General features: G+C 40.7%; 7 protein-coding genes across 13 annotated transcripts; 3 read left to right on the forward strand and 4 right to left on the reverse strand.

Annotated features, from left to right (window-relative positions):
- Positions 1–4,259: 4,259 nt before the first annotated feature.
- Positions 4,260–8,074, forward strand: agpat4 (1-acylglycerol-3-phosphate O-acyltransferase 4 (lysophosphatidic acid acyltransferase, delta)). 3 transcript variants are annotated; one of them, XM_027273793.1, is made up of 10 exons: positions 4,260–4,393; positions 4,530–4,594; positions 5,227–5,408; positions 5,536–5,705; positions 5,805–5,966; positions 6,061–6,214; positions 6,375–6,477; positions 6,581–6,656; positions 7,109–7,307; positions 7,925–8,074. In XM_027273793.1, the coding sequence occupies exons 3-10, from the start codon at positions 5,231–5,233 to the stop codon at positions 8,011–8,013; spliced, it is 1,131 nt and encodes a 376-aa protein (XP_027129594.1). In that variant the 5' UTR covers positions 4,260–4,393; positions 4,530–4,594; positions 5,227–5,230; the 3' UTR covers positions 8,014–8,074. The 3 variants fall into 3 exon arrangements, with proteins under 3 accessions (XP_027129594.1, XP_027129591.1, XP_019131189.2); XM_027273790.1 differs by having other exon boundaries at positions 4,530–4,563; XM_019275644.2 differs by having other exon boundaries at positions 4,260–4,594.
- A 2,328-nt stretch (positions 8,075–10,402) lies between these two features.
- map3k4 (mitogen-activated protein kinase kinase kinase 4) lies at positions 10,403–31,610 on the reverse strand. Of its 4 annotated transcripts, none has more exons than XM_019275673.2 (27): positions 31,334–31,604; positions 25,671–25,858; positions 24,144–25,573; positions 22,257–22,517; positions 21,645–21,797; positions 21,326–21,483; positions 20,985–21,101; positions 20,784–20,883; positions 20,546–20,629; positions 20,181–20,450; positions 19,935–20,084; positions 19,364–19,525; positions 18,975–19,108; positions 16,736–16,814; positions 16,550–16,628; positions 15,760–15,853; positions 15,288–15,410; positions 13,939–14,039; positions 13,764–13,844; positions 13,478–13,669; positions 13,310–13,380; positions 13,088–13,204; positions 12,845–13,004; positions 12,600–12,722; positions 12,183–12,289; positions 11,459–11,638; positions 10,403–11,339 (listed from the first exon to the last, which is right to left on the reverse strand). In XM_019275673.2, exons 1-27 carry the CDS (start codon positions 31,363–31,365, stop codon positions 11,319–11,321), a joined length of 4,767 nt encoding a protein of 1,588 aa, XP_019131218.2. In that variant the 5' UTR covers positions 31,366–31,604; the 3' UTR covers positions 10,403–11,318. The 4 variants fall into 4 exon arrangements, with proteins under 4 accessions (XP_019131218.2, XP_019131217.2, XP_019131219.2 ...); XM_019275672.2 differs by having other exon boundaries at positions 24,144–25,576; positions 31,334–31,602; XM_019275674.2 differs by lacking the exon at positions 31,334–31,604 and adding an exon at positions 31,011–31,231 and having other exon boundaries at positions 24,144–25,576.
- Positions 31,611–34,206: 2,596 nt separating this feature from the next.
- Positions 34,207–42,520, forward strand: kcnk1b (potassium channel, subfamily K, member 1b). Its single transcript, XM_010756584.3, has 3 exons — positions 34,207–34,831; positions 36,583–36,978; positions 39,524–42,520. Exons 1-3 carry the CDS (start codon positions 34,477–34,479, stop codon positions 39,778–39,780), a joined length of 1,008 nt encoding a protein of 335 aa, XP_010754886.1. The 5' UTR covers positions 34,207–34,476; the 3' UTR covers positions 39,781–42,520.
- Positions 42,521–50,415: 7,895 nt separating this feature from the next.
- On the forward strand, positions 50,416–94,881 carry slc35f3b (solute carrier family 35 member F3b). 2 transcript variants are annotated; one of them, XM_010756742.3, is made up of 8 exons: positions 50,416–50,639; positions 51,530–51,744; positions 83,329–83,671; positions 87,472–87,691; positions 90,933–91,058; positions 91,530–91,722; positions 91,841–91,930; positions 92,127–94,881. In XM_010756742.3, the coding sequence occupies exons 1-8, from the start codon at positions 50,542–50,544 to the stop codon at positions 92,366–92,368; spliced, it is 1,527 nt and encodes a 508-aa protein (XP_010755044.2). In that variant the 5' UTR covers positions 50,416–50,541; the 3' UTR covers positions 92,369–94,881. The 2 variants fall into 2 exon arrangements, with proteins under 2 accessions (XP_010755044.2, XP_019131184.1); XM_019275639.2 differs by lacking the exons at positions 50,416–50,639; positions 51,530–51,744 and adding an exon at positions 73,722–74,290 and having other exon boundaries at positions 92,127–94,879.
- Positions 94,882–95,137: 256 nt separating this feature from the next.
- On the reverse strand, positions 95,138–98,240 carry LOC113745708 (5-hydroxytryptamine receptor 1D). Its single transcript, XM_027278503.1, has 3 exons — positions 97,985–98,240; positions 96,605–96,765; positions 95,138–96,454 (listed from the first exon to the last, which is right to left on the reverse strand). The coding sequence occupies exons 1-3, from the start codon at positions 98,136–98,138 to the stop codon at positions 95,138–95,140; spliced, it is 1,632 nt and encodes a 543-aa protein (XP_027134304.1). The 5' UTR covers positions 98,139–98,240.
- A 167-nt stretch (positions 98,241–98,407) lies between these two features.
- Positions 98,408–110,425, reverse strand: tarbp1 (TAR (HIV-1) RNA binding protein 1). The gene is made up of 29 exons (XM_019275638.2): positions 109,345–110,425; positions 109,169–109,266; positions 109,012–109,081; positions 108,504–108,658; positions 108,089–108,141; positions 107,892–107,989; positions 107,659–107,794; positions 107,462–107,558; positions 106,795–106,884; positions 106,562–106,709; positions 106,215–106,481; positions 105,970–106,067; positions 105,697–105,855; positions 105,366–105,595; positions 104,977–105,220; positions 104,663–104,851; positions 104,350–104,549; positions 104,194–104,265; positions 103,950–104,070; positions 103,168–103,278; positions 102,939–103,088; positions 102,765–102,851; positions 102,469–102,674; positions 102,294–102,375; positions 102,035–102,206; positions 101,750–101,935; positions 100,992–101,116; positions 100,383–100,519; positions 98,408–98,871 (listed from the first exon to the last, which is right to left on the reverse strand). The coding sequence occupies exons 1-29, from the start codon at positions 110,261–110,263 to the stop codon at positions 98,697–98,699; spliced, it is 4,875 nt and encodes a 1,624-aa protein (XP_019131183.2). The 5' UTR covers positions 110,264–110,425; the 3' UTR covers positions 98,408–98,696.
- Positions 110,426–111,248: 823 nt separating this feature from the next.
- On the reverse strand, positions 111,249–120,865 carry zgc:172136 (FERM domain-containing protein 6). The gene is made up of 14 exons (XM_019275640.2): positions 120,684–120,865; positions 117,050–117,240; positions 116,814–116,904; positions 115,749–115,828; positions 115,469–115,545; positions 115,173–115,368; positions 114,914–115,069; positions 114,401–114,466; positions 113,881–113,949; positions 113,597–113,771; positions 113,010–113,294; positions 112,777–112,905; positions 112,616–112,686; positions 111,249–112,530 (listed from the first exon to the last, which is right to left on the reverse strand). The coding sequence occupies exons 2-14, from the start codon at positions 117,125–117,127 to the stop codon at positions 112,240–112,242; spliced, it is 1,764 nt and encodes a 587-aa protein (XP_019131185.1). The 5' UTR covers positions 117,128–117,240; positions 120,684–120,865; the 3' UTR covers positions 111,249–112,239.
- Between the last annotated feature and the right edge of the window lie 457 nt (positions 120,866–121,322).

A 121,322-nucleotide genomic window follows, 5' to 3' on the forward strand; every position in this document is an offset into this window, starting at 1 on the left:
TTTTCACATCCTTCTGTTGAAGGAGGAACGTTTCTCTTTACGCACCTTAAATCTGACTCCAACACGTGTTCACACGAACAGGGCTGTGCAACATCACAAATTGTTTGGAAATCAGTCATGATCAGTATTACAACTTGTGTGATGCAATGTGGGAACTTTAAATCTCCAGCCCAATGCTGAACTGTTTAATGAAGAAAGAAACATTACATTACATTTTGAAAGTATGTTTATTTGTATATTAATAGATGTGGGTTTTTAAATTAGGAAAGAGGACTAGGACTAGGTGATTCCAATAATTTAGTAGTACTTTAAAGTAAGTAGTTTTGTCTCGAGTAAATCTTAAGTACCTTACCTTCATTTCATACGAAATTAGCATGTGAGCTGCTTAAAATTATCCTCTATCTCTAAGCTTTTACTCCACATAACAAACAAACTTTTAGTTACTTTTAAATGGATGCATTCACCATCTATGCATTTATTCTGTGATCCTACTTGAGTACTAATGGCATTCTCTTTTTGAAAGGAGTTTGCAACATTAAGATGAATTAAAGAATGTATCCTGCTTAAAGAAACAAATGTAACTGATTTCTTTTATGTGTTGCACCGTATTTCTCACAGTAGACTGCATTGTACCTAATCTTATTGTGTTACTTCTTTAAACTGTCACTTTGTTCCATGAAATCTGTTATCAAACAACACTGTAAATGTGCTATTAGTATTGAGCCTGACTAAATACAATGATTGCTGATGATTCATATAAATCAGTCTGATGAGATATCCATCAAATGGTTGCCTGAAAGTGGGTTTTGTGTATATAAATGCTGTCTTTGGCTTCTTTGTAAAGCTGCTATGGGATTTAAAATAGCTAACACATGTATTTAAACTCTGAATGATTCTTCCTCACTTCAGCTGACAGTGTGAAACCTGCTGCGCTTCATCATTCCTGTAGCTACAAAGTGACTTACACATACTTACTGAAAATGATTCCCTTGAGCCCCTGCTCACTGTCTTTGGTATTTGAACATAAAGGGCTTCCTGAGCTACTTTATTGTATGTTTGGTCCTCTTCAGACAGGCATGCCCTCTCTTCAAGGTTATTCGTTCGTAAAGGACAGGAGGGCTGGAGCATTATGGGACCTGTAAAAATTGAGCTTTGGAAACACTTCTCGGCAACCCCCAAGGTGGAACGGTCCAAAACATTAACTTCAAATTAAGTAATGGATGTTTCTAGACGTCAGGCGATTTGAGGTTATACCAAAACTATAAATCAGTGTCTGATAAGTGGTTTCTTAGGTCAGTAACTGCCGTCACTTTTATAGTTGAAATGCTTTAATGGGAACTTTCAGGGCTGAACTGCCAACCAGGCAAAGCAGGCTCCACAGGACTCCTGACCCTGAAAGCACCACGTTCACCATAGCAAATACTCATGTTTAGAATTCAGATGTACACTGTTTAACGAATATACAGTGAAGTTATGAGACCTTTACAGTAGTGGGCCCTGCATTATCCTGAAAATTCAATTTCAGTGTGATATTGAGATATGTTGTTGAACACAGTGAACACAGGCCTACATACTGAGAATACTGAGAGATTTTATTCTTATGAAATATTGCATTAATATTATAATATTAATGTATTATTTAAACATATTTAAAGTTATAACTTTATGTGTTTTTTGCCATTATTTCTTATTATAAAAAATATGTTTATCCTTTAGTGCTTTATCTGTGTGCAGAACATAATTATGGTGTTTGAGTGAGGTTTGTTTATTGACCAGCAGGTGGCACTTAAGTCCTTTACTTTTTGTTAGTGGACAATGTGTAAGGAGCCTGCTTAGTTTAAAATCTAGCTGCAGTATTCAGAACCATTTGAAGGTTTTTAGTACCAGCACACAGCAGGCATGAAAACAAAACGTTACAGGTGTAAAGTTTGGATCAAATACAAGTCTGGATTAGGGTTTCTACACCAAAAAAAGACAATATTTTAGTTTTGCTGCACACTCTTGCAGCTGACCTCCTTGTAGGGGTCTCAAAAAAGGAATCAAATACTGTTTGACTTGGCATGGAGCTTCCAGAAAGATAACATAGCGTAACTTTTTGGCCCACAAAACAGAAAATATATACGCACACAATGAAAAGTAAAGAGATTTTTTTGTTATCTGTGGTATGTGCAGTGCAACAGCATTCTGTTGAGGTTTTTTTTTTTTTTTCATCTAACGGAGCTGTGTTCAGTGCATCTCTACTTCCCTCTGGGGTTGGCAAGAGGAAATTGTCTGAGATAATCTTTTTGGTCAGATTGCAATGAGTGTTAAAAATGAATGTCCTGAGTTTAACATCAGTCAGAAAAGTAATGAGTGTAGCTGTTTCCACTTCAGCTCTATCTCACTCTCAGCTGAGGAATGGAGAAAGTCTATCTAACTCAATGTTTCCATGAGCCAACTCACAGAGATGTAATTATGAACTGTGAAAAACCTGATCGATGCCTGAGTGCTTGACTCACTTAACTGTGACTTTTGTTATGCCTCTTGGGGAGCCTTTCATTTTGGGAAGTGGATTACATAGCCTGTTAAAGTTGTTTATGTTGCAGTGTAATTTGATTGATCCTGTTTTTGTCAAACTTGACTTTGTATCCAGCAAAAGGAGTTTTATATCTGGAAAACGAGTTTTATATTATAATTTAACAAGAGGGAAAACTTTCTGAGCTAATTCAAAAGTTTTTTACGAGTCACTGACAGACTAAAGTCGAAGCAACAAATAATGCAGAAGACATCTGAAATATTTTTATTTGATGCAGTCATTAGAAACATGGCATTTTGAAGAAAAATGTATGAGCAAGTAAATAGGTTTATGAGGGGACATTTAAAGGAAGAATTAGCAGATTATTGAGACTAGTAGTGACGTGACTGTTGTTGTGTGATGTGTTTTTCTGTATTCAATAACTGCTCCTTTAAGGCGACACACTAAAGCCAAATACATGGTTTGTTTGTTTGTTTCTGATGTACTGGGTGATCAATTTGAATATTTTGGGTTATTTTGCTTTTGTCTTATTTCAGACTAGTGGTAAGAAAAACTCCCCAAATACACATTCTGTATATTTACCCAAATGCTACTAACCCTGGGATTATTATAGTATTTCTGATTCTGATTCTGATAATACCTCGTTTGCATATTTAAACATAATACTTCAGGAAAGCTGAAGTACAAAAAATAAATGTCTTAATGTAAGTAACCCATATAATAATAATAAGTAATATATATTAGTTGATTTTGTTTTCCTCACTCACCCGTAGTGTCTTGCAAAATATATATAAATTTTTTTATTATATATATATATTCTTTTAAATAAAGAGTTGTTTTGTTTTTTTTTATCTCATACTGCTTATATCCTTATAAGCTGTATTATTATGTACTTACTAGATCTTTAAAGAGGGCTGATTTTTATAACATTATATTCCCTTTGTAAAAACTTTTGAAACTAGCTCCATCTGCATGTTCAGATTCTGGAGATGTAGCAGTTTAATGAGAAAACACCTGCTTAAAATTTCAGAAACGTTTCATGGTGGTATCTCTTCCACATTTTCCACCTGTGGTGTCTCCCCTAAAATCGTGCACATGTGCCGCATTACCAGAAGGGGGCGCTGTCCACTAAAGAAGCAGCGCTGTTTACCAGGCTCCTGTAAAGTCCCTGACTGAACACGTGTTGGCTGCGGAAGCTGCTCTGTAACCGTGGCAACTAGGCAGCCAAAATAAAACACGAAAGAGACTTTGTTGCGAAATCAAACATATAAACGCTGTCACCTTTATCGGCTTCCTCTCGGGTAATTAGTCACCTCTGTAGAAAAGTCCACTGCGCATGCGTCCCACTCCCAGTTTGACATCCTCGTTCCTTTCCTGTAACCAAATAAAGGCAACGCAGAGAGTAGGAAGTGCGGAGAGAGGTCTCACTCGGCCGCAGTTTGCAGTGTTGTTTACAGCAGCGTCAGGAAATGTTAAAACTATAAATATAGTTTTGAAACGCTGTTCGCTCTAAATCACGTACAAACTACACATTAATGAAATTCACTTAAATCAACTTTTTTTTGTGTGTGGCTGTATCGTTGAAATATTATATTAATTATTATATATCATGTCAGTCACCATGGTAACAAGAGCCGTCATGGCGGGTTGTGTAGAATATGTATTTCGTGCACGGTCCCCGCTAAATATGTTGAGTTCTCTTTAAATATACGATCTTTGCCGGCGGTGTCGCTCGCTCCAGAGCTTCTAGAAGGACGCGGGGCGCACGCACGTCTCCATCAGCGGCTCCAGGCGTGGCTTTCAGATGGGTGTGGGTCTTTACCACTGAAGGGAAGTTTGCTCTCTACAGCGAGTTGACTGCACGTCGTGCATCATGTTGTATGAATCATGGCTAAAATCTAAAAAAAAAAGGACAACTATAGCACCAAGTGGCATGGACATATAGTGGAGACTGTTTTTTTTATTGTTTATTATTTGCCATCTTTTGATTTCTTTTCTTTTTTATTTTTTTAAGGTTGTCTGGGACAGGACAACAGTCTTGGATCAAGGTAAATGTCACGTGTTTCAGATTAATCCAAGGTGTGTATCTTTGTTTTAAGTCATGTAACATTTTGATTATTTGATCGGCTTTTTAAAAATTATTTTTACATCTCATTTAATCACCTACACGTAAATACTGCTCTAGGACGTGAAATGTTATTAGATGTTTGTTTGTTGCCGCTTTGCACACTTGCAGATCTGTGTTTTACCATCAAAACCCATAGTAAATAATAAGGAAAGTGCTGGAAATGGGGAATGTAACCCTTTCATAACTGCTTAACTACAGTATGATTGCCCCGACCTTTCAAAACACATTGATAAAATAGCACAGGTCATGCAAATACATTGGGATATGAATAGTGGATGTTTACAGCACCTTATCCCTGACAAAGTCATGTGTACTGTCAGGAGAAAACTTGATTGGCTGTTAGTGCACATTTCTGCTCAAAGGCTCCATTCAGCAGATGAGATGAGTCTAGTCAAAGAAAACCTTTATGTCCGAGTGGGTTGAGTAACAGTCAACATTTGCTATTACAACCCAGAGCGATGCTATCTGATATCTCTGTTTGACATAGTTGAATTATGAAATATGTTGGCTCAAGTTGGGTATGAGTGTTAGAAGAAGGAAATGGTTGTTATTTATAATGCTCTAAGTTGTGCAACTTTTACAGAACAATGGGCCTCCTGCAGCTCCTGAAATCCCAGTTTCTGTGCCACCTGATCATCTGCTATGTGTTCCTGGTCAGTGGCCTCATCATCAACCTGTTGCAGGTCTGTACTTTACCTCTGTGGCTAGTGAATAAGCAGCTGGCCCGCAGGATCAACATCAGACTGGGATACTGCGTTAGCAGCCGTGAGTACTACTCTTATTCTCTTGGTGACACTGAAATCTATTAGTATTGTGTTGTTGTTGGAAGGAAGAAATCTGTCGACTTTCTTGTAAACTTTTCTACATGATTGTGTCCAAAAATGATCCTCAGAGATGGTAGCTGCCTTGGAGTGGTGGTCTGGGACAGAATGCTCGCTCTACACAGACCCAAAGAGTTACCCACTGTATGGAAATGAGAATGCCATTGTGGTTCTCAACCACAGTTTTGAGATAGACTTCCTGTGTGGTTGGACCTTCTGTGAAAGATTTGGAGTTCTTGGGGTAAGAGAAAGTACCCCAGAATTTCCCCTTTTTCTGACCTTACAGTGCTCCCACTCATCTGATTGACATGCTTTCAATTTGAATCATCTTTTTTTCCAGAGCTCAAAAGTATTGGCCAAAAAAGAGTTAAGTTATGTACCTGTTATTGGCTGGATGTGGTACTTCCTGGAGATAGTCTTCTGCAAGAGAAAGTGGGAGGAGGACCGTAGGACGGTGGCTCAGAGTCTTCAGAACCTGCAGGATTACCCAGAAAACTTTTGGGTATGTTTCAGCTCATTAGAAAATCAAATATGACTGAAAGGATTTGCATTTTGAAGAACCCTTTCAACAAATTATGTGCTTTCCCTTGGCCTAGTTCTTGCTTTACTGCGAAGGTACACGTTTGACACCAAAGAAGCACCAGATCAGCATGCAGGTGGCTGAGAGCAAAGGTTTACCCAAACTGAAGTATCATCTTCTTCCCAGGACCAAAGGATTCTGGGTAACTGTTCAAAACCTCAGAGGAAATGGTGAGTATACGTCAATGATGAAATGTTTGTATATAGCCCCCAGTAGATGCCAGATACTGTAATCTGGATGTCTGTTTGAGGGAGAGGCTAGAGACATTTGCAAATCAAATGTGTTATACAGTAAACAATTAAATGCTGCTGTGTGCTTTGTCTTCTGCAGCTGCAGCTGTTTATGATTCCACACTGAACTTCAGAAACAACGAAACGCCTACCCTGCTTGGAATTCTTAATGGGAAGAAATATCACGCCGACTTGTATGTGAGGTACAAAGAAATGTTATGCAGGGAGGATTGCTACAGTTCATTCCCCGTTTACTGGTGTAACCTCTGTTTATCTGAGAGATCTGACTTCCCCTCTTGTTTGCAGGAGAATCCCTCTGGATTTGATCCCAGAAGACGAAGCAGAGTGTGCTGCCTGGCTCCACAAACTCTACCAGGAAAAGGTTCGAGTGTGTTGAAGGTTTCTGTTGCATACAGGGGACACAGGGGACCGTTTAAGGCAGATACCTCCCCAGATACTGATGGCTTAAACAGTAGCCATACTCTAGCTACTAAATATGTAGCCTTTACTGTGTGCTTCAGCTATTTTCCCCTTAAGGTTCATGATTGATTTCATAAATGTTGGTTGGATTTTAGCAAAGGTGAGGTTTCTTTCAAGCTTTCCACTATAAAAGACTACAGGAGACCCTGGATCTTAAGGTCTTTTTGGTGGATGTGGCTTAAATCTGTGACTGTTCACACTTCATGGCCTGTAAACAACACATTTGAATTAGTTAAATATTCTACAAGGAAGTTACATTTTGGTTCCTCCCACCAGTAGCATGTCTGAGAGTAAACGTAGATATTGTATTCCCTCAGTGATTTTGATACTGATTTGTGTTTAATGTGTCAACAGGATAGCTTTCAGGAGCACTACACACAGACAGGGCGTTTCCCTGGCCCCATAGTGAGTCCTTCACGCCGTCCCTGGGCCTTGATCAACTGGTTGTTCTGGGCCTGCCTGCTCCTCTACCCACTAGGCCTGCTTTTTGCTCAGCTGATCAGCTCTGGGTCAGTGCTGACCATCTTAGCTTCTGTGGCTCTCTGCACTGCAGGTTGGTTTCATGCATTCACACCTAAGGCGAAGTCACCCAGTACTGGGTGTAACAGTCCTTCCTTCAGTTTAACCATTGTTTTTGTCCAAACGTTCCGTAAAGCAGCAGATTTGACAACTCAAATGTAAGTCCCGCTTTTTTGGAAAATATGATTCATCGGTCTCGGGAGCATGTCCCTAACAGCATTCAGGCATGTGCTTACCCATTTGAAAAGTTTTACTGAGATTTTAAATGGAGAAATGATTTCTCTAACAGCATGTCATAGTTTCCACAATAAACAAGTGCCCATGTTTGTGGTTGAGGTTAAAGACAAATTCTGTTCCGTTGAAGGAGACCAGCTCAGTGTTAAGCATTTATTAAAAAGGTGTCAGTTAAATGTGAACTAAATATTTGGATTTTCTTCAGACATTGGTTGGTGACAGACATAACTTTTAGCTTCCAATTACAAAGTGACAAATTAAACCACATCACTGCTTTGTGGGGGAAATAAAAAAGACAATTTAATGTGGAAATGACTGTGTCTTGTACAGGATCTCAGCACTTTTGGCGCCACTTTTTTCATGTGACTTGCTCAAATAATATACTAAACATATCCTTTCTGAATGTTTACTTTGCAGCTTCACTGGGAGTTCGCTGGATGATTGGCCAGACTGAGATTGACAGAGGCTCAAGCTACGGGAATAAGGAGGTTCCTTTAAACAACTAACAACCTCTCACCCAATAAAAGCTGCTTGCACAGCTAACTATTTGCAAGATTGCCAGTTGCAGAAAATGTGGACACCAGTCTGACAGGATCCACTGTTCTAACAAGCGCAAACCTGCCTTAAAGATTCATTCTGGCGTGAAGCGTTGGCTTAGCGGTACGCTGCAGGATGCTTAAGATAACGAAACTGGACTGTGGTCGGCAGCTTCCTTTGGTAACCTTACGATAAGGACTGGAGGCAAGATTAAATATGGCTTTAGTACTTTCTCCCTTAATCAAAGTGTAAATATTTGAATACAGTGGAGACAACATTTTCACTGGTTAACTCAAGTTCAACTAAGTGAAAAATGGACTACCTCTTTAAAGAAAATAAACATTTCACTTTTTTGAAAAAAAAACAAAACAGATTGGTGTATTTATATTATTTATACGTAGCAAACACTGTAAGAGCAGCAGAGGACTGGAAGTTGTAGAGTGTGTGTGTGTGTGTGTGTGTGTGTTTGGCTGTGTGGATGTTTTGTGTTCAGCAGCAGGGAGGGAGAGCAAGCAGCATTTCTCACGAACAGCTGATCGACAATGCGTCTGTTCATGACACAAGACAAAAGAATGATTTGGACAGTAAGCAAGATTTCAATCAGTCTCCTCCCTCGGTCATCGGTTAGAGGCTCAAATCATGCTTTCAGCTTCAAAAAAGATAAAAATCCTTATTCTGGTAATATATGACCAACACATGTAGATTATGTATTGAACACTGTGAAACACAAGATATACAACACTCCCGCTAGTAGGATTCATTATGTTGTAATAGCTGAAAACCTTAAATAGTTAAATAAAAATGTAACATACTACATACATTTTAAATATAGGAAAAAGCTACAGTGACCCCTAGTGGTGATACTAGAATGTTGTTGGCTACAACAACAAAAGAAAACATCCTAAAAACTGAATTATTTCAGAATTATGTATGAGAGACGATCACAGTCATAAGGAACATTGTGACACTGACAGGAACACTGACGTGACCATTCATTCAAATGTACATACTGTATGTGAACCTTTGGGCAAATGGATCCAGACCCTTCAAGTTAACTGTTAATAATCAAATATCACATATTTCAATGCAGAAAAGAGGTTATCATAGTATTTAGACAATGAATAAACCATCTGATATTTCAAAGCACAAAAGATTTCACTTAATTTACAGTGTGCCCAGTGAAACCCATTAACAGTTCAGCATGACTCAGGATCATTTTACAGTTCAAACACATTTGAGGGTTACTGCCCGAGAGTGCACATACTAATTTTAAAAGCACACACAGACGCACCAAAAATCTAATCACAGTTTGAATCGCCAGCAAAAAAACAGAAGCACACTAAATAGCAGAATATTGTAGTTTCTTTTCTTTTTTTTTAAAATGAGGTATTGTGGTTTTCCATTTTCTTGCTTAACACGTGTATGTAAACTTTGAGTCGAGTTGCCTCAACTTATAGGGAGCGCTCTCACAAAATCACAGCATAGTTATGAGTTAGGCTATGAATAGTTGGTGATGCAGGCGCCAACTTCCTCATCCTTGAAAGGTCATGTTGGTTTATTTACATTCAAACCTACAGGCCCCATTCAGGAAATGAAATGAGAAAATCCAGTAAAACTTGCATGCAACTCTATGAGGAACAATGCAAATGACAGATTTATGTGCTGTGGTTTATCAGGGTAATCATAAAACACACTACAAAGGTATGTTTAAATAAAGTTTTTTTTTCTCCAACCAATCACATGAGCCAAGGGGGCAGCCAATAATGGACATATTTCAAGGCTCAAGCTTGTATATAGAATATTTACCCAAAAAGTTGCACTTAATGTACTATAAAAACTGACAGAGTTCTCCTGTATAGTGTCGTTGCAGTTTTGACTCTCTACTTTGATGTAAGAGCAGGCTGCAAGGTCACACCCTAAGACAACACTGCACATATTTCTGTTTGACAGAGCTGAGTGATACAGTATCTTGTGTGCAAGGTGTGTGGCATGACTAGGTGGCTGTGTTTTAATGCATTAAAATTGTGCAACTTGTACAGTGGGCCTCTGCAGCTGCTGAAATCACAGTTCTTGTGTCACCCGATCATCTACAGCTCTGTACTTCTGCCACCTCTGTGGCTGGACAGAGCTGGTAAAAAGCTGGGTCAGCATCAGATGAGGCTTTTACGTCAGTAGCTGTAGAGTACTGTTCTTACTCTGTCACATAGATGATACTTAGGGGCGTGATGTTTTGCCGATGGACTCAAAAAAAGACAAGCACTTCACAAAGGCAGTCAACCATTCTCGATGCCTATATTTGTGTCTTACCGGCACGCTTCGGGAGCTCAAGGTGTCAAGAAAAGTGGAAGAAAATACACGTTTAATTAAAAAAACGATTGGTTTATTAATATTGTTTGTACATAGCAAACACTGTAAGAGCAGCAGAGGACCAGAAGTTGTGGTGTGTGTCAGTGTCTGTGTTTGGTTGTGTGGATGTTTTTTTTTTGTTGTTGTTGTTGTGATCAGCAGCAGGGAGGGAGAGCAGGCCCCGTTTCTCCTCTCAGTTGGCTACGCTCCAGTCACATGAACAGCTCTTCAACGGCGACCAGTAGACTTGAACATTGCTCCAAATTGACATTTACTCCTCAGCAAAGGCAGAGAAAAATACATTAAAAAAATCCTTCCTAGTGCTCACGCTTGCCGAATGACAAGTGATAAATTATTTGAATATTTGGATGGTGTTCATTTCATAAAGGTAAACCAGCGTCTCCGTTCATTCTGTGAGGCTTACCACACCCTTTTTTTTTAGCCTCAGCCTTTCAGGACGACTGAAATAAGATTCATCCCTCTACTCAACTGCCCCTTGGGTTAACAGTTTAAAAGTGCCATAGATTTTGTCCCCCACCCAACCCCTCCCATTTGTTAAAAAAAAAAAAAAAAAGTATTCCTCAATGCCTTTTCAGAGGTCTTTTCACCAGTGAGAACACATGTGGCAATAGTTATTTAACTTTACAATATTGTTTATACAAGAATTAAAGCCAATCCTATTCTTACAGTATGTACAGTCCCACCCTGGCCCAGTCCATGGGTACATAAAGACACAACAACCTCATACTCAATAGGTCCAGTTGTCCTCCGAAATGATTTTATATTAGTTCCTCAGTTTAACTCCATGTGCCTTCAGCCGTAACTTCTCCTTTTCTCAGCGTCCACAGTTCTTTTTTTTCCTTTTTGCCATCAGCATGTACAGTAGTGCTTTAATTTGTAAACTTAAAAGCCGCAGAGGAGGTTCCATTCACTCTTCATCCGTACAAACCTGAAACAAGACGAGACAGCAGCTGTTAATGGGAAACATGTCGGATGGCCAGTTTAACCATCTGTTAGAAAAAAAGCGTCCATGTGATTCCAGTGGGGTTCGCCAAGGCACTTTCTCACCTTGACAAACGGGTGGTCTAGCAGCATGCTAGCTGTCCAGCGGCGTTTGGGTTCACTCTCCAGACAGTGACCAAGGAAGTCCTTCCCCTCTGTGCTGAGTTTCTCTGGGATGGGGGGTTTATGGCCCATTCCCACTTTGTACATGATCTGGAAGTTGTGCTCATACTCGTGCCAGGGCCTCTGCAGATGAGATAAAAGTAAGAACACAACATCAGTTTCTATGTGGTTTTTACTTCTGTTTTTTTGTGCAGTGTCTTTTTTGAAGTGGTAAGAAAGGGGGAAATAAAATAACAACCACAAGGATGTGTGAAGAATTTGCCTTCGACAGGTTTAAGCATCAGTAGGCTTTGTAACTGTGAGGTAGCATTTTTAAATAACCAAAATAACATTTCACAACTGTAGAAGTAAAAGTGAAGAGCTATTAGGTAAATACATTTAATTTATTTATTAATAATAAACAAACAATGTTTCAGCCAGACTTTTATAAGTTAAACCTGCTTGTTTTAACTGAATGAATAATATTTGTATCTGGAAAGGACAGGTGATCTACAAAGGTTTGCAAAACTAATAATTATAACGGAGCAGGTATTTCAACCTGTCGCCTCTGTAACTAGAAACCAACAGAATTCTTGCAGCATAGAAAAATTCTTGTAAGAATCTGAGCTTTTTTTGCACTTTCAAGAAAGCGCTGAGTGTGACAAAAATATCTTGCATCCCTCTTTACCTTTCCAGTCACCATCTCAATGAGAACACAGCCCAAACTCCAGATGTCCGCCGCTCGTCCGTGACCTTCCCCTTTTGCTCTGGTGATGACTTCAGGTGCCATGTATGCTGATGAAGACAGAAAATAGTTACAGCAATAGAATTTATTAAGCAGTAATACAATAATAATCTGACACGATGCAGCATAATCCCTGTGATGTTTGATATGAAAAATGAAGATTGTTGTATCCATACAGCAGTCACAGAAACATAGATTCCGAATAACCGCGTACATTGAGTATCTAACGTCTGCATCTCATATTCATCACCATGACTACACAAGAACACACATTTCCGATGATTCAAGGCATCAAAAATATCAAACCACAGTGACCTCTGGTGGTGGCATACAACAAAGACACCCGATATAAATTCTTACCTGCTGTTCCCAGCGTGCTGTTCACTTCCCCTGGCATGGTGTGTGTGTTGTTCCTCAATTTCACTGAACAGCCAAAGTCACCCAGCTTAATCAGGCCAGACGATGTCAAAAAGATGTTGGCTCCTGATGTTTAAAAAAAAAAAAAAGAAAAGGTTAAATGGATGCCGCGTTCATTTAGAGCTTTCTGCATATCTGATAACAACAAAATATGTAATATAAGAGTGAGAGAGCCGTGTGACACTGACCCTTGATATCGCGGTGGACAATGCCATGCTCATGGAGGACATTGATGGCTGTAGTGATCTGTTTACTGTAGAGCCTGATGACATGTTCCTGCAGCCCCAGTCTGGACACCTCCTCCAGGGTGCCCTCGTCACAGTACTCCATGAAGATGTACATCTCCTCCTACAGGGGAGCGCATGGAAGTTTATACCAAACTGTTCCGGTATGCAAAACGTGATGCCTGAATAAACTGTATGTCGTCTTACCCGATGGAGCTCCACTCCAAAGTATCGCACCAGGTTTGGGTGTTTAATGCCTTCAAATATTTTCAGCTCATCTGCAGTCTCCTTGATTGTTTTGTGATCATTCGGCTGGAATCGGATCTGGATGAAAAACATAAAGAATAAGAAGAAAGAAAAAAAAAAGTGTGTTATTACTACATGCATTTTTTTTGAAAACTACTGAACTGATCTTGCTGGGGTACATACCTCCTTCATGGCCATTAGTTCTCCAGTGTCAACATTGATGCAGGTGTACACTTTCCCATACTGGCCCTCACCTGTTATCATAAAAAAAAAAAATCAAATAAAAAGTCACTGCCTGTGTGTGAGTTAATAGGCCACCTCATAAGAAAAGGAGTCCGTAGCTAGTCGTACCTATCTTGTTGCCTCTCTGCCACTTAAAGGTCACCTTCCTGAGCCCGACATGCATGACATTGTCATAGGATTTGGGTGTGTGACACACTTGGCCGATGATGTTGCGCTGCTTCATCACAGCATAGCGTTTGTCCTCGAACTTGCGAATGGAGCGACGGACAGCCTCCATGGGGCTTTGCCTTGCTGCTGTGTCTAAGATAGGAGGCAGGAAACTTATTCTAATAAAAAAAAAAACAGTCCTGATAGTATGTTTTATTCAACAAGCATCAGAACTTGACAATCTTACCCTTGGACTGGCTGATAAAGTTGCGAAGCTCCCAGCTTCGGCGTGCAGTGCTGTTAGGATCCCCCTTAGGATAAGAGGGTTCTGGAGAAAGAAAGGGCAAAAGAAAATTCAGCCAATCAGGACAATTTATCAACACAACGTAAATCAAACCTTGCAGATCAGTCCTTGCACCCACCTTCTCTGTCCTCTGTGGGGCTGGAGTGGCGGCTCAGAGATTTAAAATGCAACTCTGCTGCAACCGACGACAGGCGGTCATTCTCATGGAAACTGGATCCCCTGCAAGGACATGCAACACTGTGGTTCATTTAAAAACTACTGATTTCAGACTGTGTGTTTCAATCTGGGGCTTTCTGTGTTAATGGACAAATCCTTTCTGCCAGGATTTGTATGCTCTCGATAAAATGATGCGCACAAAAAGACTGAACAGTACAGGACACTCTTTCATAGAAGCATCTTAATCATGTAAGAGCCACTGACTCACAAAGGGACAGATATCATCTTCAACTTCAGACGCTATTGGGAAAAAATGTTCTTGTGCTTAAAATAAAATTAATACTGCAAAGTATATAAATAATCCAATTGATAAAATACACACAATTATGTGCTGGAAGACAATATAAAAAACACCTGACCTTTTACGAGAGACAAACATTCTCAATATGGTTTCTGAAACCCATTACCAGTTCAGCATGCATCAGCTCAAACATCTTGAAGGTTAGATCTCTCGAGTACATGTTCTGACTTCAAAAGCACATAGAAATAAGCCAGAAATCTAAAAAGGTGGTGAATCACCAGCGTCAAAGCAGTACTGATGTTAATAGCACTAAAGCGGAATATCATAGCCCACTCGGTCAATGAGGTAGAGCGTGTTATTTTGCACTTTCACACCACGCACAACAATCACAGTCTCTTCCCTTGACCAGACTTGCATAAGACCATTTATTCTTATTTGAAAATGTTATTTGTAAAATCTGAAAATGAAATTTTGCAGGCTGTTTTAAGGCCGAACAGACTAAAACTCTGAGATAGGACACTTTTTTTTTTTTTTTTTTTTTAGAAATCAATCAATGCCATGCATATTTTATGCTGCATCCACTAGAACTTCATTGAAGCTGCAGCAAGTCAGTATTTTTTTCAAATCTGAACAACCATGTGGTAAACACAGCAACAATGCATTAAAAAAAAGGGTTCCTATTGTCCAAAGATTTATACTAAATGTACAAACATAAGTTAAATGTACAAAAGGTTTATGCTTTGTTTGAATCTGTCAAGCAGAGCCTGGAAATGCTTAATTTACAAAGAATGGCAGTCGATCTAATATCTGTCCAAATTCATAGTGTTTGTTTAGATGCAAACAGAGGGCTAGATTCAACTTGATGCTGGGATCTACTAAAACATGAACAAAAACAAGTAGAATATAAAAATATATCCCTCTATAAGAGTGCTATCATATGGTGATGGCTTTTGTTTTTGCGTCTGAGGCTGACTTTTGACAGCAATCAGGTGACTTAGGGGCATGGCTACCTGACGTCATTGGGGCTGCTGCTGGGTGCTTTGGTGTTGCTTTGTTCCCCCGGGCCCTGAGGGACGGGGCGAGGGCCGTTGGGGAACAGCTGGTTCCGGAGGTCGCAGGGGAGACTTCGAGAGCTGTGTGGTGAAAAAACAATCTGAGGAGCTCTGCCTTGGGAGGTAAGGTGGCTTGCATAGGGTGTGAATAGATGTTCAGGGGTGTGATTGGGTGGCTGGTTGAGGGACGGACACGCACGCTTACTCTGACACTTTCACTCAACAGACACTATACAAATAATAAAATAACCACTCATAGCACACACACAAACAGAAGCTCACATCACACATAAGCTGAACAACTGCAGAGCAAAGACATAACAAGGCAAAAAAAAAAGAAAAAAGTAATGAGCCATGCAGGACAGAGTATTAACATCAAATTAGGCATTAGGCACAGATTATTGTCAAAACTTGAACAGTGATCACCTACCTGAAACCTTCAGCATTAGGGATGAACAGGTTGGGGTTTGGTGGGTCACTATGGCAGCGAGGCACCTTTACAGGTCGAGGACTGTTTCTGGGAGCTGAAAAGAAAAAAAGCTTGATTTAGTCAAGCCACCTACAAAACACCTTTTTTTTGTGGTTATGAAAGAAATCTGTGAAGTAACGTCACAGAAGTGACATCAATTCTGCTCCTCCAGGGGGGGCAAAGTGCTCAAACAAACACATCCAATGGTTATTATGTGACCACATGAAAAAACGTGTATTGTGTTACTTTACTCCATACAAGTCAAATACAGATTATTTGGATATATATAAGTAAACTACTTTGTGCTACTTTAAAAAGGCAGAAACGAGGCTGTAACATTCGACAGTTGGCCCGTTTTTTTTTCTTTTGTTTTTGTTTTCTGTCTTCATTTAAATCAGGAAACGTTTGCAGAGCAAATATGCTCTTTTTCAGCAACACCCTGCTTCACTGTCACAGTAGCACACTTTCATACTTGCCCGGGGGAAGCACAGCTTTCTGTTATTGCCCACTGAGTAGCAGCATGGAGTTGCTGACAAGAGGCTGAGTAACCAGGGGGGGGTTACACAAACTAACAAACGTCAGGTCATCTACATCCTCTCTGCTATTCTACAGAAAACTGATTTCGCTGCCAGTGTGCCTGCTTTGCGTCTGCATGACACGCAGCTTATAAACTTGCCATAGAGTGTAAACACGGAATTAAATCCTGAACTCCAGATGTGGAAGTCACCAAGAGTTCATAGGAGCATCTTACCTATGTACAGGCCGGTGACTGGGCTATGAGGTTTTCCAATCACATGTCCAATACATTCATTCATCAAAGCTTGCAAATTCTGGAGAAAGACAAGTCAAATGATTATACATACTTCATATTCCAAGCATACTTTGCTGTGCAATTTGTAGACAAGGACAAAGAGAAGAAGAAAACAGGCAACTTTACCAAGAAGTCATCCTCTGGCAATGCTGATATAAAGCCAGGTTCGATAGCCTGAAGAAAGTCAAACCCCTGAGTCGCCCACCTGTAGGTGAAACGTGGCAGTCGATTAGTGTGTTCCAAAACTTTCTGCTACTGCTCATTTCATTCCCTCCTACGTGTGTTAACAGAATGAAATGTGCGGGTTTATTTAAGAAAATGATTTCCAGAAAGCTCTCAGCAGCTTGAGGGGATTTAGGAAAATTCTCAGAGCAACTCTGAGCAAGGAAGAGGCTAAAATGTTTACTTGAGTGAAGAGGTATACTTGACCCTGTAAGCTCTGTACAATGCATTGTTTTCAAAAGATGTGATTAGATGGAAATCAATGCAGCTGCCTAATCACAGAATAGTCTCTATCAAAACACAGTGTAATTATTAAAAACTACTTTATGAAATCAACGTCTCTGCTGAGGAAATTGTAAGCCATTGAAAATAGCCTATATCACTGTTGCATTTTCGACTTGCCAAATATCCAAGTGTTGTAATCACTTTTATTTCTGCCGTTATAGCATTAGGTGGGGAAATATGATTGTATCTCTAATGAGATCAACCACAAACATGATCTCCACACAATCTAATCTGGAGAGTTGGTGCCTTTCTCCTCGGCTTAAGAAAGTCTTAAAAGTCCTTCTCCTTACTCCTAACAGTTTTAGTGCCCTCTTGGCGACTAAGATGCTTTGTGAATAACTATTATCCTTCACAAAGATCTTATCTTTTTCTAATCTAATTCACATAAAAATGTCCTAATCAAGATTTCCGTCACTAGGAGCAACATTTTGTACTAGGAGGGTTTATGAATGTATCTCTTGATTTTGCGATTCATTTATGTTTTTCTGACAAGAGTATCACTTAATTGCATTATACTGAGCATACATCTAATAGTTGCTAATAATTATGGAGTAGATTTTAGTTGTACTCAATTTCTAAAAACAGCTTCTGTTACGCCTTGAAAATGTCATGCTGCTTTTGCAGCTGCATTCCATGAAATTACCTAAAGGCTTCACTCTATTATCAGACTACAATGTTGCCATGGTAGCTTTTTATGGCTCAAAATGGAAGCTCTTGACAAAGGGGACTAACAGAAATGTATTTCAAAGCTCTAAAATAACCAGAAGAGAAATATGGTTCTACAGTTAATAATAGTTCTAAAAATAACTAAGAGAAGGGCAAATGAGGAATTTATCATACAAACAAAATCCAGTGAACTACTATGAACTGGACCGATAACAACTTTTTTGGTACAAGTCTGCCGTTTGCTTACGTTGATGTGCAACACTGTCAATTTATTTATCTGAGATTAATAAATTATTGATTTAATGCCACACCAGTCAGCCTGGCTTTAACTTTCTTTACAGCAATACTCCACTAAGCATCCCTAAGCAACACACTCAAACACTTAAATGTTGCCTCAGCAGACCCTGCACCCAACCAGAGGGCAAACAAAAAGACATAAATAAATGACTTAATTAAATGTATATGAGTAGGGATGGGAATCGAGAACCAATTCCATGGAATTGTTTGGCAGTTTATCTAACGATTCTCTTATCAATTCCAGAAAGCACAAATTATGTCACGTAACTTCCGCAAGAAGTTACGCACACTCAATTCCAGCAAGCACGACTAATTACGCCACGTAATTTACGCAAGTTTCGCACATCCAGTGCAATCAGTAGTAAACAATGTCACCCACTCGGTTCAAACGCTCCAAAGTTTGGCTGCATTTTACCAAAACAGATGGCAACAGGGCGACTTGCAATCATTGCAAAGTGGAGATAACAGCGTCGGGAGGAAACACGACGAACATGTAGAAACATTTGAGTAAACAACATGCAATATTCTTAAATGAATGTTGTGTTTTTGAAACGCTTCGGACTGGAGATGAATCTCAACCTAGCAGCAGTGGCAGCAGCCTACCATGTTAGTGCCATGTGCTTCTTGCCACAGTTACACATCCGTTACTAGGCTGTGGGCCTCTTTTGACCGCGCTGTTGGTTTTGTAAGGTCGTGATACTTCTAACTAAACAAAGTTGATGCTGATCAAACAGTTTGTTCTCCTTTTTTTCCCCAAAATGAGAATTGATAAGAGAATCAATAAAGAATCGAATCGTTAAGCAGAATCGATAATGGAATCGGAATCGTAAAAATCTTTTTCAATTCCCATCCCTATATACGAGTGCTAAACTCTAACAGTAAGTTTTAGGCTTACCTGGGCTTGGTGCCCCTGCCACTCTCACATTTGGTCAGGACATAGGTCATCCATTTGCGGGCAAAAGCAATGTAGCGCTCCCCGATCCTTTGTCTGAACTCCCCTGACATTAGCCGCACCACCTCCTTGTGGTACTGTGAATGACAACAAAATAACAAAAAGGATATTTAGGATTAAACTTCCCCTCATCTGATGACTGATGACAATCAATTCATCCCTCATGTGCCTTTATTATCCCTTTGAAAAACAGAACCCATAACTACACACACATTAGAGGCAGAGAAGTGATTATGTAACTGTTATGTCACAAGCTCTGACCGACAAAAATCTGAGTAGACAGAGGATTATATCAGATGTGCCTTTAAGAAAATAGACTGTGTTTCAGTTACCTCGAAGGCAAAATTGTAGCCCTGTATCATTGCCTCCCTGTAGTACTGATGCAGAGTGGCTGACTCAGACTCCTCCACCTCTGCCTCAAACTCTGTGGTGAACATGAACTCCACTCGGTCAATGGCAGTGCTGATCTTTATGCATAGCTGTAGTGCCTCATCCTGTGGTAGGAGAAAGAAAGACGTAAGAGAAAGAGGTGTTTGTTTTATTATTAATAATAATGTAATGATATGGTTCTGCAGAAAACCTCAGACTCAGAGTGATCGGTAAAACTGGAAAACTGATAACATCTATGTGTGAAATTACCATGTGCTATTGTGGCTCTGAAAGTAACAGATATGAAAGTTAAGTGACTTCCCTTTTAAGAATAACTTACATCTGGCATGATAGTAGCACTGTGTCTTTTATTAGGTAACGTACTGTAGCAGAAATTCAGGGTAACTGATAGCAGTTGTGGTGAAAAACAGATCTGAAAGTAGGACGCCATCACGCACCTCTCTCTTTAACAACACAAATAGACACATATTTTTCCACAAGATACAAATCATCAGTGTGTGATTATGCAAGTACCTTGAGTTCCTCCAGCGCACTCGCAATGAGTGGCTGACTAGATGTCTGCTCCCGGCTAAGAGTGAGCACATCCTCCATGGACTGCTGAAAGGCCTTTCGCTGGGCCACCAGGTGAGCAGACTGCATCACAATCAAGAGCACATTCTCTACCTGAAAGCACATTGGACCAGTGAGAGACTTGAAAACACTGACACCACACAGACAGACTGAAGTAAAAAAAAAAGAAAAAAAAGAAAAGTCACATACCTTCATGGCCCTTAAAGTGTCAACAGTTTCCATCTGGGGAACCAGTTTGAGCAGCTCTCCATCCCACTGAGCCCAGTCAGAGTCAGTAGTGGAATCCCCAGCTCCGTGTTTACTCATAAGCAGGTAGGCCTCGTCCTCTGCAATTTCATCAGGCTCCTTGGAGCAGTCTTTGCCAGCAGCAGCATTGAGAAGCTGCAGGATGAGAGGCCGCTGACCCATCAAGCCACAAGGGACAAAAACCTGCAGCTCCTCCAAGCCTGGAATCTGAACCTGGATTTATATATATTTTTTAAAAAGGGATACATAAATGTGTTAAGGACAAAAAAGAAATATCAGAAACAAAATTAACAGAAAAGCAAACACACCTTGACATAGTTTCTCTTCTTCAGTGCCTCCAGGAGACAAGTCACCCCATTAGTGATGCTGAAATCTGCAGCAACTTCCAAGTCCTGCAGAGAGGGAAGCAAACAAATTGTGTGTCAGGACACACAGTCCCAGTTCTTTGGCGTGCAGAGAAAACAGGGTCACAGATAAACTGCAAAGTCAGTACTGTTATGGCTTTCTGTTTCAAGGTAGTGGTAGCTCTTCATTGCCGTCTCTCACCTTGCGAAGCATCTTGGCAAAGCCGAGAGCCTTGGACGCTCGTTCCCTGGCCTCGTGGAACAGCTCTTTGAGCGACCGACTAGTCTCGATAACTGACCGCCTTCAAGAATCAAAAATAATCAAAGTTTAAAGCACCTCTTCTGGAACAAACACAATATGACTGACTGAAGCAGAAATCTAATATTCATATGATCCCCTTACCTGATCTCATCTGAGGCGGTGCTGTCATCTGCAGTTTCCCAGAATTCATTACCGCTCTTTTGCAGGCCGGCATCAAGGAACTCTCCAGTGGATTTAAGCAGCATCCCAGCGATGTCACTGCAGAGAGCAGAAGAATCCACAAAGAATAAAGAAGAATAGGTTCAGTTTTTGGAAGTATTGTTTGTTCTGCTTGCTGTAATAATTTCTCATGCTCACACAAGGCCTTTAAGAGATCTGTTCGCAAATCAATCTCAAATCAAATCCACACTCCTCACTCACAAACACTTGACACAACATGACTTTGCTTATGGTGTCTTATGCTTTGCAAGCAAGTGACTGACCAAAAAAGCTTCCCGGACTGGGCCTCCCCTCCTCGAATGTAAGGAGTGATGACCTTGGTGAAGTTCCACTCCTCCTCCAACAGGTTCTTTAAGCTGTGAGAGGCCTGAGGCAGCTGCTGCAACATCTGGATCCAACTGTGCATGTAATCAAAGTAGACCTACGAAAAGAGTGACAGATGTTAAGATAACCACAGGATCTTTGGTGCACAACTTCAATAATGTATAAAGCCTTTCTTTGCAATAAATATAAATCCAAAATAAATCTAATTTGAAACTCTGTGACTTAAAGCAGGGGACGGAGAAAGGTTGGGAGTCTTACCACCAGCATCTTGTGAAGATCCTCTTCAAACTCATCAATGTTGGCATTCGTCTGCAAGCCCTGAGCATCAGTCACCACGCCTCGCAGCATGAACTGATAATACTGCTTCATCAGAAGACCACCTTTAAGAACCTCCTTACACTCACGCACCAACTGCAGAGCAAAACAATAACACAGAGATTAGCACTATTATGACACACTTGCCCTGTATAACTGTCTTCAAGAATAGTGCTGACCAGTAATATGAATTACACAGCTTTATACAAGATCTGGGCAAATGTGTATCTAAATAGAGAGAACATGTGTAGGTAGTATTTTCAATTATTTACCCAGACAGTGAACCCAGCATAGTCTAATCTGTTTACCACAGTTTCATAAAGATGTGAAAATACTTTTACACTTCTAGCTGAACATAAGTTTCACTTTCACTTTCCACACCAAACTCTCTTGTCTCATTTGTCTGAAAAATAACCATGAACACAAGAGAACAGAGAAACAATTAGAGAAGTTACACTGGCTAGGTGGGAAAATCATTCAATCGTTCAGTGTGCAGCATGTACAGAGTAGTCATTCAATTCTGATGCTAAAGTGAGTTTCATGTGCTATGCTTGCCTGTTTGATGCTGAGCAGTGAAGGCTCCCCAGCAGGCCTCTGTTCAAGTCGCAGTTTAAGGCATTCGTGAATGACGTTTAGAAGGACTCTGCACAGCACAAGGAACGCTGGCCGAAAGGACGGGAGATCCATGTCCAGCAAATCCACCCAGGAAACCTGGTCTGCCCCAAGCTCCGGATGTGCCGGACCACTGCAGGACTCATGGCGCGATAGCTCTGGCAGGTAATCACTGTACAGCATGGGGTCAGGGAAATCTGCAAACTGCAGGTGAAAGATAGGTCCAGTGAAGTTAATTCAACAATCACCATGGCTTACCAGTGCTCAACACGAAACCTCCCTAAAAAACTGAATGTTTTGGTCACAGTTCACCATTTCCAACATGTAGATGCGCTGATTATGCATTGCAGTAGACTCAGTAACAACCTTCTCTTCTCTTCTTCTTGTTTATAGTGTTCAGACTTCTTGTAAGAAGAAATGCTGCTTCCTTAATTAAATTACTGCCATTTGCACTGTGAACACGACAGTTAGCTGTTTGACTGCTTTTGCTCTCCTTTTTACAGCACTTTCAGACGGCTGACATAATTACTTTGAAGCAGTGCACCATAGTACCAGTGTAACTGAAATCTGACTGTTATGTTTTTACATAATTAACCACAAAGATAGGAGCATGACATTGTGTTTCACTGCACGTAATACAACTGTATGTCAGCCTTAAATTCATATTTGACATTTTATTATTTACAAGATGAATATTGCCCGACATACAATTTTACCTTTGGCATCTTTGAGTAAGCCTTATTATTATCAACCTAAATGATCCAACGGTTATTTTGTACAAAACCAATTGTAGTCACCTACAGTATAAACAGTACATGATCGATCAATAGTGGATTTTAAAAGGCTGACACGATAATGACAGTTTGACGCAGGAAAAAGCCGATTAACGGTAAATCAAAGTGACATCACTCCAGTCTAATAGTCAAGCTTAGTGATTTTCCAACAACTCGAGTTACCTAACAGCGTGGTGATGTCGGCTCCAGGGATTGGCCGGCCTGGGAGCCAGGCGGTTTCATAGTTGGCCCGAGGGGTAATTAAGTTAGAGGATGGAGTTGGAGAATAATTCTGTAGAATGGGCGACCTATGAATTACAGACGTTTTAAGCTTGTTCTAAGGGTCTGACAAGATAAGGACCATCACTCACTGGTAGATATTGCCTCAGTTAACGTGTGTGTGTGTGTGTGTGTGTGTGTGTGTGCTTATAGGCACCAGTCACTACAGTACGTCTATACGCGAGTGGTGGAGGCTGCTCAGCCATAATCAGAGCCAATTTCTTCCAATTAACCAACTACTAAAACAGGCATACATCTCTCATCGTATGCAAAAAAAAAAAAAGTGAGACAAAGCTGTAAGTATGGCTTTAACCAGCAAATTTCTGGTTGATCTGTTGAATTTGTTTTTCAATATTTAGTCATAAAACATGGAAATTGCTATTCTCAAGTCACATAGATCCCGTGCATAGCCTGCTTGCCTCGTCAGTCCAAAATCCAAAGATCAAAATAGTTGTCTTTTTTTTCTGTCAGTAAGGTTGATTAACCAATTGGTTATTATTTCTGTATGTTTATGATGATTTGTGATGATTTCTTAGTAGTTTAATATATTGTGTATTTCTGTTATATATTCATATTAATTTAATTTGCAAATATATGTTCATTGCTGTCAGTTACTTGTTTGTAAGTAAGCTTATGTAACACACAAATAGTGGCACAATTTAGAGGGATCCATCCTGAATCTTATTAAGTTCATTACAGTTCTGTTTAAGTTCGAGATTACTTCAAATAAATTATGTGGAGATCATTATGCGTGCAGCTAAAGAAATAAAAGCCTTACCTCCAGTGCAGGAGTGTGACGGAGCAGTGCTGCTCTGGACCTCTGAAGAGAGCGGTCCATCAGTTTGTGCAGTCTGAGGATCAGTTTACGCAGCCCCATCTGCTTCAGAGCTTTATCCACAAACGGTCTGTAGATGGCTGTGGGGCAGAATACTCCCCCTCCCGCAATCACTTCTGCACTTACTGCGTTAGCAGTTGGGAGAAACTCGTCCTCTGACAACAATCGGGCAAATTTAGGAGTCAGGGAGGGAGACAACTCTCCCTCTGCTATGTGACCCAATACTACCACCTCCTCCTCCTCCTCCTCCTCCTCAGCATCCCTGTCCTCTCCATCACTTTCAGCTGTAAAAGTGGCTGTTGAGTCATTCTCCTCGTCTTCCTCATTGTCCTCTTCTTCATTGCCACGGGAACAGCGAGGTGAGGGGATTTCAAAGACAGGCCACCCGATACGAGATAGATCATGGAGGCCCAGCACAGTTGCCATAACACGCAGCTTCTGGTTGAGGTCCTGGGTGATATTGAGCCACAGACAGAGCGCCTGCACCCTGCCCTGGAAATCTCGTGCTGCATACTTTTCATAGTCCTTCTGCAGGGCCTGCAAAGAGGGGTACAAAGCCTCCACTGACTCCAGCAACTCTATAACATGTTTGACCTGCTCAAATGCCAGCCGCTGGCGCTGAAGATGCTCCCTGCAAACAGCGCCAGAGCCCAGAGGCTCTGCTGCATTCATTGCTGATGAGGGGAAGGCACTAAAGCCCCAGGGATCTACTCCACAGTGGTTGGTCTCTGCTACGGCAGGCTCTCTCTCCTCTCCACAGACTAGATCTGGGACACTCTGATATTCCCCCTCGACTGAACACTGGGCCCCTCTCAGGCTGGCATAGTTGACCTTAAAGTGCAGCACCTCATTGATGATGTCAGGGATGGCTTGACGGGCAGTAAAAAGAAAAAGGTCTTGGTCGCCGGTGGAGCGCCGTGCATGCCAAGCCTGCAGCTCCAACCAAATGACCTCGTTGTTGTGACCCATGAAGGCCATGTTCTCCAGGCCTCTCTGCTCCTTCTCCTTCCTCTTGGAGGACATAGACGTGAGCTTGAGGAGCAGCCGCAGAGTTTCAAAGAACTTGAGGCGGTCAGCAGGACAGTCTGTCCTGGAGGTCTGGCGGTGGGTCCGAGCCATATGGGGCATAGACACAGGAAGTTTGCCACTGCTGCAACCCAAGCTCAAGTAATGCTTCCTGGGATCCATATTGAGGGAACCGAAATGAGTCGACTTTGAGAGTGGGTCCAGCATGAAGGCGCCTTCAAAGGTCTTCTTGTGGTCTCTCTCCGTGGAGCGCAGTGTGGCCCTCTGCTTCTTGCCCTGCTTGTAGCTGTGCTCTTCAGGGGTCTCCACTGGCCTGGGACTTTCTCTCAGGCCAGATGGGCTAAGGTCTGCTAAAAAAAAAAAAACAGAAAAATACACAATGTATGTAAACCTTTTTAAAAAATATATATTTCAATTTTTCTTCAAGTTGATTTATTAACTTACCCTTGTTAGGAGACCGACCAGCACTCCTGGCTTGGCTCCTTTGATGTTTGCCAGACATGCGTTTCATCTGACGTGGGTTATAAGGAGGTGAAGTGCCATACAGAGCTTCCTCTTCCTCGCTGGGAGAGTCCCAGGATTCACCCACCGCAGAGTTCTGTTGGGATGCATCTTGCACTGGCTTGGCCTGCCTGTGGACAGTTAATAATATTGTGGCAGACAAGATCAACTATTATAAACTAAACAACAAGCACAGTTACCAGGAAGTGATGTTAACACTGTCAGCAAGCCAATGCTTTGGCATTCTGAAACTAATTTCAGTCATATCGCAAGCACACCAGAGAAATGCATGTGTAAGGTCAAACAGTGCAGGGTTGTTTGTACCCACAACAGGGTGTGCAGCAAATCTCCCCCTAATGCCATGGCAAACAGGTTGCTAAACTGCAACTAGACTGAATGTCTGCTACTACCTACAGCAGACTGACGAGTTGTCTGTCCTTTGGAGCCCAGCTGGCTGCCTCCCAAATGTGCAGCAGCAATGCTCTGTGCATGACCACAGCCCTCCAGACGCAGGATAATAAGCTGTGGGTTCTCTACTGGCACCCTCTCTTGGTCTAGGTAAACATAATGGCTCAACCAGAGAGGGAGAAATAGTAACCCTCATTAAATCTCTCTGCTAAGTCATCAACCATACTGCACAAGTTGAGATTTCACGGAACACAGAGGCTTACTCACTCGGAGCGTTTATAAGTAATTAGACCATATGCGAGCACATTGCTAATGCAAAACAGAATGTCACATTCATGTGATTGTGGGTACTATTGAGCAACAATAAATGAGGGAACATCGCGGTTAAAGTTTCCTGTAATGGACGTCCATGGGACAGTATGTTGCATCTAGTTCTGAAGAAAGGAAACACTATAATCACTTGAAACACTTCCCTCTAGGGAAAAGAAAAAAACAAAAGAGAAAGAAAACAGAGAGTGCAGACACACGCCTTTCCAGATTACAATGTCAGAGCTTTATTCCCTAATGCCTTCCTGAGGGTTTTTTAATAGGATTAGAGTGAAAGGTTGGAAGGTCTGACCCCGGCAACAAAAACAAAAAGAGAAAGAAGAGGAGGGGCATGAAACGGGCGTTCTATATGCTCGTCACCATGTGTCCCTCCATCCATCATATGACTGAAAGGCATTCCCCAACACGTGCCTGTTAGGGTCCGTGCAGATGGAGTTGAAAGGGGCACACACTCACTGGGGGAGTGCGTGTGGTAAGGGGAGTAATCGGGGAAATAACTTGCTTAAGGTTTTAAAAAAGGAGCCACACAGAGAGACATTGCCCATCTGCCCCACTGCAGAATCTGTCTCTATGCTCACACAAACAAGAGTCCCCTGGGAGCAGCTGTGCAAGTATGCGCAGGGCAGACAGACACCTGCTGCAAATCCTGCAGCTTTATAAGATCACAGATGCATCAGGACTTCATGAATGAAACATGCTGCGAGAATAACGTCAGCAGCAAAACCATCTTAACCACTACAGTCTCGCAATTACAGAATAACTCTCGCATGAAAGAACACTGGTGCCTTTATGAGTGCGTTGTAGGGGAAATTGTGAAGGGGCTTGTTCTGCAGGAGCAGGACACAACAGTGATCTTTTCAGTATGCAGGCACAAGAAGGCACAATAACGCATTTAGCACGCTATGTTCTTGCGATATAAAAAAAGAAAAAGAAAAAAAAAGTATCCGGAAACTGCATAAAGAACGCAGATAGACGTCCAGTAAATGCTCCTACTGCGTCAATCCCAAGGAAGATCAGATTGTGCATACATTTGTAAACAGTCCAAAGCGTGCACGGGGCGGGTGGCGTCTGAGGACAGAAATAGTACATGCATGTAAGAGGGAACGAGACAAAGTTTAAAAAAGACACTCGTCTACGGAGAACAGCATGACTGAATCACTCAGGAATGACAGCGGAACCAATGACGCCATCACTGCCGGTTATTTGTTTGGTTGCCATGAGACACTTCAAGCACAGATTGTGCTTCTGCAGTAAAGACTGCGCAAATTCCTCATGTGAATTCTTTGCTTTTTTTCCTAAACCTACGCGCAGGGCACTCAGACAAAGTTTCTGGCCTGCATGCCCTGCAGTTAACCATGGACACACTATGGTCTTCAAGCTGTCCCTGCCTGACTGCAAAGAGTGAATTATCACTGCAGATGGTGTCTGGCTGGTCTCAATGGCTCATCTGATGGCTCATTGGGGCTCCAATAAAGGCCAGTGGAATGCTAGAGCCCCTAGGCAGAAACACTGAGTGCATAATAAACAGCACAAAACCGAGAGCCTTTTCTGTAGAGCGACTGAAGCAGCGATACCAAGGGCTGCCAGAGTCAGGGGGGCCTGACCTTTGACACCAACCATCCACACTATTGTACCAGGAAGGGGCACTCTATTGTATGGTTGTGACACGTGGCCCGTGAGGCCCACAGCTGAATAGCACACAGCTGGTTAGTGAGCACACTTGCTCACAATGCCCAAACTAAAGGGAGTTTTTTTTTTTGCTTTTTTTTTTTTTTAAATCAAGAGGAAAAGGAGAAGGTGGTCCGGGTTTTGTAAGAGCACACTCTCCGCCAATTAGGTCCTGCTGGCATAACTGACGCTCGGTAGGCTAAATCCAGATTTTGATTACCCTCCTGGCCCCCCCACTGTAAAAAAAAGGATGTGTCTGCTGGCTACTAATTTCAGCCCAGGGTTAATTGTTGAGGTGTTAAGAATTGAAAAGCTATTTGTGCATGTGCCCAGTTCCCCACAGACGTGTAGCTCATGTATATGACAGCATAAATCTCTGGCCTGCTGGCAATCCCTGATAAACAGGCAGAGCTGATGCAGCGATCAGAATTTGTGCTGTAGCCTTAACAGAAATCATAATGTACACGACGTACTTGACCCCACCCGTCTCTGGAACAGTGACAATGTGACATTGCCAAGATTGGAGCTCCCAACCTCTCCTAACTGTGTGCAAAGCATAATACACATGCACAGAGTTTGTTCTTGCAAGACGTGACACTATATGCAAACAACCACTTGAATTCATAAGGACAAGAGTGTATCTCTGAAACGCTGCTGCTGCTGCTGCTGCTGATTATCTGGCCTCACCAAGAAACATCCACAGTCTAGGAAAAAACAGACCGTACTGTAGCAGTGGAAGCTCGTGCAATCAATCACAACAAGTCATGTGATCTAAATGTATCTAAATGCAGACACTGACTTCAGACTGTGGGCTGCAGCATGAGGTAAATGGTGTAATGACATGTTTTTCACCTTATGCATCATAAATGCAGTGCAGGCAGCAGTCTGCTCCACCCCGACATCATATCTGAAACCGTAGAGTTATAAGCAACGCCTCTGTCAGTTTTAACTTGCATTTCAATTTCATGCAGTTGTGCACATCTTAAGTGTCACAGCACACAGATGAGCGCATTATTCCACAGAGCTTAACTATCTTTCTTTTCCTGTCTCTGTCGTGTATCACCTTACACGATCTTACTCTTGCACCAGTGTCAGTATGCTCGATGGTTTTAGTAGTTTACAAAGATCCTATTGTTTAAAAGGAAGTGACAGATACGAGTGACAGAATGCGACGGCAGAACCAATTTCTCTGAAGCAGGTGTGGGCAGCGACAGGATGCGGACAGGAAATGTTACAGGACGGTCCATCTGTACTCTACAGCCTGTGCTCCTGGCAAATGCAGGCATTAATGAGTTCTGCCCATCGTGCCTCCGGGGCTCCAGGCAGCCATCCACTGCGCACAGTACACCACATCCTGAAATCTCTGGAATGCTTGTGAGCCACAATGTCTTCTCGCTGACTTTGAGAACGAGACATTATCGACAAAAGGACCTCTGTACTTGCAATGATAGCAAGGGCCCTTGATTACCAATCAAGCACATAACTCGTCTTTCTCAGAACAGTCGGCAGCATGATACAACCTCACATTTGGTGTTAAAGCATATTCACTCATCCGAGGTGGACAGAAGGCTCCGTCTGCAACAAAGACAACTCGGTTTTTTTTTGCATGTTACGAGGCCTGTTTCAGTCAGGATCGTTTGGATTAAATCACAGGACAGAGGGTGTAGTGAAAACTATGCAGCTTTTGCCATTGACCTTTATTGTTTACAGGTTTTCTATGTTGTAATTTCAGTACTTATTATAGTAGAAATTCTGCAGCAGAGCCGGATTTAGACTTAGGAAGGCTCTCTAGATCATGTTTACATTTCAGACCAAACTTTCCATGCACATTAAACACTGATATAAAACTGACTCTCTTGTCATCAAGTCAACTTTGTGTGACACTGACATACTTCCAGAAATAGCACTGTTAATGGCTCCCTTTTTCTTTTTTTCGTGCAACAATGCCTGACAGCAATTACAGTAAGAGGGACAGTCAGTATTGCACAATCATGCCAGGCTGTTTTTGTGTCCACTTCGGACTAAGTGGCCACAGGAGAATAACAACTGGATGGTACTCAGTCATTACTAACAACAAAAAAACAACAAGCCACTTGCTATAAAGCAGGATTATTGCAGATGACAGAGCTGATCCAAACGTGATAAATGCTCTGCAGACACAGCTGCATGCGAGCAGGAGAAGGGAGGAGAGGGGAAGACATAACAGCGGATTCCTGAGGGGCTGTCTGCCGGCGGTCAGGGGCAAACACTGCGGAATTTCGATTAGGAGATGCGCACGTATGACAAAAACATGCATCCCCCACCACCTCCAGGCGAGATTGCAGAAATATATCATTTAGTAACCTTGCAGTCTGAGCACCGCGATCTCACGCAGGATGATGAAACATTGCTTGCACATGCACATACGTTTGCAACAGATTGTCAATTAAAGTTGAACGAGGTGAAATAATGATCCAAGCGAGGGCGGAGGGAAGGGAGAAAAAAAAATGCATTAAGTGCAAAACATTCACAATCAACGAGCCCAGATCATGATTCAGCAGCGGGGAGCGAGACAACAACACGAGCTCCGAGTCTAGGTGGAGGATTAACAATAACAGTGGAGCAACATGCTAGCTGAAGCCAAGCGAAGTTTGGGCTTCGGTGTTTGTGCTGAAATGCACGGTGGTCCCGGCGATATCAAGTAACAAACAAACACGCTTACAAAGTCCACATCATGAGACCGCATTGCAAAACTTATCTGGCTTCAAGCTCGGGTAGTTTCTGCTTGCGGGGGGGTTGAACAATAAAAAAAAGTGACAAGCGACAGCTAACAGGAGATGTTCGCTAGCTTGTTCCCTGACATGTTGCACTGTGGTTGGAGAAGTGTGCGTAAAATGTTACCTGATCATTTGGAGAGCATTGTTTGGTTTCTTTCCGCGCTCTCTCTCTCTTTCTTTTTTTTTAGCAACCGAGACTCAAGCTAATATATCTGCAGCGAGGTACTGCCTGGAGGAAAAGAAAAAAAAAATGTTGCTCCAAAAAGTTTGCAACTCCAGTTGTTGCAAATGCATTTACTGCACGCGTACCACTATTTGACAGGAAGTCGATTTCTAAGGGATGCGCAAGCGCTCCACATACAACCGACTGCAGTGTCACGTTCAGCTCCCTATTTGGCAAGTGCGAGGTCCTGATGGTGTAAGTGTCTGTTCAACAAATTCGCATACCTGCTGGGCTTGTTACGATCCGGTGGCTCCATTAGCAAAGCAGTGGCTTCTTGATCCTAGCCGTGCATGGACTGAACCATGACTAAGCGATATCAGACAGACTTTGCACCGGTAAATATCTGCAAGAGAGACGGATTTGTGTCTCTTTAGAGCACTTTCTATCCGCCGGCACAGTTGACTCTCGCTGGTGCGTATGCCGTCGCCATCTTTCCAACGTTCATTGAGGAGGAGTGCCACACTCTTGCATTACTACGGCAACCCGGATGGGTCATATGCGTGTGGTCATAACTGTGTCTCTAACTATGCATGACTCCCAAGTCCTTGTTTTTAACCTCACAGCACAGTCACAGTGAATCAGTTATCATAAGGTCGAATCTTGACTTGACATGACGAATTGTCATACTTAAAAAAGTGCAGTGGAATTTTTTTTTTCTTTTATCTGCTCCAAATGACTGCGTGGGATCATTTCAGTTAATTATTTATTCACAACCTGGTTGGAGAATAGAGAGACTAATTTCAAATGGCCCTTCACCATCAGAGAGTACTAAGTGCAAACAGCTCTACAGTACGGGGGGCCCAATGTGACATGATGTCAGGGGCCCTGCAACGCCTTGTCTGTTGTATGATGAGGAGTGAATGCAACCAGTATGCTGCTACCAGATGAACCTGATAGGGGTGGCCTGGGGCAAAAAAAATGCATTAACATAGGATCTACTGACTCTTTTACACACACGTTTTAACAACATCTTTTGGACTACTATGTTTTCATATGTATTTTGCACATTTAAAATATTCTTTTGCACACTACCAGGTGAATACTTTGCACACCCCTGCACAGTCAGTACAAAACTTTGTACAAAACATATAAGGAAGATAAAAATCAATTATTAAAAGATATATTTTAGTAATTAGGAAGATAAAAATCAAGATATTGATTTTTATTTTCTTATATATTTTACTTCATGTTTGTTCTGCACCGAATACAAGACAAGACAAACTCCTTGCATGTGAAAACCTACTTGGCAATAAACCTGATTCTGAATACTAACCTAAGTTTCTAATCTTCTCTGCAGTATCCCTATGCTGTGACACTGTGAGTGCATGTTTGCAATACACTAATCAAATTAATTTAGAAATGTACACGGTCTGTGCATAGTGTGAGCTGAAATAATGCTCTTTAAACTGTGTTTGACACAGGGCAACTGTTCCAAAAGCGGCCTTGAGAGGTCAGTTCATACTGTGGGGCACTGGGGGCCCCTGGTGGTCTTAGGTCTTGGGACAGCTTTTACATTTCCATAGACACATTTAGTGACACTGGGATAATGCACATTTAATTGCATGTGATCTCACAAAAAAAAAATGACTTACTCATAACTTGAGTATGAGCTTGATTTATGGTGTCTGTGAATGCAACTGGACTTTGTTTTAGATCCACAACCAAGTCCAGCTGGCCCAGAATGAACCCGCCTCAACGATTGATTTATGATGTTGCATTGCATCACCCACAAACTGTGGCCATTTGAATCTATGGTTTGAATTAAATGGATCCAGGTCTAGACACTATACATATCAGGTGTTTTCCCACACAAAAATATGTCTAGCAGTAACAGATTAATTATCACATACATTCTGGAGTAATGGGAGCTGATGTTATGCGGATAATGTGTGTAGTGTGCCTTGTTTGGTTTGTTCTAGTCTTCATTGTGTATAGTACCATGACAGATTCAGGTAATGTCACACGAAAACAGCTGGAAAATTTCATAGGTCAAGCTTTTAGCATTAATTATAGATAAGCAGAGAACTGTGTCCTCTCTTTGGGATCATGACGTACAGTGAGATCAGAACAATGACCCCTGAGGCCATTGTCCTGATTCAGTTTTAGACGCAGCACCAAAAATAACAAAATGCAATGCATGGATGATACAAAGACAACCAATACAGTAAGCCAACTTGTGATTATGAGAGATGTTCTTTTTGCAAGATGCAGTGATGTTATGAATATCATCAGAGACACTCGGCTGATAAAACTGTATATTCTTGTGAGAGCAAAATGAGAAATAGCATAATTAATCCCTCTCGTAGAGAGTGCTGGAGTTCAGCCTTTAAGTTATAATTGTATAATAATTAAAGACAACAATTACATCAACACACATATTCTTTTTCAAGCAGCTTCGCCACGAGGAAACAGTGATAAAATTCTCCAAAGCTGCAGTCAGATACTACAAATTTGATCCTGCATAACAATCCCCGAAGGAGTAGGCCTGTTTCATTAGACTAATTGTTTTAAACGTTTATTATAAGGCCTCTTTCATTTGTAGTCTGATAGGCCAGTTCCTCCTGAGGCCACCTGTCCTTCCACGCCCCAAATTTCTCTGAACCCAACATGCTTCAGACACTCCGTATCAGGGCGTTTCATCGTTCCTCTTTTCTTAAATACCAGTGACAAAGACAGTGACGATAGTCTGTCTGATGTTTTCGATAGCCTTGAACTGAAACCGAAAGACGTCAGAAACAAAAAACGGACTACCTGGGAGGAGAGACACTCTGACGTCACGCGGCCTTTGTCGCCGCCACATCACCTGCTGCCTTCACGGATTACTTAAAGCTCGGAAATACGAAAACTATAGATTCATCTTGGATAGACATATCTTGGTGTTTCTTGCAGTAATATCAAAAAGAAGAAGAAGAAGAAGAAGAAGAAGGCAGAATATAAGAAGCGGAGTAATTGTATTATTTCTTTTAGAAACCAGTCTACGGTGAGCTTTTTGTAGCATCGATGAGTGGAAAATATAAAAAGAGCATATAACAGCATCACGCGATCTTCTGTGGATTTTCAGTCGTTTTGTCTGACCTATTTAACTTTTTATTTATGTATTGCAACCTCGCAGACAGCCTATAACACGTAAGGTTTCAACTTCTCTATTGTCCTTCTCATCGTACAACATTAACATTTCCGACTGCACTTGAAAGCCTCAACAGCCACAGCAGGTTTCACGAAGGGGGAAGGAGAGTTTCCCACACGAGCCTTGTCTTTAACAACATCCTCTTCTCTGTAGCACATATCTCGACAGTACAACACGTCCGTTTGTTATTTTATTTATTTAAACCCGTAACCTAACACCGAGGTGATACCTCTTAAAAAAATGCTTCAGTCTCTAGCCAGTAATTCGTGTGTGCGCTTGATACAGAGTCACAAATCGACGTGGTATTTTGCCTCTCTGGTGTTGGGGTACATCCTTTATCTTATATTCGGCGCTGTTGTGTTTTCGTCGGTCGAGCTGCCTTATGAAGACCGCCTGCGTCAGGACCTGAGGACCATTAAGAAACAGTTCCTGCAGGAAAATGAGTGTCTGTCCGAGGAGCGTCTGGAGCTGTTTCTAAAGAAAGCCCTGGAGGCCAGCAATTATGGGGTTTCCATCCTCAATAACGCCTCGGCTAACTGGAACTGGGACTTCACATCTGCGCTGTTTTTTGCCAGCACCGTGCTGTCCACCACAGGTAAGGGAAGGGGATGCTGCGGCCACCAGGTGCGCAGCTACATATAAATTATAAAACCTATATAGCTTATATTTTTTTCAACCAGCATTAGTCTTAAGTCGGCCTGTTTGGCCTTTTTTTTTTTACTTGAAAAAAAAAAAAAAAATAGTTTGACTTCCAGGATGCCCGAGCCACTACTACTAGGTTACACCAACCTATGTATGGCCTACTGAATGTAACTAGGCCGGTGGTGGAAACTAAAAACATAAGGGTGCCGTCCTTCCTTCAACGCTTGACATATTATGCCCATTAGGCTACTCCAATATTTCAAGTAGCTCTAAAAATGTTAGTTTAGATGCATTTACCCATCACCTTATGTCTGGTTATTTAGATTATGAAGCTAGTGTTGTTATTCTCTCATGCATTTATGTTGACACAGTGAACACTCCCTACCCTGTGGCAAAGTTTACAGTAAATTTTTAGAGTTCCAGACAAAAGCTGGTGTTTCAGGAAAAGGAGTACACAAACTTCAGTCTTAGTCATAGGGCGCTGTCAACATCATTGTCCTCTTTCCCCTAACCCTGTTCACATATTTTCTAAATGACTCACATATTTTTTAAAATAACCATTTAAGTGCAAAGCACTTAAATAAATAATCCAATAGTTCTTTTCATGCATTTGGACACTTTTGTATGACAGTGCATGCATAGTTTCTGTTATCTAGCATTGCACAAACGGCATATCTTGCAGATGCTTGTCAGTAAAGATACATGGAGAACTTTAGTCCTGGCCACATGGCACAAGTTATCTGTGAGGTTTCAACATACGTATGCGATTGTGCAGATACCTTTCTACGTCAGTGGCTGCCTGTCTGTGAAAAAAAACTCTTCTTGTTTAAGTCTCAACACAATTCTGTTGCTGGCTAAACAAAGAATTGACAGACGTCTAGCTCAGATAGAGAGTCGACACTTTTTTCGATCTGAAACTGACATTGAGCCATACTTATTCTTAACAGTAATAGTTGGTTATATATAGTTGAGTGAATTGCTTGAGAATTTTAACATATCCGGTCCAAACCTACTCTTATGTGCTCAATTGCACACTCATAGTATTTTTAGCACTCTTGTTAGGTCCACTTGACAAGAAAGTGCTAGGTTTAACAGCAGTACCTCCTTCACATCAACACAACTCAAAGATTTTTCACAGCACTCATCCTCTACCTGCTTCACCTGTGTCTGCTTTAACTAAGCGTGCACCTTTTATTTATTGTCTGTTCATCTGTTTACTGAGTGTTCTTTTTAATTGATGATTCTGTCCGTCCCTGTTGTTTTACTTCTTGGTGAAAGTTTACACAGAGTTTTGTTTTAACAGAGCATATATACTTAGCCAATCCCTCTCTGTAGAAGTTTAAATAAGTCATAAATGTGTCGCAAAAGAGCTGCAATAACAGTATTATGGATATCTCCAACAGTGTAAAACCCCTAAAACTTTATGAAACTTTATATGAAACCGTTTTGAGACACATTTACACAGTGTACCACACTGAGGAAGGTTTCCAATATTAAAAAATCAAATTATTTATTTTTTTTTGCTATATCAAAGTAATTGGTGCAGAAATAATAAGTCACAATTTAATATTGCTAGAAAAAATATTCTCTTCTCCTTACAAAGTACTTTTTGTTTCCATTAGTTATTGCTGTGTCATTGGGTGTGTTTGTAGGGTTATATAATTTGCTGTAACTGAAACATTTCCTGTCCTGTTTGTCCTGCAGGATATGGTCACACAGCACCGCTCTCTGATGGCGGTAAGGCCTTTTGCATCATCTACTCTGTGATCGGCATCCCCTTCACTCTCCTCTTCCTCACGGCTGTGGTGCAAAGGATCATGGTGTTCAGCACACGGAGGCCAATCATGTACATCCACACACACTGGGGCCTGTCCAAGCCATTGGTGGCCATCGTTCATGCAACTCTGCTCGCCTTGTTGGCCGTCTCTTGCTTCTTCCTCATCCCTGCTGCCATCTTCTCAGCACTGGAGGAGAACTGGAACTTCCTGGAGTCCTTCTACTTCTGCTTCATTTCCCTCAGCACCATCGGCTTGGGAGATTACGTACCTGGAGAGGCCGTGAATCAGAGGTTCAGGGAGCTCTACAAAGTGGGCATCACTGGTGAGTGCTTATTATTCGTGCTTAAAGCTATTTCCTTGGCAAGGTGGTGGTAGCTGTAAGGTCTCAAATTAATTTGGCTGTCCTTTTTCATCCTTATTATTTGTTTTTGTACTATGTGAAGCACTGTAGCAAGCATATATCATAACACAGTAGGGCTGCAGCTAATTATTATTTTCACTCTTACTTTATATTCTGATCAGCTTCTTGATGATTGATTAGTTATTTGGTCCCTAAATTATCAGAAAATTGTGAAAAATGTTGATAACTGTTTCCCAAAGCCCAAGACGACATCCTCAAAAGTCCACAACCCAAACATATTAACTTTCTACTGTCATAGAGGTTCAAAGAAAGCAGAATGCATCCTCATTTTAGAAGATAAAATAAAAAAAACATTTGGACATTTTTTTTTTCTTTTTTTTTTCTTTTTTAAAGGGCTCAAAACGATTAATCGATTTTCAAAATAGTTGTCGATCAATGTAATAGTCGATAGCTAGTTGATTGATTGACTAATCAGTGCAGCTTTGGCACACAGCAGTGTAATTTCCCATAAACTCTAATTATACAATTCCAACTTCCTGTTACAAAGAGGATACAACTGTTTTCTTTGTTTTTACTGGAAGGACACCACCCTCTTTATTATTTGAGCTATAAAGTAGTAATAATCTTCTATAATATATCATATGTATATTACACTGCACCACACAACGTAATATGTAGTGTGGTTAAACAAACACTTTCTTTAATAGTCCCTATGTCTCAGAATTAATGATTTATTGGTGTGGGAATGTCACACATGGCAGCTTTTGTGTAACTTTGTCCTTATGAGGTGTGGCGCAAATCAGCTGTTTCTATTTTCTGACCGGTCAAGTGTAAACTTGTGTACATTATTCAAAGCTCCAAATGCACATGTAGGTTTCAGATATACAATGTTATATTGTCATAGATTGATGGATAAGACTTAACTTAACTCAGGTTTACAGTTGTATAGGTGTAGACATAAATCTAGCATGTAATATATACAACAGCAGTGTCTTTGTTTCAGCTTGACTCGCATTAAAATCACAAATCAGTTATTGCACTTTAATTTGTGAAGCACACAGAGGCCAAAGGAGAAGTGATTTAAAGTTGTATTGCTGTGGCAGACACAGTTGGAATCAACGCTACTGATTTTTTTAAAAAGGCCACTATTACAAGAGTTGCACCAAAACATGATCAATGATGCTATTAACAACATCCTGACTGAAACATTTTTCACTGCAAACTTGTAAACATTAAAAAGGAAGCAATTGCAATAGCTATTTTGATTAGCTGTTACACACTGGATATTTTTAAGCTGCTGACAAAGCCACATTTTTTGACATCCTTTGTGCTTTTTCCCTAAATGTTTTGAAGTCCTATTAATGTAAGACAACAGTCTGATGCAAGATAAAAAATGACTCACAGCCAAATGGAGAGCAGCAAAGCACTTTCTAGGTGATTGTGCAGCTTGTTGTCAGCAGCATTGCCCGGGCTAATATCGACCAGAATTGTTAAAAAGAAGTCAAATTGATGCTCTGGCCATGCATGAATACCAAACGTTATTCCACTGAGCTGTCACCTGTGTGTGGGCGTGAGTGTGTGGTACACCAGCTAAAGAGACGTCATTCAGTGGACACGATGTGTTAGTCTGTAGGAGGAAGCAGGGCTGTCACTGAGTGTTTGTTTGCACGAATAACAGACGCATTTGTACAAAAAATTACACGTATGTATCGGAAGTGACATCAGTACTATATATGTAACATTTGGAGCAGTACACCAGAGTTCACCACACATAAGTAATCCTAAGTAATTATTGCATTTAGAGTATCGCACTGTCTGTGCATGTACTGCTTTATCAACTGAGTGCATCAAAAAGAATGTTGCTTAAATACAAATGTACAGGAAAACATGTCACTTCCTGGAAATGCTAGACAATACTTCAGTATTTTTCTTGGAAAATGTGATTTCAAATATATTTTCCTAATTCAGTAGTGCTGTAATACCCCTACTGTTTTTAGTATATAGAGTAAAAGTACAAATCCAGTCGTTGGTTTGTGATTTATATAGTCCAAACACCTGTCTAGATGCACCGTTGGCTTCTAGGGGTTTTTACGGGGTTTTTTTATGTTGGATGTAGCCAAAGATGGAGGAAAAAAAGTGGAAGAGAAAGCCAGCCGTGAACGTTTTTACTGCTGGCACTGATCAATGAACATTTATGGAGGGGGTTTCCATCATTATCTGAAATTGTTTCTGTGGTTTTCTTCCTAGTTCACTGTTTGACAAAGCATGTACTCTACTGCCCTCTTGTGTCAGTTCATATAAACAACAAGTGGCGGGACAATAGTGAAGAAAAAAAGTTGCTTGTTATTTTTTTAGTCCTGCTGTGTGTAGATTTAAAAATGTAATCAGCAGCTGCCATAGTGAAAAATCATAATGTAAAATTCTACAGTAATTCAAAAGATGAAATAGTATAAATTGTATTAAGTCCTTCTAAAAATACTCCTGCCTGTTGTGTTTGTGTCATCAGTCTACCTGATCCTGGGTCTGATAGTCATGCTGGTGGTGCTGGAGACCTTCTGCGAGCTGCAGCAACTGAAGCAGCTGAGAAAGATGTTCTACCTGAAGAAGGAGAAGCCGCAGGACCGCCTCGCCATTTTGGAGCACGACCACCTGTCCTTCACTACTATGTCCAAAAGAGCCACAGCCCACAATGAGGACAAAACCCATCCGTTTGTTAGTGTCTCAACTCTGGTCTCTCCCAACGACGATCCCATGATCCAGTAAAACTAAACATCTACTGAAGGATGAAAATATGAAAGTAGGGGGATAACGCAGGCAAGACAATAAGTAGATAGAATGAGTACATCATACATCTCGGCTATAGGCAAAGCTCAACCCTGCAAAATTATTAGTAAAACTAGTTGAGACTATTCAGATCAATCTCCGTTACAAAACCACAATACTGATGACATAGTGCTATGCAGCAGAGATTAAATTTATGCGCATTAATAAAGGGAGAACATTAATATTTTAACAGCGATCCTGAAGACAAACTCAGTGGTAAAACAAAAGCCTTCTGCTGTATTTATGACTCACAAGCGCTAAACTCCTTTATGAGCTGGATTATTTATTGCATACTTAGGAACATTTTAGAAAGTAATTGGTCTCTTAAATCTAGCAGAAATGTAAGACAATTCTCTGTAGTCTGTCACAAAGTAGTACATTAATATGTATGTAACTTATAAATAGAGATGCTTGACAGGTACGTGGAATGTACATAATCAGGTAAATGTTTTAAGATGTACAGTATAATGCCATCTAGAATTAACACACGTATTAAAGATGAGCCAAAGTGCAGCTAAAACAACTAAGTAATAAGCAACCAAGAGGAACCGTTCCATGACATGTTCTCTGGCTTTGCTTGTTGAAAACTGATCAAAGTTTGTTGCTTGGTAAGGTCTGAAATGCTTTATTGGATTCTTTTCAATTGGACTGGCTGCTATTGATGTTTTTGAAAAGGTACTGAAAGTTTCAGGGGGCCTGTTTTTCCGTTGCATAACGTCACATGGTCGACTGAAAGGCAGGTTTCAGTCGATCCTGAACAAAGCATGTGAAAGAATAGACATCTCATGAACAATGAGTAGGCTGACCTCAGAGGAAGATAACCTGAAAGTGCGACATATCTGACTATGAAAGTTTCCAAAAGGACCTGCGTGTAAAAACATAGTTATTTTTGGCTCATCTTTATAAAAGGTGTTAACCGTGGCTGCACTCCACATTGTCACATTTCATTGTGAGGGAAAATATTTGTTTGCAGATGTGTGTATTTTCTCAACCTGTTGCAGTGGTATTTCAAACGTGTCCATGTGTAATGATATGCACTATAACCTATTGATTTATCTGAATGGATTCATGTGTGCTGGACTGAGTAAAAAGGGAAGTGCAGTTAGTCTAGCTTAAAAAGGGAACCATAGCCGGCCCGTAGCATTTTACTGTCAATTAAGTTTGCACATGTCCTGGAGCCAGGCAGCAGTACAGAAAGATAAGGGTCATGGTTCCAACGATTTCCTCCATAAAAATGGGAGATATTTTTAATGGAAAAATAATGCTTTACTTTAATTGTGGATGATCTGCAAAGGCTTGGTACTTGAGGAGTAACTACTTTACTGTATTTACATAATTACATTTTCAAAATGTATATTTTTGAATATGACATGAGGAAGGTTTACACAATTTTTTGAGTAATTATTTAAATGAATTCTGTACTTGAAACGGTACAATAAGGAAAACTTTAAAAGCAGCAGGAGTGCAATTAAAACATCCCAGTTCCGATTATCATCAATTTTTAATCTGTTCATCAACTAAGGATAACTTTCCATATTTGGAATTTAAACCAGTGCATATACACTTATATACACAATACACAAGTTTGTATGACGTTGCACTCCGCTGCATATTTTTAAAAGTAATTGTATTTGGCGGAAAATGTTATGGCAGATTTAATAATTCCATGCCATTATCTGTCCTGTGTTTGGCACAAAATCATACTGATTTAATGCAGATTATAAGTCATATAAACTTCTTAGCACATTTAATAGGAAGACCTCCATTTGTTTTAAATTCTAACAGCGTCTCAGTCTGTGTATTGAGCCGAAGTTCTGACCTCAGCTTTCTCTGTCGCATCACCCACATCAAGACACAGTTGCAGCCTTTTATGAAGTCTTGAATGTAAAGTTTTTTTATGCTGTTTGCTACAGGGAGATTCAAGGCCTGACTAGAGTGCAGCATTATTGCTTGCTGCTCTGCTGGCTCTGTTAGTTTAGGAGTGACTGAAGAGAAGTCTGTTTGAAAAAAAAAGTGTGTACAGGTAAGCTGTGGTGTGTGTCATGACTGCTTGTAACATTAGCTTTGACAGTGTCATCATCTGAGTTTGCTCGCTGATCTTTAATATTTTATTTTATAGATCAGTGGGATTGTATTTCATGTGTTTTTGTTCACCAGTCTAGGCCTTCATGTAAACTGTGAAGCATTGATACTGTTCATATTGTCTGCTGAGAAAAAGGGATTTCTCTTTTACTGTAAGCTGTTTCACTGTTTCATAAATACAGTAAATGGATTGACGTCATGGCTTCAGCGTTACTGTTTTCGGCAGTGTTTGTCATGCACATACAGTTTGTCTTGAAGATGTGAGCTGTCAAGCAAAGTAGTTCTAGTTCTGTTCAGGGAGTAAACATTGTATCAAGGATTACGAACTGAAGCACACTGACAATATTTATTTATGCTGAACATGTCTGGAATATTTGAAATCATTGGTTTCTGTACATATCAATTCAGTTGTTGTGGTACATACTGTAGATTCATATACACTGTGGAGTATTTTAGTCTTACGATATTGATATTGTAATACAGGATTGCCATGGAGCACCAAGGTTTTATGTAAAAGTCATTTCAACATCAAAAGTTCTCCCATGAACTGTAAAATATCAGTGTGTCTTAAATAAAGTGTTGGTTTATTATTACTTAATCTGACTCTTTTGTTAATTATTTTATCAAAGAGTATTGTAACTGGCTGATCCAGTAGTAGGTTGTGGGTTTTGTGTACTGACAGCAGTTTCAGCTCTCTCCCTGCAGCAGTACATGTGTTATGTAAAGTGTATTTACCATAAAAGTCTACTTCAAAAAAGGTTGAGAGTTTTGGACAATTGTCAGGCTTTTGAACACACAAAACCGCTTGAGCAATTGGAAAAAAACAAATGGAAATGAATGTGATTATCTGCCGGGTCTCGGGTAGCATTTTTAAAGAAAGACTCAAATTGTTGCTACTTGAATACACTATTTTAGTCATTGGTTTCATCTTTGAATATGAAACGGGGGATGTGGACTGTGTTTAGCACGTCTTTGTCTCCAGCACAGAAGAGCAGTAATTGAAGTTGGAGGTCAACAAGAGTGCCACGGATATCTTAGCCAGTGATTAACAGGAAATGCTTTCTTATTTGAGCATAAGAAGCAATGATTTGCACATCAGACTCATTATATGTGGTACTTCATAAAAGAGAGGACATTGTTGGCTCTTGAAAGACGCTGATTCATGATGAGAACCTGCATAGACCTAGATCTAAAATGTGCAGTATATATCACTGACTTTGCTTTCACTACAATATACAGCACAAATAAATCTCTATAAAATCTCTATAAAATGTGTTTCCTTTTAACCTCAGAATTCATTCCAGTGCTACAGATTAGAATATGTTGCATTTTATGGCTGCATGCTGCATGTGTCTCTCTCTGTAGAGAGTGGATTTAATTCATTATGTTTATCTTGCTGAAAAAAATGCAACACGTTTGTTTTATTCAACAGCTGTATTTCTTATTGGACAGAAGAGTAATTACCTCTGACATGGACTCACCTCTCACTACAGAGCCTCTGAGCCGACATCCATGTTGTCAAGTTTAATTGCCTGAATAAAGATGAGGGGAAGGCAGCTCCAGGCAACATATTTACTGGATGCACGTTGTGTGAACACAATTACCTGTGGGCGCACAGTAATTGAAAATAACTGCTGAGGGTGTCAGCCAGTTTCATACAGTACAAATCCTCCATATTCACAATGAGCACTGAATAGCAATTGTGTCTGTTCATTTACATAATGACAAATCACTGTAACCAGATCAGAATTTCTGCTTTAAAATATGTAATCTATTGGATTTATGTCATATGCTGTACATTTATGGAACTTACACTTACACAAAAAGATTACAGAGCAGACTCAGAGCAGACAACAACACAACAATTGAGAGCCACAAGCAATTTACTCCCTGGCCTCATTTGACTTCAGTTAAATCAGTTCAGCCCTGCTTCAAGTATATTTAAGCAGTAACATTAGAAACGCTGACATGCTACAGTAGTCAGTGGTCACCATAAAACAGCTTATTTTCACAAATAAAGAAAAAATAAATAAATCACTTATCACAGCCTGGCCTCTGTACAAAACAAAGCAAAGTTCATCATTAGCCTTAGGCAGCCATTAGACAATCACAATCATATTTACAGTCAATGCATAACAAGTTGTTGTTTGGAAAGAACCAAGAACTAATGAGAAAAATAACAAAATAAAGTACATTAACTGTAGTCATCACACTTACACACTTATCAGCCATTCACAGTCTTATGATTTATTCATAGCAGTGATTCCCAGCCTCTGTCCAAATTGTAACATTTATTTAAAAGAAATCCCATTGTGCAGTAGCTCTAAAAATATGCTGCTATACCATCCATTGCCTGCAGGTGGCAGTATAAAATTATAACAGTTATCACTTTATTTCCCTGTAGGAGGTCACTTTGACATTTTTACATTTGCATGTGTAAATTGGCATGTGTAGAACCAGAGTCTGAAAGTGCTCCCTTATGGCAAATCTGCAGCCTGCTAGGTGTAAATTAATGAGTTTGTGACTTTTGGGATTTGTGAGAGCGTTAAATGCCTGTTCACATGTACAGATAAAAATAAGAGAAATGAAATGTTCTGCATGCACAAGCAAGACGTGTGCTTACAGCTGAATTCAGTTGTATTTGCTGACTCTTAAAACTTGGCGCATGGTCAGCTAAAGCACACCTACTCTTTGGGACATCCTGCAACGTCCCATGCTTTCTCTACTTTATTTCATTTTAATTTCTGCCCACACGCATACATGGACATGCAGTACAGTTGTCAGTAGATACAGCCTGGCTGTCAGTCAGCAGTGTATCAGGGCAGAACAGGACTATACCCTGAAGGCCCATTTTTACACACCGGACTGAAATGTACTCACTGCTTCCTGTCATTAATATTGCTATTTGATCTTTTTGCTTCATGCATATGCACACAGGAGAATACATGAGCCAGAGCTGTGAAGATAAAAAAAAAAAAGCCTTATTTTTAATCCTGTTTTTAATCCTGCAACAGTGCTGCAAGTGAGAAATGTGTGATTATACCAAATCTAAAGATTTTCTTTAAGGAATCTAGATGCTGCATTAGTGTACAAATAATGCAAGACACTCATTCCAGCAAATCCCAAGAGTAACACACACTGCAGAATCGAGAATTTGTGCAATGCTTGACATTTCATCAGTCAGATTTTATAACAAGTCAATTGTTGCAACTTTGGCTTCTCATCCACCAGTGGTCCAGGGACTCAGGGGTCATCCAGGACAGGGGGTGGGTTGGGCTGTACTGAGACGACAACTAGCATCTACCCTATAGCACCGCTTTCTGGTGGTGTAGCTCTATTTATATCCCAACACACACACACACTGGGACTATGGGAATGCAGGAGGCCTCAAGCACAAACATTCCCCCCACTGCTAACTCTCTAACAGTGCTCATTTGCTACTGCAAACACAATGCTTTCTTTTTGTGAAGACAGTAAAGTGTGCATTTAAGGTTTTGGTTGTGCAAAGCGGTCTTATATTCTTGCCTTAAAAAAAACACATACACTGTATATACTGTATGCATGCACATAGTAAGCACTTAGCAGGACATACACACTGCCCTAGTTACCCCTGTCTTGTATGTATAAGGGGTGAGACAAACTGACAGGACCAGAAGAAGGGAGGAGAGAAAAGAAGGAGGGGTGGATGGATGTTGCAGCCATGGGCATTCTCTCACTCGCAACTGTTCTGCAGTGAAACCTCTGTCTCTGCAGTGTGTATAATGTTATGAGAACATCAAGACACACAGTTCGCATGTCTCACACAGAAAGGCACATGCACATTTATTCACTATGAAAACTGCATCTTGTAACATAACCAGGAGAGCAAGCAAGTGAAGATAGTGAGAAAACTACCACTGATTTATTGGCAAATGGGAAATAGATGTGCCTTTGACCCACAGTTTGTATCAAATCAGAAGCACATGAAATAACAACACTGCAGGTTTCAATTTTTAATGTCAGTTATCTAATTCTATCATTGTCTTTATAATAACAAATGGCTGAAACAATTGTGATTTTCAAGATCTTGTCCTCACACCGGCAACAAAACAAAAATAATTGGTTATAAATATTAAAAAGAAGCAATTACCTGGCTCAAGTGAAATGTCAGGCAACCTCCAGGACTCGGACATTTTTCCCTTGCCAGCATAGGGTGACTAATCCAAATCCCTTTGGGCAAAATGGGCATCTAAAATGCAAAACAGATATTTCTGGCAATGTTTGTGCACATTGTCTGAAAAGCAGGAGGATTTACATGTAAAGAATAAGAGTGCATTTTCAGTCTAATAAAGGATTAATGCTTTAATATGGCGTGTAAATATGTATGTGGGGAAGAAATAAAGAGCTGGATAATAATAATGGATAAAAACATATTCTATTTCAAATAACAATATGACTATGGATGCCTAATGGTCAAATGTGGTGGGAGGGACTGATAAGATTTTTTGGTGGCTGTGAGCGGAGCAAAATTTCTTATCTATGTGCTTGTGGGAAAACATTTTATAGAACTGAAGAGACCTGAAAACTTCAGCTTAAAAGCACCTCTGAAGTGCCATTTTGCTGGTATATCAGAGGCGTCTTTTTTTATTAATGGCAGCACAACAGAGAAGGAGCTATTCATGGACACTTCCAGTACTTTAATCATATATTTTATGTCCTGTTTTCATTTGTCAGCAACACTAAAAGGGGATCATCTAAGAATGGAAATGAGGGCAGGCCAGAGAAGAAGACAGAAGATGCCAATCTCTGCAGCTAACTGGTTCACGATGTTGACACATAATAGCAACAGCAGGCCCTCTCATCCACAGAGATTCTGGCCACTCTCCAGCTGTGTGTCAACCTTACCAATAATGGCAGCAGAATAACAAATATACCCTAAAGAAATCACAGAGGCCTTTGGGACTACAGGGTGCCGATTCCATAAAGGTTATGTTTCCTCCTGGCTGAAATAACATTTAAACAGATAATGTCTTGTTCATGAACAGAGGAATAGCTCTGTGTCTTTCTGGATTATAACAATGAATTGTTTTATGCAAAATGCAAAATAGTAATTAAACGCTGGGTAATGAGAAATTAAATGTTTACAAAACCTCTAAGTACTTAAATACCCAGTAATGAATATGACCTTTTTTACTGGCTCAGAGTTTCACTTGCATTGGCCAATCAGCAGTGGTCTGTCACACTGTTTCCAGGCTGAGAGGTGCATTAAATATTGATGGTGAGAAGCGAGAGGATTTACATCATGCTTTTTTTTAAATTGCATGAAACTGAACACAGGAGGATGGAATGGAAATGACTGAGAATTTAGATCATGGGTTGTAACATGCTGGCGTTTGTTTCTGACTAAGCAGTGAAGTGCACAAGCTTTTAGGCTACAGAGAAGAGCTAGAGGGCAGGTTATAACGAGGGATAGTGAAATCTCTCTCTCTCTTTCACTACACACAATGTCACTTTGACCACAAGTAACCTGGCACCCTCTCACTTTAAATTTTCTCTGTTTCTAGAGGTATATTGGCCATCTTATACATTCAGGAAAAAAACTGTAGAAATTTTGCAAATAATGCTCCCTTGAGAAATGTGTAACAAGCTTTTTAACAAAAGAAATTTTAACGCACCGGTATACATTTTAAAACAAACAATGGCTGGTTTCAGGGTGCTAGTAGGTGCTTTATGCTGGCTAATTGTCACACAGTCAAGGCTTATTGGGACACTTGATTAGGACAGGACCTTTGTTAATGCGTAAGACTTTTCCTACTGTGACAAGTGAAAATGTCTGCTGTGAAAAAGGCCTATTAAATTCAATAACCTCTGTGCAGTTTCAAAGAGCATTTCCATGCCCTTTAGCATCTACATAATTCTTCTCAAAGAAAATGAAAGAAAAAAATGCAATTCCTCCATATAATAAAACAAAAAATATATTTTATTTTAAATATCTTCTAACTTATGAGAATAAAAAAGATCACAATTAATATCCAAACATACACATACAGTGAAATTCTTGTAAAACTGGTATACAGAAGATTAGCACGTTCTTTTAACTAAATTGTAGAGTTAGTACAGTAATGGTAATATATAAGTAATATTAGGAGACACTTTGACTTTGACTAGCATAGGTGTAACATTAACAAAGGTTCTACAGTACAATATTTAGGTGTTACCTATGCCAGTAAGGTCAACACAATATTAAAAATAGTTTTAATAAAACCCAGGTGTAACTAATTACGTTAATAATGATTGCATTTTATTTAGGCGAGTCACTTCCAGGACCTGTGTACTGTATGGTGCATGCTGGCTAATTGGAATGACTTAGACATTCAGTGAGGATGAGTCATTGTTAATTACATTAGTTAAACCTGCGCTTTTCATGTTACTTCAAGTCAAAATGCCTGTTTTGTAAAAAGGCTCCATCAGAACTGGTTTTATGGAAATGAATTGACTTTAATAACTGGCCAATGAGTCATTATCTTCATTAGTTTCTTGTGTCTGGTGTGTGAAACAAAATTTGGATCTCTACCACTGTGTTCATTTTATGTTTCTTGGCCTTGGGCTTTGGCCCATATCTCCCCATCCCTGATCCATATTTAGAAAGGAGTGCAGCGCCCTGTAGATTGGGGCACCAATTAATTCGCTACTAGAGGACTGCTGAAGTGGAAGATGGCAATGAATGAATATATCAGCACACCTTTAATCTGTTTTGATGTTTATGGTCTGGCTGTGTCTCACAGGGAAGGTGTTCACATTATGTTAGTTTTGGCAAAGCAAGAAGGTCGAACAGTGCAAATTGATTTGTCTTTGGCTGAGCTGTGAAGTTGAGAGATGCATTATGCAAGATGAACTTGATCCTCTCCTCCCCAAGACTGTCGATGGGGAGTGTTGACCCTCTTATTGATGACTAGACTCCACTTTTTTGCCCGAGTAAGCACAGGTCCCCCCCTCTACTGTGTGAGCTGTGGCTGGTCATTGATCGAGGCAAAACCTGACTTCAAAAAACAGTAGGTGTACTTGTGCTGCTCTCTGCAGGAGCTCAGAGAATGCCGACGCAATGCAGCGGGTGGACCACAGACCTGGGACCTATGGGCGACATTACCCCGTTCATACAAGGTAGAACTTCACTCATCCTCATTGTTGGTACTGCATGTACTGCTTAAGTTTATCTATAGGGGCAGAAGACAACATTTTATGTAAACTTTGCCAAAATGTATACAAACTCAGCATGAAACGTAAGTTACCTCTAACTTCACAATCATTTTAATACTTTGTTAAAGTCAGGATACACTTTAAAAAACAAACAAACATCAGGGAGCATGTAAAACCTACTACTCGTACTGTTATAGCGGCACATTTCACACATCAAGAGACAAAGATAGTTACTTGATTTTAATTTCCATGTAGATATAAGTCAGTGAACATAATTACTCCATTACAGGAAGCGGGGCTGTGATTGGATCTAATCAATCCCTGTAATTGTCTGATTCTGTGGTGTTGAATAGAAACAACAATTTCTACTGTTTTATTTCTACCTCTGTTCAGCCGGACATTTGAAATACAGGCCCTTCCATCATCTTATGAATAATGAACCCCAGTGGCCTGCGAATTGTTGAAAAAATCTATAGTGATAGCTGCTGGAAAAGGTTATTTTTATTTCTCACACCTATGCTGAAAAACATCTACAACAGCCTGGAGTTATGCAGCGAGATGCATGATACAGTGGGGGAAATACATTATTTCACACCCACACAGCACAAATACCATAAGCAAAAAGTTACAACAACAATAGAATTACCAAGAAGACAACTTTTCAGTCTTAGTATTAGGTATTATGACAGATGCATAAACAGTTTTATCAAGACAACCTGCCTCACATTGTCATCCTGTGATTTTGCTTGATACGATCAATACTTAAATCACACTTTAGATTACGGTTATGTTTTTTTTTTTTACTTGAGCCAGGGAGACTTTCTGCTCCTGTTCGAATGTGACAGTTTGAGAGAAAAGGATTAGAAAGTGCTCATTTGTAAGGTATGACTGCTGATTTGTACTGTGTGCTGAGTGGTATGTGCTTTACAGGTTACTTTTTTGAGTTTCACACCAGTTCAGCTACAGCTTAAGGAAGAGACCTAAGTCAGTGTGTGCAGTGTGAGATTCAGTGGACCCCTAGGAGGGCAACAAATCCACTTGTATCATGTATTTTACCAAAGAAGAGAGAATGTCTATTGCAAAGTGCTTTATTTTTATACGAGCTTAACCAGCATATCATTGCTGGAGCCCTTGGATACATGACTGTTCTCGTGGGTTCAAGCACCCCAGGTTAAGGAGAGCAGCTGGTATAATTCATCCTCTGTATTTCAGATTTACAAATCATAATAATTCCAGTGTAATCCGGTAGGTAGCGCTGTTGCAGTGCCTCCAGGACCCAGCAACATCCAGAGCAGAGCGCACCCTTTCAACGTTGAAACAGTGTGTGCTGGAGTAGCATATGTTTGTGGGTGTGAGAAGGAGCAGGACGATGGCACTTATCTTCCCGTCAGCTTTGATGAGGATTTAGATTTGCAGTAGCTGCCCTGCTCAGTGGCCTTGAGGATGTACGGTGATGGAGAGGGCACTGTGTGGGACCGGGTCGGACGGCCCCACCGGGACTGTATGTGCTACCTTGGACCTCCAACTACTTTGATGCCGATGTAAGACATTTAAACTTTTACAAATCTACGGCAAATCGAACGGCAGAAGTCAGGCCCACACCTGTTGCGCACTTGATTTAACAGGTGCTTTGATAAAGTGAATTGACTTTGTGAGCAGAAATGTTATTTTCTTTGTTCTATGTTATTCCAAGCGTTATTCTCAGTGTTTTCAATTTAACTGAGGGGTTATTGGCTGATAATAATTGCTGTGAGTCAGATTGCAATTCCACAGACATTATACGGGCTATGATTAGGATGGCAGCGCCTGGAGAGATTTTACGCACCGAGTGGGTCAGTAAATCACATTTTATTTTCACATGTTGATGGTTTCATAACAGCTTTGTCAGGTGTAATATACTACAAAGCTTTATTGCTGCAGAATTAAAGTGTGTATTTTTTCATCTTGTCTCACCAGCTGGGAAAGTATTTGTCTCCTCTGCATGATAAAATCATATTTGATAGGCTACTCTGTGGTAAGCTGTGCGCAGTTTTGTGCTCCACTGCCTGTACATGAAGCTGTCACAAGTGTTCCTCCTCCGTCTCTGCAAATCACACATGATCGATTCATTAGTTTCAAATTCCTATAAGCCTATAATAGAAGTTGCACGGTGCATAGTATACAAGATTTGCAGGACCAGTCACTTTCGTTTAGTGTCTTTTACACTGTTGTTGTGCGGATCTAGGGCCAGTGAAGGATGATGATTTATGTACTGTACAAGAGAGGCGCTGCAGGGGCCCTGAGGAACATAGAGCCCTGACTTTCCTGCTTTGCCATAAAAAAAGACTCTTGTCTTATCGATTCATATAAGGTTTACAAGCTCCCCCTTATTCTTTGCAAAGCGGTCTCACTTTGTCTTCTAACACCGCCAACCTTTGTTCTTTCTTCCCAGCGGGATGCGCAAGTCGCCCGACGTGAGCCCCAGAAGGCTTTCGGACATCAGCCCTCAGCTCAGACAGCTCAAGTACCTGGTGGTGGACGAGGCCATCAAAGAGGACCTCAAGTCCTCCCGCTCAGTTGAGGACATCAACAGCGCATCCATAGAGGAGCGAATATTGAGAATCACCGGCTACTATGGATATCAGCCCTGGAGTGCGAGCTATAATAGTGAGTTGGAGCTGCAGCTTGATGGACATAGTTAGATGCTTTATGTGGGTGGATGGAGTTGGAGCTGGAGGACAGGAAAGTTAAATAACTGCATGTATAGTGTGTATTAATCTTAAACCTGTGGGCAGTGGTGGAGGAAGTAGCCAGCGCAGACTGTAGAAAAACTCCTACAAGTAAAGTTAGTCCTGCATAAGTATAAAAGTATCAGCATCAAAATATACTTAAAAAAATAAAATAATGCAGATGCATGGGGCTTAAAGCTAAAGTGCAAGGGTTGGTGTTCCCCAAACATGAAGAGAGCTTGTCTAATGGTGTTCACTCATCTGCATCATTATTTTCACTGAATCTAAATGTGCATTCACCATCACACTGAGAATTAGTAGTTGAAGCATCAGTGTTGCTGTTGGTTGCAGCAGGCAGTGGAGCTAATTTTTGCTTGTTGAGCCTTGAGTCAGACAATGCTCGGAGCAGTTGGTTCTTTGAAGAAAAAGAGTTGTCAGCGCAGCTTTCATTTCCCGCTTTTATTTTCTTTCTCTCTATAACTCCAGTACATTTGCACAGTTTTAAAAGCCCGAGCTGTAACTGCTGTTGATCCTGGCTGGATGATGGATTACAGTGCTGTTTTGTTTATGAGGTCTCTCTTGTTGTGTTGGTGTCATGACAAACCGGTCTTAATAACTGTCAGTCTTTTGTTCACTTGTTTGTTTATAGCTGCTCTGGTGCGGATACATTCAGCAGGAATATGCTGGCCGATGGTCTTTATAGCTGGTAGCTGGTGGCAACTTTTGTAAATTTCATATGAGACTGCAATATTAAACAGCTGCAAGGCTACTTCAAAATTCATAGGCCTATACGTAATATGAAACTACTGCAGACTTCACAAGACAGCCGCTGTTCAGAACTGAATTTGTCTTTGCTTCTTTTCGTGTTACTACTGGTGCTGTGACAAGAGAAGGGATGGTGAAGTAAGGAGGAATATTCTATTATAGCTATTTGAATAGTGGGTTGACCACAATGCCTGACTGAAATATAGTGTAGATATTTTTGTCACAAGAAGAGAGCTGCTGAAAAATACACAGTACTTTATGTTGTTATCTGTGGGGGCCTTCTGACTGTAGAAGCTACTATAGTTATCTATATTTACACTATTATAGTTCATTTTTTATACACTGAACATCTACAAGGGGCATCTGGTTACTTGTTGGTCATAACTATTGCAAAAATACCAAATGGAACAACAAATATTGCTAATATTTATAGATGTATAAATGCATACATGGAGTTAGTATGTTTAATTTGCTTACACCCCAGTCTGAAATCATCTTTTTATGTGCAGGTAAATAATGCACTTCATTTAAGAGCTGCACGTCAAACTGATTCAAGCAACTCATTATCTATAACAGTTCATTTTCCATGTAACTGCCTAATTATAATAGCTGTTATGTGAGTGTTTTTTAATTAGAGCGGTTGTGTTTTTCAATAAACTGATTGGGAGTTATGACACAGTTTTCCCAAAAGCCCATAAATATTTCACGTTGAATGAGATAAATGTTGAGTTTAATTCTAAAACACAATGTCCATGTTGAGAAAATAAACAAAAAAACACCAGTTGAATCATATATCGTAGTCTGTCTCCTAAAATAGGGCTATGTGGACTGCAGTCATATTGCAAATAAAACATTTCATGATGACTTGCAATGTTGCATCAGTCATTATTCTGTGTGCATCACGGGAAATGTCACTTAAATTACCGGTAATTAATATTACAGTTTGCCTTTCAGTAAATTATATTTTGCTTACTTCTGTTTCTACAGTAACAAATTAAACCTATAGTTTAATTAAAATATGACGCGTTCCACAAGGCTCTCACTTCTTTCTGGACCACCTACATTAGATGCAGCTGTGCTTCATGGGGACAGAGGTCGTTCTTGTCACACATTGCACACAATTGCATGCCATGCGTTGAGCAGATTCAGCGCACAGCTTCCCCCAGCAGTCACGACCTGACTACTCAGGACCTATTGGCAACTAGAAACCAATGGCTAATGGCTGGAGAGTGGAGGGCTGATTCTGAAGGCAGCCAATTTTCAGGAGAGGTGGGAGGTTGGGTACTTCTCAGTAGAGTGCAAAGAGATGCCTGTTTGTTTAATTTACCAACAACCTTTCCAAACTGGAACAAACTGGAGGAGTAAACAGAGTGAGAGGGCGAGTAAAGCTGGAGTAGATAGTAAGCCATGACTCAGGCTGAGGATGAAAGGTGGCTGTGTGACTCAGCTTTTCTGTGGTCATCAAAATATCCTGAATATGAGACTGCAGACATCACAAACATGCAGGATGCTGTAATATCCCCCTGAGCATAGCTGTCTGCATGTGTAACCAGAGCCAGGCACAATATAAAATTTGTGAGAAAACTTGAGTGGTGTGAATGCAATTTCAAAGCAGAGAAAGCAAGTTTTGCTTTTGATGTAGCAGATAGAAGAGTACACTGCATGTTTGTCCTTTTTATCCCAGGATGCCACAGCTCTGCAGTCAGGCTGTGTTTAGTTTGCAATGGTATTTAGTATATAGTTTGGACCCAGCTATGTACAATATGTGCTCAGCTATACCTCTCCTCTCTCTTTATCCGCTGCAATAGATTGATAAACACAAAAAATACAGCCAAAATGTCAACAAAAAAAAGAACACTCTTATGGTACTCCACTTTGAAAATGGCTGTAGATGAAGGGATTGATGTCTGTATCAAACAAAAGGTCACTGGCTACTGGAGAAAGGTTTACTGGAGAGACTATATTGAGGTCTGTATATCATTAAAAAAACATTTAGCATTCTGCTATTTCTCTTCTTTCTGCATGGATGCATGGTACTTTCTATATTCAATCAAAGATAAAGTTGATTGGCAGGTTAGACCAAAGACCCTAAGCTATTCAGTGATCAGCTTTGACATAAAGCAGCAGAGCCACATAAGTGAACATGAATAGATGTCTTTTTCACAGACCTATTAGAAATTTGCCCAAAGTTGATATCACTGCTGTAAGTTAAGTCTTAATGGTACAAGGGAACTATTCCCACTTGCAGGAATAATGGAAAGTAAAAACCACTTTTTTAAATTGACTGTCACCACTTTGCCTGAGGAGTCCTCAGGACACAGAGGACATAAAAACCCTTTTAGCTAAAATGCTTCCACTTAAAATCTTCTGAAATGTAACGTTTTGGGGCATTTACTTGATCTTGTCATTTTAGTTTATTTTCCCTCAGTTACCTTACTGGTTAATGTTTGTGTTTCTTTTTATGTTTTATATGAAGATAATAGCAGGTCCTTTTGAAGATAATACAACACTAAAAGGAGAGCTGAAGGCTGAAAAGTTTGCTTTGCCTCCTGGTAGGAAGTAGCACTCTTAGGCCTGTCCTTTACCTGTGAAATTGTCCCTTTAGGTTTCACTAAGAAGTTTAACACTTGTCATATAAACAGACTTTGTTCTTTTTCTAATTTACTCTCACTGTCTATCATAAATGTACTAACCCCTCTAGTGCAAATTTAGAGCTTCACAAGGCATGAAATGAGGTTGGATTCTATTTTGAGCCCAGGGTTTGGATATGGTGATATGTAACAGTGGAGTGGGTTGTAAAGACCCTATATACACATTCACTGCTGGCGGTAACAGGACAGCTGGAAGGGGCGGGCAAGGCGACTGTGACTGACAAGAATGACTACTTTCAACTCAGCTGGAGCTGAGGAGAAAGACAGAAATAGTTATGTGGATATACACTCTTGTCTGCACTGGTCTTTATATGGATAAACCTAGCCTGCACACAGACTACAAACTCCTTAAAGTCAAAGAAGAGTGTTTTCCTTGAACCTCCAGGAGATTCAAGGAAAACACTCTTCCGTGTGACAAGCATGGGCATATTATCTGAGTGTTGGCAAAGGCATCCTGGGAAATATAGTCAATCACAAGCTCAAATAGAAGTAGATCAGGGAGATTTAGTGTCCTCAAAACAATTCCCAGGCCGATGATCTATAATAGTGTCAGTGAACTATTACCCTGTATGGTTATGGTATGTTAATTTATTCAGTGGGTAGAAAAAATGTGGTTTATCCTTTTATTGTCTGTGTGATGTGGTACTATTGCGTGTATTAGACTGGAAATAAAATCTCTCCAACCTTGATCCACTTCCTCCACATCTGTAGTCCTTATTCAAGCCATGCGACTGCACGCACAGACCAAGCACAAGCTGGCTGATCAGTTCAAGTGGCGAGATCATCTACGTATGTAAACACTCACAGTTACACTCAGATTTGCACATGCGCCCGCAAGCAATCATCCGCAAATAGGTGGGGCAAATAGAGATGAAAGAAATGGAGATGACAACAGCCTTTAGGAAAACAATTCAGTACCCCTGAGTTTCATCTTGATGTTCCTCTTTCTTTATGCATACATTTTTAAAACAGTGCTACATGTTTTAGTGATATGCACAACATCCAACATTCTAAAAAAATATACCCAGCGGATCTGATCATCATGATCTATTTAATATTTGATGTAAATGGGTTATAAGACAGCAGGAGACATATTTATGTGTTTTTCTTTATATACAAAATCCATATGGTGCTCCATGTTGTCTGAAGGGGACTATTCATACATACAGTCTTTTTCCCCTTGTGGGTATTTATGTATCAGTGACTGTGGAGTCTTTCCCATCACCAGAGGAACTGAGGCACTGTCTCTGCAGTATGGAGTACTGAACAGCAAATCATCCTTCTTCAGCTCTTAGTCTCTGTCGACCAAAGGGACTGGGAAATCAGCAATATAAGAAAGAAGCACACAATTCAGTGCAAGAGACATTTCTAATTGTATCTTTTGGGTCTAAAAAAGTAAATAAAGATCCAGGGAGGGTTAGGGTTAGGATTAGGGTTACAGGGTGTGTGAATTCAACAGGAACATATTTATTTTGCTTCAGTATGTTTAAAGATGAAATAGAATCATTTATATTTTGCGGAGCATTGTTAAAGCTTTATAAGGTGTAAGTGTTGCTCTGTCAGAAACACTCTGTTACAAAATTTATAAAATGATGTATCTATTGGCACCCAAACCACTGGACTTTCTCGCTTTTACAAGTCTTTATATAAGTTCCCCTCTGTGTTTAAAAAAGAGCTGAACAATTCAAGTTTCATGTTTTGTCAAGTTGTGCAAGCAAGGCTTCTCTGAACAAATTTATTTTAGTCTTTTTTTTTTCTATCATCTCCAGCACAGTAGATGCAGCTTCTGTTGCGTAACATCACATTTATAATTGAGAAGGATGCATAGATCATCACACACCTGCTCTTGAAGTCTCGCTTGTGCCCAGTGGACTGGAGGAGCAGCGAATCAGCTATAAGACTTTGAAGAAGAAAACCTCCAATCTTGTCTCTGTCAGCTGCTCATCTTTGCTCTCAGTGTCATCCAAAGTGGTGGAGAGAGAATCGCAGAAATGAGATGGGCTTGAAAGAGTATTGGAAAAGATTCAGTCTTAGTTCAGAGCTGGATATTTCTTAAAAGATCGCTTTAGTATTTCTTGCACAAGGACACTTTGCTTGATGGAAATAATAATTTGTGTGTTTCTCAGAATTAATCCTGAAGACAATGGTGTTAACTGAATTAGAGCTGTAGTGTGTCGCTCCCAGTGCTCACTCTTCCTTGTAATGGAAATCCTGCCAGTTTAAAGCCAAATCTTGTCCTGCTTTCGTCCCTTTATGCTCCTTGTATCTGCTGTTAATTAGAAATTATGAAGCGATGACTCCTACCTTTGCGTAATTAATCCAGGGTCTGCTGTGGCTATACCCAGCACATCATTGTCTTTGTTGGTCACAGAGGAGCAGTGCTCAGAAACACGGAGAGCAAAGTGTAAATGGGGTATGTAAATTAGGAGTCTTATATGGGCATCTTGATAGGAGAGGATGAGTATTTATGGCAGGTTGTGGCACTGATGTGCACAAACACAAGCGTTCAAGTGTGAGGCTTTGAACATAATTTTAAGTCCACTTGTTCATCTTATGGCAGTTAGTACAGTGAGTGCAGATATCATTATTATAACACAAGAAAATGTTCCAAAAAGAGATAATACTGCATTCTTGACACTTGCATCTGTGCCAAGTGTCAAGAGTAAAAGTGGGGAAGAGTAAAAAAAGAAACAAAAGTCATCCCTATCTATATCTCAGTCCTGTAGGTTTAGCATTGGCTTGGAAAAACAGTGTTGTATCAGCTCTCCGAGTTATAACAAGTTGGGAAATGCCGTCATTTGTCCCCGCCCTTTGTCTCTTTGCCTATTTATTAGAGCAAATCTTAGCCCTCTCCATTTGAATTTTTCAATCATATTAAACATAACCTTTCTTACGTTCCCCATCTTTTGCATATCCTTTCAACACCACATTAAGCTCCTGTATTGACTTTGCCTTTCATATCACAGAGTAATACGCAGCCCTGGGGCCGAGCACACAGCTGACCTTCTCGGTTTATCAAGGCCTGGGCTTCCGCAGCAAGGGCTGAGCCTTCGCACATGTGGCGGCTGCTCTACCAACTGAGCTAACTGAACCGCCCCACAAGCCTGAGATTTCTAACACTAACTCACAGCTGTTAGTCACACTGCTTCCTTGTCAGCTGATTAAGAGTTGTTCTAATTAGGGAAGTGCAGCAGCAGCAGCAGCAAAAAGAAAAACGTTGGACTGTGAAAAACACACAAGTTGAGTGTTGTTTTAACTGCGTAATTTGTAGTCAGAGTACGGTTGTAACTGATTTATAACCACTCTATAACATTAGTGACCTGGTAAAGCTGTGCCAATCAATATTTTTACATAAATTATCAGTCACATTACTACTCGTGTGTCAAAGAAACACAAAACACTGACAAACCCAAAGACAAATGTCACCCCCAGCTCTGCGGAGCGTTTTGGCTTCTTTCAGTTTTATGGTTTGATTCTGGCTTCTTTGGCAGCCATTAATTCCTAATAACGTACACCTCAAAGGACGCTATCCCACTTACACCATGATCACTTGCCAAAGAAAAAAATAGGACCATTAATATATATTTTCATGCATTTTCAAATAAAAATCCAAAGTTTTTTCATAAGCCATAACTCTATTTTTGGTTCTTTTACAATAGAAACATTCACTAAGACAACCTTTAGATACAACTTTGCAACAGGAGGTACTTCTAGTTCATTCAGCTCAGAGAATCCTTTGGCTCAACTAGATATGAGACAGAAAGTTAACATTATGCAAGATTGAAAGTCGATAACACTGTATACAGTTGACAAACAGTAAATAGAATCTGACAGTATGTTTAACAACAATCAATATTAGGATTTCCACAGACAAATTACAGGGTGTGTGACTCACTGCTGTCAGCAGCCGTAGCAGCAGCAGGGAGTTATTTAGTGAACTGGAACTACTTAGTAGGTGTCCTTTACCAGGAATTAATGGACAGCCTGCAGCCAATTCGATTTACAGTAGTATTCACACAGGCGCTAGCAAAAAGGTAAAATATTATTTACTAATAACTAAAATGAATCAGATTTCCACCAACAAATCATCATATTGTAAACTGTGTTGTTCATTTCTCCAGAGTCACTGACTTCTCATCAGCAGCAGTGACTCATGTTGTCCAGAGGTTAACAGTGAAGAGATGGTAACTAATCCTTCAAGTGTTAAATGATGTCTGTTTGAAACCTGATACTCTGTCCTGGATCATTTATGCTGAGAAACAAATTATGATCAATTATGTATACCTTTTTACACTCTATATTTTAGATTCTTCAAAGTAGCCACCTTTTGCTTTGAAGACACACTCACTCTCAGTCAGCTTCATGAGGTAGTAAACTGGAAAAAGGAGGTCCCATATATGTGGATGCACCTGATGCAGCACTCCATCACTCTCCTTGCTTGGCCTTTACATAGTCTGGAGAGGTTTTTTAGGTCATTGTTGTAGTGAAAACCAGATGGGATGGCATGGTCACTGCAGAATACTATGGTAGTCATACTGCTTAAGTGTGCCTTAAATTTTGAATAAATTGCCAACAGTGTCACTAGCAAAGCACCCACACACCATCCTACCTCCTCTTCCATGCTTCACAGTGGGAACAACACATGCAGATACCATCTGTTCACCTTCTCTGCAACCCACAAAGATATGACAGGCAGAAGCAAAAATCTCAAATCTGGACTCATCAGACCAAAGTAAAGATTTCCATGTGGACTCTTTTATGTGGACTCTTATCTGACCTGCTGTGAACAGTCGGATTTTGAGGCTAGTAACTCTATTGAACTTTTCCTCTACAGCAGATGCAACTCTTGTTCTCTCTTTCCTTGGGTGGTCCTTATGAGAGTCAATTTCATCATAGTGTTTGATAATTTCTGTTTTGCTTAGTTGAGCAGTTCTTTCCATAATATGGATTACTACAGTAGTCAGATAAGGCAATTGCATCAGTGTGAAAAAGGCAAATCCTTATTCAGTCTTTATGATAAAGCTAAGCAATATGCAGCAAATTGCAAGAATGCAAAGATGATTTCTCTTCCATGCATATATAGAATACACAATTTTATTGGATATAAGCTGTACATGTGATGGTTCAGACATATTTAATGGCCTCATTATTAATTATTATTTTAAATAGTGCTTTAAAATAACACAAAATCTAACTATTGACCCACTGACATTGACTGCACACATAGCATCACTTTACTGTACCAGAGGGCATTACAGTACATGCCAGGATTGCATACAGTCCAGATGCAAAATCATGGGAGCAAAGATGCACAAAGCCACAGTCACACATATTATACCCTTCAGCAGCTCTCCTTCATCTACAACTGTTGACTTTTTTCAGGTGTCCTGTGTGCATGATTTTACACAGATCTGTCATGTAAAGAAAAATATATAGAAAATGAAAAATGAAAAATAAGTTTAGTTTGATTCTCTCCTTGGATCTTTTTTGATGATGCTGATGTTATTATCCTCTTTTCTGCACAGTCAGCAGCAACATCTATTTGTCTGCGGTTCTGCCACTTCTTATATAATGTTTGTGTGACTGAATGTTTGCAACAGAATGAGAGCTGCAGTCCTATCCACAGACCCATCTGCTCCCGAACCTTCACACTCCCCCAATTCTTCAACCTCATCTCCTTTGTCCTTGTTTGCCCTTACTTATCTCACTTTGGCTGAATCTAAATGTCGGGACTTCACCACTCTTGCTGACTTGTGGACTTTTCAGGTGTGTGTCTGGGTCTCGCCTTAGTCTGTTTTCTTTTCAAGGTAAAAGCATTTAAGGACACAGAGGAGTGAGATAGGTTATGGCCATTTCTGCAACTACTGCAGGAAAAATCAAGTGAGCTCAGCATATGATGCATAAGATTAATTTAGAGAGGGATTTTGTCGTCTAATGCAAGTGAGAAACAGCAGGCTCAGCCATGAATGGTGTGTGAAGAATAGTTGTGCATAGACTAATTTGGTCCAGTGTTTATCAGTATCAATAATTAATTATGTCAATTTGAAAGGTAGCTTATTTTCAGCCCATTGTTTTATATAGTGCTTGGGAGAAACATTTTGTCACTCTTAGATGGTCCTGGCAATTATATAGAAGCAGTCACGCTTTCTTATCTTGCTTTAGAAATGGAGATCCACTATGAATCTATTTATAGATGATAGAGACCCCATACCGCCTCTGTAGTGTGTATAGGCTGCCATAAGCCAGCTTGAATGTTGAACAGCTGATCCCTTTTATCTGAAATTATTCAAAGGATAATAATCTTCATTGAAGACCGCTGTATGCGGTGGTACACCAGCATGCAGAAAGTCATGATGTGCTGTGACAAATGACAAATGAGAGGGCATTATCATGTTTTATCCCTCCCTGGGGCAGCTATTAGGGCACAGTTACTGCAGTTACTAACACAGGGCCATTGGAGAGGTGAGTTATCTTTTGTTTCTTTTAGTTGGTTGAAGTAATCAGATCCTTAAGTAAAACTAGCAATACCACACTGAAAATACTACAAGTAAAAACCTTGCAATCAAAACCTTACTTAACCAAAGTACTTACTGCTGTAGATGTTTATGGTTGAGCTAATTTTAGCTACTTAATATACTGTTATTGTTGTTTAATCTACAGCAATGCATCATATTCTGTAAAATCAGCATATGTTTGTAGTGCTGTTGACCTGGGGACCCAAACCATATATCATAATTGCATTTATAATTACATAAAATGGAAATAGTCAAGTAAAGTGCCTCAAATGTGTGCTTAAGTAAATTGGGCCTGCTGAGTAAATCTACTTAATGGATTACATTTATATAACACTATTTTTGATTCTGACAGTGAAAGGGGGAAGCTCATCTCACCACTACGAATGTGTAGCACCCACCTGAAAGATGCACTGCAGCCATTTTCACCACATCGGCTTGAGTTGAAGAGGGAGGAAAACATAGAGCCAATTACTGGGGGATGATTAGGTGACCAGATGGAGAGAGCCAGGTTGAGAATTTTGCCAGGTCACTGGGGAACCCCCAGCTCTTTGCGATAAATGCCATGGGATCTTTAATGACCACATTGAGTGGACCTTGCTGTCTCATCCGAAAGATGGAGGACATAGTTACACTCCACCACTGAATAAGTGTCTACCTACTAGTAGAAATCGTAATCTTCAAGTTTCTCAATGTCTCATTCCATGTCATAGATTATTGGTGTGCTTGTAGGAGTACCAGTAATGACTGTGTGAGTGTAAGCAGTTGATTTCCTTTGAAATGCAAAAGCCATGAGCAAATGCATCCGGCCATCTCTCTAGTCCCTCACTGCATGGAGATTTCATAAATAGTGAACAATAGCACATCACGGAGGACTCCCCAGATAACAAGTTTTCATGTGTCCTGACCGTGATGGATTTAAGTGCTTTAAAGTCTTAATGCAGTATATTACAAACTATTCAACATGATGAGCAGGACATAACTTAAAAGACATTTCATGTTCCCTCCTTTCATGTATTCTTTGTCAGGAATGAATTTTTGAGAAAGATGTTCCTTACTTTGCCTTTAGGAACCTTAACACAAAAGTAAAAGTGCATTCAAGTTCTAACATTTTATAGATTATACTTTGAAGAAGAGCTGAGAAGAGTTTTATAATCTGGTATAATCCAGTATTAAATCATAATCTAATGATTTTACAATTCGGTTTTCAAAACTGGTAATTGGCTATTGATATACAGAGCCGCATTATTTTCTTTATTAACTGATAAATTCTGTAGTCTGTGTAGAGAATTTAAAAAACTAGACTAAAAGTCTTTATCATTACCAAAGCATTGGACAAAAATACCTGAAAAGTCAGGAGATCAATGTTTTTCCAATTCACCTGCTGGGGACGATGAAAGTGTGCATCACATTTTCACAGAAAGTTGTTCAATAGTTGAGATATTTGAATAAAGAACTAAAAACTCAACTTATTGTGTTGCTAGAAGAAAAGTCAGTGGCCACCAAAGTCATTAGAATTCATCATGTGGAGACCACTGATGTGTGTACAAAATTTCAAAGCCATCCATCTATTGATTGTCAAGATGTTTCAGTCTGTACCACAGTGCAGGACTGACCATCTGACTGAAATTACCACCCCTAGAATGTTGCTAGTTGTTGATTGAATTACTTGACTGAGTGTTTTGGCTTTAAATTACTTAATTAAACTAAATAGACTATTATTTCAGCACTTAAACTATAAATCATAGTAATCATGGGTAATGGTTTTATCCATACCTCTCTGTTCCTGTGCAACATATCTGATAGGGTTATTTTTAGGCAAGGTCCCTCTTCATTTTGCATTGGTCTCATCTGAAAGTTTTGGTGTCATGATTTCTTTGAGAAAAACGCTCTTAATCGGTATTAAATCAGGAGGTCTGTGATGGGGCTACAGTCAGTCGGTGACTGCAGTGATAGCCAAGGGAACGACTCCGCATGCATGTCACTATAAGTCATTATTATAACCCCCAGCCCCCAGCGTACAAAGAATCCAACATGGGGTCAGGAAATCAGGCAATTAAGGGAGCTGTGGACATGGATGAGAGCAGACAGCCAATGGGGGAGTGCAGAAGGAGCCAGGAAGGCTTGAACCTCCTCTACCCCTCAGGGAGCTGACTGGTCCACATCCCTCAGCCCACTACATGTACAGAGCAACCACTTAATCACAATGCTTATTCAAATTGAGCATGGGCCTCTATTTGCTCAAGTACTTACTATGCACAATCACTCCATGCTTTCAGGACAGTACTCTAACTGTTTATGACTGTTTAAGCTTTTGAAACCTTTGATTACTGTTTTAGCTCCCCTGTGGATGCCAAAAATATGCAGTTTTAAAAGTGCTTGTACTTTCTTTAGACTGAGAGTAAATCTAAACTCTCACCAGTTCTCGGCCCCTGCCCCTCTTGAAGACCAGTCCCCCCCTCCGAATAACACCTAAAATATTACATTAAATATTGGTATAATTAATTAAAGAAGAGTGTTGCGTTTATAACAGGTCATTCAGATGATTATATTGTTTCTTCACAGCTTTAAAGGGCTTATTTTATATAAAGCACAAATGGTCTAAAAGACAGACAATACAACCTTCAGATGTAGAGCACCGCTCTCTTTTTCCTCCGTGTAAATTCAGGGTAATTACTGTGTGGAGAATGGAGCATGATTTCAGGTGACATTTGTCTCCTATGTTGCTTACACCACACATAATGAGGAGACCTCCTCTCTCTAATGAGAACCAGTCTTACTGGAATGATGAATTGCCTCATTTTTGGTTATTCCATCACTAGCCGATAAAGAAGAACGGCTCTTCCATAAATCCGATAACAAGCACACAAAGATGTGCATTTACAGCTTTGGGAACGCAAAGGCATCAAGTTCTATTTCTGTCCAACACTGACTGCTCGCTATCTGCCTGTATGCTCGCACTGAGGTTGGACAGAGAAGTGGAGATGCAGGTGACTAAGAGTGTGAATTTTACACTACTGACAGCACACACACCTGCTCCTGGCCTTTTGAAGGGCCTCCAAACACCTGCTGCTGTTGTGGATGTGAAGATGGGTTCACAAGTGATCTGAAACCAGTTTGATCAGTGTTGAAAGCAACCTGGCTGGACTCAGCATCCAATCGCAATACTTCAAAGACAAAGCCAACAGATCTGAAGCTTGAAGATAATGTGATTATACAGGCAGAATTAACCTCTTCTTTCCACTAGGCAATCAATACATACCATTCCTCCCTTGTGAGAAATATATTCAAATTGTTAGTGCTCAAACTGCCAGCTGCATTTCTTTCTTTCCTGGTCTTTGAACTTATCCCCTAGCTTTGAATTATTCACCACAAAAGGCAGAATCCTGTGCCCAATTTTTGTCAGTCTGCCAGTCTCAATTATATTCAAGCAAACTGATTCACACCATCAAATCTCTGTATAATTGAGTTGAAACATCTCATGTGTAATATATTCTCATTTGTGCACAGGATGTTCACAGTTCTGTCAGCAGTCTCCATGGCACCACCTGTAACAAAGATGGTGATTAGCTCAATCCCTCATTTAAGGTCCTATGTCACTGGCAGGGAGAGAGTTAGGCTGTTTCTGAACAATGAAGGGTGGCAACAGGTCCTCCATTTCCAACGTTTACAGCAGGATACTAGGCCCAGGCTCAGATAATGTTTTTTGTTTGTTTGCTGTTTGTTGTTTAGATCATTTAGTGCAGAGCTAGGATGTCTCCAAACAGGGTGTTAGAGGTTTGATCCCCTGTGTCACTGTATGTGCTGAAGCATCTTTCAGCAGCATAAATAACATAGCATTTCAGTGTTTTAGGGTCAAGTCGTCAATTATCTAAAACATTTAGGGATGAAGAATTTCTGGCGCCTTGTTAGAATACGTGTTGCAGATTGTTATTAGTGCTAATTAGCCTCCAATTGTCTGGATGTAAAATAACATGCAATGCACCTAAACATTAAAGCTGCATCATACATACATACAGAAATATCCCTCTGTATATCCATGACACAAAGAGGGTTAATATGCTGATTATATATATATATATATGTTATAATGAATATTTGAGTTCAGATGAGCTTTGGATTTGACATTATCGTTTTTGAGATTATTCACACTTACAAAGTTAACAATAAGGCTTAAAATATTGTACATATTTTTTTAACAACAACCTACTCCATAAAATCACCCAAACCAACAATGAATTCCATTTTAAGAAGTAATGTCTGTGTAGCCAAAGCCTGATATAGACCTCCGCTGTTGTCCAAAAAGACGTGTTCATGATGATGAACATGGGCATTTGAGTTATTTTCAGCTTCGCTGTTCTGCTGCTGTAAATACTCACCAGAGTAATGTGCATTAAACCGTGACTGAAATAGTCCCGAACAAATGCACTATTTACTCCTGTTTGTGTAACATTTGATTAAAAACTACAGAGCTTGGCTCTTTGTTTGTTTGGTCTTTGTTTGTTTTGTTTTTTTGCCTTCTCAAAAAATAAAATACATTCATTTTTAGCAAACCATAAAGGTCATTACGAGACAGACTAACACATTGTTGGTTTTAGTGTTTTTTCATGGGATTTTCAGACAGTAAGAAAAACCTAAAATAACAACAGCCTTGTCCTTTAAATAGATTTCTGTGCCACCTGCTGTTTTATACATGGTATCTTTGGAGCTCTACTAATTACTACTGTCAAATATTGCTTTTAAAATCTGTGTGTCAAAGTGCTTATGCTGGAATCCCCTACTAATTGACCCAACTTTGTTGGAGTGTTACTTTAATTGAACTTTGTTTCCATAATAAGTTTCCATTTTGGGGAACCAAATATACATGGCTGCTGGTAGAGTTGTCAGTTGTTTTTCAGGTCACTTTAGACCCGCTGTCATCTTTTTTCATCTCACTAGGATGTCTCTTGGAAAAAAAAAAAGAGAAAGAAATCCAATCAGAAATGGGACTGAGGGCCTCGCTGTGTGACCGAGCTCTAACAATGTCCTTAAGGACAGGAAAGCGAGAGGAAAGTGAGAAGTGATCACACTGTGCTGTGCGTTACCTTTAGTGTAGGTGTGTATGTGTGTACTTTAGTGCTGTGTTCATCTAAAATCTCTCACTATGGTTGTGTGCTTCTAAATGTCTTGGCCTGCATTTTGTGCAGGTGTGTATGTGGGTCACATCAACACCTATCATTACTGCTGTTCCACTTTTTGTTTCACTGCTGAGCTGCAGTTTGATTTCTTGGTCATTTTTCATCCAAACGCTGAGCCAGTGTCTTAGTATGTGATTTTGAATTTTTTTTTATCATGGGTACATGTGGTCACAGTGCCCCCTACAGGCACAATGTAGGGTCTGCAGTGTCAGGATATTGTCACTACAGGTGTTTCAGTAATTGGTGTCAAGTCAAGACAGGTTGTATGACATGTATGACTCCCTCACATTTCAGTTTGCACTTGGATCATACACTACTGTCAAAACACAGCAACACAATATATACGTTATATTTATTGTGTGTTTTGGGGCTGTATGTATAAATGACTTGTTGTTCTGACATAAGTGCTTGTCATAACAGAAACAAAATGCATATGGTAGGCTGAAAAAAATTATGTGAAATGATAATTTGTTTGAACTTCACGCCAACCCTTCTCAGGCTCAGGTAATCGTCTGATATAAATGCAAATTTATAGAGAGCAGCTTTTGAAAATGGTGCCTTATAATTACAGCAATTGCGAACACTTTGAATAATGTTAAACACAGTGAGATAAAGTGCAATTTAAAGTTGGGAGTTTCTCTTTCATTTAAAATGCATTAAATGTTAAATTAAACACTGGACAGGTGCAAAATGAAAAATCAGGCAGTATGTTACTTATATATATTGACTGCCCAGCAAAAAAGACGAACTAGTCATACTGTAGCTTGACAACAGAGGGAGCCAGCACCATTTATTAGAGAGAACATGTCTTTAGATTTCTTTGTGAGTAGGATCTAAGCAGCCTCCTGAACGATCAGTACAGTAATAATAAAGATGGAACCACCACTTTATTAGTGTTTCTGAACAAATGAAATCTAAAATATATAGATATACTTGTATCTAAAGATGAAGAATAAGTAATCACAGAAGATGTGCGTCACTACAATTAGATGACTGCACCTGAGGCAACAGCAGTTGCCATGTGTTTGTTCTCCAACCTTTCCTTGATCTCAGCTCAGACAAAATCTGTGTGGCTTAGCTGCCATAGAAGGAGACTCACAAAAGAGTTTCACTGAGAAAGTCACATAAATACAAAAGGGGTACATTCATTTTGGCCGTATTATTGTCTGTTACATTCATTGCGATCTGTGTGTATATAGGAGGTGATCTGTTTGCTTTTAAGGAGGATATTTCCTACAGATAAGGCTCACCAGCTGTCCCCAATTTGCCTCCCTAGATGTCAAGTCCAATTTTACAGCCCTCTTGTTTGGCATCATTGCATCAGGTACTGGTCAGAATCATCAGTCCAAACGTCTCTGCCCACATGTTGTGTGCAGTGTAAGGAGCCCTATACTGGCCCACAGACCTGCCTGCACACATCACATGTTGTGGCTCTGAAACAACCTTAATTGGAAAGGAGAAATGACTGTCTGGAGCTGATTCCTCTAGTGGGATGTAAATTTACTGGAGACTCAGTCTTCCTGATTAAGTGTGGGCCACTGGGGTAGAGTGTGATTATAAGGGCTATCGCTAGGTATTACAACTTGATGGCATTTAATAGATACTGCTGGACTTTATTAGCTGTGGTTTTAATTAAGAGGAAGAGGAAGTACTTCATTTTAAGTAGCAGCCAGCTCTTTTTGTTTCCTCCCAGACCGCTCTGTGTTTTGAGTGGGAGGTTATAAGCTCTCTGACCCATGTACCCTTCTCTCAAGTAAGTTTCATGACAGACTGTGTATTTGTGTTTGTTTTTGCCTCTATATGTGGAAAAGTATATATGTAATCTAGCTTAAAACAATTAATCAATTCATCAACCAACTAAATTAATGGCAATGACAAAAAAAATAAAATGTACCATTACCAGCTCCTCAAATGTGAGTATTGCGCTGTTGTTAAACTGAATATATACTGCATGTGGGATTTGGGCAGCTGGTTTCTGATATTACATCACAAATCCTTTGAATCTGTACTCTGTACTATTTATACCACCTATCCATCTGAAGAGCGAACAATTTAGGGCTGGGGCTGTTGGAGGCTTATCTTGTTTTTATCTTCAGACTGCAGACAACATTTAAATCCACTGTTTCTTTAATGTTGATGTCAGTCTCATTTTTGGAGGGCTGACTATATACTGCCAATACAATTACAATAATGCACCAAGTTATTTATTTACCCCTAGACAACGTGAAGTATATTTTAGTGGAGTTTCTCTTACAGAAACATCCACAGCATTTTTAAATGATAGACGCAGTCTATATATAGGCTATATAGTATAAAAGGTCAATGCATTTGTTGGCCACCATGCAGCTGTACTGTAACTAAAATTGGGAAAGTGTTTTGGCAACTGTTTACTCCGTCCTACACCCCAGGGGAACCCGTGGAGACTATTAATCCAATAAACTGCTGCTGGTTGCAGTACCTTGACAGCCGCTTGGCTCCACAGATGAACTGTGTCTGCTCTGAAGATGTATTGTACCCAAGAAGAGGGAAAGTTAATTTGACTTGACCTTTCTGGTACTAAAAACAAGCTGTTATTTAGGACACTATTCCAAAAGCCCCTTCTTTTCTCACACCCTGGGAGTTGTTATTAAGTGTGAGGGCAGTGAGACAGACCCCTCTTCAGTCTTGTAATGAACCCTCAGCTCTCATGTTTACAGATCAGCTACCTGTTTTCCATGCTAAGCAGGAGCCAGAAGTGACCTCGACTGGGATAGTGAGGACAGAGATGGTTCAAGGAAGATAAAAAGTTCACTCAATTCTTCCACAGAGGGCAAAACACTGAAATCCTTTCTTTCTTTACTTAAAAGAAAACACATGCACCGATATTTGCTATTAATATTAATCACCTCGCCATTAATATTCATAGTAAAATTAAAATGAATTTACCTATTTTATTTTTGTGTATATAATCATGCCCGTTCTGCAAAACTTGGTGATATCTGATCATTTTAGAGCTGGGAAGGCTGCAAAAGGTAATCTAGAAAATCAAAGTAGTTCATTATTGAAAGTGTAGTTGTACAGAGTCTGATTCTAGCAGCTCTGTAATGAATGTTGGTTGCAAAACATTTGTGCCCATCTATGGTGGGTAGATTTTGAGATATTTCACCAGATAAACAGCATTTTTCATCCAGCTGATGTCACTAAAAGGAAAAGTCAGAAGATCTCCAAAGGTATTGTCCTCTGGAGACAAAGTATATCTGGACTAAATTTCATGGCATCCTGTCCAATGTCCAATGTTAACCTGCGCTTTTGAGATCAGTCTTGTTCTTACTGATTTTCAACACAAACTACAGAGAAATGACACCATGAATTACATTACCTGGATTATGGACAGACATACTCTGCTCTCATGTGTGCGGGAGTGTCTTGATGCTTTCCTAATTTCAGCTGGCTCCCATTAAGCAGTTGTTACTGCTGTTAGACGAGGAATTGATTTAATCTTAAATCAGGATCAGCTGTGTAACTGGATAAGAAATGCCAATAACAAGTCTGTTAATGTTGGGCAAAGAAGCAACTACAACAGCTCAGAGAGTCTGTACCAAACAGCTTCTGTACACAAATTAAGATAGGCACATTTACACACATTTGCACAATTGGTAGGACAGCAAGAAATCATTTACTCTTACACACTCCAACTCAAACAATCTTCCACTATCAAGCGCTCTGTGCTGTCTGATTTGCAGCTGAAGCACTTTTATGCAAAATCAATATAATAGATTTCAGACCACAACGTTTTTCTCTTTCCCATCCTGCAGTGTACAATTACAATAAACAGCTGATTTGTAAATGTGAAAGTGGTGAATATATATATATATAAATACAGCCTGTGTTATATATAATTAGTTTAACTTTTTTTGAATTACAGTATAGTTCAAATTCTTACTCTAAAGTCTCAGTCTGTATCTCCAACATAATTATCTGAAAACATATTCAGTTTGTGGTTAGCCACTGTCAAATGTTTTCTGTTCACCAACTTATGTTGTTGTGTTGTGAGTGGTTATGTTGCTTTTCTGTCAGTCTGTCAGTTGGTAAATCAATATTGGATCGATTGCCATGAAGTTTTGTACAGGCCTTCATGGTCCCCAAAAGAAGAATCAAAATCACTTTGGTGATCCTCTGACTTTTCTTCAAGTGCCACTATTAGATTGAGACTTGTGGTTTTGAAATATCTCATGAACTATTGGATAAAGTGTGAGTAAATGTAGGAATTCTCATTTACTATTATTCAATATTTGTTTTAATACTCATACATTCATTTTGCTAAATGATCCATTTCCCCCAAATATTCTATATGATAGAAGAATATTTAATATTCTTCTATCAAAAATATTTCCTAGAACTCTCAAAAGAAAGGTCAACTTTTCCATTAAATACATTTCCTGAGCTATACCTAGCCATTACTCTTTCCCTGGAGGATCGGCTTCACAGTAATTTCCTTTTTTGCTGGCAACAGGGAAACTTTTAGTCAGGTAACTGTGTCTGTCTTTTACAGCCAACTTATAGGGAATAATGTATTTAATAGTTGCATTTATTTTGTTTATAGGAAACATTTCCATGTTTGGTTGATTTGACCATCAGTAGGAAGACAGCAGCACTGATCGGTACAGTTAAAGATGGCCTGGAAAATGGCTACTGCAGCTTCCCTCATTATTCAGGATGAATAAACATTTAAGAAAAGTACAAGCATCTCTTTGGAGTGCACTGTACATGGAAGAATAATCACCTCTCGTCCTGGATCTGCTTTTATCAGTCTCTGGGTTTGGGGATTCAAAATGGCTGTGCAGATGTGGAAACCCTTTTACACTATTTTGTTGCTCATACACACTTATTCCTGTTCGTATTCAGTCTGTGAATGTGTGCTAGATAGAGAGAGACAGAGTTGTCATGTGGTGTCTCACAGCATGGATCAGTTTGATCCTCCCCCGTGTTCGCAGATTAAAGTGAATGAGTCACTGACTGGGATTCTTTAATGATCTCACCCACACCACCTATTTTTTATTTTCTTTTTATCAATAACAGCATGTGCTGCTATGAATCCTCAAGCTCTTACCAGCTACTGACAACGTTAGTTCCCAAAGACAGCTGGCAGCTGCAGAGCCCAAATGCGACTCAAAGAGAAGTGATGTGGAATCTTTCACTGTCACACGCAACAATATAATTCATAGCTGACATGTTTGTAATGTTTATCCATCAGACATCCTGTGCTACTCTTTTAGTTCGTTCACCGTGAGCTCTTGCACTTCATCCATTAGCTCTCATCCACTGTTGCTGACATTTCCCATTCTCAAAACCCAAACACAGGAGTGGGAAGCAATGGAAAATACTCAAAGATCCAGTGAATTTGGTTGCTGTAGGACGGCAGAATGGGTCTGGGCAGAGTGTTTTTAGAGCTCTGTCCTAGTTAGGCAGGGCAGGGGATTCTTAGTTGAGTGTGAGGTGGAGTATAAGCAGTGAATTATTCAGTGTGGCTTCCTTTAGGCATGCTCACAGTCAGTGGCTTTTACACACACACACACATATGCAGAGCCATTTCTTACACACATATATGTATATCTGTAAAGACATTTAGGCAGGGTCACTGGGACAGTAAAGGCATTCTCAGATCAATACTGAGCGGCAATCTGCTTCCCTCTGATGTATTATCTCTTTATGTATAATTGCTTCTTAGGGAACACATATGTGTCAGGCACAATTTAAGCTGACCAGCTGCTACCACAGAGTGAGTTTAATCGCTCTCTGAAGTGCGATATGAAGCACACAGTTGTTACTTCAGGTTTCAAAACCAGTTTCTGCTGTTAGTAGAAAGACCGAACAGACAAGAGTCACCAAACACTCTGCAATGTTTTCAGCACCTCTCTCTCACCTCATGGATAAGTCTGAGAATGTTACCCACTTGAGTGCTTCTACAAACGCAATCTGAACTGAGATGACTTTGGCAAAGTCAGTGACTGTAGCCATCAGTCGGTCAACTGATACTCTGAACAGTTAAGGTACTAATGTAGAGTGTGTTCATGGCAATAGATTGTAACCATTTATCCTGTAGAGAATCAAACAACAATAGTTGAAGATAGACTTGTAGACATCATAAGACTGTGCAGCATTTTTATTAGGGATGCATTGATCTGATATATGAGATCATTATCACTGCTGAAATTAACCTTATTAAACAGATCAGCGATTAGCCATGACATAACCAATCCACATTAGATACAGTGTCACAGTTCTGATTTGCATCAATTCAGTCATGGTGGGCTTTGGTCAGCAATCCCTGACCTCATGTTACCCTCCACAGATATGTTTCTAATGAGTCCCACACAGTGCTGATTTACCCTGAGTCAAAGTAGTGTAATGGTTATCAAGACAGAAAAAGCTGGGTATGTGCATCCTTAATCTTTCTGTGTCAGTTCAGCACAATGTGCACTAAAAAACCTTAGACTAAACACACAGAGAAAGTATGTAGCAGAACAAAGGAGTCTTTAACATGTTGATCTTAAATCTTGGTCTTCAATTTCATAACCGACATTTTGATTGCTTTTCACAATTTCTGTGCTAATTTCTAATTTCATAACAAAAAAATAAATAAAATAAAGATTAGTTCGTTTCATTATATTATTATTAATAAATGTAATCACTAGAAACAACTCTAATTAGATTGCTTCAAGTGATTACGCGCGCATACACACACACACACACACACACACACACACACACACACACACACAGACTGCGCTGGTCCCATCGTGTCTGTGCAGTTATAGCGCAGAGTTTGCCTGCATGCTGACAGGTCAGTGCATCCGTCCAGTCAGTTCCACGCAGAGCGTCCTTTGCCCCGGAGGGACCACGGCCACGGGGGGGTTCGGGGAGGACAGCCGGACACGCCTGCTTAGGGACAGTGGGTGGTGGAAGGTGGCTGTGATGCTGTAGTAGGGGGTAAGGGAGTTGGGGAGGGGGGGACTGGACGTGTGACGTTGGCGAATTGCAGCAATTTCCAAACTGTACGTGAAGAAAGACCAGCCAGGGCGCACTGGATACAGCAGATTTGAGGAGGCAAGGCAAGTGGAGGAAGGGGGTGGGGGGATACGACAGACTAGAGGTAGAAAAGGGAGGCATCAACAGGGAGTTGGATGGATGCGCGGGGACAGAGAGCAGCAGAGCGGCTCTAGAAATATCAAGGGTCCCATCAAGAGGTCTGGTGTCTGCACCAAATCAGCTTCAGGGATGTAGTCGAAGCGGTTTAGAGCTCAGCCCATCCGAGCTCATCATCATGAAGAAACACTCCGCAAGGGTTGCCCCGCTGTCCGCCTGCAACAGTCCGGTACTCACCCTCACCAAAGTGGAAGGTAGGGGGAGTTCATATCCATTTAGTCCGCCTGCAGCCCTGTGAACTGAGGCTGAATCTTATCCATTTCACACAGAATGCTCCTAAATTTACAGGCATCCCTCTATTGATCTGAAATGGCATTTCTCTAGACTAGAGGACACTCACGTATCTCATTCAAGACGTGGATCAACTTTTAAAAAAATCTTGTAACCCTGTAAGCAAGATAAAACAGCACAGGAATCAGCCAAGCGCGCAACTTACCGTTAAATCTACGATGCAATATTTCTGCAAACAGTTTGACATCAGACAGAAGCATCCTGATCAGTTTTCTGCATCTTATTGCCTCCAAATGCACTCGTAATTTAATCGTATCATCTATATTTTGTTTCATCGTGCAATAAAATGAAGCCTGGGATAGACCTGTATTATCCTAATTATTTTGATATTGACGCTTTTATTTCTCTATCTCTCTCTCTTTTTTTTTTTTTGGAGTAAGTGTGACTCATGCTGGTCCAATGAACACCATGCAAAATTTACTGGTCCATAGGGAGGATCTTAAGTTGTTATTGCAGCAGGGATTCCCCTCTCACTCTCCACCCCCTACCCATCACTGACTGCAAGAGTCACAGATAAAATACCAGAGCATCACATCAGGACAGCTGGGACATGAACCTCAGCAGTACTAAACATGTTAGTGGTCCCTGTAAATGCTCTGTCAGACTAGTGGCTTCATGATAGATCAGTCCTAATGTTGGATCCCCTTTGCTTTGTCTGATCTGCAGGAACACAATTAAGAAACTGACATTTCTGACAACTCCTCCCTGACTCCTTGTGAGTGTGTGAGTGTTGTGCTGTACAGTTCACCTCCCCTTCTCCTCATCGTTCTCCTCATCTTTGTGCTTGTGCAATGCATTTGCATTTTGAATCCACCCTTCAGTGCAGAGACTACTGAATATCTGATTTCACCATGCATCTGAAGTAATCTCTCTCACAGTTGCATCTTTCAGGCAACCTAAAGAAGAAATAATAGTAATAAAAATAGTCCAAAGAAGTTATAATGACTCGCAGGTAAAATTACTGTTCGATCAGCTTATGTCTGAAGGTTGCTGGTGGCTGTGCTTTGTGCAGTGCGGTAAAGTAGCTTAAATGAACACCTGGGGCGACAATAGACCTGTGAGCTAATTTGCAAAAATGTCAGTGGAGCTGGAGATATGTTTAATACAAAGGTTAATTACAAAAACAATGAATACTTGTGAAACTGTTTACTTCTCATTCTCACAGTACAGTAGTTTTGGGAGTCAGAACTTGAGCTGCAGAGTTTGCTGACTAAGACTTGTCAGTGAAGCTTAACTCTATCTATGCTGCTGTCGTAAAGCAGAACACAACAGCCTGGGGTAATAATCTGAAAATATATGAAAATACTTCATTATTCATAATTAATGATTAGACCAGCTGCTTGAATATGAATGAGGAAATTTCATGCAGTTTTACATGGACACTGCAGATGCAATGATGAAATTAAGCCGTTTAAACTGTGTTGCATATATTTAGACACTGTAAGACGTTCTGAATAACCTCAGAATAAGCACTGATGCTGAATTACCAAAGATTGTAAGCTTATTATTGTGAATGTGAGCTAAAAATATTTTATTTTCAGAATAACTGAGATGACGGGCTGTTATTTGACAAGCTTCTATATGCAGAATTAACAAAAGCTACGCTGTGACAGGAGGCCCTGAGCAGAGAAAGAATTGTATGTGTGTGTGTGTGGTGTGTTTGGGTGTGATCCAGCATTGTGCTGAAGGGAGTCACAGCTGTAGAATTTATGATGTTCAGCTCCCCATTTCAGCAGCTGCTTTGAAGGGGGAGGGAATCACAGGGGTCCACAGCAGATCAACACACAGCTTTTCAGAGACTCTGTTGCTTATGTAACACCAGCTCTAAAATCTCTGTTCTCCTCACTAACAACCTGTGCACGACTGTCAAAGACATCTTTTTTTTCTGTTTGGGATCTTCAGTGGTGTTTTTTCTTTGTCTTGTGTGTCCTGCTTTGTGAAATCAAACTCAGAAGTCTAATTTACGGTACTGTTTTCAGATTTGAATGTAAAATTGTAGTTTTCCTAGGTTGGTATTGTCACTAAATCTCCAATATTTCTTTAGGAACTATCAAATCAGATGCAGACTTTGTTGTGCTTTGAGGTAAAACTGCCACCAATCAATTCTGACACCAGACTTAGCTATTCAAGCAACACCTTGAGGCTAGTGACACAACAATCTCTCATTAGGCAGCATATCCAAGAATCATCCTATGTTCCTTTGATGTTGCTTGATTTAGTTTTGTAACAAAAGACAATTTCTGGGTATTTAATGCCTACAGCCACAAGTTTGATTCACTGTCTTCATCTAGAGCATTTACTTTTTACTCTGTGTTCTTTTGACAAATTCACCCAACCAGCGGCCCATGGATGATAATTATTGATTTCTCTTCGAATGTCTTTCCAGTGATGATGTCTTTGGGGAATGTCTGTGTTGTCAGGGGTGGAAGAACTTCATGAAAGTCCCTTTAATCTCCGTAATTTCATTGCATACTTTGAAACAGAACAGGCGTCTTTGAAAGAAAAAAATATTCAGTGCACATATGTCCCCCAGGAAGCCAGTCATACTTCACCAGTTGCTATTATGAGCACACTGTACCTATACCTAAGGGCTCCATGCACTTTGACCACAGATAAGTGCATATCAATCCTCTAATGGCAAATTATAACTGTTCACGCACAGAGGTTGAGGTGTAGGTCAAAATATACAGATGACTAAACATAGTATTGATCTTGAGTGAAAGTGTTTCTTATTGGGGGTGGATAATCAGAAAGATTCATAATTTTATTGTGGACTGCTTTCACTCGATTTCAGAGATTTGTTTAAAACTGCAGCAAATGCAAGTATTAGACTTCTGTGTGCATAATGTTTAATGTGGTGACATGATGAAAGTCGTCATCATCATAATAATAAAATAGACATTTACCACTGAGTAAGGAAGCCATAGTAATGAGATAATAACTTAAAACATTAATAGTCTGTCAATTATAGATGAATGACACAAAAATCGGAATTGTCAATGTTAAACCCAAAACAACATGACAAAGAGCAGTATGAAAATCACACAAGTAGAGTCTAGCATCTTTTGCAGATTTGCATGTGTCTTACTTGTATGTATGTATGTTCCAGGGTGATGAGGTAAGGAGGTGGTGTGCGGATGGCCAGGCAGCTGCAGAGTAGATGAGGCGAGTGTACAGGTGTGTTAAATGGGTGGAGCAGTCAGGTGATGTCGAAAAGAGGGAAAGTTTGAGGGCATCTGGTGGACGGATGGAAAATGGCAATCAAAGGGCCCCAGGGGAACTGGGAAAGTGGCTAAGGAGGAGGGACTGAGAAACAGACTGTGACATTTACAAGCTCCTTTTAAAATGTTACGTCTTGCTTTCATCCTTTGACTGTTATTGACTTTGAAGGCAAAGCGAGACTCCTCCTTCAGTCTAAATTCGATTTAGAAGCAAGTGAAACAGTACTTTCTCACTTGATGTGTGCAATGAATACACAATGACAGGACTTTTATTTTAGTAAGAGGCTGTATCAGTTTCATTATGATAAATGAGATTTTAATAGGCGGATGTTACGCACTAATTTGATTAATCCATTAGATGTTTGCTGCCATGACTTCCTCTTCCTGCATATCTCGCTTGTATTTCATATAAGAAAATGCCTTCTATAACAGTCTAATAATGTTTCATCTTTGAGCAAAATCCTGCAAAAAAAACTTGTGAAAAGAAGGCTTTAGGCTCTAATCCCAAATTGAGTGCGGCTGATCCAAAAGCTTCCTTCAGGGTGCAGGAAGGCTGCCTATCCTCGCCAAAGCAGCCAGTAGAACAGATGTACAGTTGTGATGTGCCTAGAAGGATAATTATTACAAAGCTGAAATGACAAAATATTTCCCACATTCCTACAGCAGTTGTAGTACTGTAGCTGTGACCAGCCTGGGAGTATTGTCAGCAAAAATCCATGCTGTTTGCTTCGTTGCATTTCATGTGTGAAAATTACTTAGTTGGCAGTTTGCTCCATCCAAACCTTGCTTGAACTTACATTTTCTTTCTGACGTAACAGAAAGGTTAAGATGTTTCGAAAAAATAGTGAAGTCATAATTTAGGATTATGCAAATCTGATAGAGTCTCTGCATTATCAGTGGCCTGAGGGAGTTAAACCGCTGTTTGGGCGGACACTAAGAGTGTACACCTGCGGTGGTTGCCTATCTATTACTTCAACAGAGACGCTGTGGCCAAGCTTTTAAATATTGATTTGTCGCGGAAAGTGCTGGGAATGTTGCCAGTCTGTTAAACTGCAAGTCCACTCTTGTGAGTGACTGCAATAGAGAGGGATGTTGCATCAAGAGTGGGGGGATATACTATCGGGAAGTGTGCCAAGTGTCAAATGTAAAGTAATTGCTATTGCTCTACTGTAACAGACAGTACACGGACACACACAAATACACTCTGGCTGGTTTGCACCAGTGTTTTGTTGTGACACTTACCAATGAGGTATCAGAGGGCCGCAGCATTGACCTGTGTCGTGAGCACCTGCTGAACCAGCTGGGCAGGTCAGGGTTGTGATAAACAGCAAGTTTGCTACTCGCAGAGGAAGATGCTCCGTTGTCCTTTTAGGTTGAAGGAGAAACTGGTCGGGAAATAAGGAGAGCGGGATCAGTAACAGTCGCCCTGCCCTTGTCTGCCCTCCTGGGCCTTTGTCCCTCACCCCATGCGGTCACACCTATCAGCTGGTTGACGCAGCAGGGTGTGTTTTCCGCCTGTCTCTTGTGTTGTGTTATTGAGCAAGACAGGCTTGTCAGATGAGCCGGCTCTGGTGTGTTGAAAGGCTTCTGACTGACAGTTTGGCCTTACCATGCTGTCACAGCCAAGTATCACAGTCTCCTACTGTCTGTCAAAGGAGGAGATTACAAAGACAGTGACTGCTTCCTGTCTGTGTGCTGCTTGTCTGTCTCACTGACCGTCTGTCTGCAATGATAAAACTACTGTACCTCCGTAATGTGACATTTGTAGTTTGTAGTTCATAGCAATAGAAAAAAAAAGTCTCTTTCTTTTAAAACTGTAAGGTTCAGACTTACACGTCAGAAATGACAAATCACATAAATCAACATGGGATTGAAGGATCTATTTTTATAAAGAGTACTGATGCAATGATTGATGTTGTGTGACGGCCAAAGATTTTAAAGACAAACAAGTGTTTTACCTTTATTTGGCACCTTTTAGTCAAACAAGGACTTTGACACTTGTTAACACTCTATAATGTTTGATTATGAGCTTGACTGAATGAGTAAATGGCATCAGTGAATTCATATTCATCAGCAAGAAGAAACCCAGCAGACAGTATGACAAGGAGAAGAGTTTCTCTGAAGTGTATATCGGTGATTGATCTGTTTACCCTGTTGAGTCACTGAGGCAGAGCGCTGCAGTACACTCTCACCCCCAAGAAGGTGTCGCTAAACAGCCAAACCACTCTTACCTCAGTGTCTCAGACTGAGTCAAGGTCCCAGTGAAACACTCCAGACAGTTGTATGGCCAGACTGGGAAATCAACCCTAGTCTGATTTTACCATCGCTGCCTGCTAGTATCTTTGTTCTTGCTCTGGGAAGTGGCAGGGCGGCAGATAGATCCGTGGGCTGTTCTGGGAACTACAGAGAAACATAGCACAGGTTTCTCGGCCTGCCATGGCCAGGTTTTGTGAATTGTGAGAGCAGGCAATCAGGCAGGGCTCTGCTGGCACGTTTGGGATTTGCAGCTATCAGCAGGAGAGATCTGCACTGCAGAGTCTGCAGGGGGAGGGAGGAGAGTGGGAGTGGGAATGAGGCCGGTTGGAAAGCAGGGAAGCATGGCCCGAGAAGGAGAAAAAGCTGGAAAACTGCCTTGGTAATGGCCAGATAAATCTCAACACCAATCGTGGTGGTTCGACCCTACATGTCAAGCCTATAAGGTGCATTAAAACACTAGAGACAGACAAATGAGCATATAAGGTAATGATTGATTTACTGTGCCTTTAGTGGTAAAAAGATTGATTCATTTATAGATTTTCACACAGGAGGAGAGGTGCTGCCTAAAACAAGTAGATTTTCGTCCTAAATGAGGAAAGCATTCAATGATTCACTGCGACTCAGTAGAGCTAAAATAGTCCTTTCAGTCAATAAATGCCTTAAGCATTATAGAAAAATCATCTTTAACACTTTTTTTCTCTACTCTAGAGACCACCTTTACCTGTGCACATTGAACATAGTGTTAGTGGGCCTTTATTCAGCTTAGTGGTTGGGATGAATACATTTCAAATCATATACGGTTGTCAGCTGTTGATCCAAAGCTCGTTCTACAGGGATGCCAAACTATTTTTTTCTGTTGCCAGTGACATTTAGACATAAAATGTGTTGGACGAATGGGGATAATTTCACGCAGAGTTCAAATTAAGCATCTGATTTGCTGCAAACAATCTGCAGGGCACGGCCTGACCTTGACAGTTGACATTTGATTATGAACTGATAAGGTTAAGAGCTTCCAGTTAATCATTTAGCAGTTACAGAAGTAGGCTCTTTCTTTGGTGTTTGAGTCATGATTATAATGGCTTCAAATGCCAAAAGCAGAGGGGCCTTTCTACTCCACTCAGCCACTCAACTAACCCAGCTCTCTCACACTGATGAGTTCAGCGGTGCTCCATATTGTTCATCACCGGCCGGCAGTCAAGGTTGATACAGTATCATTACTCACCGTCAGGCTGAATAAAAAAAAAAGTGTGTTACTTTGTCAGTGAGGTGCTTCATTGGGTGAATACACATTAATGTTTCAGCATTTAATCATAGGAGCATTAATAGATATATATAATATATTATATTCTGTGTCTACTAACCGACTGGCTGGCAGGAATATCACTTTGCTTAATGTTGTCATGACACTTCACTAAGTGTGCTCACATGTGCCAGAGCTGGAAATGCTTAGCTGGGTCCCAGTGCCTCTCTGGGGGCTGATTGGCTTGGCCCATTACTGCATTTGGAAGATTAAACGGTGCTGCAGTATGAAGCAGTGGCCAGGGCCACAGGATGCGGGACGGTGGCAGAGGAAGGACAAAAACAAGAGATGACCTTCAGAACAAGGCAAACAGGCTTGGTGCTCAGAATAGAGAAACTTAATTCTCACCCCCGTGCACAAGACTTTGACAGACACCGACTTGTCTCTTTTTCTCGTCAGCTGATTCATCATTTCATTGCGATAACAGACAATGATCTTGAATCATCTTTCATTGCTGCCATACTTGCCTCTGGGCTCTTGCGGCTGTTGAGTGCCTGTGCATTGTTCAGGATGTCCAAATAATGCTGCATAATTTCATCCTAATTGCATCACGCATTCAGTAGATAAACAGAAATAAGAATCTCTTGTGCATTCACAGAGAAGGGACCAGGGAAGCCGGGTGCATTAGCATGGGAGGCGATAGTCATCAGGGAAGTTAATCTGTGATATGATGAGACCACCTGGCAAGGTCAGAAGCAGCTCTCCCTGGAAGAATGAGTCGCTTCATCGGACATGATGGATGCCCTTTCACACTGCTCTTTTGTAAAATACGTAGCAAGCTGCTTCCATCAGGTGATAGGTGATCCTTTCCTAACATAAATCACATTAACATGAAGACAGATGGTGTCATTAGTATCGGGTATATGGCGATAAACAGTCACAGGACAACTAAAATAATATACTCTGAGTTCAGTGTCTTGTTGATGGTGTATAAGGATCGTTTTCACTGGTAATTTAAGATTTAGTCTTGTCTCGCTGAGGCCTTTTTGAAGTGTTTTCTGTATCCCAGCCAGCAGTGTACAGTGTGGATGAATCGGCAAAAGGCTCCCTGTGGCATATCATTACCTCTGGAGACACCGTTAGGGTGATCCCTCATTTTTAACTTGTTGGAAAGCAGAAAAATACAGAGGATGCATGCATCTTACACAACTATTATGAGACAGAGTTGGGTTTTTGTTCTCCGAGGTGAAAGTGTAGTTACAGGCCCTGTTTGGCTCAAAGTCTGATTTATTAGGGTTTTACCAATGATAGTGTTCATGTAAATGTATTGTCAATACACAATGTCACTGAGCGATAAAGGGAGGCAGGGAATCTGTTTAATGAATAATGTATCTATTGTTATCTGCAGAATAACTGTCCACGTAGAGGACCTGAACAATTGGAAGAATCTTTTGAATGTTGCTTTTAAGCTTATTAACTTTTATACTGTCACACGTGATTATTCAGCTATAACTGACTTGTTTCAGGTAGACAATAGACTGTAACCACAAGTAAGTTTAATGACCCGAGGGAACAAAATAACCTTGGTAAGTGAATCAGTTTCGAAGGCGTAGAGTGGGGCAGAAAGCAGAACGTCAACACTTTGTTTCAATTCACACTTTATTGAAGAAGTATGGTGGCTATCAGGTTTTGACAGGAGCAATATAAAGTGAAGTGTTGCTGTGTTTGCCTTTGTGTGTTCAGGCAAATGGACACAGACACACACACACACACACACACACGTGTCATTGTAACTTGCAAGAAGAGGTCGTCTTGGATTGGATATCAGATCTGCCCTCTTTTGTCCTCTGTTAGGCTGCAGCCTGTCACACTTGATCACCACATTTTTAACTCAGATGTCTGATTGATTACCTTCAAGTTCAATTAAACTGTGAAAGCAGCTATTTTTATCCGGAAAAGGATGTCAAGACGTGGCTGACCTGAAGTCACTCGCACAGATAAAAGAATTCCCTCTATACGCGCTCAGGTCAGATAGAGAATCAAATCATTTATATACTGTGTGTGTACATGTAAGATGTTACACTATATTTTCTAAACAACTGCAGTACTTGTAGAAATACATTAAGCACATAGATACATTATATATTTTTGTTTTTAGTATTTAGTATTTTAAAAGTGAGTGTGTTTAGCTGTCAGTCTAATGTGTCCGTGTGTTCATCTACAGGAGAAGACCGCATCAGGGAGAATGTGGTGGGCACCACAGACACACAGTCAGCTGGTGCTACGACAGGAGCAGAGTCCGGCTCCAACAGACGGAGACTTCACTGCTGCATCAGAGTAACAACCGTACAGGTGCGCAAGGCCCTGTGGGGAGTCGCCATGGTTATATGCGTGTGCTCGTCCTGGGCAGGGTCCACCCAGCTGGCCAAACTAACTTTTAAGCAGTTTGACGCCCCCTTCACCCTCACCTGGTTTGCCACCACCTGGAACTGCCTCTTCTTCCCCCTCTATTACATTGGCCACCTGTGCAAGAGTCCAGAGAGGCAGACGCCCAGACAGAGATTCAGGTGAGAAGACTGTCACTGTGTACACAGTAATGCAAGTCAAGCAAGTAAACTATACTTACATAGCACTTTTTTAAAAAGAGAAGTTGGAGAGTGAGACAAGTAGAAGAAAAGGGAAGAGGGAGAATAAACAGAGAACACACAAAAGATAAGTGTATAATCTACAAAGTGCACCAAGGAAATGACCTTGGAACAGCCAGCAGCCTCTGCCCTGAAAACATCAGCAAACTATCCTGCCAGTGCTTAGATGGTACAACGGTTCCTTTAAATACAAAGGTGCTATGTTATCCCCTGTATTACAAAAGTTTCAAAATCGGTCCTCTAACTCACAGAGAAGCTAAAACCGGCATGATGAGAGTAACATGAATTTCAGTGTATTGAATTGACCAGTGCACTCTGTCCATCTAAAACATCTGAACACTATTGAAAAGAGTCTTATCAGTGATGTCGCTTTAGTTCCTTGGTTTATTTCAATGCTAAAATCTGTTGTTTTTTTTATGGTTAACAAGCCAAATACACACACTGTGATGTGAAGTCAAAATATTTCTTCTGCAGCTCCAACAGAAATAACAGAAGAGAAAAATATCAACAGTAAATGTCAAGTTGAGTGTTTTTTTCCTGAACTCACAGATGGTGCACAGACATAAACAATCGTGCAATTTCACATCAGTGAGCAGCAGCCTCAGAAGACCAGAATGCACCGCAGTCATTAGAAATCATTTTGTGGAGAGTTATTTTCTCAACAAATAACAAATAGTCTCACCTTTCTTCTTCATACAGATATAACCTACAGCAGAAATACTCTCCAGAAATCAGATAAAGATGAATTCACTGTCAGATTAAAGTGGTCACAAACACTGTAACCAGAGCACACAAGAAATGAGCTTGGATCAATGTTAAACATCGAAGATGTATAATAGCTTACCAGTGTACCATTGAACCACACAAGGAAACACACACCTCATGTTTAATTTGTTGACATTTACAATTAGAATAGCAGCACTAATTTAGGCCTGTTGATAATCTCACTGAAGGGGTTACTGTATGTACCCTCTAGGTTTGCTGCTGAGTTATGCACTCTCTGTTTATACTTGCTTAATTTGGAATATCAGGTTCCCATATGTAATTATATGGCAGCAGCAAACAGAAAGTCTTAGAAGAGCTTTCACAGTTGAAACAGTGCATAAATCATGGTCTTTACACAAGTCTTATCTCTGTTACCTGCTGTGCTACTTTAGTACAGAGAGACAAAGAGGGTGGTGGGGTGGAAGGTGGGGTAGATGGCTGAAGGGGGAGATCGACTCTGTATTTCTGCTGCATCTTTGTGATGTAATTCTTCCTTTTTAAGGACTTACACGTGTATCTGGGGCTCCCACTCCTCGGGCCCGCAGCTGATGCTGTGCTCCGAATATCAAGCACCGTTTCCTTTGTGTTTATTCAAATTGCACCTGCTGGTGAATCTCAGACAATGCAGAGAAATAGAGACCAAGCGTTGGTATTTGTAAAAACCCTTCCTGTCTCTTTATATAAAGCGATGGTCAAAGGAGGTAAAGGATCTGACATTTGTAATAGCTGGTGTCTCTTCTCATAGATATGAGTGAAGATGATTTTCCACTGTAAAAGGCAGATGCCCTTCATTACACTGTATCTTTCCAGCTGAACTGAGATTAAGTCGATACCTGTTTAACTTCAATAGAAGTCAAAACACTTCTCATTACTGTAGTTTCAGAAGGTTTGACTGTTATTTTGTCACAGTCACCAGGGTAAAAACAAGTATGTTTTTTCCTTTTAGTATTTAATTTCATTCTTGGTCTTGGAAATAGTTGTTTATCATAAGAAACATCAACTCAGCAGCCTCGGAAATGTTTCATTTGATTTGCTTAACTGAGCAAAACCACCAGATGTGGTCAGAGGCTGAAGCAGATGATTCTTCAGTCAAACCTTAATGATTGTTATAGATTAACATATAGGATACAATACATCACAAAACGGTCATCAAGATACACCTACAAGTCTTTAAATCTTCTATGTAAATACAAATCTTCTAATGTTGGTTTAGATTATTATACCAATTAAATCATGTCAAAATCCCGTTCTGGCTAATCCAAAATCATTTGAATTGAAATGCAGTCCCTTCAAAGAGTTGAATTGATGAGCTGCCAGATGCTTTAAAAACCGCAGAGTTGGAAGTCTTTCTAAAACTGCAGTGCAGACTACAGATCTCACAGGTGCAACAGCAAAGCAGAAACAAATCACAAACTGTTATTGAGCTGGATTTGAAGGTGATCCAGGGTCTGGAATGAAAATGATGATAGACTTTAATGTAATTGTCAGTAAATTGGTATTGTGTGAATAAAGAGGGTGTGAGCAGTGCGTGTTTTTAGTGCACACTCAGCTCTTTGGAGCTGATTCAGAACAATGCTGCTCTTCACTATCCGGCAGGACAAATGTGCTACCTGTCACTCCTCATTTATTGCTGCTTCATCGCTTTCACAGTCCAGATGCTTTTGGGATAAACTCTGTAATTCAAGAACAATGTAAACAGTAGCAGTCAAAAGGGGGGGAGTCATGTAGGTGGAGGTAGAATACATATTGCTCTTGGCACAGCAGAGTTGTGCATCACATCTTATTGAGGAGAACATTTCAGCAGTGTGGACAGGATCACAATCAAATGTTTTGATACTGATACACAATGTCACGGTTTGGTTTATCTCTCACATTTCATAGACTGTCACACATTGACTGTCAGGCCAATAGCTTTAGATCATCTGCTTATGTTTAAGGGCATTTTCATCCATTTCAAATATTTGAAAACCTACTAGACAGGGATCAAGACCAGGCTTAAGCTTGAATTTAGTGAAGGGGAATAACATCCATAATATATGACAAAGCTTCAAACGCGGCCAGAAACACAGCCCCTGGAGTTGAATCACTTAACAAAATGTCTCCAAAGTTTGCCCAGTAAGACTGAGCTGCCATAATTCCTTTTATACTGAGTCATCACAACCTTGCCAGTGATATTCAACCTATGCACAATTACAAGAATAACTTATTTGACATGTTGGAGACTGAGAGTTTCATCAAGTAACATTGAGAAGGTAGGTATTGTCAGTCCATTTAAACTCATCCCCCTTGTTACAATAAATAATCCTTGAAGTATTTTATTTTGAATTTAATTGACCTTGTATCTGCATTGATATTGCCCTGTTTTATACTTATACTCTAGAGCATGGTGTACCACCTGCTATGTAGAAAGATTCATACACGTAATGCACATATACATCCATCATTAGTCACATGCAAAAATGTGACGTTGAGGTAACAATTGTGGCTCCAAACAGGAGGAAACATTAGGAAGCAGTACGCCAACAAGAATCAACAATACATAACCTTCCTAATAGTACCTAAAGGTCATAATAGTGGCATAATAGAGAGGATATGCAGTGTAGAACGTTTGAGGAACTGATACATGTAGTTATATAGTTGATTTTCATTAATGGAGACAGTTTAACTTAAGCTTAAATATTTAATGCCTTGCAATAGATCTAATTGTATTTGTAAATACTTAGTTATCCATTAGAGTACAGTTGGTCCCACATGCCCTGCAATACAATGTTTATTCAGATGTTAACAGTTAATATGGGAATTACTAGAAACACTCTGCTGTGTCTGGTCTCCCTGGTATTATTTGTTAAAAGCTGTTTATATTCAACTCGCAGACATAATATTTATCAACTCTTAAATTAATAATACCACATTTTTCAGTAGGCTATCACTGTTCTCTGCGTTGTGTCTCTGCACAGGGAGTGCTGTAGGTTTTTCGGGGACGACGGGCTGACACCTAAGGTGTTTTTCACCAAGGTAGCTCCCTTTGGCCTGCTGTGGATCCTCACCAACTACCTGTACCTGCAGGCCCTCAGGAAGATCAACACAACAGACGTGTCAGCACTCTTCTGTTGTAACAAGGCCTTCGTCTTCCTGCTGTCTTGGATTGTACTCAGAGACCGCTTCATGGGGGTCAGGGTGAGTCCATCTGCCTGTGTGTGAGTGCATGTGTCTGTTTGAGTTTTCTTGTCCTACAGTTTACACAGAGAAAATGTTGCTGCTGCATCTTTAGATAAGTGCACAGACCACAAGAAGCAATGTAGATACTGTAATAAAATAATGATTTACTATCTGGGCTACACACCTGTGGCAACTTTCAGCTGTAATGAACAATAACAAACAAAACAAGCAGTACTAAAGTACTTCAGTAAAAGTGCTGATACCAAACTATGTAAATACTCCATTACAAGCAAATGTCCTTATTAAAGTAAAAGTACTATCAGCTAAACTTACTAAAAGTATCAAAAGTACAAGTAAAAATGGTTGCTCATAGCAATATAAGTATCTTCCTCAAAAATCCTGTATGTATTAGGCAATAGAAAATATAATGACAATATTAATAGTGATTATAACATTTAAATGCTGTAGAATGAATGTACTGCAGTAAAAAGTTGACTGATTGACTAAAGCTGTTGACTAACGCTGGTCAAGGTAGACCTAAATTTACCTACTTTATATACAATTAGTTAGTCAGACCACTCCAATGTAAAAGAAATGTGACAAGGGGCACCAATTATATTTAAAATAAGTTATACTTAATGTAAAATCTTCATCTGAAACCTAACTAGTAACTAAAACTAAATGTAGAGGAGTAAATAGTACGACATTTTACTGCAGGATGTAGCGGGGTAGCGGTTTAAGGTAACAAATGAAACACACACACTATTACATCTACTTGTATTAAATATTATCAGTGGAGCTTTTGGTTTTTGGAAATTACACTATGAGGTGATTTTATCTTTTAATTGAATATTTGATTACTTCCTTTATCTTAAAGTACAGTCTCAGATTATGTACATTGAGTTAAGATTAGGGCTCGGCCAGTACTCGACTTTTGAGGCCAGTTCAACAAGAAAATTCTTGTCACATTTGGATTTATCTGATTCATCAGTACTTCCATCAAAGAGCGATTTTTCCTTCTCACATTATTTCAATTCGATCATTTTCAGAGTCCTAAAAAGGTGAAAGCATCCAATTTTTCTCAATATTAGAGAAAACTTTGTCTGTGTTTTTTCCGCAAATCATCTCATGACAACGTATTATTTTGTATTGTATTATTACTATGCTGTATTGATATGCTGAATATGTTTGTCAGTGTTATGTCTCTTCTATGTGTCCTCCTATTTCTATTTGTATTAAATCTGTGATAAATCAATACCATCTAATAATAATGACTCGCCAATATGTCATTCTATACATAACACATGGTGCTGCTGCAAAGGCTTGCTAACAGGGAGATATGACCTTCATACACCCTTAGGCTTTTCATTGTGTCTCTCTTTGCTTTGGCGGAAAGAAAGTGATCTGAACTGTGTGTATCTATCACCTCTATTGTTCAGGGATTCACTCATGATGACAAACTCAGCATATATGCCCCCTAAGGTCTGCAAATAGTATGTGTGGGGTAGCCGTGACTGCATTTACAGTTGAACGTGTGACCTACAGACATAGCGCCGTTGAATAGCGAGCATGTCAACCCGTGTGACAGCATGATTTCCCACCAGCGTTCACCATGTCATTTCAATGCGGCTCCCGGTGTGTGTCTGCATGTGTGCTTGTATGATTTGATCCGGATGAAGAGAGACAAACAGAGGAGTAAGGGGTTTAGCTTTGTGGATTGAGGTATCTCCTTGCTCTCCTCCCACTGCACCTCCTCAGATGTTTTGCCGTCTCGGGCTCTGCAGAATGGATTTCCCCCTTTTTTTTCTTTTCTTTCACACACATTCACAACCAGCCAGTCTTTCCCTTGTGCATGCCCCTGCTCCCCACCCCCATTATCTGTGATGAAAGGCCTTGGTAAGAGACAAATACTGTAATAATCCTGCCTGTCTCCCCCCCACCTCTCTCGCTCTCTCTCTCTCTCTCTTGCTTGGTGGTGGGGATTGCAGTGTTTGGATGTCTGCAGCAATGCAGGGGATCTCAGACGAGTTTGTCATGAAAGTAAAAGAGGGGGGAGAGAGAGAGAGAGAGAGAGAGAGAGCCAGAGAGAGAGAGAGATGGAGGATGGTAAATCATCCTTGTTAAACGTGGGTTGTTTATGTGATATTATGTACGCAGAAAGCTGGCTCTGCTTTATTGGCACAGTTTGGGCACAATGGGCCACACAGGGTTAGAATCTTATAAATTGAATTTGAAGAGCCTTTGGGTTGATTTTGTGTGCTTGGATTTATTAGTTGTCAAGGGAGTTAGATGCAGCTTAATCCACATCCACGTACTGTGGTGATAACACTATAATCACATAAGCTACTCCACGCGTAGGTGTCGTGATCCTTTCCCTGCTCTGACCCTCAAATTGTGCTGAAACATCCCAAGAAACTAAAAAACCAACACATGCAGGGTCGCTGACCTTGTAAGAAATGAAAGGTGTATCTGTGACTGACAGGCAGCCTGCAGTGCAGAAAGAGCCATTTTGCAAAAGGTGCCTAAGGGCTATGGCCAAGCAAAAACACACGGCTCATTTATCTTCCTGACACCTCCTTAATGCAGAGCTTATCCACTCAGCTGGACTGCACCCTGTCCCTATTGCTACTCTTCAGCCCAAAGCACTTGCATGTACAGTTATGACTACATGCTCTCAGACATATAGCAAATACAAGTCATGTAAGTCTAACAAAGCGTAGGTGACAGCCTTAGGTTCTGATTTTTGAGGACTTTGCGAGCGGGGTGAAGCAGATGGCTTGGTGCCGCGTTTGAAGCTGGGATAATCGCAGAGGCATTGGGTGGGAGTGGGTGGGAGAGGTCGGGCGGGTAGTGGATCGAGGGGGTGGGGTGGGGTGTTTGGTTTGTAAACATGAAGGCAGTGTAATGAAAATCAATGTCAGACAATCAAGCCAACACCGAAGAAGCTGCCTGTCCTGTGCTGGAAGCACTTACAATGTAAATCTGAGAACAGATTTGTGAGCGTGCATACATGCATGTGAGGATACGTAGATACCAAATGAGCAGTCTGCTGATAATAAAACAAAAGCCACATATTAATTATACCATTACAAGCCTTGTCCTGTGAGGCTTGTCATCTCTGAATACCCAAGTAGAGGCCATGTGTGCCTGCTGTGTCCCTGCACAGCAGTCACGGCTCCGGCGGCTTTTGTCACCACACTGCGAGCGGCATGTCGTCCATCCGTCACTCACCGATGTTCCTCCTTGTATCTCTCTACAGATAGTGGCTGCAATCTTGGCCATAGCAGGCATCGTAATGATGACCTACGCTGATGGATTCCACAGCCACTCAGTCATCGGCATTACTTTTGTGGTTGCCTCAGCTTCGATGTCAGCGCTCTACAAGGTATTTTGTTTGCATTTGATCAATGGTGCATTATTGCTTCAATAAACCTCCCCTGTAGTGACACTTGCATTTGCAGCAGACCAAGAAATTTAAAAATAGCAAAACATGACATAGTCTTGTCTTATATAAGAAATCCTGGACTGGCTCCCTTCTAATTATGTAACCAGGTAGCAGAAGACAGGAGGAGATTATGAAATATGAAACTCAGCTGACAGAGGCGAGTGATATGTGAGCATTTATTTGCTGGCCCTGGACTGTGATGTTCCGATCAAGGAGTTTACAGGACAGATAGCCATATTTTGACAGGGCTCTGGTCTCCACTGCACTGCTGTCTGTGCTGCCTAATGTGATAAACACACAGCAGCGGCCTCTTGCCAAAGACATGACAGGTGCTTGGCAGGTACGGCCTCTCCAATATCTCTCTTCTGCAGATTTTGTGCATTCACGACCCCGCTGTCTCCTTCTCCTCAGGTGCTCTTCAAGATGGTCCTGGGAAGTGCCAAATTTGGAGAGGCTGCGCTCTTTCTGAGCATCGTTGGAAGCGCCAACTTTGTTTTCATTAGCTTCGTGCCGGTCATCCTGTATTTTACACATGTGGAGTACATTGGCTCACTTGCAGACATCCCCTGGGCCTACCTCTGTGGGGTGGCAGGCCTGCTTTTTGGTACGGAAAGATGACGTTTGAGACAATAACTGCATGAATAACTTTGTAGGTTTTTGTGCTTTGACACCCTCATTGTGTAGTCTGCTCCTGCTGCTCTCATTTTGTTTCTTTCCTACAGCTTTCAATATCCTGGTGAACTTTGGCATTGCGATAACATACCCAACATTAATCTCTCTTGGCATCGTCCTAAGTGTTCCTGTAAATGCCAGTAAGTTTCTTGGCTCTCCTCCCAGACATAACTTTTTAGATCTGGTCACTATTTAATATTTGATGGCAGTGAAATTGCTCCAAAAGTTATCTTCTATATTTGATGAGAATAGAAATTAAATTGGTTCTCTTCTCATTGTATAACTTGTTATTTTATGTGACAAACATAAATGTATTATTCACATTTTTTTTTACAGTGGTGGACCTCTACACATGTGAAATTCATTTCAACACAGTGCGCCTCATCGCTGTTTTCATCATCTGCCTGGGTTTCCTCATGCTGCTGTTACCCGAGGACTGGGACCAGTGCATCATCCAGCTCAGCACAAAGCTGCGCAAACGTGACGAGCCAGCTGAGAGCAGCGCAGAGGCGGGTGCTGCCACAGGGCTCAACTGGAGAGGGAGAGCCAGGACCTCCATGTCAACATTTGCACATTGACTCCATGAAACACCATGATACCATGCAAACACATCACACACAGACAGAGGGATGAAGACACACCTTAGTGTCGATTTTAGGACGTGTGACCCGCCTGGTGACCTGCCCTCTCTTTCACGCAGCTCCCTGAGTGAAAAAAAGGATTTCAGACTGCTCTCTGACCAGTAACATTTCATCCAGGAGGGGAGGCACAGACTGTGTATCATTCATTTGATGTCCATTCCACTCAGATGTTATCCGAGTTGGTGCATGGACTTGTGATGGTTGTAATCCTTCTTACCCCAAAAAATGATCAGGTCTAACTGATTGAGTCATGTATTACTCTTTGCTGAACCTCTAAATCATTCCATTCACAACATCCTTACACCTGGGAAGACTTGCCAACTTGCCTCATATATTTCAGCTCTGATAAACGAGACAGACATTTATTAGAGGCAGGCCAAACAGCTTCTGGACTTGCTGTCTTTAACATGTACACATTTACACACCTTTAAGATCCAAAGAAAAAATTGCCTAAAATGCTGAATGCCTGAAAACAAAAGGGACGCCCATAGTGGTTGTCCCTCAGGTGTAAACAAATACCTGCCTTTCATGCACTGTACATAGCTGTGTTTTCACACCTTGGATGTCCTGGAGCCGTGGACCCAATGGGCTTATCTGGTGTGGCGGGACCTGTCTGGACATCTGAGGATCAAGCTGAGCTAAAGAAGAAGCTTTCACAATGCCTCACTCTGTTCATCTTGAGAAAAGAGGTCAGGTCCTTTTCGACCACACTGATTGGCCCCCTGTGGTTTCGTGCTTTCCTGGGGGTTGATGCTCAAACCCATTGCTCAGGCCCGCTGTTTAATCACGAGAAATCTAAAACCACTATCTCCGCTGCATGAGATGGTTGAGATTTGTTTGTCACAAAGTGTGAGTGCTTTCAGTCCATCCATAAAGCACTTGCCTCACATGTTCTGTTGCCAAGATTATGGCATCGCATAGTAACATTTTATTAACCAAGCAATACAGGTAATACATACATTTACATGCATTGTTATTTAAATAATATTAGATGATAGACTTTTTTTCCACTTTCATAACCAATGCTTCAGGTACCTCAATCTTTGGATGGGCTAAAAGCACTGACAGTTTATAAGAAGACAGGCTTAATGAAAACTTGGAACTACCCCTTTAATAACTCTGAACATCAACCATAGCTATCACTGAGCCTCCCTTTGAATTCCCATCACATTTAACTTTCTAGACTCATGCACACAAAAACTGTTCTGCAGCAATTATCAGTTAATTAAATAGTTTGTTTCTCCCGGAGAAAATAACAGACAGTAAATGAAAACTGTCTCACTGTGGCTTGAGGGGAGAGGTGTGTTGCCACACGAGAATGGCTCACATTCATCCACCTCTGCTCTTTGTCAAAAAAACAAACAAAACAAAACCTGCATCTGTTATCACGAATCACATTTCTGAGGCAAGTTAACAACCGAGACAAACGTGAGAGCAGATGAGGCGCGCGCCTTGTAAAGCGACTGGTGGAAACTCTGCCTTGTTGTGAATGTATGAACATCACTCGACCACACATGCTCGCTGTTTGCTATCTGTTTTTTTTACAGTGCCACCACAGACTGCTGCAGAGAAACTCTTTAATACTATTCTTCTTCTACTCATCTGACCAAGTTGCATTTTTTTTGGAACAAACTCTTGATTCATCATACACTTTTTTTTATATTTTTGTTGCTTACTAACCTAGAAGGGACAGTGGGTGACTTTTGCAGGACGAGCATGCACGTACTGTATGAGCAGATACAGCTGACAAGTCCACTGCCTTTTCTTTGTTTTGCAATAGAGTACAATAGCACTGTTTCCCATTGTCATTCTCTATGACAATAAATATTAATACTGTATTCCTCTGGAATTATTGCTAGACATAAATGTAAACCTTTGTAAGGAATGATGATTTTTACACTGAGATGCAACATATGATTATCACATTTGAAAGAAAGAAATATTGAGAGCGTTAATAAATGATGGGTTTATTTATTAAATCTACAGTTGGGTGTCTTCAAGTGTAATCACATGTACTATATAAAAGATTTCTTTTCAATACATTTCTTTGTCCGGGTTTGTTTTTTTTTCTCTCAGTGTTGTAGTGGTGTGCTTCATCATTACGTATAACTGCAAACAGACACAGACAACATGACAAAACAACAAAGTAACGCTCTCAGTTGGAGCTGATTAATCAATCGTTATGAAATTAAACTGACGCTACTCTGATCATCTTTAAAACATTTACTGGTTTCAGCTTCTCAGATTCATGTTTTATTTTGTTGTCTGCAAAATGCTTAATTTGTCATGATGATTTCCAGCTTTTCTTTGGCTGATATGATAGTGAATAGAATATTTTGCTGGGATTGCTGGTCGGGACAACACAAGACATTTGAATATGCCATGTTATTTTTGCAGATGCAATAATTGATTTATCCATTAGTTGATCAGTTGACATTGAACATTAATCAGCGACTATTTTCATAATTAGTTAATCATTGAAACCATTTTTATTAGTAAAAATGTATGCACCAAAAAATGCATATGCAAAAATTCACTGATTCCAGCTTCTGATATGTGAATGGTCATTGTTCCGGTCACAGTGATATTGAAGCAAATATATCTACATTTTGGACTGTTGGTTGGATAAAACAAACACAATGAATATGCCATCTTGAGCTTTGGGAAACTGTGATGGACTTTGTCACAGCATGTGCAGAAATCAGACTAACAAACATCATGCTCTACTGTCACTGTTATCTGGCCATAGAAGAAAGTGGCTTGACGCTCCTTGGTGAGAGCAGAAGAAGGTAGTCTGCTGACCTCTTGTGGTCGAGAGGGGACACGCAGGCAGTCCACCCTCCTATCCGCACCAGTGGTTTCTTGCCACACAGAGCAGGACGGGGAGCTATTGTCACGGTGACACACTTTGCATAGATGCTCCTCTGAATTATGTTTGAAGTCAGTGCTAACAGTGAAAATGGAGGAGGAATACATGGCGTCATCACAGGTTGTAGTCTCAGAGATGGAAGGTGGGCCAGGATGGGTGTTGGTCAGAGTGCAGGGGTCGCTGCTCCTGCCGTCCTCTCCCTCTCCCTCTGTTCTGACCTCCTCTCCCCTGGCCACCACACTCCCCAGGCGTGCTCTTAGTTTTTGTCTCAGTCCCTGAAGAGCACCCTGAAAACGCTTGCTAAGCAGAGCATACAGTAGCGGATTGATGTCAGAGTTCAGCAACACCAGCCAGTATGAAAAGGTAACAGCAGAGGGTGGGACGAGGCTGGATTGGCCTAAGATTGCAGTTTCTGTGGCCTGAACTAGGGCCACACCTATGTAAGGTGTCCAGCAGAGGAAGAAGGCTGAGATGACCAAGAAGAGACGCACCACTCCATGGTGGTTATGGTGCTGCTGAGTGTTTTGCAGCTGTGGCTGGGAGGCACTCTGAGCCAGGAAGGAGAACAAACGTCTGGATGTAGGGTTATTCTGCTCTGTAGTAGAATCAGGGAGAGCAGGGCCGATATAACTCCCCTCAGACACAAACTGTCCACTTACATGATAGATCAGTTTTGAGGGGCCATGGAGACTCCCACAGTGCTGGTGAGATGAATCACCAGGAGAAAAAGCTTGAGAGTTTGGATTCCTGCTGCGTTGCACAGAGTCTTCCAGTGTATGGATCCTCCTGGCATGGCTTCGGGCTACCTTGACGATGTTCACATAGCAGAAGAGGATGACCACTGCTGGTATGAGGTAGGAGAGGGCAGCCATGAAAGCTGTGTAGCTGGGACTGCTGGCCCAGTTGACTGCACAGCTGTACATGGGAACCACATAGTTGACATTGCCCCATCCTAGCAGGGGAGGGCAACTGGTCGCCAAAGCCTGCAGCCAGATCCACAGGACCACAGCACAGGTCCTCCACAGGGTGCAGCGGGAGCTGTAGCGCAGGCAGTCCATGATGGAGTGATAGCGGTCGAGGGCAATAGCAGCTAATGTCAACACAGAAGCTGTACAGTACACAGAGGAGGTGTAACCCACGTATGAACAGAGGTCCTGTCAGACAGGAGAGAGACATCATCAGATATAAACACACTGGATCAAAGTTTAAGAGAATAAGAGGTAAGCTTTAGGTCATGTCAGACACTAATACTGTGATGTTACATGACATGTAGCTTTTTATAGTACTGGACAAAGGTGACGTACAGTACAATCCACCCATCCACGGTTCAGGATTGACAAAGCAACAAAAGGCATCACTCCAACACCAACCAGGAGGTCACTGATGGCCAGGTTCATGATCAGCACTGACGTCACGGAGTGGAAAGTCTTGTTGGCAGCCACAATAACAATGACAAGAATATTACCTACACAGAAATACACACAGAGGTCAGACCGGCTGGACTTTAGACCACACAACAAACCAAATCTGTAATCCAGCAATAGAGCAAAAATCCACACAGCGGTAAACGTGTCATTTTAAAACTAAATTCAGAAAAATGTGAAAAGCCTGATTTGGATGTAAATAGTTCTGTATAGAGTGTAAAAACATTCTGATTTGAGATAATGACATCGTACTATACAGTCATGCAAGAACATTTGATATTAAGGTGCTTGCAACAAGCATTAGTTAAGGGGTAATAAGGGCCTTATAAAATGCTTAATATGACTGTATAAGTGTTAATCATAGCACCATAAACACATTTATTGTGAGAGTATAAAACATTTATAAGCACTTGTTAACTTAAAAACATGAAACGTTATGATACAGTTGTTAACAAGCATCTTACAAGCCCTAACTAATGGTTATCCTAACGCATTACCAAACCATGTTAAATAAAACTAGATGCAAAGGGTCAGTTTATCCAAATACAATGCAGATTATTTTGGATTCATTTGTTCAGGGACTGAAATAATATTCTTGCCACCACCAGATTAGCCTACAAAGATGTGAATAGAATTTTGTTGGTGGTGTTCAAAGGATTGAAACATTTAAATCCAACAGCTGTCTTTTCATAAACAGTCCCAGCCCAGGTGGCTGAGGTATCTCAGGGGATTATGTCATTATATAAGAAATGTTTTTTTTTGTTCTATCATTATTGTTAGTTATTTATTATTATAACTATTAATATCTTTATAATATTCCTTCACCTCCTTCTAATCTGTTACCTGTTAAATTTAATTTAAAAAAAGATAAATAAATAAAAAAGTAAATATTACGTTACAATTGTAATATTTACTCATCATTATATGTCATTATACATGTTGTATTGTCCTTACAAATTATAAAACTGTAAAATAAAGTATTACAAAACAAAACACGAAAAGAAAAGAAAAAGATTTTAGGACATTATATCAAGTATATTATATCATATTTGTTAACAGGTTGTTCATCTATTTTGTTCCAGATGGTCTACAGCTCTTTTCCAACTGTCTTTTTGCTGGAGTAACTAACGTCACTAATCGTGTCATGTCACTGAGGTGCTGGAACAATAATCCAGAACTGATATGCTTTTGATTATAAGTTAAGAAAAAAATATTTAACATTTAGAGTTGAAAAAATGAATCAAACTGCTCATTTTGTACCTGTCACAGCGCCCAAACACATCAGCACCATGAGTATCTCCAGGAGCAGCTGGGCCCGCCCGGACACAGCGGGCCCTCCGCCCTCTGTCCCGTTCACGCTGACCGCTGCTGCCGCCTGCAGAGACAACGACCAGGAGCCACCCAGGTCATCCATGTCCCGCACAAACAACCGCTGTCCTCACATGATGAGACACGTCCAAGCGTGATATGATGGAAAAAGAAATGAGTGTGTTCAGACGTGCTCCATCTGCTTCCCCCTCTGCTCGGACGGTCTCCAGGTGAACCAATTCCTTTATTCTAGAAAAGGGGAGGGAGGAGGATGCTACTGTACCTTATTTAACCCCTTCAGTGCTCCCTGTGTTGATGCAATCAATAATTCAATAATCTATTTTTTTTTTTAAAACAGCATGGACATAAAATAGATAAGAATGTCAAAACTTTATTTATTCTTTCAACCATATCAAAAAAGTAGTACAATTTAAAATAAGCAATAAAAACAATGCAGAAAAGCAAAAAGCAGCATTTTAATACATAGCAGCATATTGACATTATACTTTAGTCCTGTCCAGACATTTCCTCCTCAAAAAAGGCAAGATTTCCATGTATGCTTCTGCTTTGCCAACACAGATTGTCTCCATTAACATGACAGCATGTCCTCATTCCACATCAAAAACTCATCAGATAAACAGACATGTGATGTCCACTTTGCTGCTCAGCTGCATTTCGAGTTGACTTCAGATGAGGTGAGGCGTTGCCGTGTATATTCCCAAATCAGGAGGGCAGCGCTCACGTGAACGTTGAGTGAACGGATGACCCCCTGTTGGGGGATTTCCACACACACATCAAACATTTGGAGCAAATTGGCGGGGATGCCTTCTCGTTCATTGCTATAAAAAGGAAACAAGAAAAAAAAAAGAGAATAAACTGTACAGTAGGACAAATCACATCAGGTCATGTTATAAAGGTTTATCATGTAATGTGATAAAGCTGCTAAGAGTTATTTGGGGCTGATATTTAACAGCTAGAGGCAGCAGCTGGTTCACTTGGCTTAGCTTTGCAATAAAAGCCTTGTTTTTACACTTTGCTGTTTGTACGGATTAAATAAACAAGATATGTGGTTCATTAGAGCTTTACATGTGCCGGTAAGCGTACTTTGGACAGAGCTAATCTACAAACAGAACTGTTATCCGATGATAGCTGGTGAGTTCCAAGATTGGGACTGAGCTAGCTGTTTCCCATATTATCATCATTTGTGATAAAATAAGATAACCAGCTGCTATAAGCAAGGAAAGGAAGGAATGATTTGTATCATATATACCACAATCAACATTATATCTAACTGGGTGCTTCATAATTTCAGCTTTCAGCCGGCGTAATGATGCGATTCAGATGATTCAATTTAAGAACCCTTACGATGAGCTGCAAAGTTAATCTTAATTTTCTCAAGTCCTTACAATTATGAGGAATAGGCGTTTTCGCACAGATGAATCATGAGATCAAGTCCAAGAGCAATTCAATATGTAATTCGACTGAGTACATCCTGAGATCCAGCAACACGGGCCATGCAAAGCAAACATAAAGAGGTAATGAGTTTGGCATTCAATGAGTCTACAGAGGGTGCCACGCAGTGAGAAAGCGTGATTTGATGAGTTACACTTATCGTGAGTGCAACTGGGTGAGATAATAGCGACCTGATGAGAGATTAGAGCCGTGCCGTGCCGTGCTTGGGGAGGCTGCAGCTGTGAAAGCGCTCGAGAATCAGCTCACACGTGGGGGACTTAAGTTAACAGCGCTGCTCACACCTCTGCGACTGAGCAGGGTGAAACAAAAACAGGACACCTACATGGACATGGTAAATATTAATCTCCCTCCTCTCTGCCAGGCCGGCTGCACAACTGCAGTTTGATGAGGAAGGTGACTCATACGACTACTGTCTCATACTGCATGTGCTTATAATTACAGAGTAAGTAGGTGTGAGCAGCTACAAATTGTTTAATAACATGATTTCTTTGTGCCCCGTTGATCCAACGCAGGGCAGCATCATGTCTCAAACTCCACTAGACAAAGGTTATGTTTTTTCTGCTGCTGTCAACATACTACACATTGGTTTGAGTGATTTATTTCCTGTGCGCTTCTCCTCAGGGAGAGCCAATTATAGGCCAGCAAGCCCCGACAGGTACACCATGGAGAGGAGAGGCGCAGGCCCCGCAGGGTAAGCCAGTAAACCGGTGAGAAAGCATTGAATAGCCTTGTCAGCTCACGCCTTTATCTATGTGAGAATCACCAGGGAAGACAGACGCTTGCATTTATGCAAACTGGTTGCTTGTCGGTTAATGCATTGATGGAAATAAAAGCATTTTTGTTCTTGAACATGATAGAGTTTCTAATGTTGTCATACCCCAGAAGGAGCAGGGTCTTCTCAGGGAACTTGTAGTCCTGGAGGCTCTGACTGTTGGCTGTCTGCTCCACTCCAACGATGCAGTACCCCTCACTCTTCTTTACCTGCAGGAAGTCGGTGAGCTCCATCGGCTTCACCTGAGGGACAGTTTATAATCTCAGAAAATGATGTAAATCAACGTTTCATTTCAAACAATCAGTGTAAGACCTGGTCAATATACATTTTTAAATGGTGGACAGCAAATACATTTTCACACACATAAATATGTCTATGAGGACATCTAGCACAGGCTGTGGTCACATTTCTGCTCCACATGGTGGATGAAAAGACACTCCAGACTTGGAGTGACACTGGGGTATCAGCAAGGACAGGGGAGACTGCTCCCTAAAATGTTCCCAATAAGTGTTTTTATTATTATAATGAACTAGAAATGTTCTAAATCACCACCAAGGCACACTTCACAATAAATGAATAAAGCCATTAACTACAGCCAGGACTACAGCTTACTGCTCTATTTGCTTTGGCACTTAACTGTTCTGGCTCTTCAAGTTCTCAGGTTACTAGCCCACTGGGAAACACATTGTATAAGACGGAGTCATTTTTTTTTACCTCTAATAGAGGAAGCCACAGCTCAGAGGAGACGCTCAGGGACTGAAAACTTTTGTCGCTGACATGGCGGAGGCTGTCCAGAACCAGAGCGCTGGCCCCAAAGATTTCACAGGTCCTGCACAGACCTGGAACAACAACAAACATGACAAACATGGACAAAACATTAAACTTGACATCTATCTAGATATGATTTTGAATTGCCATGAAATCATCTTGTTAGAAAATGACACCTTTTTTTTTTATTTTTTAGATAATACATGGCTGTCATAAAATGGCTACCAGTCCGAGCAGATCAGGATTAGACATACTGTATATAAAGAGCTACAGTCTGTATTGGCAATTGAGAGCGTGATTTCAAGTAAAACATTTACAGAACAGCTAATGTTCTTGCTTACATCATCCAGTATCAATATTGGTTTTGAAAATGGGTCTTTTCCTCTATAAACAAATTCTGATTGATTCAGCCTCTTATCATCTGAGACAAAAGCACTGGAGTACACTCGTGCAGAACATAACATAGACGTGTCTATGGTGAAAGCTGAACATTCCCTGTCTAAATTCTGATAAGAGTGTTCGAGCGAATGGTTTCAGCGGCAGCTGTATTTGACCTCTTTGCCCAGATCATCATTATGAAACCAAACAGAAGCTTGTAATGTTAGTTACATAAATCAAGGAGAAACTCACAGACATTTCACATCTGCTAACTACAAAGTGCCATAAAAATGTGAAGTAATGTAATTTGCCGTGCAGTTCCCGACCTCCTAAATTGGTGGGCTTGTCGATAAGTGAGGCTACCACCAGCAGGGCGCCATGCAGTTTGCCCAGTCGAGCGGCCCTCTGTTGTGGAACCAGCTGAAGTTCGGGCTCCTGTTCGTTGATCCCCAGCCTCCAGGGAGTGATCTTCTTCTGCACCTCAGTCCAGCGGTCCTCCTTACTCTGCTCACCTGGGAGATATGACACCATGTGCAATTAGTCAGAGATGAGGTAAGATTATCGTGTGTTGTATCAAGTGGTACCAGTTCTTGTGAGAGGTGCTAATTTACCTTTGTCTTGCTGGATCCAGTCTCCAGGCTGGAGCTGGTTCAGGTCGGGAGCAGGATTTCTTAAAGGGAAAGATGGACTCTCAGAGAAACACGACAGTTTCTCAAACTTCCAGGGTGGAATCCACTCATCATCAGCCAACTCTGACAGACTGGGGAAAGTATAGAATATGGTCTAGGAAAGAAAATAATCATGTGTTATTATATAATGTTACTGTATTTTAGCTGGCTTCAAATGTTCAGCAGAAACATACTAGCTCACCTCAACGCTGTAATCCCGGATAGGATGAAACGCGCCAAAGAAGAAGTGCTCCTGAATCCTTATCCAGTTCTTGTTGGCATTTCTAAATGGTGAGACAGTAAATACAAACCCAAATGAATACATTTCACATACTACAACAAACTTTTTGCAAATGTTGTAGCTGTTCTGCTCTCACCCTGTGCTCTGCATGGCCTCAGCCTGGTTCAGACAGGCTTTGATCACAGTGGACAGTCCTCCAAAACCCTCGGCGCCTTCCTCTGCACGGACTTCAGCCAAGCTCCACACCCTCTTCAGGGCCAGTAAGGCATACAGGCGCACGCTGAAGTTATGGTTGAAGCACCACTGCAGGATGATATCCAGCGCCGTTCTCAACTGCACTGCCTTAAAAACACACAGGGAGAGAGAGATCTTGTAGATACTGAGATGTGATGCAAGAAGGGTGGTGTTTTAGTGGAGAAAAAAAGGTTTTACCTCATCCTTAAGATTAGAAATGATGACGTTGAAATGTACCAGGACTGAAAGGAAGGTGCAGCTGCTTGTCTTGGTCTTCTCATGATCCTGTACAGAAAACAAAGACATTAGCCAACAATTCAACTATTATTTCAAGTATTTTCCAGTGTATATGTGTCCAGAATGGGAGCTCACCATGCTGAAGCAGGTCCAAAAGCTGTCCATGTGTTGCGGATACTGGACAAGGATCAGAATCATCATCCACTCGATCAGGTACTTGACTGAGGCCTGGTTACTGCAGAATCCGGCCTCAAACACACGTTTCACCAACGTGGCGACAAACTCCTGCATAATCGCACACACACTGTCACTGTCTGAGTGGTTATTTCCTGTGTGATTGTAGATGTAAGTGTAATTGTCTTACCTCTCTGAGTCTGGGCAGCAACAGTAGCAGTGTCTGCCATACTCTGTTTTTGATACGATGTTGCAGGGAGTTGCTATAGTAACGCACTTTTGACTTTGATATGTCAGTATCCTGGCGAGATAGGACGAGGGATGATGGAAGGAGATAATGGAAAATGGTGTTGATTTAGCTGCAGCTGTCTTTATGAAAATATGCCACATGTGCTAAGATCAATTCAGAATGTCATAAAGCAAAACAAGTATTTGTTGCCACACATAAACAAAGTATAAACAAATTACATATCACAGCCCGACTCATTGTTACCTCTATTTTAAGCCAGGAATCAAAACATCAGAGGATAGGAGTTCATTTAAGTTGCAATATGAAATGTCACAATTAATAGCATATAGCATATATTAAGATACATGAGACAAAAATCTTTAAAATTCTTTGGTCTTGGGCAAGTTTTCTTGTTTACTGACTTTCAGTCAAATCGTATCATAATAATTTGATCATATTCATGTTCAAATTAATGATTTCAAGCAAACAACAAAATTTAAAGAACTGTTTATAATTTTAGATTTTTTTTGTTCTGTTTGAAGAGTTGGAAATGAATGACATTATATATACATATGATTCTGCATTTATCATATTATACTGCATTTAATTTTTCTTTATATTTATACATTTTAGTATTTCCAATACTATCAAGTGATAATATTGTTTAAATGTGTGGTATTGAAAAAAGTATTGAAGAATCTAAACTTTTTGACAACCTGTGCCCAAACTAATCCACAGCCTACCTTTTTCAACAAATCCATAACCAGTTCCTCCATCAGTCTTTGATGCTGCAGATTAGAGGAATCCAGGCGGCTGAGGAAAGCCAGCACACATGTGCGAGGCAACTGATCATCCTTGTTATCACTGGAAAATAAAGCAGTGGTTCGACTGTGAAAGCATCGCTACAGCAAGACAGACATCTAGTGGCATCATTTTAAATCACAGCTATGAAAGAGAGAGTTACCAACTAGGAGAACTGCAGCTCACCTTGTAACTGCAACATTGGCGGCACACTCTTCGCCGAGTTGCTCCACATATGTTTGGACATCCTGAATGAGCCTTTGAAAGGACAAGATAAAACCATTAATGTTAATAGCCCCAGAAAACTCTTAAATAAGTCTGTGAAATTCTGTTGATAGTTACCGCTGATCTCTCCTGAACACTGGTCCATAGACACAAGCCTCACTGAGTATGCTGACGTGGCTGAAAACACTAGAAAACAATGTGTCTGCCCTGTTGCTGCTGCCTCTGTCTGTAGGCAGCCACATCTCACAGCAGTGTTGAAGCAGCACACCGAATACTCCACTCTTTGACTGTGACAGCTCCATCAGCTCAGTGGCAATCTAAAAACAGACACAAAACACCACCACCACATGTATAAATGCATATATTATAGAAGGTAAATCACCACACTAACTGTCGTGGAAATTTAGTTAGCTAGCCCAATTCGAATCACCTGCTTCAGGGTGGTGACGACTGTCGGAGCCTGGGAATCTGTCAGCACGAGCAGTTTATGGTGGAAGGCCATGGAGATGAAGCCTTTCAGAGCCAGCCAGAAGTCATGGGCATTAGTGGACAGCCCCTGCACCAGCTCCCAGCTCAGAGTCACAGCCTCCACACAGAGGACCTCCTCAGAAAGTAGTAACTGAGACCAAAACATCCCCAAACTTGATCACAAACACGCTTTTCCAGACACTATATTCAGTTTCACTCTTTAAAACTGAGAATAACATGTTATACCGAAACAGACCTAAATTGATGGACACTCACTTCTGGCAGCACTGTCTCCATAAAGGTGAGTACAGGCAGCACCAGGTCACTGGGCAGCAGAGACAGGGCCTCCACACTGCAGCCCAGAGCAGCCTTGAGAGTCTCGGACACTCTGGAAATCTCTACAGACTCGGGAACCCCAAGAGACTTAATAAGGAAGCTCAGACAAATCCACTGGTCCCGCATAAAATTGGCAGCGATGCGTCCCCAGTCCTTCAGCAGACGATCCTGCACTCCTACATCGCTATGGAAAAAAATATATATATTGTACCGTATCAGGCTAGGATTATTCTGAAAGGTTTTATCCATGAATCTCAAATCATCTAAAAAAAATCATCAATCAAGGCAGTTAGTTAAAGACTTACTCTGAACAGATTATAGACACTGACCTTAAACTGTCTCCTGTCTGTGGTCTTTGCAGGCGTTTATTGAAGTTTCCCACAGAGGATGGACTTTGGGAGGCAGATGGCCCTGGACTGTAGAAGTAGTCATTCAGTGATTTCAGGACAGAAATGGTCTCTGATTGCATGCCAATCACACCCTGCTCCACAAGACTACATACTGTAGCCAGGGAAGCCATAGCAACAGCTCTTGCCACCTGGTTTCCCACAGAGTGGATCTAGCAACGGAAAAAACAATCAGTGTTCAATAATCAAACGACTAAACTGATTCATGAAATTCCTGTCCTGATGTCTAGGGCTTAAATATTTCACTTTGTACCTGCTGACTTGGTTCTTGCAGGACACTGAGGCTGTGCTTGATGAGTTTAGGGAAATAGGTTTGCTGAATTTTATTACGGTGCTGTGGTGCAGAACTGTACATGACCACCAGCTGCCGCAGGACACACAGATACAGCTCTGCCCGCTCCACATCAAACAGCTGTTCAAAAAAACAACAACAACAACAACAACAAAACATGCACACGTCAGAGCTAGCCACTAGGGGAATCGATGGTAATTGCAGTGATTGTGGCTTGCTTGACTTGCTGTTTACCTCCTGCAGCTCCCCAAACAGTCGCCTCAGGATAAACTCCTGGATTGGATCGACAAGTTTAAAAATGAGCCTCTCCATGGTTACCATCACATTATCCACTGTGAAAAGCAGAGTGAAAAGAGTTCAATGTCACACACTCCCGAGACGACATGAGTTACTATATCTGTCCACCTACTGTACACACTGCAAATGCATGAGTGTGGACCTGACAGCTCGAGCAATAAATCACCGTTATCCTTACAAACCTGGCTCCCCTACAGTGTGCTGACAGCTTGGTATTCCTCCAAGCTGGAACAGCTGGAGGACGAGCTGAAGGCTCTTGTCACTCTTACGCAGAGGCAGGTAGATATTGGTGCTGACTCTGCTTAGAGTGTCCAGCAGCGGAGAGAGTAATGACTCCAGAGTGTTACTCTTCTCTGCCCCGAGTTGATCTCTCTCCATGTCCACGCACAACAGAATAGCCCGGGCCAACTTTTCAGCATCTTTAGGGTCAGGTAACCTCTCAGTGTGACCTGAGGAGCAGGGAGTATAACTTAAACCAACTCCAACAAGTGTCTAGAGATTTATATGACTGGTCTTGTTATAGACTTACCTGTGCTAGCTGGGACTCGGAGATACATGTATATCTCGCTTTCAACATAACCTCTTATAGTTTCTTTCTTTGTGGCAGCACCAGTACAATCTCCATCCAGAATCCTGGGCTTGAAACTGCCTTCATTGTCCAATAGCCAGGCACATAACTGCAGCATTGTCACAAATACGTAGGGTCATACATCTTCCCTGATGTGTCATTCAAACATGTGTTACGTCTTTAATACAACGTACCTGGTTCCAGATCTGTGTGCCTCTACACAGCGACTCGTCTGCACGAAAATCCATCAGGAAACTAAAAACATCGTCTAGGGTCACTGCACTCTGAAATGAGATATTTCAATTACACAGTTTGCTAACATTAAAGTTCTGCATGAAAGCACAGGGGTTGGGCAATGAACTAACAAACACCTGACATTGCAAACAGAAACACCTGACAATGCAAAGTCAAACTTCTTCCCATTGTGCAGCATACCTATGTAATAAACAACACATGTCTGGCCCTTCTTTGGGAATGTTATTTATCAGCTAGAGACATTGTCTTGACTTGCATAGCCATTGTTGTGCTACTGCAAAAGTTTGCTCTGAAACATAGAGCCTAACCAAACATGTGGGGGTGTCTGACAGTAAGATAAAGCAGTGAGAATGCTCCCTATAGTGTAAAAATGCTGCTGACCCTGTCCACAGCAGTGCTTTGCTTTACTCCCAGGGTCTGTTTCTCCAAACTGGGAGAACGCTGATCGCTGTGTACTGTAGGTTAGACACTAATAGACCTTTTTCACAGCAGCCAATTTGACATGAAATAGAAGGGTAAACGCAGTGTTACCACTGATACTAATTAAAGTTCCTGTCATATTATATTGTAAGGTGTTGTATTGTATGTACACTATTTGTGTCTTACCACATCCATGAGACAGAGGGCGCCGTTCAGCAGGAAGCACTGAGCGGCACCTCTCAGCAGGACTTGATGAGTGATCATGGTGCAGCGCAGTACCTCCCTGGGAAACATAACAAATTAAAATGAGCTTCCTTATCAGGCATAACGAGCTGTGACACAGTCTGAAAACATGACTGTAAACTGTAGACATGATAAAGTACCTGAGAGCAGTCAGCCCGTTGATCCCCAGCAGTGGACTCGATGGGAGTTTGGATAGAGCTTGGGAGAGGAACAGGAGGGGTACCGCACACCAGTGCTTGGAGCACAGCTGCTGAATCATCTGCAGCAACATATGGCCTACAGAGCGAACACGTTAGTCAAATAAAGACAGGGACTGTAGCCATGAGAAGTCCATCAGACCATTATTAACATATATGTCCTGTGGCTTCTGTACCTCTATGCTCTGGTGGCAGGCTGCTGAAGAAGGTGGCCATGAAGACTTGGAGTTTAACACCAAGCTCAGGACAGTCTCCTACGCTCTGTCCAACTGACCTACATGTGGACAGAAGGTTGGTTAATAAGGACCAGTGTAAAAAACAAAACATTTAATAACACAGTAATACCTGATGAATTTTATTTTTGAAGCCCCACCTTTGGAAGAGCGAAGTTTCAGACAGAACATCCATGAAAGGGCCAACGATGAACTGAGGAGCAAAACAACAGGAGATGGGAAGTTTCATGCATAAATGATGTAATAATATGGCAAAATCACATTGAATACACAACAAACAGGCATCTGAGCCCAGTGGTGGACTATCTTAAAATAAAAAAATAAAAAGGGCCCCATCGTTGTGATGGGGCACCAGCGCAAAGAAAGTTATGATGCATTTGTGGTTAATTAAGTTATTAATTGTTTTATTATGTGAGTATAACTACTGCACCTCATAAAACACACAGGGAAATATTAACCATTTAACTGGAAAGGCACTCAAGAGGGCACTTTATCATGTTTTATCTACTACAGGGGCATCCAACAGGGCATTTCTGCCAGCGTCAGAGCCTGTACCTGAGAAAAGGCCACAGCAAAGTCTGGCTGCTGCAGAACCTGCAGCTCGAGCAGATGACACACTCCCTCTCTCATTAAGGATTTGTTTTCACTATGGAACATCCGCTGGTACACACACAGCAGCCACGAGGGGTGGAAGAGGCCTTGACCTGAAGCTGCAACACAGACACAGAACACGCACAAACTTCCAGAATGACACTTCATATAACAGATTTTATGCCAGGTTACTTTGGTATATGCATCACATTTGCAGGTGGATGCAATTTAAAGCTGTTTAGGTGACTTAATTTAATTGAAAACTTCTTAAAAGTGGTTACAATAAGTCCAACAAATGTGTGACAATATGAGTACAGCCCTTTTCATTCATAGAAGACCAACAAGGTGGATTTCATCTAACTGTTTAAAGTTTAAACAGCAGCATCACTACATCCAAGCTACACCAAAACAGAGCCAGACACATCTGAAAAACACAAAAACAACTCCTTATTTTGCCAAACTGTAGTGTTACCTTGACTGTCGTTCACTGTTGTTTGGATCAGCGTGTCTATTCTGTTTAAAACTGGCCGGACTACATGAACCTGCAGAGGAAAAAGAGACAAGCAACATTACAAAGCTGTAAATTATGATGCCCACTTCTGACCCAACAGTAATGTGGGATTTTCTACCTGGTTTTCCTCCAGGGTCTCCATCACCAGAGCGTAATCCTCCCAGAACTCTCGAAGCAACTTGCTCCTGTTGGCGGCCCACCTGAACAAGACCTCTTCTGCAACAATGTCATGAACAGTGAGAAAAGAGAGCATGCGACAACCAGTGAACAGAGACAGAAAAGGTGAGTTTTTACCTTCCCCTGGTGGAGAGACAGGACAGTCCACCCCCTCCTCCTCTGACAAGGCCACGCACTTTTTCAGCAGGTACAACGCCCTCTTACGTGACACGCTGTCTCTGTGCGTGAGTCCATCCTGAACCATCGTCCAGAACATGCGGGACAGACGAGGCTCACAGGAGGACGAAGAGGAAACCCTGTGAGGTTTCAGCAGGTGGTCTGACAGGGCGGTCAGACACAGCAGTGCCCGCTCTGTCACCACAGGTGTGCGGTCAGTGGTGTGCCAGCTGCACAGATCACCCAGGATCAAGTCCAGGCTGCTTTCTAACCTCACACCGCTGCAGCAGGTCAGCAGGGTTACGAGAAGCCGGACTGTGATTTTGGACACCAGTGCATCGGGGAGTGTTTTGATGCAGGACAAGGCGGATGTCAGGATGGTGAGTGTGAGCTGATCATCCACTGACAGAGAAGGTATGAGAGCAGCCATGACTTCACTAGCAACCTCCACATTGAGTCGTCCCGCACCGGGCACCTCCTCCTCCGACAGCTGGAGCGACGGCAGGACAGACAGAGCTACCCGCCCCGGCACAGCCTCGTCACACAGCGGGACACAGACACTCATGAGTCGGCAGGCAGCAGCGGTACTCTCCCTGCTCCGCATGCCTTCACCGGCTTCTGCTGATATTGTGGAGAGAAGAGGTAGACACTGGGTCCAGATCACCGACTCGATTTTGTCTTTAATAGCTATTTTATTCGCAGCTGTCAACGGAGTCGTGTCCGAGTCGGTCATGAGTGGACCGAGTCCCTCAATGAAAGCTGTCAGCGCCCCGACTCGCTCCGTCCCCGGGCGAGAGTCCCTCGGCCATGACAGAGACTCAAACAAAAGGCCGTAGTCAGGAGAGCTGGACAAAACCGCGTTAATTAAAACGGAATACATCTTAGAGAGCTGCTACATTAAGGGGAATAAAGCAGCTAAAGAAAACCTGCAGCCGGTGTTACTCACGGCTGCCATGAGCAGCACGTTTTTCTACACGGAATGTAAACTTCCGCAAACGTAATCACAAACTCTCGCGAGAGTTGGAAGTGTCAGTGCAGTAGAGTAATGGAGTAGTAACTATTAGTTATTTATACTATCAGTGAGCACTACTTCAAAAAATAAATCTACTAAGGGGATATCAAATGTACAAGGGCCAATAGACACACACATAAAGATATGTAGAAATCATTTATTAGTTACTAGGCATATATAAGAAACATAAAAAAGAGCAAGGACTAAAAATGAACAACAAGAAACTAGATATATCTTTAAAAATCTTTTTTTTAATTCAGAAAAATAATTCAAAGTCACTTATTAAAGCAGATGGATTTACTATTTCTCCATTTGTTACAATGGATATGACATTGAGCCATAATAATGATCATATCAGACAAATCAAAAATAGATTAATTTAAATTATAAATATAGATATAAATGTATATATATCCATTTAGAAAAAAAGTGTAAAAAGTCAGAATGTCATTTACCTCAAGTGATATCCATTTTTTAAAATTCAACCAAAATCTTTTGGACACAGGGCAAGAAACAAAAAAAAACATGTGCAACGTGGTAAAGCTCATGTATTAATTTTAAAATGAGTTTCTTTGACCTTTGGGGAAATAGGCCATTTATTAAATTTAAAATACACTTAATTTATCCGAACAGTTGCCATATCGGGAACTTTTGATTATAATCATAAAACACTTTGGATTTCAGACTGCACTAAAACATTTATCACATTTGTAGTAATTTAACTTAATTACAATCATTAACCACTAAATTTGGCAATATTTAACATTTGAATACCCTAAGGTATTTTGAATTAAATAAACTGAGTGATGAAGGGATAAGAATTGGACAACAGTACAAAAAAAGTAACACCTGGTTTCAGTTAGTTGCATTAAGAATTTATTTTCACTATGATAAAAAAACAACAAAAAAAACATTGCTTTAGATAAAAAACCAAACCAAAAAACCCCCCGAATTGTTCAGAACACAGAGGGTTGTCCATACATTATTTTCATTGTGTAAAAGTTCTGTGTTTAATGGCTCCAAGTGAGTTCATATTGGCTAAAGACATCAGAGACATCACCAACAGAAAGGCTCTTTGTTTGGGGGTTACATAATACAAAAATACTGCAGATTCATTATACACTGGTTACAGAAATGGTGCTTTACAAATAATACTTTTCTGTTGCAATTACGACAGCTTGAAGAGTATAGAATGGGCAAGCTTTGGATGAATGCATTACCATCTGTAAAGAGGTTAAATTTTCCACCTCGGCAGCCACATTGCTGTGGCGGACTAATAGGAAAGGCATGACAGAGCACACTATACAAAAATAGAGTATCTAATAAAATATGATTTTAAAAAAAAGAAGACAAAGGAATACAGGAGAACAAATTTAAGTACCATGGCTTCTGGAGATTCTCCTGAATAAAACAAGGAAATGTAAGTGTTTACATTAGCAATAGACTAACGGAAAGGAAAGTAAGTCCCCTCTTAAATTGAATGAATGTCCAACGCACCTGACGCATAGCCTTAAAATTTCAAAATATCCATTACTTTGAAATGTTATCAAAAACATATTGACATTTCAGAAAATTTTATCTTTACAAAGAAAATAAAAATGATTAGAAATGTTTTTGATCAAAGAAGTCGAAATGTAATAAAATAGTGCAAGTAGCATGTACACAATATACAACATTAATAAATATGCTCTGTTTACCAATTGAGATGTTGCAGAATTAGATCTGTTATCTAATCCACAGCTTTTCTAAGAGGAATGAGGGGTCCCATCATTTTCAATAATGTCTCTGCAATTTAAAGTTGCACTGTAAATGAAGGAAGAGAACCAGCGCTTTTGTGGACATGCTCAAAGTATGAACTCCAAAAACTGTTCATCACTTAACATATCCAGGGAGAGACAGTTGGTAGACCTGCGGCCATAGAAGGAAGGTTTGGCTTGGCAGTGCAAATGGGGGTAATGACTGTCATCAACAGGGGTCTTTGTGTTTGTTGATACATCTGGAAGCCCAAAGGTGTAGCTGTGGGAAGAATCAGGTGGCAGTGTTGTCCCCAGGGGTGCTGGAGGTGGGAACAGACGTACGTCATCTAGACTGTGGCTGTGCCGGTCTACACAAACTTGTGCCCTAGATTTCAGAATCTAGAATAAAGACAAGAGGTAACAATAAAAAGGTAAGAAAATGAAACAGGGCTACCCAAAGGAGGAAAAGAAAACGATGACTAACCTGTTCTAACAGATCCTTGTTACGCGATTTCCCTAGATCTTCATCAGTATCTGGGGGGCACACTGTGTTTTCTGTAGAGCCCAAAAAACAAACAACTTTGTTTTCTGGTGGGATGAGAATAAATTAAAATATTGTTTACATAATAATCAAATCACTCATACCTGGCGAGTGAGTCTCCGTGGAGAGTTCTGAACAATCCACTGACACTCCTTCAAGAAGATCAGCAAGCTGGAACATATCAGAGTCATCCACAAGAACCTCCTCTGGACTCCTAACCCTGGTCTTGATCTCTGGAAAAAAAATGTATACACCAGACCATGTTACAACAGATGAATCAAAGAAATATTTGCAGAGGGATGGATAAAAAAATGTTTCAGTATAAAAGTCTGCTCACCATCCTCTCGCCATCCCTCATCTTCTATCCGAGCCTTACTGCCTGCGTCAAACCCGGAGGTACAGGAGCTGCCATGGCTGGCTCCTGAGCTGAAACACTTCTCTGCTCGCCGTTGACCTTCCTCCTCCATGGAGGCCATCTCGGTGGAGATACTGTGTTGGCGTGCGTCTGCTTCGATTCCGGAGCTGCTGGTGGAGTGTCGGGACAGACCGGGGCTGCTCTCACTGCCTTGAGGGTCCAAGTCCAGGTCATCACTGATGTATGACTCTCTGTAACGCTTCTTCTCTAAAATGAAAAAACGAGCATAAACCATCTGAAGAAACTGGGGTCAGCTGTGTTTGTTAAGAAGTTGATAAAAAAAAAGTAATAAAGGTATACCAAGAATACTAGTAAACTGGATACAGAAGCTGCTCCATATTATAGCGACTGTATTACAGATCATTGAGCAGGAACAAAAATCTTCCCTTGGTTATGCATTTAACTTTCTCTTCTACTTAAGTGTTCTACTGAGTACAAGTGGCCCACAGCCAAACTGTGATTATCACTGATACTAATCTTGTCCTTGTATTCACTTCTCCCTCCCCTACCTTCGCTCTCTTCCAGCTGGCGTAGGTGTTTGAGGGCAGGCTGGAGGCTGCGGTACACGCGGTGGCTGCTGCTCAGGTGCAGGAGGAGGTGGCGTGAGCGGAACGACGACCCAGTGTAGTAAACCAGCTTCCTGGCTGATGGCAGGCCATCTGGCTGGATCTCAAATTTCTTACCCTGAATGGGACAACATATTGTGTGTAGTGAACGCAGCGAATGCCCAATAAATAATTACAATGATTCAACCTAATCTTAACATGAGAATGGAAATGAGCAGTGTGCATACCAGGAAGGTGAGACGTCCCACATTTGACCAGGGGAAGTCGTACAGCAGCTGTCGCACATTGCTCACCTCCTATGAATACAAAGCACACACACACATAACTAAAAGAAATAGCTCAAACATGTGTGAGCTTTTGTGTTTTAAGATATAATCTACTTAGATATATTTAAATTAGTGATCAATAATCAATTGTTTCTCTGTTGGAAGGAGCCATCTGGCCATGGGCTTCTTGAGATATCTCACGGTCTGTTGGCTCTTTAATCAGCCAGGCCTGGAGCCCTAATCCCCCCCAGATGGCCCCTGACAGACAGATCAAAGAACTGACAGGCATGGCAGACAGCTCCTATCTCCTGGTGCAAATGCTGTGGTGTCAATCCCAGACATTCCTCACACGTATAGTCAGAGGTTTTATAGGGCTACAGATACAAAGACTGAATCTTTGAGCAAACACAGATTGACTCTTATGTACGTATGTGCTGACGTATGTATCTTGTATTAATAACAGACTCACACATGCACGCACCTGATAAACTTGCATTCCTCGCAGGGTCAGGCCGAGCATTGCCGTTCCGCTCTCGGCCTTTTTGTCCTGGACACATGAATGATGAGTTGTCAGACAGGCATCTGAGCGCTTCAGATAAGATAGCTATTCTGCAGTGGAGCCCCTCTCTTAGTTCACTAGGAAACACTGGGCTGTGCTACTAACAACAAATTAAACGTGAGGGCATATTATGCAATGGACGGGCCAGCTTTGAAAATATCACTCAGTAGATGAGTGATTTTGAAATGGGGAGGACAATAAACTGGAAATGATGAATGAGTTATATAATTGCCCCATAGTCATTTGTCCAGCCAAGCTCAAATGGCCAAGTGAACCACATTTGTGCTGGGAAAGACAACATGTCAGGCAGATTAAAAATTAGCTGAATTCCATTAACTAACAGCCTAAATAATCATCATATGTTATTTTAATATAAATCAGCCATGAAAATAAACATTCTTTTGTATGACACTAAAATACTGAATTGCTTATGACCTTTTGTAGCCTGTAAAACGTGACGGGTACATCCTCCAGTCGACATGACTCCCTGATGAAGAGCAGCATGGCATCACGTGTAGACAAGCCCCACAGCTCCTGATGCACCTTGGGTCCATGGCAGAGGAGATAATTTACTCCACGCTTTGCTAAAATCTACAGAAAGAAGATGGGACAGATATATATATTAGAGCACAACATAATTGGAAACATTAAAATCAAATGCATTAAAGTGCTGCTGCCGGACAGTTATACCTACCCAGGGAGGAAAGTACTGCTTGGGTTCAAAGTAAGGAGTGGTCTCCATACCATCTCTGGGCAACACGTGGTCACCGAGGTCAGCCTGCAAGGCGTAACCTGCCAGCTGGAAGTACACCTCCTCCTGCTGACGACATTCAGAGCGGAGCACCCGCTCACGCAAATCCAAATAGTAGAGATGCCGTGCCTTTCGTTCACTGGTACCACAGGGAGGGACACAAAAACATGTCAGAAAGGAGGACAAAGACATGTGTAATCTTGTCCAGTAGTGAGGAAAATTTACATGGAAGGACATACCAAATGAGTCTACCATTTTCTATGTAGTACTGCACTCTGAGGAAGAGCACTAGAGGCAATGATCGCTTCTGTAATCCCTGTATGAAGACAGAGACATGTTAGAGGCCTGTGTGTCAGCATCTTTTTGTCATGCTAAATGAAATGTTGTGACATGTAGGCCACTAAACTGTGCCTCCCAATTAACTGGGACATACACTGCTGTAATCTGGATTGGGGCACAGCAAAATGCTCTGATGCATTTCATCAAAAATTTGCTCCTCTAAGCAACAGGCTACCTTACCTTCCCTGAATCTTGTTTCCATTCCTTAGGAAAGTACTTAATGAGTTTCTCCTCCATGTCTAAAAATGTGTGCTCATTGTCTGGGGTGGAGAAAGACAATCAGGAAACAAGCAGACAGTTAGCAAGCAAACAAAACAATAATGCGACCAAGCATAAAATTTGCCCAACAATGGAATTCATTAGGGTTAAAGAAAAAGTCCCTTGTTCTTCTGTTCTTAGGTAATGAAAAAAAATGCTAATGTTCACGTATCCATTTTCTAATTCCAGTGGTAGCACGGCAGCACTGAGCAAACATTCTGTAACCGTAAAGAGACGGGTAGATGTTATTTTATCAAAAACAAATCTTCTTTTTCAGGAGCGTTTTTTTAACCAATGCTGAGAATGAGGATGTTGTCTCGCTCCCAGGCTGGTTCTATGAGTCATGACATGGGCATTTTCTATTTGAACCACTTTATCTCTTTTGTTCAACTTTGTGTAGCCAACATCATGCTTGCTGGGCTGTTTCACAACTCGTTCCTTTAACGATCCATCTCCTTCCTTTCAGCCTGTCTCATTCCCATTCTGACTCATTCACGACTCCTTCACCTCTCATCCTTCATTAAGTAAGAGTTGAGCAAGGCTAAGTCTATGTCATCACGGCAACTCCCCCTACCTCTTTTTCCTTCCACTCCCACCCACTCTCTTCTTCCCATCATCAATCCATCCCTCCCCTTGGTGAAGAGGTGGAATGCAAGGGTGCATTCCAGGCTTAATGAAGTTAATATTGCAGGAATCCAGGCCTAAGTGATCGCTGAACCAACACCGCAAAAACAAAAGGCTGCTTGTTTAAGTGGTGAGCCACACAAGATTACGGAGGCAGTTCAATGTATTTGTACAAAAGAGAATAGGAACTCAAGAGAAAGGTTAAGGACCAACTGAAATTGGTTACAGGTACTATATGTGCATTAACTAATCAACAAAACATCCTGATCATATTTTTCAGTCTTCTGATAATACTGTTGTGTACTCTAGTATGAATAGTCCCTTCAGGTCGAGAGGTTGGGGGTTAATAAGGAGTGAACTTACCCTTCACCACTGTGAGGCCAAAGAAGTGTAGCTCTTTGATGCCAAGCAGCTCTGCTACACGATTAAAAACATCCTGCCCTGTGGACTTTGGCTGGAGCAGGTGATAAGACAAAGAAGTCTGTGTTCAATTCAATGCATTCACAATGTAGTGATAGACAGAACTTTGACCATATATAATATATATAAAGATTTATTGGTATTAGTCAAGAGGACAGCTAGAGACAATCAACACGCACCCCGACAGTGATGTCCAGCTGGTCTTTGTTGGGGAGGAGAACACAAATAGTTCTCTCCTGCTTTATCAAGGAGGACATGATGTGTCTTGTGTATGCCCACGATAAGTGCTTTGTTAAACTGCTTCAGTCTTCTCTTGCTTCCTCTATCGTTCACTGTTTATCTGTTCCATGGAAGTCCGTCCATATTGCATCTAAAATGACAGATGACCTCAGAGTGAGATAAGCAAAGAAATTACAAAAACATCATCCAACAACAGTTCAATGTGAATGATGAAGACAGCAGACTGGAATTCGAAACAGGTCATCAGCTCGTGTGTAAGGTCAGATAACGAACTGCAAGAAATTCAACAAGTAAGACCAACTCAACTAAACGTTCTAAGTTCTGCTGTCGATATTAGTACGCCGCTAATCAGTCAAAGCAAAAACAATCTCATGCTCAGACATAAGTACATGGATGTCACCGTTATCCTGCAACCAAAATTAACTGAACGCGGCTTGTTTTACCATCACCATCTTAAAAAAAATGACTGACCCGACTGAAATAAATGATATAAGTTGGTCATCTTAACTTGAATAGTCAGCAAACACTACTATAGTGTGTAATTTAAAAAAGGAAAATCGTTGGGCAAATTCAATGAGCTTATCACACTAATAATAGTCATTAACCAACGATCATATAATCCCTGTGCAGACCTTTTCTATTCCAGCCATAACAGCAACATGACTTCAGTAAAAAAATCTATCTTAAAATTGATTTTAAGATTTTACCGATCACCTTTAAAGCATGCCTGGGTCTAGCTCCATGTTACATAGCAGACATGTTGACACCTTAGCCGGCCCACAGCCTTAGGTCCTCAGGTGGGTCTGGCTGTTCCAAAGTCGAGGCTCAAAACTAAAAGGTGACCAGGTATTTGCTATCAGGGCATCACGACTCTGGAACGCCCTTCCTAAAGACATGAGGCTCGCAGAATCAGTGGATTCTTTAAAATCACTTCGTAAAACACATTTTTATAGACTTACTGTTATGTGAGGTCGTCCTTTTTAACTTTTAAATGTATTCTTCTTAGCTCTTTTTATTATTTCTATTAAAATGTGACGTGTGAATGTGTATGGGTCTTATTTTTATCATTCTATATTTTATTGTTGCCTTATTTAATTTATCATTATATGTTTTCATCTTATTTTTATGTATTGTTTAACTTACATTTTTTATTCTGTTAAATGTCTTTTGCCATTACCATGTTCTTGAATCTTATTTATTCTGCTTTGTTGCTTCTTCTGCTTCTATTTTGCCTGAGTATCCTGTTTGTGCCTGTCTGTCGAAGCACTTTGTAAACTCTGTTTTTAAAAAGGTGCTATATAAATAAAGTTATTATTATTATTATTGTTATTATTATGACATTAGGAATTGTATTATTAAAAATTCAGCTTAACATACCAAAAAAAAGACAGGGGCAGTTTATTTGCCAACCAGGATCACCTGAAACTTGCCACCATGCTGACCCCGAGCCCCAACTGGTACGAGGCTCATCTGATTAACGTCTCAGAATCAATTAATCAGGTTAATTACTGCCGCGCGCTGACTCTGATCCCCTTAAAGCCTGCTCTAGAAAACAACCAGTAGAAAAAAAATGAAAGAAAAGAAAAAGAAAGAAGAAAGAAGAAAATATCAAGAACAAAAAAAAAGAACAAAAAACATTTGATCCCTTACTGAAGTAGCTTGGTTTAATGCCAAAATATGTAGAGAATATATTTTGTTTTTGACTGAGAAAACACACCAGCATGGTAAGCGATCCTTAGGCAAATAAACTGCTGCTTTTTTACACTTAATTCTTCAGGAATTTCACATACACATTGGGCAAACTCAAGTTCACGTCTGTTTAAAAGCACAGAGTGCAACAGGCCTCTCTGTTTAGATAAATCATGAGAAAAGAAAACACTATAGAGGTGTTGCAACAATACAAACTTGTGGGAACGACAAAAGTGAATGTACTTGGCTCACAGGGAAAAACATTTGTCTTACCAAATATGATTTATGGACATGTTCAAACAGATCCTAACTCACATCTGTGTGTCAGTGCAAACAGTCAGTGCAAAAAAACCTGAAATTCCTGTAGCTAGATCATCTGACTTGTTTATGACAGAGTCAAATTATACTGTACATTTAGCCTGACACTGTAGCAGACAGAAGTATATTCTTACACTGACACTGTTTACTTAAGTTCTTCTTAAATATTATTTATGAGAGTGTTAGTAGCTGTAGCCTATACTCTGGTTGGTCAATATACTGTAATGTGAGTCATACTGCTTAAAATATTATAATACCTGATAATAAGAATAATGTCAGATCCTTCAATGACAGATGTATTTCTTATTCAATAGTAAGAAAACTACACACTGAGGCAATGTGTGCTTTTTGAGAGAGGTTGCAGACATATGTTAGCAATTTATAAGAAGTTCATGTGTGAAGCAATGAAACTGAAAAATAGAGACACGTTTCGAAGGAGAAAAAATGGTTTGTGGAGGAATTTGGATGGTCTTGTGGGTGTTTTTGCCTCTACCCCGACGCCCTGAAATTGACTAATCTTTATTCCCATTTTGTATCATCTGCTGTTTTCATGACATGACATGACATGACATGACATATGATATGATAACATACCATTGCCAACAGCAAACTGCTATCAATTGCACAGACTAAACACACATAGCACTTGAATAAGCAGTAGTAGTCCTATTACTTCAAAGACAAATAGATGATGAAGTACTGAGTAACTAATACTTTTACTCAGACACAAATCCACAGTGCAAACAGTTACACCGGTCTTCACTGCATCCCACCTCCAAAACAAGTTTACCATCAGCCCAAACTGTGTTGACTGGTTTATTCAGACATCCCCCTTGTTGCTGACCAGGATGAAAGCGTGCATCACATGAGGGCAGCCATCTGTATGTCTTAATTCCCCTCCAAGACTGTCATAATCCCTACTTCTGAGCACACTGCTGGCTGTTGGGAAAACATCTCCTCTGAAATATCAGGGATCCTCACTGCCCGCTAAAAACCCATCAAGGAGTAAGATGAGAGGGGGTTTCTGAATAAACAGGGGCAAACAATTAACTCTTGTCCCACTTAGAAACAATAGGGTGAGCCAGCTCTTCAGTTTTTTTGTGTTTTTTTTGGAGGGGGAGCAGCAGTGCATTTATTAGGTATGACTCAAAGACCTGACAGGCACATTTCTATCAGTGCTCAGTGACTCATTTTAACAATATAACATTGGTAATGGCGTATAGAAAACTTACAGGCTGTGAGAGGTCATTTAACTTTTGTTTTACTGTTCATCCGTCTGGTACATTATCGATTTAAGTCGTTAAACTAGTAGCTGCTAGTTCCTGCAGTAATTAACGCATATGTATGAGTGACATACCTCAAATAAGAAACAAAACAAGAGTTACTATAACATTGAAAGAGGTGTTTCAGCGTTAAGAGTGATTATTTTACTCCCAAATGCAGCAACGTTAACAATTTCCTAAGGGAAATGTGTGTTAGGTCGGATGGGATGGTGAACACTACAACCTCACGCAACAAGTGCATCACCGACTCTCTGCTGCTACTCATTATATAGTAGGTACTTACCTTCACATTGCACGACACGAAGGAGTTCAAATTTCAGTCACAGGTTTTTTGTTGTTGTTTCAAAGCGTGTTCAGACACACAGTCTTCTTTATATCCAAACAAAACTCATAGCAGGAGTAAAGAGGACACCCGTCTGTCTCTCTCTCCATTGCGTGTTCAAACTTCTTCAACCACAGTGAAGCCCAAACGATTGAGACCGTACCATCCTCAAAACACTTGTAGGGGTGCTCTGTTGTGATTTATTTCCTGTTGTATATTTTCCTACTAATTTTTTTTACATTGTATTCAAGATGTATTTCAGTTTTACTCAATCAACTTATGTCTTTACACATATAGGAATATAAACAATTTAATTTCAAAACAGTTCAAAACAGACACCCTCTCCCCCCCTGTGTTTTGTGTTGGTGTAGCGATCTTGTACTAATTAGAGGTCCAAACACCGAGTGTGTGTAGACCGTCTGGTATCGTTGAGTACTATCAGAACTTCCCTTTAATTAGTTAGTGTTTAATTAATGTGTCTTGTATAGTGACCAAACTAATATAAGACTAAAAAAAAACTTCCTTTCTCCTGGACTTACTGTTTTTTTTTATTATTTAAATATGTATGGGCTTAATCAGAATCAGAATCAGAAATACTTT

This window comes from Larimichthys crocea, chromosome III (genome assembly GCF_000972845.2).
Source record: "Larimichthys crocea isolate SSNF chromosome III, L_crocea_2.0, whole genome shotgun sequence".
In the NCBI taxonomy this organism is placed as follows: Eukaryota; Metazoa; Chordata; class Actinopteri; family Sciaenidae; genus Larimichthys; species Larimichthys crocea.

Coding starts and splice junctions, on each gene's coding strand:
- map3k4 (XM_019275672.2), bottom strand. CDS start 31,365: ATGGAGCCACCGGATCGTAACAAGCCCAGCAG. Junction 21,798..22,256: donor CACTGCTCAGCATCAAACAG/GCAAGCATAGCA, acceptor TTTGCTCTGCAG/TTGGTGCGTGAGTGTAAGGA. Junction 13,205..13,309: donor AACTAATGGCCATGAAGGAG/GTATGTACCCCA, acceptor TTTTTCATCCAG/ATCCGATTCCAGCCGAATGA.
- tarbp1 (XM_019275638.2), bottom strand. CDS start 110,263: ATGTATTCCGTTTTAATTAACGCGGTTTTGTCCAGCTCTCCTGACTAC. Junction 109,267..109,344: donor TGTCTCTCCACCAGGGGAAG/GTAAAAACTCAC, acceptor ACATTGTTGCAG/AAGAGGTCTTGTTCAGGTGG. Junction 104,550..104,662: donor TCGTCACCACCCTGAAGCAG/GTGATTCGAATT, acceptor GTCTGTTTTTAG/ATTGCCACTGAGCTGATGGA.
- slc35f3b (XM_010756742.3), top strand. CDS start 50,542: ATGTACGGTGATGGAGAGGGCACTGTGTGGGACCGGGTCGGACGGCCC. Junction 50,640..51,529: donor CCAACTACTTTGATGCCGAT/GTAAGACATTTA, acceptor CTTTCTTCCCAG/CGGGATGCGCAAGTCGCCCG. Junction 91,931..92,126: donor AAGTGTTCCTGTAAATGCCA/GTAAGTTTCTTG, acceptor TTTTTTTTACAG/TGGTGGACCTCTACACATGT.
- zgc:172136 (XM_019275640.2), bottom strand. CDS start 117,127: ATGTCCTCCTTGATAAAGCAGGAGAGAACTATTTGTGTTCTCCTCCCC. Junction 112,687..112,776: donor CACGGAGACTCACTCGCCAG/GTATGAGTGATT, acceptor TGGGCTCTACAG/AAAACACAGTGTGCCCCCCA. Junction 112,531..112,615: donor ACAAGGATCTGTTAGAACAG/GTTAGTCATCGT, acceptor TCTTTATTCTAG/ATTCTGAAATCTAGGGCACA.
- LOC113745708 (XM_027278503.1), bottom strand. CDS start 98,138: ATGGATGACCTGGGTGGCTCCTGGTCGTTGTCTCTGCAGGCGGCAGCA. Junction 96,766..97,984: donor GTGTTTGGGCGCTGTGACAG/GTACAAAATGAG, acceptor ATTTCTGTGTAG/GTAATATTCTTGTCATTGTT. Junction 96,455..96,604: donor GTGGATGGGTGGATTGTACT/GTACGTCACCTT, acceptor CCTGTCTGACAG/GACCTCTGTTCATACGTGGG.
- kcnk1b (XM_010756584.3), top strand. CDS start 34,477: ATGCTTCAGTCTCTAGCCAGTAATTCGTGTGTGCGCTTGATACAGAGT. Junction 34,832..36,582: donor CACCGTGCTGTCCACCACAG/GTAAGGGAAGGG, acceptor TTTGTCCTGCAG/GATATGGTCACACAGCACCG. Junction 36,979..39,523: donor CTACAAAGTGGGCATCACTG/GTGAGTGCTTAT, acceptor TTGTGTCATCAG/TCTACCTGATCCTGGGTCTG.
- agpat4 (XM_019275644.2), top strand. CDS start 5,231: ATGGGCCTCCTGCAGCTCCTGAAATCCCAGTTTCTGTGCCACCTGATC. Junction 5,409..5,535: donor GGGATACTGCGTTAGCAGCC/GTGAGTACTACT, acceptor AATGATCCTCAG/AGATGGTAGCTGCCTTGGAG. Junction 7,308..7,924: donor TGTGGCTCTCTGCACTGCAG/GTTGGTTTCATG, acceptor TTTACTTTGCAG/CTTCACTGGGAGTTCGCTGG.